At 59.7% G+C, this 121,896-nt stretch overlaps 3 protein-coding genes and 1 long non-coding RNA gene across 17 annotated transcripts in view; 2 read left to right on the top strand and 2 right to left on the bottom strand.

Moving 5' to 3' along the window:
- Positions 1 to 2,235: 2,235 nt before the first annotated feature.
- Positions 2,236 to 11,362, bottom strand: RHOG (ras homolog family member G). The gene is made up of 2 exons (XM_065063994.1): positions 11,225 to 11,362; positions 2,236 to 2,985 (listed from the first exon to the last, which is right to left on the bottom strand). The coding sequence occupies exon 2, from the start codon at positions 2,944 to 2,946 to the stop codon at positions 2,371 to 2,373; it is 576 nt and encodes a 191-aa protein (XP_064920066.1). The 5' UTR covers positions 2,947 to 2,985; positions 11,225 to 11,362; the 3' UTR covers positions 2,236 to 2,370.
- Positions 11,363 to 12,930: 1,568 nt separating this feature from the next.
- STIM1 (stromal interaction molecule 1) lies at positions 12,931 to 105,645 on the top strand. 14 transcript variants are annotated; one of them, XM_065062348.1, is made up of 15 exons: positions 13,502 to 13,705; positions 48,493 to 48,626; positions 58,261 to 58,375; positions 62,509 to 62,620; positions 63,969 to 64,084; positions 74,440 to 74,617; positions 81,961 to 82,138; positions 88,921 to 89,088; positions 90,040 to 90,140; positions 90,636 to 90,871; positions 93,479 to 93,559; positions 96,258 to 96,324; positions 96,572 to 96,642; positions 98,635 to 98,653; positions 104,742 to 105,645. In XM_065062348.1, the coding sequence occupies exons 1-15, from the start codon at positions 13,597 to 13,599 to the stop codon at positions 105,286 to 105,288; spliced, it is 2,232 nt and encodes a 743-aa protein (XP_064918420.1). In that variant the 5' UTR covers positions 13,502 to 13,596; the 3' UTR covers positions 105,289 to 105,645. The 14 variants fall into 14 exon arrangements, with proteins under 14 accessions (XP_064918694.1, XP_064918612.1, XP_064918770.1 ...); XM_065062622.1 differs by lacking the exon at positions 98,635 to 98,653 and adding an exon at positions 12,931 to 13,084 and having other exon boundaries at positions 96,258 to 96,642; XM_065062406.1 differs by lacking the exon at positions 93,479 to 93,559.
- LOC135579561 (uncharacterized) lies at positions 74,628 to 81,472 on the top strand. Its single transcript, XR_010472912.1, has 2 exons — positions 74,628 to 76,174; positions 76,333 to 81,472. It is a non-coding gene; the product is annotated as an uncharacterized LOC135579561 (long non-coding RNA).
- Positions 105,646 to 110,136: 4,491 nt separating the features above from the next.
- The window catches only part of LOC102092298 (sodium-dependent proline transporter-like), a 16,175-nt gene continuing 4,415 nt past the window's right edge, over positions 110,137 to 121,896 (bottom strand). The window contains 15 exon segments of the mRNA XM_065061911.1: positions 110,137 to 110,994; positions 111,804 to 111,977; positions 112,129 to 112,247; positions 113,672 to 113,771; positions 114,132 to 114,266; positions 114,608 to 114,720; positions 115,200 to 115,324; positions 115,483 to 115,586; positions 115,662 to 115,796; positions 115,921 to 116,059; positions 116,271 to 116,320; positions 116,471 to 116,619; positions 116,746 to 116,877; positions 121,774 to 121,803; positions 121,806 to 121,896. The exon segment at positions 121,806 to 121,896 is cut by the window's right edge and continues 84 nt beyond it. Coding sequence (XP_064917983.1) covers positions 110,848 to 110,994; positions 111,804 to 111,977; positions 112,129 to 112,247; positions 113,672 to 113,771; positions 114,132 to 114,266; positions 114,608 to 114,720; positions 115,200 to 115,324; positions 115,483 to 115,586; positions 115,662 to 115,796; positions 115,921 to 116,059; positions 116,271 to 116,320; positions 116,471 to 116,619; positions 116,746 to 116,877; positions 121,774 to 121,803; positions 121,806 to 121,896 — 1,743 coding nt within the window. The 3' untranslated portion in view covers positions 110,137 to 110,847.

Below are 121,896 nucleotides of genomic sequence, written 5' to 3'. Positions count from 1 at the left end.
GGGAATTGGGGATTGGACTGGATGATCTTCCGACATCCCTTCCAATCTCTGACATTCTGTGATTATGTATAGGGGGGGCCCAACGCTGCATTAGCCCCCCCAGTTCTGCAGCCCCACATTGTGACACCCATGGCTCTGCTGTCACCCTGCCCACGGGGGCTTGCGGGGCACAGCCCCTCGGGTGCTGGTGACCCCACCTGGCCCCAAAGTAGGGGCCCCCCAGCACAGCCCCCCCGGTGGTGGTGGGGATGAAGGTCAGACCCTGGCTCTGCCGCGGGAGCACGACGCGGAGGACACAGCCCGCAGGGACCGTGCTGGGGAGCAGGATGCGGCCATGGGGGTCCCCCGGTGGGAGTAGATTTGGTGCAGCCCCCAGGGCCAGGCTGGGCCGGGCTGAGCCTCTTGTGGGCTCCCAAACCGGGCTCTGGGGGCCACACTTTGCCCCATTCCCCGGGGGCTGCAGCGAGGCCCGGCTGAGGGAGGGGGCGGCGGTGGGACAGGCCAGAGCCACCCTGCCCGGTGGCACCGTCACCCCCGCCAGCCCCGGCTCTGGCCGGGAAGCGGCCGCGGGAACAAAGGCGGGTTGTGGCGGGCGCCAGCCCTCGGCCCTTCCGGCCCCGGCCACACAAGGGGCCCGTGTCCCCAGCAGCGGGGGCCCCACCAGCCCCCCCAGATCCGGCCGCTGGCCAGCACGTGCCGGCAGCCCGCGGGGGCGGCGAGCGCGGCCGAGCAGCGGGGCTGCGGCCAGTCCCTCGCTGCCACCGTCACCGGCCTCAGCCCTTGGCCGCGGGGTCCCCAGGACGTGCGAGCGCTGCAGCCCCCGGGTGTGGGGACACGGGGACATGGGGACACTGGGCCGTGGCCTCTGCCTGCAGCTCTGGGGTGGGGCAGGACAGGGCAGAGCCCGCGCTGGGGTGGCCGGGGGGCTCCCTGGGAGGGACGTCATTCCTGCGGCCCCTGTGCCCACCCCTGCAATGTCCCCATCCCCAATGTCCCCATGGCCACCCTGTGCCATGTCCCCATTCCTATCGCCTGCAGTGTCCCCATCTGCAATGTCCCCATGGCCACCCTGTGCAATGTCCCCATTCCTATCCCCTGCAATGTCCCCATCCCCGATGTCCCCATGGCCACCCTGTACAATGTCCCCATTCCTATCCCCTGCAATGTCCCCATCACCAACATCCCCATAGCCACCATGTGCAATGTCCCCATTCCTATCCCCTGCAATGCCCCATCCCAAAATATCCCCATTGCCACCCCCTGCAATGTCCCCATGGCTACCCCATGCAATGTCCCCATTCCTATTTCCTGCAATGTCAGCATCCCAAATGTCCTCATGGCCAACCTGTGCCATTGTCCCCTTCCCCAAGGTCCCTATGGCCACCCCATGCAATGTCCCCATTCCTATTCCCTGCAATGTCCGCATCCCCAATGTCCCCATCCCCAGTGTCCCTATGGCCACCCCATGCAACGTCCCCATGGTCACCCCGTGCCATGTCCCCAAGCCGGGGAGCTCAGCGCTGGCCCCGAGCAGACATGGGGTGGCCGGGGTCGTGCTGGCTGTGTCAGGGACACCCCGGTTAGACACCCCAGCAGCAGCGCTGCCACCAGCACCCTGTGCTCAGCCCTGGCAGGGCGAGGGGTCCCAGCCCAGCTCAGACAGGGCCACCCGTGTCCCCCAGGGTGGCTGCAGGGGTGTCCCCGCGCTGGGGATGGTGGGCGCGCACGGGAGAGCACAGGAGACGCGGGGCCTGGGCAGGTGTCTTTATTGGACAAGAAGCAAGATGGGGAGCGGCTGGTCACAGGCGAGTCCCGCTGCCCCCGCAGCCCCGCGCCGGCTCCTCGGCACAGCCCGGCTCCGCTCCGGCCAGGGCTGGACGTCCCGCCGCTGCCCCGGGGAACCGGCGATGCTGCGCTGGGCCGGGCTCCCCCAAACACCCCCCAGGAGACCCGGCGGCAGGACGGGACCGGCGCCGGGGCACTAGGGTGCTGGGGGGCGGCCGAGCGCTGGGGTTGGCACAGGGGGCTGAGAGCCCTTGTCCCCATGGGGTGCTGGGGGGGTGGCAAGTCCCCGTGGGGTGCTGGGGGCAGGAGGGGGTTCAGCCCCCCCGGTATCCCCTTCTCAGGATGCGTTGCTCTGTGCCAGGACCGCAGAGGCGTCACCTGAAAGCGAACGGGGCCGGGGGTCCCGCGGGAGCCCCCAGGGCAGACGCCCAGTTAGTGCAAACGAGGTCTGTATTATTAAAGCTGGCGGCTTCGGGCTGGCGGCCCCGGTGCCACCGTCCCCGGGGGGCAGCGAGGCGCAGGGGGCACCGGGGCGGGTGGGGGGCGAGGGGGCGGGGGCAGCATCGTCTCTGAGCGGCCGCCCCGTCACAAGAGGACGCAGGGCTTCTTGGGCTTGGCCGGGACGGGGTTGAGCACGGCCCGCACCGCCTCGGTGAACACATCCTTGATGCCCTCCTGGTTGAGCGCCGAGCACTCCAGGTACTTGACAGCGCGGATCTGCTTGGAGAGGCTGATCCCTTGCTGGGTGGTGATGGGCGCCTGGTTCTGCTCCTTGAGCCGCTTCATGGTCTCGGGGTTGTTTCTCAGATCCTTCTTGGTGCCGACGAGGAGGATGGGCACGCTGGGGCAGTGGTGGCACACCTCCGGGTACCACTTGTGCTTGACGTTCTCGTAGGAGGGCGGGCTGGCGATGGAGAAGCAGATGATGAAGACGTTGGTCTGGGGGTAGGAAAGCGTCCGCAGGCGGTCGTACTCCTCCTGGCCAGCCGTGTCCCACAGGTTTAAGTTAATAGTCCTGCCGTCCACCGTGTTCTGGGCGCTGTAGTTGTCGAAGACGGTGGGGATGTACTCCTTGGGGAAGGCGTTGGTGGTGTAGCAGATGAGCAGGCAGGTCTTCCCCACCGCCCCGTCGCCCACCACCACGCACTTGATGCTCTGCATCCCCGCGGCTCGGCGTCCCTCACGTCCTCTGTCAGCAGCCTGCGGGGAGGGGACAGCGTCAGGGAGGGGGACGCGCCAGGGCGGGGGTCACCGCGGTCCCCCTGCACGGGCAGCCCGAGGCAGGAGGGTGCAGAGGGGCAGGTCACACTCGGCTCCCCCATATCCCATAACCCAGGTGAGCCTCCCGGCCACTCATGTCCCCCCTGGCAGCCCCCACAGTGGGCAAAACCTGAGACCCCCCGAGCAGGAACGGCAGCCCCGACCCAGCACTGACACGCTGCCGCTGTGGCTGGTGTGATGGGACAAACCATAGAATCACGAGACGGTTTGGGTTGAGGGACCTTCCCAGCTCCCCAGTCCCCCCTGCCATGAGCAGGGACATCTTCACCAGCTCAGGGTGCTCAGAGCCCCGTCCAGCCTGGCCTGGGATGTCTCCAGGGATGGTTCATCCACCACCTCTCTGGGAACCTGGGCCAGGCTCTCACCACCCTCAGGGCAACAATTCCTTCCTCATGTCCGGCCTGAATCTCCCTCCTTTAGTTTAACCCATCACCCCTTGTCCTGTCACAACAGGCCCTGCTCAAAAGTCTGTCCCCATCTTTCTTATGGGCCCCTTTCCAGTTCAGAAAGGTGCACTAAGGTCTCCCCGGAGCTTCTCTTCTCCAGCTGAACACCCCAACTCTCAGCCTGTTCCCAGCAGAGCTGTTCCAGCCTCAGGTCATTCCTGGGGCTCCTCTGGCCCCTCTCCAGCAGCTCCACGTGTGTCCTGTGCTGAGCCCGGTGCTCCCCGCACACCCCGGCCCCTGCGGCACCGCAGGCCGAGCTGGCGCGGCCGTCGGGGCTGACGTCGGCTCCGGCAGCTGTTTGTCCCTGTTTGCCTTCCTCAGGTTCCCTCTGCAATTGCCATTAAGGGCCACATCCTGCTCCCTTCCTGCTGCAGCCTGGGGGAGCTGGGAGTGACCCCCCGGGGGGCCGGCGGCCCCTTCCCCGCCACTGCCCGCCCTGAAGGATTTGTCACCACAGCAGCGATACTGGCAGCGGCTCGTGTGCCGCAGGGCTGGCCAAGGGGTGGCGGGGGGGAAACAGGGGTGCTGCATCGGCCCACAGCCCCAGACCGGGGTAAAACCCCTCCCCAGAGCCCCAAAGTGGGGGAACACCCTCCCCAGAGCCCCAGGCTGGGGGTCCCCACGTCTGGGGATGCGGAAGGGGCCGTGTCCCCCCAGGAGCCCCCGGCGGGTCCCTGCCCCCTCGCATGGGGAAGTTGCTCTTCCTCTTCCCGCCCTGCCAGCGGCTTCCTGCCCGGGGGCCGCACCGTGCCCCCCGCCGCCTGGCGCCCGCCTGCCCGCTGCCCCCGGCGCTGCTGCAGCCGCCCCAGCACCGTGCCTCAGTGTCCCCGCTGCAGACCCGCGCCGGGGCAGGGGGTCTGTGGGTGCTGGCCGTGCGGGCGCAGCGGCGGGAGCAGCCCCGGCACGGGCAGCCCTGTCCGCGGCAGGAAGGCGATGGCGGCAGCGCCGGGGCCGCTCACACTGTGCGGGATGGCGGGAGGGTCACAAAGGAGCACGCGGCCTTCGGCCTCAGTTTGCTCCCCGCTTTGGTTGCAAACACGGCCCCCAGGGGTTCCCAGCACCCAGGCACAGCGCCCAGGGCTGGGGGATCGGTGGAGGTGCAGGAACCAGCAGTAGACAGGACACACAGCACGGACAGGACACACAGCACGGACAGGACACACAGCACGGGCAGGACACACAGTGTGGACAGGACACACAGCATGGACAGGACACACAGCATGGACAGGACACACAGCACGGACAGGACACACAGCACGGGCAGGACACACAGCATGGACAGGACACACAGCATGGATAGGACACACAGAATGGGCAGGACACACAGCACGGACAGGACACACAGCACGGACAGGACACACAGCACGGGCAGGACACACAGCACGGACAGGACACACAGCACGGACAGGACACACAGCATGGGCAGGACACACAGAATGGGCAGGACACACAGCACGGGCAGGACACACAGTATGGACAGGACACACAGCACGGGCAGGACACACAGCATGGACAGGACACACAGCACGGACAGGACACACAGCACGGGCAGGACACACAGCACGGGCAGGACACACAGCACGGACAGGACACACAGCACGGACAGGACACACAGCATGGACAGGACACACAGAATGGGCAGGACACACAGCACGGGCAGGACACACAGCATGGACAGGACACACAGCACGGGCAGGACACACAGCACGGACAGGACACACAGCATGGACAGGACACACAGAATGGGCAGGACACACAGCACGGGCAGGACACACAGTATGGACAGGACACACAGCACGGGCAGGACACACAGCACGGGCAGGACACACAGCATGGACAGGACACACAGCATGGACAGGACACACAGTATGGACAGGACACACAGCACGGGCAGGACACACAGCACGGACAGGACACACAGCACGGGCAGGACACACAGTATGGACAGGACACACAGAATGGGCAGGACACACAGTATGGGCAGGACACACAGCACGGACAGGACACACAGCATGGACAGGACACACAGCACGGGCAGGACACACAGTATGGACAGGACACACAGAATGGGCAGGACACACAGCACGGGCAGGACACACAGCACGGACAGGACACACAGCACGGGCAGAGGGACCCACGCTGGGGTCTGTGGGGCTCAGAGCAGCCATAGGAGTTCAGGGCAATGGGAGAAGGGGCAGGGGGTGTGAGCAGGATCAGGGCGATGTTCAGCTGGAGAAGAGAAGCTCTGGGGACAACTTAGTGCAGCCTTTCCGGACTGAAAAGGGGCCCATGAGAAAGATGGGGACAGACTTTTGAGCAGGGCCTGTTGTGATAGGACAAGGGGTGATGGGTTAAACTAAAGGAGGGAGATTCAGGCTGGACATGAGGAAGGAATTGTTGTCCCTGAGGGTGGTGAGAGCCTGGCCCAGGTTGGCCAGAGAGGTGGTGGATGAACCATCCCTGGAGACATCCCAGGCCAGGCTGGACGGGGCTCTGAGCACCCTGAGCTGGTGAGGATGTCCCTGTCATGGCAGGGGGACTGGGGAGCTGGGAAGGTCCGTCAACCATAACCGCCTGTGATGGTCACAGGGGGAGCAGGAACAGGATGAGGGAAGCATGAGCAGGGTGATGGGGACACGAGCAGGGTGATGGGGACAGAAGGAGGTGATGACCTGGCTGAGCTGTTGGGACCCGGTTGGGACCATCTGACCCAGTTCAGGCCAGTCTGACCCAGTCTGTGCTCGCTGACCTGGTTTCAGCATCTTTCCCCCCTCATTGCACACAGGGCTCGGGGGGCCACGGGCCCCGCTCTCCCTCGGCCCCCGGGTGGCTGGCAGCGCTGTGAGTTTCTTTCCCCCTTTTTTGATGAGACTGAGTAGAAGGAGGGATGGCAAAAATGAGACTTTTCCTGGAAAGCCATTTTGCTTGTTTGAGGTTCAATTCTCCGCTCGCCCGAGGCCGCAGGCGCTCGGTCACCAGAGCCACAACCGGCCCCTCCCCGGCCCAAACAACCCCCAGCTGGGCTTCGCTTTGGGAAAACGGGGGCGAGGGGCAGCACCCCAGAGCAGGAGCCACCGACGGTGCCCCACGAGTCCCCATCAGGCTCCTGCTGCCCCCATGGCCCACAGGCACCCCAGTGTCCCCGTGGGCACCCCAAGGTCCCTGTAGCTATTTGGGGCTGGGCTGTGGCACACGGGGGGGGGTCCCTGCTGCCCCCCAGGCTGGGGTCTCCCAGTTGCCCGGACCAGCTGATGCTGTGACATCGGGGATCCCCCCGCGCTGGTGCGGTGACACCAGGTGTCCCCCAGGTCCTGGGTGCCAGCCGGGGTCACCCAGCTGAGGTGGCAGCGAGAGGGGTCCCACAGCAGCCCCAGACCCCAGTTTGTTGCCCTGAGAGGGGCCACAGGGGTCCTGGGGACACGCCGTGGGCACAGCGGCCGGGGGGGACATGGCTGGAGCCCATCGCTGTCTATAAACACCGGGGGAGGGACGCGGGCGGGAAGAGCCACCAGAGCTGGGGACAATATTGGGGCAGGAGCCGCAGGGGACGCGGGGCAGCTGCTGCGGCCACAAGCGGGTGCGAGGGGCGGCTCTGCCAGGGGACAGGGACAAAGCGGTGTCCCCATCTGCAGCCCCCATCCCACGGGGAGCAGGGTGGTCCCCAAGCACCAGCCACGGCCCCGCCACAGTGGGACGCGGCACCGGTCACACCAAGCACAAACCCTGCACCCCCAAACCAGCCGTGGGGCCATGGGTGCCCAGTGACACTGTCCCCATGATGGGACGGGCCCGGCCGAGCCAGCGGCGCTGCCGGGGAGGCGACGGGGACGAGGGGACAAGCGTAAACGCTCGTGCCCCTGAGAGCATCATTGCCGCTATGGGGATGGAGGAAGAGCGGGCAGGGGACCGGGGACACTTCCCCGTGGCCCGGGGTGGCGTTGCCACCGGGCAGCAGCAGACGCGGGTGCTGGCACCGGAGTGGGGCTGCTCGCGCCATCGCCGGGACCGTGGAGTTGGGGGCACAGTGTCACAGCGAGGGGACCCCGGGCGTGGCCATGTCACCCGTGTGATCTGCTCGCCGAGGAGGGGGCTTGGCGCAGACCCAGCCCCGCAGCAGCCAGAGCCCGGGGCCCCGCTCGGTGCCAAGGGGCGGGACGTGGGCAGCACGGGGGCTTTGGCTTCGGACCCCTTGCAGCTGCCCCCCTGCCACACCGACGCTTCCAGCTGCAGCCCCCAGCCCCACGGGGCACCCATCCCCACAGCCCTGAGCTCCCTGCCAAGGTGGGGGGTGCCATGGGGGCTGCGGGTGCCATGGGGGCTGCGTGCACCCCCAACCTGCATCCATGTGGGGTCTGGCCCCCACCGCAAGACACTGGGGGGAGGTGGGAGCCCCCGCGCATTGGGGCCAGGACCCCCCGGGCAGGACAGGGCTGGGGTTGCAGGGGGACGGGGTGACATCCCTGCCCATCCTGCCTGCACAAGCCCGGCTCTGTTCTCCGGACGCCCATGGCCGGCAGCTCCGTTAACCCCTTCCAGCCCCCCCGAGACACCGGGGCGCGGGCGGCTGGTGGGGCCGGGGGGCACAGCCTGTGGGGGGCACCGGAGCCCCCAAGCTGCCCAGTCGCAGCCCCCAGGATTTGGGGCGCTGGGGAGGGGGCGCGGGTGGACAATGGGGCTGCGGGTGACGCGCCGTGACCTCCCCCCATCGCCCCCCCGGGACGGGAAAAGCGACTCACGTCCTGCGCGGCAGAAAGGGGAAGCAGAACCCGCTCCCCGCAGCCAGGGCAGCCCTGGGGGGTTTCCAACGGGGGCGCGGAGCGGCTGCCCCACGGGCTCCCACCCCACGGTGCCGAACCCCGACCAAAGCAAAGCTGGGCAGAGCTGTGCCGCGGGGCCTGCGCCCCACACTGCGCCCCACGCCGTGTGCTGGGAACCACAGGCAGCGCACCCTGTGCCCCACACCCTGCACCCCACATCCTGCACCACAAACCGTGCATTCCGTGCATTACAAACCGTGCATTACGAACCGTGCATTACGAACTGTGCATTATGAACTGTGCATTATGAACCGTGCATTACGAACTGTGCATTGTGAACCGTGCATTACGAACTGTGCATTATGAACTGTGCATTACGAACCGTGCGTTACGAACTGTGCGTTACGAACCGTGCATTATGAACCGTGCAACACAAACCACGCTGCACAAACTGTGCACCCCACTCCCCACATCATTGTGCGCCCCGCCATGTGCACCCTGCGCCGCACACCTTGCACCCCACACTGTACCCTGCACCCTGCACCCCACATCCTGCACCATGAACTGTGCAACACGAACCGTGCACCATGGACTGTGCACCCCACTCCCCACATCATCGTGCACCCCATCATGTGCACCCTGCGCCACGCATGTTACACCCCACATCCTGCACCAGGAACCGTGCACCCCCCTCCCCACATCACGTAACCCCATCCTGTGCATCCTGTGCCCCACACACTGCACCGCGGACCCTGCCCGGCGCTGTGCGGATCAGCCCCTGCACCCCACAGCCTGCACCCCACACCGCGGGCAGCAGGGCAGACGCCGTGTCCGGCCGCCTGGGGCTGCGGGGACAGCCGGGGTCCCTCCGGCTCTGCGGGGGGAGCAGCACACGCGGCCCCGGCGCTGCCGCCGCCCCAGCGGGCAGAGAGGAAACCAATGCAATCTGCAAGTACGGAGCAGGGACCCGCGGGGCTGAGCGGGCGGTTTGTGCCGCCGCGGGGATTCGGCGCTGGCACGGCCGGCACGGGCGCGCTGCCGCCGGTGACCCCGGCTCTGCCGTTGCGGCTGAAATAACCTCCACCTGGAATAACCTCACCGCTGAGTCGCAGGGTTTGATTTTCCTCATTTTCCAGCTGCAGGCTCGTCATGACTCATTTCCTCATTTTATTTCCCTCCTGGCCAGTGAGCTGAGGGACAGAGGGATGGACAGAGAGATGGACAGAGGGATGGACAGAGAGATGGACAGGGAGATGGACAGGGAGATGGACAGAGAGATGGACAGAGGGATGGACAGAGGGATGGGGGTGGATGGATGGTGGATGAGGGGATGGATGGTTGGGTAGATGGTTGGATGCAGGATGGATGGCTGGGCGGATGGATGGTTGGGTGGATAGAGGATGGAGGGATGATGAGGGGTGGATGGATGTTGGCTGAATGGGTGATGGATGATGGACAGACGAATGGATGATAGATGTTGGATGGATGGATGGTTGAGTGGATGGATGACTGACACACGAATGGGTGGCTGGATGGATGATGGACGGGTAATGGATGGTGAATGGATGGATGAATGGACGGATGAACGGATGATGGAAGTTGGATGGATGGTTGGGTGGACAGATGATGGGTGGATGGTTCGATGGGGGATGGATGGATGGGTGAATGGATGGATGATGGCTGGATGGTTCAATGGGGGATGGAGGGATGGGCAGATGGATGGATGATGGGTAGATGCTGGTTGGATGGATGGACGATGGACGGATGGGTGGTTGGATGGATGGATGATGGATGGGTGGGTGGGTGGATGATGGTTGGATGGTTGGATGGATGATGGGTGGATGGATGGTTGGATGGGTGGATGGATGATGGATGGGTGGGTGGCTCCCACCATGATGGGTGGATGGTTGGACAGGACCAGGCAGCCCAGGCCACACTCCATAGCCCCACGGTGACAGACCAGCCCAGCACCGCTCACAGCGCTGGCAGAGGCGCAGCCCAGCACCACGATGTGCACACCAGCACCGGCCAGTTTGGCACCTCTCACCGCCCCGGTCACACCAAAGCTCCAGGCGCGGGATGCCCGTCCATGCTCGCACACACCACCCCGTCCCCGCCGCCCGCACCGCGGCCCTGAGCCCTGAGCTGTGCCGGCCCGGCAGCTCCCGGCAGCGCCAGGAACAGCCCCGCACTCGCGGATGCTCCTGCTGCCTGCGCTCCCGTGCCAGCCTCACCAAAACACCCACCGCGGTGCAGCCCCGGCAGCAGGGACAGGTGACGTCCCCATGTGTCACCATCCACTCCACCAGCGGTGCTTTGGCAGCTGCTGCTTCCACCGAGATAAGAGGAGGGGACCCAGCACCTCTGGGTGCGGTGGGTGCAGCAGGTGGTGCGGTGCAGTGCAGTGCAGTGCAGTGCCGTGCAGTGCAGTGCACAGTGGGTACAGTGCCCGGTGGGGCGCCCCCTGGCGTGCAGCGCAGCCCGTGCAGCGCTGGGACACGGTGCAGCGCTCGGCGGGTCACGCAGTGAGCGGGGACGGCGGGGACGGCGGGGACAGCGGGGACAGCGGGGACGGCGGGGGACAGCGGGGACAGCGCCAGTGCAGTGACCCCGGGAAGGGGTCGGGGGTCCGGGCCGGTTCTGTCCCCGTTCTGTGCCGGTTCTGTCCTCGCTCCCCGGGCCCATGGGGCAGCGTCCTCGGTCCCCCCGAACCGCAGCGCCCTGGAGCTCCGGCAGCCCCGTCATCCCGGATCCCGTTAACCCCGTTATCCCGAGTCCTGTTAACGCCGTTATCCCGGGGTCCCGTTAGTCCCATTATCCCGGGGTCCCGTTAACCCCGTTATCCCGGGTCCCGACAGCCGCCGTCCCGCTCCGGGCGGGTCCCGCCGCTCCGGTCCCCGCTGCTCCCCCCGGCCCGGCCCCCCCAGCCCGTGCGGGTCCCCCGGCCCCACTCACCCCCGGGCATGGCGCGGCGGGGCCGGGCGGCAGCGGCGGGAGGAGGAGGAGGGAGGAGGAAGAAGAAGGAGGAAGGGGAGGAAGGGGAGGAAGTCAAGTCCGCAGCCGCCTCCTCCCGCCGCCCCGGGCGGTCCCGCGGAGAAACTTCCCCCGCCCCGCCCGGTCCCCGCCCGGTCCCCCGCCCGCCGCTTCCTCCCGGCCCGGGGTGGGGGGTCCCGGGGGTGCGGCCCCTGCGCCCCTCGGCATCGTCCCGCGCTCCGGCCCCGACCCCGACCCCTCGGCTCCCGGGGCGGGTCCGGCTGCACCCCCAGGGTGAGGGACACGGGGGTCCGGCCCCGGCCGGGGATGCAGGAGCCCGGGCTGGGGGTGCAGGACACGAGTGTTGGGGGGGGCACAGGAGCGCACCCCATCTCCAGCCGGGCTGCGGGGCCGGGGGGCTGCAGCAGGGTCAGGACGGGCCCCCCCTGTGTCCCGGAGCCCCACGGGGCCGGGTTGGCGAGAAGTGCTGGGGGGCCCTGGCTGGCGGGGACGGGGACAGTGGTGGGGACAGGGGCAGGCTGGGGGGGTGAGGAGGGAGGGAGCCCCCAAGGGGTCCCTGGGGTCGGGGGGGGGTGGCAGCCGCTCTCGGGGTCTGGGCGTGGAGAGGTGGGGACGGAGTGACAGGGGAGTTGGGAACCAAGCAGGACCCCCCAAGGAGCAGCAGCGGGGGCACAGAACCCCCCGAGCAGGGTCCCCGGTAACCCCCTCGAGCAGGGTCAGGGCCAGAGGACACCCCGGTGCCACAGGGAACCTCCCAAGGGCCAAGTCCCCCAAGCTGGGGGTCCCGCAAGGGCCAGGTCTCCCCAGCACCCCCGAGGGTCCCCGGTAACGCCAGGGCGGGGGGTCTCATGGGGGCCACCCGGCTGCGGGGGGGCAGTGGCAGGTGAGCTGTTCATGGGGGGGTGAGTGTGTCTGTCCCCGTCCCCGGTCTGTGCGTGTCACAGCCGCGGGGGCTCTGCAGTCACGTGACCCCCAGCCCGGGGCAGTGGGGCTGGGACCCCTGCGCTCCCCCGCCTGGAAACCAGCCCAGAGCTGCTGGGGGCTGGGGGGCCGGGGTCCCCAGCCCCACTCTCCACACTGGGTGGCCACGGGCCCTGGTGGCTCCGGTGGCTCCAATGTCACCGCTCGGCGCTGGTGAGCGGCGATGCCACCAGGAGCGCGTGGCCGCAGGGGGGTGTTGCACCCCTTGGGGGTGTCAGTGTGGAGCAGCCCGGGCCCCGCTGCGAGCGGCCGTGTGGCGCCGTCCTGACGAGTGGGGGCGCCCTAATGAGGCGGGGTGCTCCAAAAACCAGCGTGCTCTGACAAGCTGGGCTGCCCCGAAATCCTCAGCTGGGCGCTCCTGCTCCGGGGGGATTGCACTGGGTGAGCTTCCGAGGTGCCTCCAGCCCCTGACATCCTGGGATTCTGTGACAAGTCTTCCCCGGTGTCGCGGCCGGGCCGGGTGCCGGTGCCGGTTGTCGCGGCCGGGCCGGGTGCCGGTGGTGCCGGTGCCGGTGTCGCGGCCGGGCCGGGTGCCGGTGGTGCCGGTGCCGGTGTCGCGGCCGGGCGCGGTGCCGGTGTGTCCCGGTCTCCCATCCGGGCGCAGCCGCAGCCGCTCCTGCTGAGCTTCCGCACCGCGCCGGCGGCCCCGCGCGCGTCTCCCGTGCGGCCGCCAGAGGACGCTGCGGCCCAGCGGCGAGCGCGGGTTGAGGAGGCGGGGGGCGTGGCCAACTGCCCGCCGCTGATTGGCCGGATGGCGGCGCGGGGCGGTGCCCACTGGCGGAGGGCCCGGCGTGGCTCCGCCCCCTGTCAGCGAGCGCGCGGCGGCGGCGCCAAGACCCGGTGCGCAGCGGGGGGGGGGGGGGGGGGCTGGGCGAGACCACCGCGGCGGGGGGGAGCGGGGGTGTCCCGGGAGAGACCACTGGTGAGGAGGGTGGGGGGAAGGAGCGCAGCGAGGAGAGGTTATCGCGGGACGGGGGGGGCAGGGTTGTCCCGGTAGAGCCCACTGCTGAGGAGCACGGGGGGGAGCGGGGTTGTCCCGGTAGAGCCCACTGCCGAGGAGAACGGGGGGAGCAGGGCTCTCCCGGGAGAGACCACTGCGGCGCGGGGGGGGAGGCTCCCCGGGAGAGCTCACTGCGGGGGGCGGGGGGGCGGTGCGGGGCTGTTTCCGGGGCGGGCGGCGGCCGGAGCGGTTCCCGGGCCGGAGCGGTTCCCGGTTCCCGGGCGGGAGCAGCGCGGGCTGACGGGCGCTCCCTGCAGCTGCTGGCGGCCCCGGACGGCGGAGCCGAGCGCAGGCGAAGGGCCGGGCCCGGCGGCGTTGCCCATGCCGAGGAGGAGCTGACAGCGGCGGGGACATGGATCTGCGGGCGGGACTGGCGCTGTGGCTGCTCTGCGGGCTCCTGCTGCAGCCCGCCCGGGCCGAGCGGCCGCCCGGGCCCCACCTGGACGAGACCCCCATCGCAGGTGAGACCAGCGGGACCCCCCCGGCCCGCTTCCCGGGCCCGCAACCGCCGCTGCCCGGGGCCGCCCCGGGGGTGCCCGTGTGTCCGGTGTCCCCCGCGGGTCCTCAGCCCCGGTGGCTCCGGGCAGGTTCCCCCAGTCCCGCGAACCGGCCCCGGCTCCGTTTGAGGCGAGTTCTGTGGTTTTTGAGGCGGTTTCTGGTGGGTTTGGGTGCGCGTTGCCGTCCCGGCCGCGGTTCGGGCCCCGCGGCGCTCGGGCCAAGGGTCGCAGGACCAAAAATAATCCGTGTTTGTTTTCGCAATGGGCGCTGCGCGGGCGCGTGGATGTTGGCGCGGGTGTTCGGCCGCTTTGCACCCCGTCCTCGGTGTTTTAAGGACGTTCTCAGGTGGGCGAGGGCTCCCGCGGGCTGTGTGAGCCCGGCCTGGCCGAGCCCGGCCTGGCTGAGCTGCTCCCGCGCCTCAGCCCTGCGGGAAGAGGCAGCGAAGCCCGGACGCAGCTGCTCTGCCGTCCCGAGGTTCCCTCCCCGCTGCCCCAAAGCAGCAGAGCGGGCGGGAAGCCCCGGCTGCCCGGCACCCCGCGCTGCCCGCAGCCCCGCACACGGACCCGGAGCCGGGCAGCCGCCGTGGGCTCTGCTGTCTGCTGTGTCCTTGTCGCGGCCCCTGAGGTCAGAGCTGCTAAAACGCGAGGGACAGAAAGCCTGAGTGTTGCTCTGCTCTGAGGGTCCCACCGGCCACGGGACACGGAGGGTCATGGACATGAGGCAAAGGTTCTTCCCCAGAGGTGCTGGACACTGAACAGGCTCCCAGGGAGGTGTCACGGCCCAACCTGACAGTGTTCAACAAGAGACTGGACACCGTCCTCAGACACACGGGTGACCTGTGGGGTGTCCTGTGCAGGGACAGGAGCTGGACCCCGTGATCTGCGGGTCCGTCCAGCTCAGGACACTGTGGTTCGGTGGTTCGGGACGGTACAACACGGCGGTGAGCACCAGGCGCTCTGGTGCTCGGTGCCCCGAGCCGGGCGGGTTTTGGCTCCGGGATGGCGCAGGTGTGGGCGGCCGCGCTGGCACGGATCAGAGCGCCGTGACCGCGTTGCCAAGAGGAGATTTCGCCGTGTACGGAGCCGGTTGGTGAGAACAGGGCACGTCCCTGGAACCGCCGTATCGGGCGAGCGATCGGGAACTCGGCGTCTGGTTCCTGGGCAGGCAGATTGTTTCATCACGGCAACGTGGTGATTTATGTCACTGGTGTGACTCGCCTTTTTTTGTTGGTTTTACACTCAACGCTGACCTGCACGCGGGTGGTTCTGTGGGGAGCTGCTCTGTGTGCCCCCGTGCACAGTCCCGAGCCCTCCGGCCCGTCCTGCTCGCGGAGGAAACTGGATCTCCAGTGGAGCCGGGCTTGTGCCTCCCAGGAATTTCCAGAGCGGTTATTTTTGGAGGCCCCACAGGACCGGCCCTGGTGATTCAGCTGCTCACTTGCTCCTCTCCCAGCAGAGCAGAGACCTGGAATACTGAATAAAATCACTCCAGGTGGGGTTTTCCTGCACAACGGGGACTTTTTTCTCACAATGTGGGTTGCAAAACCCGCCGAGCAGCACGTGGGGCTGTGCCAGGGCTGGAGCCCACAGCGCGTGCTCCAGAAGGGATTTGTGCGCTCTGAGCGGCCCTGGCTGGGGAAGTTCGGCGCTCGCTGCTCTCTGCTAATGCAGCTTAATGTGTCCTCAGAGATCCCTGGGCCATTTGCTTTTCAGCTTTGGGAGCTGCTGCTGGCAGGTCGGTGGATATTGTGAGCACAGGATGGTATTCTGTACACACAATGAGGAGTATCCCCAGCACAGGACACTGTTCTGTACACACAATGAGGAGTATCCCCAGCACAGGACACTGTTCTGTACACACAATGAGGAGTATCCCCAGCACAGGACACTGTTCCACACACAATGAGGAGTATCCCCAGCACAGGACACTGTTCTGTACACACACAATGAGGAGTATCCCCAGCACAGGACACTGTTCCACACACAATGAGGAGTATCCCCAGCACAGGACACTGTTCCACACACAAAGTGTGGGTTGTGCTCTCCCCACAGTAGGTTTTTCTTCACTTCTGGGAAGCGAAAGGTTCTGCTTTTGGTGCGTTTTTCACAAGTGAAAGGGTTCCTGTTTCTTTGAGCATGATTTTAGCGGTAAAACGCGCAGCGTGGTGCCCTGTCCGGATGTGCCGGCGGCCCCCGGCAGCACCCGCTGTCATTGTTTGCACCCGCCGCCGGTTATTTTTAGCGGGGGTTGGTTATTTTTAGCGTGGATCGGCCGCAGCCCCGTGTCCCTTGCGTGCCCCTCGGAGGGGCAGGGGGGCTCCTCGCCGTCGTTACCAGTGTTCCCCCGGGTGATGGTTGTTTTCCCTCTCTCCGCTTGCCGCGGTGCCAGCTGTGCGAGCCCGGCTCCTTTAACACAGGTGTTGTTTGTGTTTCTCCTGGCAATCTCCACATGGGGTCATGGGGAGCGTTTGGCCAAAGGTTGACATGCGTCTTGGTTGAAGGTTTTGAGGTTGGTAGCCTGTTTTTCACCAAATGGTGTTAACCGGCACCGGCGTGGGTGCCGCTCTGCTCTTCTCGGCGCGTTGGACGGTGAAGTGTTGATGCTCTGGCGCCGGGGACGTGCAGAACACGGCTGGGCTCTGGGTGAGCGGGGTGAATTCCCGTTCCGTTCGCTGCGGTGAATTCCTGCTCCGGCTGCGCACAATGACGTGGAAACGGTGCAAATCCGCCTCCCCCTGAGCCTCGTTTAGTGTAATTTAATCTCGTGCTGTGGTGCAACCGCTGCTCCTTCCCATCCCGCCCTCGGTTCCTCGCTCACGATGTTCCTGGGGCGGTTTTGCTGCTGTTGGGGTTGTGTTTGGCAGGTGGGGGTGTTACCCAGCCCGGTTCCGGGTGTTACCAGGACGCAGGTCACAGGTCTCCTCATAAGACCTATGGGGAGAGGCTGAGGGAGCTGGGCTTGTTTAGTCTGGAGAAGAGGAGACTTAGAGCTGAGCTCAGCACTCTCTAGAACTACCTGAAGGGCAGTTCTAGCCAGGTGGGGATTGGGCTCTTCTCCCAGGCATCAGCAATAGGACAAGGGGCCATGGGCTTCAACTCTGCCAGGGGAAATTGAGGCTGGAGATGAGAAAGCAATTCTGTGCAGAGAGAGTGGTCAGGATTGGAATGGCTGCCCAGGGAGGTGCTGGACTCACCGGCCCTGGAGGTTTTTAAACTGAGATTGGACATGGCACTTAGTGCCATGATCTAGTCAATGGACTGGAGTTGGACCAAGGGTTGGACTGGATGATCTCTGAGGTCTTTTCCAACCCAGTCCATGCTGTGATTCTGTGTGAGGTGTTCAGGTGGTATCAAAGGATTACCCAACAGGGTCTGCTCACAGTTATCACCTTTGGACCTGAAAACAAGGGGTGTTGTTGTTTGAACGAATCGGGTGTGATGGGAGCTACAGCCACGGGTGTTTAACTGAAGATTAATGTGATGCGGGGGGAAACATTAATGTCTGGCGGAGGATGCTGTGTCCAAGCCCTCCTGTGCTTGTCGCCCTCAGACACGGGGTGTTATTGAGAATTGAGCTTTGCTACAGAATGTCTCGCTTGGAAAGCGCTTGTTTTGGGTTTGGAGATGACGGTGCCGTGTTTCGGCCCGTGGGGAGGACGGCACTCGGCAGTCGTGCGCGGTGGGGACAGACGCCTGGTGACTTCTTTACCCACCAATTCAAACAACGTCATCGCGGGTTCCTCGGGTGACTGAACACGTCGGCGCGTTGATTTGGTGCTGCTGGAGCCGGCGTCACCCGCCGCGCTGCCAAAATTCACCTTCAGCCTCTGTTCCTTTGCCAGAGCTCCAGTCCGGCCGCCGCAGCACTGAGGTGCTTGCAGGAGCCGCCCGGTTTGCAGGCGGGAGCTCGGCGTCACACCCGCGCTCTTGACTGGGGGTCTGTCCATGCGGCCGCTCTCTGCTGTTCCGTCCCCTCCGGTGCCGTGTGAACGACCACTGCAGCATTTAATCCTTTTCTGGGGCGTTGGGACCCCCCGAATCCTCCGCAGCGTTGGGCAGGAGCGCGACCGACAGCGGGTTGTCCGAACGCGCGGGCCGGAGCCGCGCAGACCTGCTGCGCTCTGCGCTGACAGCTGCCTCAGAGGGTTTGCTCTCCAGGACCGGTTCCCCTGAGCGGACGTCGCACGCGCGAGTAGCTTTGGGGAGGACAAATGGTTTTGGAGAATACGGAGAAAACTCTGCCAGGGCATAGCTGGTGTCCCTTTCCAGCCGGGCTGGAAGCCCTGGCGGGTTGCACAGCCTGTAGTTCATTTAGGAATGCGGCTCATCTCGAGGAATCGCTGTTCTGAGAGCTGGACGATTGTCTTTTGGCACCGTTGTGGCCTCGTGGAGCGGAGACGGGGCTGGACGGACCCGATGCGTTTGGCCTCCGGGTCTGTCCCTGCGCCGCCCGGGGCCCTGCGGCCGCGCTCAGCTGCACCGCAACGTGCTTTTATCATGTCTTAGCGATTTATTTCGATGAAAAGCCGCTTTCCTCGTGCCCCGTGCTCTGCCGAGCGGCGTTGGTGGCGGGGCGGCTGTGCTGGCGCTGAGCTCTTGGGGTTTGGGCAATCTTTAACATTTCACTTCAGAAAACATCTTATCTTCTAAACCCGGCTGCTATGGGTCGTCTATGTAAAGATTCATCCATGAGATCGGCTCATCACGCTGCAGTGTTAGGTTAGTAAAGCTCACCGTGAGAATGCAGCAGCACAGGGTATGAACACACTGCATTAAATTCTATAGTAAGTTCCCAGGAGCGTGCTCGTGGCCCATCCCGTTCAGCTGAGGCACTGCAGGCTTTGAATATTCGCTCGTCTTCTTGGCATACGTCATGTGTAAGAATAGTTTCTTATTTGCTTCCCCAAAATAAAGAGGAGCTTTCAGCCGGCAGCGTTCGCTCGGGGGTTGTGCCGGTGCAGACACACACAAGCAAAGCTCGTGTTTGGGTTTCCGGAGACGCTGTTTTTATCCCCCAATCCTGGTTTCTGCCCCACCTCTGTCCCCCCATTCTCCTGGAAAGGTTTCCAGCGGCCCTAGTGCAGCCGGGGTTCCCCGAGCCCCGATTCTGGGTCACCCTCAGCTGCTCCAGCGTAACCGGCACTTTGGTTTTGAAAGTCGGGGTTGCACAACCTATTAGCGTTGAAAGAACTGTTTACTTCGTTAATCAGCTTCGCTTGGAAAACAAAGCTGGAGTGGGGGCAATAAACCCGGCAGCGGGCGGAGCGAGCTGGGCGCCGTGCGCTGGGCCTTACCGGGATTCCCGCTGCTGGGATGTGCCGAGCCGCCCCTGTGCCCGCTGGTGCTGGACACGAGCCGGGACGTGGGTTTGGCCGCTGTCAGACACCGGAGCTGGCAGAGGGGACTTACTCGCCCTCGCTGCGTCACGGCCGGCGCTATTAATACCGGGATTTTGGCTGGTTTGTGCTCTTGTGTTGCAGGTGCAGCCTCGGACCCGCTGCCTCCCAGCACAGCACAGGGCTGCGGTTTGCTGCTGGGGCTGCAGATCACAGAGCCCCGGGATGTCAGGGGCTGAAGGGCCCTGGAAAGCTCATCCAGTGCAATCCCCCCATGGAGCAGGAACACCCAGATGAGGTTACACAGGAAGGTGTCCAGGCGGGTTGGAATGTCTGCACAGAAGGAGACTCCACAACCCCCTGGGCAGCCTGGGCCAGGCTCTGCCACCCTCACCCCAAACAAGTTGCTTCTCATATTTAAATGGAACCTCCTGTGTTCCAGTTTGCACCCATTGCCCCTTGTCCTGTCCCTGGTTGTCACCAGAAGAGCCTGGCTCCATCCTCCTGACAATCCCCTTTCCATATTGATCCACAGGAATGAGTCCCCCCTCAGTCTCCTCTTGTCCAGCTCCAGAGCCCCAGCTCCCTCAGCCTTTCCTCACACGGGAGATGCTCCACTCCCTCCAGCATCTTGGTGGCTGCGCTGGACTCTCTCCAGCAGTTCCCTGTCCTGCTGGAGCTGAGGGGCCACAGCTGGACACAATATTCCAGGTGTGGTCTCCCCAGGGCAGAGCAGAGGGGCAGCAGAACCTCTCTGACCTAAATGTGTGATGTGTGTGGGCAGTGTTCGTCCCATCTGCCTCTTGTCTCCCTGGCACGGGTCAGTTTCTCCTTCACCTTCATTTTAAGCAGCTGCTGCGTGGTTCCTTTTCTGGCACACAAAGCACAAGTCCAGGGGTTCCATCCCCGGTGTGATCCTCTTGCTCCCCGGGGCTGGCAGAGAGAAGGTTCTTCAGCGTGAAAAGCGAGTCTGTGCTGCTGCCGCCAAGCTTGTGTCTTGGTTTCACGGGGAGTGATTTGGGGTTGTGCTCTGTGCAGAACGACGTTGGGATTTCTGGAAGGGAAGCGCGACCGCAGAGTTGGGTGGCGGGTTCGCTCCGCTGTGTGCTGCGTGGGGAACGCGCCAGACCGAACGCTGGCACCTTCTGTCCGGGGGCTGGCGCCCGTCCGCCGAGCAGACCTGCAGGGTTCCTCCCTCCCCGGTAGCTGTCTGCTCTGGAGGCTGTTCTAGAGCTCCAGCAGCAAACCCGCGGGAGACAGACCTCTCGGAAACACGGCTGAGTGGCGTGCAATGGCGGGGGGCTGAGCGGGGTACCTGCGCCGAGCCTGGAGACCACAGGCCTTTGTGTCCGCACAGACCCGTCACACCGCGACTGGGTCCGGCAGCAGCGTTTCACTGCTCGATCTTCCCGCCGCTCGCTGGATCCTTTCCCTGATCCCACAGGCGCAGCTGTGCTGCTGGTCATGCTCCGTGGCCTCGCAGGCGCTGTCGTGGCTGGAGAAATCCTCGCTTCTCAGCACAATGGGAGATAAACCCGATCTTGCGAGTGTTCAGTGCACTTTGTAGCCGATTTTGGTAAATATGCGCAGAGCTTTACAGCTTCACATTTTAGCAAGTCCAGTTTACCAGGTAGCATGTAGCAAAGAGTGTGTTGAAAATCACACAACCGTACGTCTCTAAATGGTTCATTGTATTGAGTGTGCGTCTGCTGAAGCTGGATGATCAATATTGAACCTGAATTGGGCTCGTGCACTGACCTGTGAGCAGTAAAACCACGGCCACACAGCTCACTGAGTTAGCAGGGAGAGCATGCATCTATACTAAGAAATAATCGATGGAGTTAGTGATAATTGATTGGTTTCTTGCCTACAGTGCATCAATGAATTGATAAACCAAGCGCTCTGCTTCCAAAGTGTTATTGCTGAACCTCCTGTGTCCCTCTTGTCGCGCAGGAGGATCCAAAAAACACCCCCTGGTTCTGCAGGTGGTCAAGTGGTTAATGACGGGTGCGTCTTTTGTAACTTAATCAGAGTGTTCATTAATTGGGCAGCCAAGGAGCACGTCCCGGTGCTGAAGGGTCGGGTGCGGAACAGATTGGGACCCAGCAAAACGTATTTAGTAATACAAACGTCGGCTTTGATCAAAGAGACGACCGGAGTCCAATTCCTTCGTAAGGTCGCGGTGCAGAGCGGCAGCCGCGGTCCCATGGGCGCCGGTGACGTTTGTTAGCAAACAGCGCTCACGCTGCGTATTTTGCGAGAAAAGGCGCTATTTTCGGAGCCGAGTGGCTCTTACATCCCCGAAGGGCAGAGTTTTGAGGTCAGTTTAATTCATTCCTTCAGGGTTTGGTGCCTGAAATTCTGCGATTGTCAGAGGACAGAAACGTCGTCAACACAAGAACTTGAGGAATGTTGCGCGTCCGAGTCGCAGGCGAGCAGCTCTGCTTGAACAGCCGCTCCGCTTAAACCGGGCACTGCAGAAGGGAGGAATAATTCGGGATTAGAGCGTGTGTTAGGTTTGTGACAGCGCCAGTGCACAGTGAACGTCTGGGTAGCCTAAGAAAGCTGGTTTTCCCTTGGTGCAGACAGACGCAGGGTAAAACCTGTTCTTTTGAGGGGCAGAAGTAAGTTCTGAAAGGTTATTTCCCGAGTAGCTGCTGTTGTTAACGCCACCCGAGTGGCTTTGGTTCAGCTGCTTTGCAGTTTTAAGGCAACAATCAAAGCGTGTCACGTTGTGAGAAGCTGCGGGACTCGGGGCGCGGGAGGAGCCCCCGGAACAGTCGGCTGTTGGGCTGTTGTTGTTCTCGGTCCCGCGGGTGTTAGAGCTCGTCACTCAGGGATCAACCCAGGGTGTCCTCACGGGGACTTGGAGCTTCCAGCGGTTTCTGGTGTCCCTGCGGCTGGGCCGCGGTCTGGCCTGTCCTCTCTACAGTGGCGTCAGCTGCCTAGGGGGTAAAACAAACAGAAATCCCACAAACATCTGTGTGGAAATGGTTGATTCAAGATCATCTCCGAGCACTTTGGACAGGAGGTGGTGACTCAGTGTTTCTTGTTATCTCATGGTGTATCTGTTATTTAAACTCCAACATGATAAGTGGAAATAGTTTCTTTTTTTCCTTTATAAAAACTGAGGTGGGGATCAGGAAAGCAGGACGTGTCTGTGCCCCTGCTTTGTGAACCTCGTGCAGTGCGCAGTTCTACAGGGGGATCTGCCCGGCTGGATCGACGGGCTGAGGCCAATGGTCTGAGGGCAACAAGGCCGAGTGCCGGGTCCTGCGCTGGGGTCACACCAACCCCATGGACGCTGCAGCTGGGGAACAGCGGCTGGAAAAGGCCCTGGGGGTGTTGGTGGCAGCGGCTGAACATGAGCCAGCGTGTGCCCAGGTGGCCAAGAGGCCACAGGATCCTGGCTGGTACCAGCACTGGGGTGGCCAGCAGGCCCAGGGCAGTGACCGTCCCTGTGCTGGGACCTGGGGGGACAAACCGCCAATCCTGGGGCAGTTCTGGGCCCCTCAGCTCAGGGCTCAAAATGGTGGCACCATAATCCCCTCAGTGCACAAAATGGTGGCGCCAGTGGCACCAAAATCACCTCAGGGCTCAAGAAAGGCCTTGAGGTGCTGGAGCGAGTGGAGAGAAGGGAACGGAGCTGGTGAGGGGCTGGAGCACAAGTGTGATGGAGCGGCTGAGGGACCTGGGGGGTTCAGCTGGAGAACAGGAGCTGAGGGGAGACCTTCTGATCTCTGAACTGCCTGAAAGGAGCTTGGAGCCAGGGGGGTCGGGCTCTGCTCCCCAGGAACAAGCGCCAGGAGCAGAGGAAACGGCCTCAAGTTGCGCCAGGGGAGGTTGAGGTTGGATGTGGGAACAATTTCTTCCCCAAAGGGCTGTGGGGCATTGAACAGGCTGCCCAGGGCAGTGCTGGAGTCACCAGCCCTGGAGGGCTGGACAGACGGACAGGAGGTTCTCAGGACATGGGGCAGGGACAGGGTGGGGAACGGGTGGGCTCCATGATCTCAAGGGGCTTTTCCCACCAAAATGATCCTGTGTTTCTATGGCCATGATCTCTGGAATCCAGGGAAGTGCTTCCTATCCTGTGGAACATCGGGGTGTCTCAGGACTGGTCCTAAAGAACATCGGGGTGTCTCCGGACGGTCCTGTGTGTTATTGGGGTGTCTCTGGACCGCGGCAGCACCGCAGTGCCGAGCATCCGTCCCGCGGTGTTACACTGCGGGGATTGCTCTGCTCTCTCTGGTTTCTCCTGGGCCACGCCGTTTCCTGAAGATTTGTTCTCAGTGCTTTGCAGATAATCAGTTTTTCCTGTTTCTCATTTGTTTAGGTTGTTTTAGCATCGTTAAAGGGGTGGAAGGGGGCATTTGGGGGCACTGTCGCCCCCTCCCACGCTGCAGGCCGATGGGCTCTGCCGTTTGCTCACAGCTGCTGCGAGCAGTGGGAGGTGGCAGCTCTTGGCATTTTTTTCTCCCACCTCTTTTTCTTTTATATTTTTTTTTATCCTTCTTGATAAAGGAGAAGAAATGTTTCATGGCTGTGTGACTTGGTGAGGGTGAGGCTCACCCTTTGTAATGTAGAAGCTGTATCTCAATCTCAATGCCCGGTGTTCCTGCGCCATTCCTGCAGAGATCGGTATCTTCAGCCGGTCCTTTCATCTATTCACCCCTGTGAGATGGGGGAGCTGCTCTCTGCAGGTACCTGTTCCCTTCCGTGGGTTATCAGGGAGCTTTAATCAGCTGGGGATGGTCCCTTTGCAGTGACAAGTGCAGGGAGAGCTCAGGTCAGGCCACACTCGGTCCTCTCCTCCCGCTCACATTGCGGGTCGGACAACTTGTCCAACTGGTTTGTTTTTCATCTTGTAGCTATTTTCAGCCGCTCAGCCTAACAAGGTGAAATGTCTGGGATGCTTTTCTGTTCCCTGGGCCTGCTGTGAGGAGACAGGCGGCGTCCCCGCGGGCTCCCCGCCCCCTCCGCCTGTTTTCTGCTTGTGCTGGTGTGGTGTAGGAGCAATGGTCAGTCTCTGCACAGGTACCCTGAGCACAGGGAGCCACTAATCCCGGCGTTGCCATCGCCCTGTCCCCCCTCCTGAGCTGCTGAGGCCGGGAGGATCCAGCGCCTCGGCAGGAACCGATTTAACCAGGCTCTGTGTAGGGGGAGCAGCAGAACCAGCCGGGCTGTAACCGCGGGGACGTGGCTGCTCCGCTCGGTATGTGCTGAGAGCATCCGTACTGAAGTGGGGGTTGTCCGGGATGTGAGAGGAGTCACAGGGTCATTTCAGTTGGAAGAGACCCTGGAAATCACTGAGTCCAACCACAACCCAGCCCTGTCCCGGCCCCATGTCCTGAGAACCTCCTGTCCGTCTGTCCAGCCCTCCAGGGCTGGTGACTCCAGCACTGCCCTGGGCAGCCTGTTCCAATGCCCCACAGCCCTTTGGGGAAGAAATTGTTCCCAGATCCAACCTCAACCTCCCCTGGCGCAACTTGAGGCCGTTTCCTCTGCTCCTGGCGCTTGTTCCTGGGGAGCAGAGCCCGACCCCCCTGGCTCCAAGCTCCTTTCAGGCAGTTCAGAGATCAGAAGGTCTCCCCTCAGCTCCTGTTCTCCAGCTGAACCCCCCAGGTCCCTCAGCCGCTCCATCACACTTGTGCTCCAGCCCCTCACCAGCTCCGTTCCCTTCTCTCCACTCGCTCCAGCACCTCAAGGCCTTTCTTGAGCCCTGAGGTGATTTTGGTGCCACCAGCACTGCCATTTGGTGCACTGAGGTGATTTTGATGCCCCTGGTGCCGCCATTTTGTGCACTGAGGTGATTTTGATGCCCCCGGTGCCGCCATTTTGTGCACTGAGGTGATTTTGATGCCCCTGGTGCCGCCATTTTGTGCACTGAGGTGATTTTGATGCCCCTGGTGCCGCCATTTTGTGCACTGAGCTGAGGGGCCCAAAACCGCCCCCAAGATTTGAGTTTTGGCCTCATTTCACCCCACCTCTTCTTTCGCTCTTACGGTTGTACTTATGATTCCTTTGGGCTTGGGAGATTAATTTTTAATACAAACCCAACTCTTGCTCCATGTTTAGAGTCCAGAGGGGACCGGTGAGCAAAGGTGGTTTCTCTCCAGTGTCTGCTGGAACGTCACTGCAAACTTCTCAGCGTTCCTGGTGATCTCCAGTATGTTTAACCTCATCGTACTGTATAGGCTGTGGAAGCACTAGTCGTCCTGTTCCAAATGAAGGATTAAATTGCAGAGATATTGTCATGCAGGAAGTCATCTGGCAGAGCTGGGACTTGAACGCTCTCACACATGTGAGCTCGATGGGACATCCATCATCTCCGGGCACGGCGGAGGAGCCGTTCCTGCCGCGGGATTTGCTCGAGACTGGGTTGGCTTGGCGAGTACATTTAGCGCCTTGATGTGAATCTGTTTGTGTGCGGGTCAGCCGGCCCCACAGCACCGCTCCCGCACCTCCCGAAACGAGGCCCATGGAGGAGCAGCCGGGGTGGCGAATACACCGCTTCTCGCAGGCTGTGCTCATGGGGGAAGCCGCACAGTATCCACAGTCTAAAAAGGGTCTAAAGCTGCTGGAGAGGGTGCAGAGGCCATGGAGCTGGTGAAGGTTTGGAGTGAAGCCGTGTGAGCAGCGGCTGCAGTCCCTGGTTTGCTCAGCTGGAGCAGAGCAGACTGAGCGCAGAGCTCATGGGCTGCAGGTTCCTCAGCAGGAGCAGGAGGGGCAGGCTGAGCTCTGCTCGGTGACAGTGACAGACCCAGGGAACGGCAGGAGATGTGCCAGGGGGTCAGTGGGACATGAGGCAAAGGTTCTTCCCCAGAGGTGCTGGACACTGAACAGGCTCCCAGGGAGGTGTCACGGCCCAACCTGACAGTGTTCAACAAGAGACTGGACACCGTCCTCAGACACACGGGTGACCTGTGGGGTGTCCTGTGCAGGGACAGACGTTGGGCTCCATGATCTGTGGGTCCCTCCAGCTCAGGACACTGTGGTTCTGTGACACTTGAATCTCAAAGCCAGACATGGGCTTCTTGTCAAGCCAGTCCCTGGTGAAGGCAGATGAAAGGGTTGGGGTGGGGTGTGAAATATTCATGATCCAGCAAGGCCGGGGTTGCCCGAGGCCAGTTCTGGCTGAGCAGAGTCCCACTAGGATGTGGATTTCTGAGAGGAACATCTTTTTCCTGCGAGGAATGGTTTCCCTTTGCTTCCATAACTCTCCTACCCGTTTCCTGCCGCCTCTGCTTTGCTGTGGGGAGCAGCCTGTGCCGCCCTGGGCAGCCTTTCGAGGGGCTGCAGCTAATGCAGAGAGCGCTTTCTCTTCGGTCGTGGTATTCTCCCTGCAGCCTTCCTCCACCGCTCATCATGACTGATGCAAAGTGTAAGTGAACAACAGTTCTGCTGTTCTCAATGCGTTTTACACCCGCCCGTCTCCATGCGGTGTTTGCATGGGAGCCGTGTGGGGTTGGCACAGTGTCTCTGTCCTTTGATATTGGCCAAATTCTTTTGAAATTACGTTAATTAAGGTTTGCTTCGCTGTGGCAAACTTTATATATATGCTGCAAATGCAACTGTGTGGCTTCTTGGACGTCACATCAGAATACAACTGTCTTAATAAAAAAAAATGCCTCAGAGGGGAAGAAGAGAAAGGTCTTGTTGTTTAACAGAGTGTTCATGTCAGTGTTGTAGAAGTGCACGTGAATGGTTTGGTGCAGAACATGAGAACAGAGACATTTGGTGCAGGGAAGTCGCCCAGCGTGAAGCGGAGCAGAGAACTCATGGCACCTTCTCCCCTGGTGCCACCTGAAGGGGTAGAGCATCTCTTCCTGTTGGCTTGGAGCATCTCTTCCTGTTGGCTTGGAGCATCTCTTCCTGTTGGCTTGGAGCATCTCTTCCTGTTGGGTTGGAGCATCTCTTCCTGTTGGGTTGGAGCATCTCTTCCTGTTGGGTTGGAGCATCTATTCCTATTGGGTTGGAGCATCTCTCCTGTTGGGTTGGAGCATCTCTCCTGTTGGGTTGGAGCATCTCTCCTGTTGGGTTGGAGCATCTCTTCTGTTGGGTTGGAGCATCTCTTCTGTTGGGTTGGAGCATCTCTTCCTGTTGGGTTAGAGCATCTCTCCTGTTGGGTTAGAGCATCTCTTCTGTTGGGTTGGAGCATCTCTTCTGTTGGGTTGGAGCATCTCTTCCTATTGGGTTAGAGCATCTCTTCTGTTGGGTTGGAGCATCTCTTCCTGTTGGGTTGGAGCATCTCTTCCTATTGGGTTGGAGCATCTCTTCTGTTGGGTTGGAGCATCTCTTCCTATTGGGTTGGAGCATCTCTTCTGTTGGGTTGGAGCATCTCTTCTGTTGGGTTGGAGCATCTCTTCCTGTTGGGTTGGAGCATCTCTTCCTGTTGGGTTGGAGCATCTCTTCTGTTGGGTTGGAGCATCTCTTCTGTTGGGTTGGAGCATCTCTTCTGTTGGGTTGGAGCATCTCTTCCTGTTGGGTCGGAGCATCTCTTCTGTTGGGTCGGAGCATCTCTTCTGTTGGGTTGGAGCATCTCTTCTGTTGGGTTGGAGCATCTCTTCCTATTGGGTTGGAGCATCTCTTCCTATTTAATGTGGCACCACGAAAGATTCCGAGGTGTCAGTGCTTGTATTACCGATGTGCTTGTGCTGGGCTTTGGCAGAGGATTTTGCTGGTAGCTGAAGTGATGCCTTTAGTCAACACAATTTGACTTGAATGGAGCTGATGGTGAGTAACAAGCCACCGTGACCCCGAGCAGGATCTTCGGGGCTCCCGTCGTCAGATACAACCCCTTAATGGAAAAATAACTCTTGTTGTCATCAGAGAACCCCAGGGGGGAGGAGCAGCCTCGGCCTGCTGAGAATCACAGGATCCCGGGGGTGGGTTGAGGAGACCCTTCCAGCACATTCAGCCTTCTCCATCACCGTGTTTAACGAGGCAAACGAGCCGTGGTGCTGACGCTCTGGCCACAAACTCTCCCTCTTCTGCGGTGCCGTCGGAACTGCTGCAAACCAGGGGGTAAAAGCTGCCAAAAGTGCCGTCGTTTGGCTTCGCTGGCGCCTCCAGCGCCGCCGCTGAAGGTTCTGCCTTCGAGGTGCGGCCGCCGAAGGTGAAAGGGACTTAGGAGAGATTTATCAGCAGCCTAACGATTGCTAAACTTAGTCACTTGTTTCCTGGCTCGGGGTGTGCGGAAATGCTGCAGAGGTGATAGTTCTGCTCTTGGGAAATGAATATTACCAGCGCGGCCATTGGCAACGGGCCCGCGCGGGCCCCGCGGCTGTGGCGGGGCGAGATCGTGGGGAGAAACACAACGCTTCGTGTTTGGTTTGCTTATCAGCCGACGTAGCCTGAAGAAATAAACCCTTCCAGTTTGCGCAGAGGTTTTCAGAGCCGGGGCCCCGTGTTACCGGAGCCGAGGAACAGTTTATGCGTTCCTTCTGACGTGCTCCCGGGGCGCGGGGGGGCTGGGATGTTTGCTCAACAGGGCCACGACCTGGTTCTGCTGCAGCTCCGTGTAACGGTTCAACGGGCTGCCCCACGTTGTCCACCCCATGTCCCAAAACCGTCGTTCCCGGCCGAGGCGAGCGCGGCCCTGCCGTCATGACTGCCTTTGTGTCTCCCAAGGAGAGACCGGAGCCGTGTTTCTGTTGGGATTTAACTGATTTTAAGCCCTGTTCTTTTACTGTTCTTTTAGCGTCTTCATGCTTGTGCGCTAATTGCAATATTGTTATTTATAATCTGGATATTTAAAGCTATTGTCTTGCTCGAGTTGGGCGGTTTACATCATACAGAAAGCTATGGCGTGCCCATACATGTTTTGGAATAGTTTTTTAAATTAAGACAAGCCTTATTTTCTTATTTAGAAGTACATAGCTTAAGCAGGCTTTTCCATTGTTGCAAGCTGCAGCAGTCTGTAATTAAGTTAAACATAAATTAAGCGTTCTGTTTCTAAATGCAGCTAATGGACACTTGAGTTGATTACCCCCGTTGGTCACGAACCGTTGGAGGCCGCTGTTTAAATGGAGCTGAGATGTCTGTCCTGACGTCTGCCCGGTGCCGTGCTGTAGGTCCCGCGCCGCTCAGCGCGCTCGCTGGCGAGGAAGCCGCGCTGGGGACACGCCGAGTGACACCGACCTGCTCTCCGACAGGGTGACCCCTGGCGCTGAGGGGGGCGCTGCGGCTGTGGTGGATTTAGACTCCAGCAAAGCCTTTGGCACCGTGTCCCACAGCATCTCCCGGAGAAGCCGCAGCCCGGGGCCTGGATGGTGTGTCTGCGATGGGTAAAGAACCGGCTGGAGAGCCAGGACCAAGGAGTTGTGGTGATCGGAGCCAGATCGCGTTGGTGGCCGGTCAGGAGCGGCGACCCCAGGGCTCAGTACCGGGACCAGTTTAATCTCTTCATCCACAATCTGGATGAGGGGATCAAGTGCACCCTCAGTACTTTGCAGATGACACCGAGTTGGGTGGAGTGTTGATGTGCTGCAGGGCGGGCAGTTCTACAGGGGGATCTGCCCGGCTGGATCTTTGTGCTGAGGCCAATGGTCTGAGGGCAACAAGGCCAAGTGCTGGTCCTGCGCTGGGGTCACACCAACCCCATGGACGCTGCAGCTGGGGAGCAGCGGCTGGAAAAGGCCCTGGGGGTGTTGGTGGCAGCGGCTGAACATGAGCCAGCGTGTGCCCAGGTGGCCAAGAGGCCACAGGATCCTGGCTGGTACCAGCACTGGTGTGGCCAGCAGGCCCAGGGCAGTGACCGTCCCTGCGCTGGGACCTGGGGGGACAAACCGCCAATCCTGGGGCAGTTCTGGGCCCCTCAGCTCAGGGCTCAAAATGGCGGCACCATAATCCCCTCAGTGCACAAAATGGCGGCGCCAGTGGCACCAAAATCACCTCAGGGCTCGAGAAAGGCCTTGAGGTGCTGGAGCGAGTGGAGAGAAGGGAACGGAGCTGGTGAGGGGCTGGAGCACAATGTGATGGAGCGGCTGAGGGACCCGGGGCTCTTCAGGGACACGGGTTAGTGCCGGAGTTGTGTTACGGTTGGACTCGATGCTCCCAAGGGTCTCTTCCAGCCAAGCTGATTCTGTGATTCCGTGATTAACGTGTGTGCAGCCCCGGGGGACGCAGCGCACGGAGCATCTCGCCGCGGTGACACACGCGTCCCTTCCATTTGTGCTCCCTGACTCAGCCCCCGGGCTGCGCCGGCGCCCACACGGCCCGGGGGAGAACAAAATAGCTCCTGTAATCCTGCCCAAATATCAAGCTGTGCTGGGCAGCGCTCAGCCGTGCGTCTCGTGCCTCCCCACCTGGACTGAAACCCGGCCGGGGGATTTATGCAGTGCCGAAGAACAGGTCCGCTTAATATATGGTTTCGCGCTGCTCGCGCGCCCGCCGTGCCGTGAGCCGCGCGGGTGTTTCTGCCGTCAGCCGCTCCTGTTCCCTTCCCGAGCCACGCGTGATTCATCCTGCTCGTTCAAACTCTGTGGGGCGAGTTCCTTAACGAGTAGTCGTGGAAAACATCGTTTGTTCGGGTGAAATAATGACGAACGGAGTCGAGCTCAACCGCGCTCTGCTGGCCCCGGTGGCTTCCAGTGGCGCTTTCCATCGCGTACCAGAGAGACACAGATCACGTCCTTTCTGCTGGGGGCCGGTAATTAAATGAACCGCTGTGCGGGTTTAAACAGCACATTAACACGTACGTACGGCACGTAAATGGCGTGTTCACTCTGCCAGGGTGCAGCAGGATTTGTGCGTGTACACACCGCAAACACGGGGAGATGCGCCGGTGCTGCTCAGCCTCTCGGGAAGATGAAAAGAGGATTTATTGGCGACATAAGCATGGACTGTGCCGGTGTTACCGCTGGGACGTGTGGAGAGCACGGGGGTGAAGGTGACGGCGCTCGGATGGTCCGAGGTGGCTGGTGGGACGCTCTCCGTGCGGGGCATTCCTGGGTTCGTGTCTCCCCTCCCATCACCGCCAGCGCTCTCAGGTCTGTTTTCCCCGCTCAGCCGCGGCACTAGTGGCTTTGGGGCTGTGCTGCCGTGGGAGCCAAGCGGCCTCTGCTGTGGGTTAAACCCTGGGCGCAGCCTTAGCACACTGCCCTGCACGTTGGGCTGTCTCACCCCTCACCCCGCCTCCCCGGTGCTTAGAAAACTGCCTCTTTTCTGCTTGAATTTGCCTGAATTTGTTGTGAATGCGCAGCGCTGCCTCTCGGGTCTGCGCCCTGGGGAGCAGCAGCCAAAGCCCGGCTTAAAAATGGTGGTGAAGAGGCTGAGCTGGGGCGCTGGGGTGGACGCTCAGTCTGGTCAAACCCCTGAGGATGGGTTTGTGTTAAGCAGCTTCCAGGTTGGCTTTGGGTGCTCTGGGCGAGGATTAAACAACGGGGTTTAGCAGAGTCAGTGGAGCAACAGCTGCGATAGCAGTGCACCCGTGCTAAGGGAAAATCTGGCGTTTTGGGGTCTCTTCCTTGTGTTTTTGTTCAGGTGTGTTTTCCACCTGTGCAGCAGCGTTGCTCTGGAGTGCACCGCGCCCAAGCTCCCCGGCTGGAGAAGACGAGGCCGGTGGTGTCCCGTGAGTCACCGTCTCGCCTTTCGCAGCCGTTTTGTCACCGCAAGCAGCCCGGAAGGTGTTTGGAGGGCGGCGTTTGGGCAGGAGCAGAAGTGGTTTGCGCTGGCGGCTCAGACGGGCTCTGCTCGCGGCCCTGGGTGCTCCGGGCGGTTCGCGGAGCGTAGGACGAGGTTTAGAGCTGCCGGGCTGCTGCAGCGCAGCTCGGTGGGGCTGAGCTTCCCCCTGCTCGCTGGCTCGGGCAGGTCCGCGTCGCGCTGAGCTGGTGGCCGGTTAACGCCGGGGATCGCGCGGAATGGCCGAGGTCTGTGGGCGCGGGGCGCGGGACACACAGACGGACAGACAGATGGACAGACAGCCTGGCCGTCCTCTGGTTTGGTGACCTGGAGGCAGTGCAGGGATCCGGTGGGTTGCGTCGCCTTCCCCTGCCCGGCGCTGCTGGACCCGGTGAGGAGCTGCGGCCCCGGCTCCTGGTGTGTTTGGCCATCGTCCTGTTGGTGCAGCTCTGCTGGTGGCGCCTGCAGGACAACCCAGCCCGCGCTGCCGTGGGGTGCGTGGTTTGGGACGGTGCTTTGGGGCGAGGCTGCCGCTGTCCCGGGCAGCGCTGCCGGTTTCCAGCACCGCGTAGAGCACCCGATTCAGCCCCTGGCCCACAGGGCCCAGTTCAGCACTAGTAGGGTTGTTCGGTGTTGGCTTTTTTCCAGGCTTGCACTGGGATGGCCTTTTCCATTTTTCCTTTCTTCCTTTTTCCTTCCTTTTTCCTTCCTTTTTCCTTCCTTTTTCCTTCCTTTTTCCTTCCTTTTTCCTTCCTTTTTCCTTCCTTTTTCCTTCCTTTTTCCTTCCTTTTTCCTTCCTTTTTCCTTCCTTTTTCCTTCCTTTTTCCTTCCTTTTTCCTTCCTTTTTCCTTCCTTTTTCCTTTTCCTTCCTTTTTCCTTCCTTTTTCCTTCCTTTTTCCTTCCTTTTTCCTTCCTTTTTCCTTCCTTTTTCCTTCCTTTTTCCTTCCTTTTTCCTTCCTTTTTCCTTTTCCTTCCTTTTTCCTTCCTTTTTCCTTCCTCTCTGCCTCCCTTCTCTTTCCTTTTTTTCCTCTTTTTCATCTTTTTTCTCTCTTCCTCCCCCTCTCTTCCTCCCCCCCTCTTCCTCCCCCCCTCTTCCTCCCCCCCTCTTCCTCCCCCCCTCTTCCTCCCCCCCTTCCTCTTCCTCCCCCCCTTCCTCTTCCTCCCCCCCTTCCTCTTCCTCCCCCCCTTCCTCTTCCTCCCCCCCTTCCTCTTCCTCCCCCCCTTCCTCTTCCTCCCCCCCTTCCTCTTCCTCCCCCCCTTCCTCTTCCTCCCCCCCTTCCTCTTCCTCCCCCCCTTCCTCTTCCTCCCCCCCTTCCTCTTCCTCCCCCCCTTCCTCTTCCTCCCCCCCTTCCTCTTCCTCCCCCCCTTCCTCTTCCTCCCCCCCTTCCTCTTCCTCCCCCCCTTCCTCTTCCTCCCCCCCTTCCTCTTCCTCCCCCCCTTCCTCTTCCTCCCCCCCTTCCTCTTCCTCCCCCCCTTCCTCTTCCTCCCCCCCTTCCTCTTCCTCCCCCCCTTCCTCTTCCTCCCCCCCTTCCTCTTCCTCCCCCCCTTCCTCTTCCTCTTCCTCTTCCTCTTCCTCTTCCTCTTCCTCTCCCCAGCCCCCGTGTGCGTTACCCGCTGTCCCAGCCGCTCAGGCCACTCAGATCTGCATCCGACAGTGAATAGTTGTCACCTCTCAATAGAGATCTCCGTCCGTTTCTGCCCCTGCTGCTCCTCCCCATTGCCGCTTTGGGTGCTGTGCGGTGCGTACCGAGCCGTGTCCCCCGAATCGACCGGAGTCGCTGGGATCAGGTCCATCCGTTAGAGCTGTGCCTGGTGGAAAAGCCGCGCTGGGGGTTTGGCAAGAGCTGTGGGGATGGATGCTCCTGCGGCTTTGTGTGCCAGGTACTGTGTCCTTCCTTTACCTTTGTCCCCGCTCCTTTCTGTGCTGTTTAACGTCGGGTTGTTCTAGGGGCTGTCATTGCTAAGAAGGTGTCCTGGGTAGCGCCTGACCGGCCCGTCACCTGCCTGAGACCGAGCGGGGCTGCGAGCACCGCCACCAACACCGGGTTATTGTGCCGCGCGGTCCGTGCGTGGGCCACGCGCCGTGTCCCCGGTGGGCAGAGACACCGCGCTGCTCTGGGGAAAAAACTCTTACACGTGAGAAAACGTTGGAAACTGCAGGAGGATGGAGGCGGCACTGCGCCAGCGCTCCCGCCGCGGTCTGTCTGTCCGTCCCTCCGGCACAGGGCGCGGCGAGCAGGGGCTGGTGGCGCTCCAGAGCTGTGTGAAAATCTACATCGTCGGTTCTGGGTGAGACACGAGGGATAAATAAGGTGAAAATTGGGAGAAGCTCTCCTTGTATGGCAGCGTGGGGACGGTGCCGCTTCGCTCGACTTGACTGTGCAGGGACTATGGGGAGCCTTGGATTGCGGGAGGAGGAGGAGCAGGGCGCTGTGCGCGGGGGGTTCGCTGGTTCAGCCACACGTGGAGGTCCCGCTGGGTCATCGGCTTGTGAGGGTCACAGAATCGCAGTCATTTTAGTTGGAAAAGCCCCTCAAGATCATGGAGTCCAACCATAACCCACCCCGGCACTGCCCCGTGTCCTGAGAACCTCCTGTCCGTCTGTCCAGCCCTCCAGGGCTGGTGACTCCAGCACTGCCCTGGGCAGCCTGTTCCAATGCCCCACAGCCCTTTGGGGAAGAAATTGTTCCCACATCCAACCTCAACCTCCCCTGGCACAACTTGAGGCCGTTTCCCCTTGTCCACACATGGAGATCCCTCTGGTTCCCCAACTCGTGGAGATCCCTCTGGTTCGTCCCCTCGTGGATCTTTCCCCGTGGCACCGAGCTGCTCCAGCTCTCCTGCGAGTCCGTGAGGACGAGGGGGACAGAGGACAGGACACCCCGCAAACAGCGGTTCTGCAGACTTTGCCTTGCTCCGGGTGTCGCTGCGATGCAGCTGATGGAGACTCGGGTGATGTGAACCTTTCAGCTCGTAAATGTCTGAATCGAGAACCCTCCATCCCCACGGAAATACCTTTCCAATTCCTAAGGCAGCTCTCCAGATAAATGATGGATAATTCAATAAAACGTAATGGAACACATTAGCAGGACCCGTCTCTGGCCGGATGAGCTCGTGGGGGCTGAAGTGCTTTGCCATCCAGCTGTCAGATTTGGGTAGAAATGAAGCGTGCAAGGGAAGGTTGGCTGGAGCGTTAGAGCCTGGCCTAGCCAAGGGCAGCCTGAAGAAAGGGTTTAGTCCTCCAGTTATGAAAAGCAGGCTTAGCTTTTCCTCGCGTGCCCTCGTGCAGCGGGATGTGCGGTGTGTGCGGGGCTGGACCACCTGGGCTTAGTTCAGGTGAGACGTGTGTGGGGCAGAGATGGAGCTGCTTTCAGCCTCCCCTGTCGTGGCGCCCGCGTGGGCAGGAGGAGCGATCCGCGGGGATTTTCCTCGTCCTGAGATCATCTTCTATGGCTCGTGTGCGTCCGGCCGCGCAGGAAACGCCCCGGTTACCGGCCGGGGAAGACGGGTGCACGGACCCAGGTGCTGTTGTCTGTCTTTGCGTCCTGTGAACTACGCGGCAGGTAGAAGCAGAAGAGCAGACAGCTGGGAGCGGTGGGGCGGCTGATTGAAGCGCTTCCTTCCAGCATCGCGGACGTGACCTTTTACACCCTCGCCAAAGCGGGACCCGCCGGGTTCCGCCGGCTGAACCAAACACCCACGGGCGAGAAACCGGTTGAGCCTCGGGGTGCAACTCTTACAGAAAGCCTGTGTGATAACTGGTGATCTTCTTCCTGTCGGCAGAGATTTTAATTTTGACAAGGTGTAGTATTTTTAAGAGGTGTGGTCTGGACAATAGAGCAGTGAGGTGGGCTGCAAACTGGCTGAAGGGAAGAAGCCAGAGAGTCGTGGTCAATGGTGCGGAGTCCAGCTGGAGGCCAGTATCTAGTGCAGTGCCTCAGGGGGCAGCGCTGGGGCCAATGTTATTCAATATATTCATTAACGATTTGAACGAGGGAATAGAGTGACTGTCAGCAAGTTTGCTGGTGACACCAAGCTGGGAGGAGTGGTGACACTGGAAGCTGTGCTGCCATCAGAGACCTGGACAGGCTGGAGAGCTGGGCGGGGAAAATGTAATGAAATAGAACAAGGGCAAGTGTAGAGTCTTGAATCTGGGCAGGAACAACCCCAGGTTCCAGTGTAAGTTGGGGAATGAGCTGTTGGAGAGCAGTGTAGGGGAAAGGGACCTGGGGGTGCTGGGGACAGCAGGGTGACCATGAGCCAGCACTGGGCCCTTGTGGCCAGGAAGCCAATGGTACCTGGGGTGGGTTAGAAGGGGGTGGTCAGTAGGTCAGAGAGGTTCTCCTGCCCCTCTGCTCTGCCCTGGGGAGACCACACCTGGAATATTGTGTCCAGTTGTGGCCCCTCAGTTCCAGCAGGACAGGGAACTGCTGGAGAGAGTCCAGCGCAGCCACCAAGATGCTGGAGGGAGTGGAGCATCTCCCGTGTGAGGAAAGGCTGAGGGAGCTGGGGCTCTGGAGCTGGACAAGAGGACACTGAGGGGGGACTCATTCCTGGGGATCAATATGGAAAGGGGAGTGTCAGGAGGATGGAGCCAGGCTCTTCTGGTGACAACCAGGGACAGGACAAGGGGCAATGGGTGCAAACTGGAACACAGGAGGTTCCATTTAGATTTGAGAAGCAACTTGTTCCTGGTGAGGGTGGCAGAGCCTGGCCCAGGCTGCCCAGGGGGTTGTGGAGTCTCCTTCTGTGCAGACATTCCAACCCGCCTGGACACCTTCCTGTGTAACCTCATCTGGGTGTTCCTGCTCCATGGGGGGATTGCACTGGATGAGCTTTCCAGGGCCCTTCCAATCCCAAACATACTGTGACACTGTGATAAAAGCAGGTCCCTGATCTGTGCGGTGGGAGGACAGAGAAGATGCAGCGAGACTCTTGTCGGGTCTGTGAGGACAGGCTGAGCGGCAGCCAACACAAACGGCAGCGGGGAATTTCTGGTTACTGTGGATCTAGGGCTGGGTGTTCACACCGAGGGTCCTCGGCTGCTGGAACTGGGACTTGACTGGTGGAACCGGATGCTGAGCTCCGCTGGGCACGAGCCCCCCGGCCGGGGTTGGCAGCTCTCAGCTGTGCGTGAAGGAGCAGCGGGAGCTCTGTGCGTGGGTACAATGGACACATGGTAAAATGGCCCGAGTGTTTGGCACACAAGAGCTGCAGAGCACACGCTGCTCGCGGTGCCTGAGCCGGCTCTGGCCGTGCCTGCAGGGCAGGGCGTCCCGCACAGCTGGGTGCACACGCCGCTTCCCAGCGGCGCACGTAGCTTCTGGAGCAGCCTTAATATCAGGAACAAGGATCGCGTTAAAACCAAAGCAAAATGAAAAACCCAACCAAGCGAAAACGAACGGGAAAGCCAAACACTGCTATTCTAGCTAACGCCAAAAATCATGGAGTAACAGGCGTTTTCAGCCTGATTTACAGAAATGCGCAGTGGTGAACTTCAATCTGGTGGCGGCACCGTGCGGGTGACAGGATTCAGGAGATACCAGTGAACCCTGGGGTCGTCCCTTTGGAGGGGAGGCGAGCAGGGTGAGGGGTGGCGGGGATGGGGCGGTTGCTGCGGCAGCCGGGCTGTGGGTGCTGTTCACCCGGCGGCCCGCGGATCCCGAGCCTTTCCTTGGAGGGAAAAAGGCCGTGCGTGTTTTTCGGGTGGCGCACAGTGCGGGTGCGGTGGGGTCTGGGGAGCTGAGCCGGCTGTGACCCCTCGTGCTGCCCGAGCCTCTCTGGGGTGGTGGCACCAGGGGGACCTCTGTGGTCACTGTGGTTCTGCAAGTTGTGCTTCTCACAGAACTGCAGGGTGGTTTGGGTTGAAGGACCTTCAGAACCCCCCCAGTCCCCCTGCCATGAGCAGGGACATCGTCACCAGCTCAGGGTGCTCAGAGCCCCGTCCAGCCTGGCCTGGGATGTCTCAGGGATGGTTCATCTACCCCCTCTCTGGCCAACCTGGGCCAGGCTCTCACCACCCTCAGGGCAACAATTCCTTCCTCATGTCCAGCCTCAATCTCCCTCCTTTGGTTTAACCCATCACCCCTGTCCCGTTGCGGATCCTGGGGGCACAGCCTCGGTTGAGCAGGGTGAAGCTCGGGCCCAGCTCCACTTTGCCCCGGGCTGGCGCATCCTCTGCTCTTGGAGTCGACCAGTGCGTGCATGTTGGGTTTCTGCCCAGCCTGTACAATACCCGAGACTTAGCAAGCTCTGCTTAATTGGAAGTGCTGTATCTCCTTTGATGTTGGCGTTAGTCTCCAGAAGAGAGCTGCCTTGAGGGTGGATGGAGCCAGAGCCATTCTCAGCCTTGGTTCTGAGGCTCAGGGCTGTCCTGTGCTGTCCCCTTGTCCCCCTGTCCCCCCACGTGCCCTGGGAAATCGCTCTAGTGTGTGTGGGTCACGTTGAGTGCGTCACCTCTCAGCTTCTCTTCTCCAGCTCAGCAGCCCCAGCTCTCTCAGTGTCTCCTCACACAAAGATGCTCCAGACCCCTCAGCATCTTCGTGTCCCTCCCTGGACTCTCCAGTGACTCCTTGTCCTTACACTGGGAGCCCAGCACTGGAAAAGAAACGGCTGTAGGAGCGGTTGAGGGGTCTCTGGGGCAGGAGCTGGACCCGGGGCAGCTCCGGACGCCCCTCTGAGCCGTGCTGGTCCGGGTGCGGCTGGGATGCCGGCATTAGCGGTTTGAATTGGCGCCTGTGTTGTGCCTTGCTCTGGGGGTGACTTTGATCAACCGCGAGGTAAACGCTGTTCTGCTCTTCCCTGAATAATTTAATTGAAAATATGTTTGTATTAGGAGTTATGCATTTATTGATAGATACTTTCTGAGAGCAAGAGGGGGATAGGATACGTTTCTCTACCACCCTGTGAAAGCTACCAAAAATGTTGCTTCTGTTGGACATGAAGTCATGTATCTCGAGCTCCTGCTCGCAGTGTTTTTGGCCGGGAACAAAGCCCGCGCGGGGCTGGGGTCCCCGGCGCTGGGAGCCGCTGGACTGGCAGCTCGCACGGCGCGGGGACCGTGAGCTGAGCGGCACCCACGTCCTGCTTTCGCTTTGGTGGCTTCTGCGCTTGCATTAGCGTCTCGGAATTTTCAGGCGAGCGTGACTCACACATCCATTATGTGGTTTCCTGGCTTTTAGCAATTTCTCTTTCACTTCAAAACTAATAATTACGAGCTTTGCCTCGCGGTGCATGCAGCCAGCGCTCCAGGCCGTGCGCCGGGGCTGACTCATGTCTAACGGGTTTGCAGATCAATGCCAAATTCCTTCCCTCCGGTGCGAGGACCAGGGTCCTGCACGCCCCCAGTGCGCCCACCGCAGCGGGACGGCGGCTCTGCACCCCCGGGCACCCTGGGGACACCACCATGGGTGGAGTGTTGATGTGCTGCAGGGCGGGCAGTTCTACAGGGGGATCTGCCCGGCTGGATCGACGGGCTGAGGCCAATGGTCTGAGGGCAACAAGGCCGAGTGCCGGGTCCTGCGCTGGGGTCACACCAACCCCATGGACGCTGCAGCTGGGGAACAGCGGCTGGAAAAGGCCCTGGGGGTGTTGGTGGCAGCGGCTGAACATGAGCCAGCGTGTGCCCAGGTGGCCAAGAGGCCACAGGATCCTGGCTGGTACCAGCACTGGTGTGGCCAGCAGGACCAGCGCAGTGACCGTCCCTGTGCTGGGACCTGGGGGGACAAACCGCCAATCCTGGGGACAGTTCTGGGCCCCTCACGCCAAGAAAGAGCTTGAGGTGCTGGAGCGAGTGGAGAGAAGGGAACGGAGCTGGTGAGGGGCTGGAGCACAAGTGTGATGGAGCGGCTGAGGGACCTGGGGGGTTCAGCTGGAGAACAGGAGCTGAGGGGAGACCTTCTGATCTCTGAACTGCCTGAAAGGAGCTTGGAGCCAGGGGGGTCGGGCTCTGCTCCCCAGGAACAAGCGCCAGGAGCAGAGGAAACGGCCTCAAGTTGCGCCAGGGGAGGTTGAGGTTGGATGTGGGAACAATTTCTTCCCCAAAGGGCTGTGGGGCATTGGAACAGGCTGCCCAGGGCAGTGCTGGAGTCACCAGCCCTGGAGGGCTGGACAGACGGACAGGAGGTTCTCAGGACATGGGGCAGGGACAGGGCTGGGGAACGGTTGGACTCAATGAGCTTGAGGCTTTTCCAACCGAAATGACCCTGTGCTTCTGTATCTTTCCCAAACCCCCCGATGGGCGGCTCAGCCCCGGGTGTGTTGGTTCTGCAGCGGGTGTCCCAGCCCGGTCCCCGTGTCCCGGCAGGCCTGTTCCCGGTGCCGCACGGGGACGCCGCGGGGGTTGCTCTGTGTGGCCACACTGCGGTGTGGAAGGACCTCGGGGAAGCGCCGCTTTCCGAGCTCCAGTGGAGGATGAATTGCCGCTGAGAAACCCCAGGAAACTGGACAGTGTTTTTGTACTGAGAAATATTTACACCTCAACATCCGTTCTACCTAAAAATAAGTCACCCTGTGCCCAATTCAAAGCGCAGAAGGTCGCTGTTGCCTGAAAGCTCTGACTGCATTTCCTGGGTATGGCTGCCAGAAGTGGGGGGGCAGGGGGGGCCGTTCCCACTGCGCCTGCGTCACCTGAAAAAGTAACAGTTGTGCCATAAAGCATCAATATGGTGCTTCCCACCCCAAGGGGGAGCAAGGCTGTTCTGTTTGGGGGGGTCTTTTGGGGAGGGAGTGGGTGTTGCTTCTGATGGGCTGGTACAAAGCACCTGAGGAGGATGGGACGGGAGAGGCGGGGGCGAGGGGAAAGCGCTTCGGTTGCAGCGAGGGATGTGGGATTTGGGAAGAAATGAGGTGAAGCTTTGCTGATGTTAACTCAGTGAATCGCTGCACGGAGAAGATGAAGAGGGCTAATTGCAATCAGTGAGGAGGGAACTAATTGTAGTAAATAAACGCTGAGCTGAAGAGAGATGCCGGTGTGGAGGAAACGATCACCTGCCAACAGAACAGGCCCGGGCGGGTCTCCCAGCAGAGCGGGTGTTATCAGCCGTGCTGCCAGGCCCGGCATTGCACCTGAAGGCAGCACACGGAACAGGGCAAAACCTGCTCATATCCCCAGATCCAGCTGCACATTCCCTCCCCGGCTCCCCAGGGGCTGGTGCTGCAGGTCACACACCCGACCTGCCTCGGTTTACCTGGCCCCCGCAGTTCCAGCAGGACAGGGAACTGCTGCAGAGAGTCCAGCGCAGCCACCAAGATGCTGGAGGGAGTGGAGCATCTCCCGTGTGAGGAAAGGCTGAGGGAGCTGGGGCTCTGGAGCTGGACAAGAGGACACTGAGGGGGGACTCATTCCTGGGGATCAATATGGAAAGGGGGAGTGTCAGGAGGATGGAGCCAGGCTCTTCTGGTGACAACCAGTGACAGGACAAGGGGCAATGGGTGCAAACTGCAACACAGGAGGTTCCACTGAAAGAGGAGAAGAAACTTGTTGGGGGTGAGGGTGGCAGAGCCTGGCCCAGGCTGCCCAGGGGGTTGTGGAGTCTCCTTCTGTGCAGACATTCCAACCCGCCTGGACACCTTCCTGTGTAACCTCATCTGGGTGTTCCTGCTCCATGGGGGGATTGCACTGGATGAGCTTTCCAGGGCCCTTCAGCCCCTGACGCTCTGGGATTCTGTGATACCTGTTTCATTCTGCTCATTCCAACAGCCGGTTCCCCTTATTGGTTTATTGAAAATACAGGTTCCTGGCTCTTTGACTGATCTCTCCCCACGAACGTGTCACTTTGCTGTTGAATTCCACCTGGAGGGTGACACCCAGAGGTGTCCGGAGCCCCCGGGTCACTCCTCCTGCATCCCCGTGCAGCTCCATCACCTCCATCCCGGGACACCGGGGCTCCCTGCTGGCTTCATCTTTGCTCTTTTCCCTCACGGTCCGTTATTTGATGGGACAACCAAGTGCAGTGGTGGCGCTGTGGCCACACGCAGCTCCCACCGCCTCTAGTTCACTGAAAGCCTAATGCGCTTCATTGCGATTGAGAGCTGCTAACCCCCATCCTTTCTGTTTTCTCCCGGAAAGAAATGCCTTTGTGAAACACGGTTGCCTTAGATAATATGCACTAAAGTAGTTGGTTTTGCGTTAGTAGTTGGAAAAGTTGAATTACTTTATCACATGTGTAGCTTGTTTACGTCTTTTAACGAATATGGCCGGATCTCTCTGGATGTTCATGGCATTCCTGGTTGTTTCCCGGCTCCGCTCCCTTTGCAGCCTCAGCGTTCTCCACTCGTTCCAAGTCCAAACCCAGTCATTTTTCAAGGAGTAACGCGCACAAGGGCCCCCGAGAACTGCTGTGGTTACTCTCCTTAAAACTATAATCTCCGGCTTTATTTACATTTTTTCTAGACTGTTTAATTTGAGTTGGGAACAGGCTTTGGTTTGGTTCCTTTGTGCATCGTGCAGGCTGTTCCATTAAATGAAACGAGTCCCTGTTTGACCTGATACATATGGAACACCGCGGGTTTTCTGGTGACTCGGTGAGGAGCCGCGATCTGCGCGGCAAACGCGACCCGCAGGGAGGAGACGGGCTCGGCGGAATCCTGTGTGGTGCTCTGCCCCAGCGCCTGGGTTTCGGAGCCGGTGCTAATGAAACGCAGCAGCAGGCCGGGGGTAGCTGGGCTGGCTGGGTGGGTGCTGCGCCTGCCCCCGGGACCCTCGGTCAGCCGCCGGTTTACCCGCAGCCCCCCTGGAAACAGCGGGTCTGGAGCTGTGGGCGCTGGGGAGGGGGACAGGTCCCTGTTGGCGGTGTCACCGAGTCCTGGGTGACGAGAGCGGCACGTTTGCACCGTCGGAGTGTCCTGTCCCGCTCCTCCCGGGAAGGAACTGAGCTGGTCCGTGGGGCGGAATTACCAGAACAGGGGAGAATCCAAATCCTGATTGTTTGACAAATTCTCCTTAAAAAACCAAAAGATCTGTGTGTAAATATGGCCAAGCATTGTGTGCTGGACACGAGCGGCTGCCAGGCCGGCACGGTCAATATGGAGATAGAACAAGATGGATGGATGGTGCAGGGTGGTGGACATGATCTCCCTTGACTCGAGTGAGGCATTTGGCACCGTGTCCCACAGCATCCTCACACTGAACTGAGGGAGTGGGTCTGGATGAGCGGGTGGTGAGGTGACTGTGAACTGGCTGAAGGGAAGAAGCCAGAGAGTCGTGGTCAATGGGCAGAGTCCAGTTGAGGCCTGGATCTAGTGCAGTGCCTCAGGGGCAGTGCTGGGGCCGCTGTTATTCAATATATTCATCAATGGTTTGGATGAGGGAATAGAGTGACTGTCAGCAAGTTTGCTGGTGACACCAAGCTGGGAGCAGTGGTGACACTGGAAGCTGTGCTGCCATCAGAGACCTGGACAGGCTGGAGAGCTGGGCGGGGAAAATGTAATGAAATAGAACAAGGGCAAGTGTAGAGTCTTGAATGTGGGCAGGAACAGCCCCAGGTTCCAGTGTACGTTGGGGAATGAGCTGTTGGAGAGCAGTGTAGGGGAAAGGGACCTGGGGGTGCTGGGGACAGCAGGGTGACCATGAGCCAGCACTGGGCCCTTGTGGCCAGGAAGCCAATGGTACCTGGGGTGGGTTAGAAGGGGGTGGTCAGTAGGTCAGAGAGGTTCTCCTGCCCCTCTGCTCTGCCCTGGGGAGACCACACCTGGAATATTGTGTCCAGCTGTGGCCCCTCAGTTCCAGCAGGACAGGGAACTGCTGGAGAGAGTCCAGCGCAGCCACCAAGATGCTGAAGGGAGTGGAGCATCTCCCGTGTGAGGAAAGGCTGAGGGAGCTGGGGCTCTGGAGCTGGACAAGAGGAGACTGAGGGGGGACTCATTCATGGGGATCAAGATGGAAAGGGGGAGTGTCAGGAGGATGGAGCCAGGCTCTTCTGGTGACAACCAGGGACAGGACAAGGGGCAATGGGTGCAAACTGGAACACAGGAGGTTCCACTTCAATTTGAGAAGAAACTTGTTCCTGGTGAGGGTGGCAGAGCCTGGCCCAGGCTGCCCAGGGGGTTGTGGAGTCTCCTTCTGTGCAGACATTCCAACCCGCCTGGACACCTTCCTGTGTCACCTCATCTGGGTGTTCCTGCTCCATGGGGGATTGCACTGGATGAGCTTTCCAGGGCCCTTCCAATCCCTCACATTCTCAGATTCTATGATAACATCCAGCTGCACTCGTGTGAATGTCCACATGTGTGGACAAGCGTTGTGTGTTGGACACGAGTGGCTGCCGGGTCTGCACAGTCAATAACATCCAGCTGCACGGCGTCAACTCGGGGATAACAACACTCGCAGGGTTTCCGTGGCCGTGGTTGTGCAGACGCCATTGCTTGCTGGTGGGGGCCGAATCGCCCTTTTTTGTCCCTGTAAAACACCCCCTGCCCCTGTGCTGGGGACCCTGCTGTGTGTACATTCCTCACTCAACGGCTCAGTGCTGCTGTTGAGGTTGGGAACTCGTCCTTGGCATGTGTGTTATTGAAACGCAGGGTCTCAGAGGAGCCCTGAGCCAGGAGGCTCGGTCAGCCCTGTTTATATTAGTAAAACTATGCAAACAGTACTTTTCCCCCAAAGTAAGGCTTTTGCTTTTTGGCTGCCATTCTGGTGTTTATAAAGGCGAGTTGTGCAGATGACAATTCCCATAATTAAGCCGCTATCTAATCCTGGCCCGATGGCCGCTCGGCTGCCACGCCATTAATGCGGCTTTTTGGCGTTATTGAAGATAATGGGACCTCGGAGAAGGAAATGGAGAGAACCTGGAGTGAAACATGTTTAAAGAGAACTCTCAGCAGGGAGAATCTCCCAGGAGAGCCAAAGATCTGGAACGAAATAGGGTGATGTCAGGGTCAGTGGGGCTCTGCAGGCCCGCCTGTCCCCGAGCGCTTGTCCGGGGTGCTGGCACTCAGGGTCCCCATGGATGGAGGTCCCCACCCCCTGGGTGACCTGTGCCAGTGCTTTGGACCACCCTCAGATACATCAACAGCGGTACCAATGTCTTTTCTGATGGTAAAATGGGATGTCCCGTTGGTGCCGTTGGCTCTCGGCCTCTCAGAGCGCACTGGGCCTATGGGAAAAGGCTGGAAAACGGCGTTTCTCTGAGATATTGCGTGGGATGTGTCTCTGGAATCTGTTCGTGAAACTGGCCCAAACGCTTTTCCTGGTCCACGGGATGTGTCTTTGGAATCGCTTCATAAAACCAGCCCAAGTGCTTTTCATGGTCAGCCTGCTCCAGCCCGTGGGCCCTGGCGGCTGGTGGTGGTCCCTGGGTGGTGGCACCCGTGGGGACACACAACCCCTGCGTGGGGGTGAGCCCAGAACAGAGGTGGGAGGGCTGGTGTGGAGATGATGGGCTGAGAGCTCCTCCAGCCATCAGAGCTGCTGTGGAGATGATGGGCTGAGAGCTCCTCTGGCCATCAGAGCTGCTGTGGAGATGATGGGCTCAGAGCTCCTCCAGCCATCAGAGCTGGTGTGGAGATGATGGGCTCAGAGCTCCTCCAGCCATCAGAGCTGGTGTGGAGATGATGGGCTGAGAGCTCCTCCAGCCATCAGAGCTGGTGTGGAGATGATGGGCTCAGAGCTCCTCCAGCCATCAGAGCTGCTGTGGAGATGATGGGCTCAGAGCTCCTCCAGCCATCAGAGCTGCTGTGGAGATGATGGGCTCAGAGCTCCTCCAGCCATCAGAGCTGCTGTGGAGATGATGGGCTGAGAGCTCCTCCAGCCATCAGAGCTGCTGTGGAGATGATGGGCTCAGAGCTCCTCCAGCCATCAGAGCTGCTGTGGAGATGATGGGCTGAGAGCTCCTCCAGCCATCTCCAGTCTGCCGGGACACAATGGGGCAAAAAGGGACCTTTTCTTCTCAAAGGCCAAACCATCAAGAGCCAATAGTGGGGAGATTAGGGACAGGGAGGGAGGGACAAGGAGACAAAAGGCTCCTGGTGACTCAGGTGTGGGCTCCCCAGGGGTCCCAAACCCTAAATCCTGGTGGGATCTGCCACCTGAGGACGAGCTGGGACAAGTGATGGGGACCAGAGGGCAAATGTCTGTGTAGAGACTGCTGTAGCAAACAGCGGCGCTAGGCCTTCCGCAGTTATTTAAATGATATTTAAATAATATTTAAATTCTCACCTGGGCGTTCCTGCTCCAGCGGGGGATTGGACTGGATGATCTTTTGAGGTCCTTTCCAATCCCAAACATACTGTGATACTGTGATACCAGTGTTATGGTGTTTTCAAGGTTTTCGCTCATGTGTTTTGTGTCTCCTCTGCAGGGGAGGTTGAGGTTGGATGTGGGAACAATTTCTTCCCCAAAGGGCTGTGGGGCATTGAACAGGCTGCCCAGGGCAGTGCTGGAGTCACCAGCCCTGGAGGGCTGGACAGACGGACAGGAGGTTCTCAGGACATGGGGCAGGACAGGGCTGGGTTATGGTTGGGCTTGATCTTGAGGGGCTTTTCCACCCCAGATGGTTCCATGATTGTGTGTGACACAAGGGCAATGCCGCTGGCTCTGGAGCCCTTGTTCCATTATCAAGGGGCCAAGAGCCCCAGGGATGACCCGGCTTTTGGGTTGGTTTTTGTCTCCCATTAAGAGACAATGGGTCCCGTGGTGTGATCTTTTTGCGTAATCTTCCCTAAATCTCAGGGGCCCTGGGCGTTTCTTCCTTTGGGCTGTTTTTACAGCCTGTCTTCACTCCAGATAACAGGGAATGGCCCATTTGGTGGAACCTCCTGACCGGTCCCTTATCAGCGCAGGGTCTTCTGCTGATTAAATCACTTGTGCCCTTGTTGGGGCTCTTTCTGGCCAGGGTGCAAACACACATTCCTCCCTGTTTACTGGCCTGCTGGCTGTTGGTTGTGCTCAGGGCTTTCACCACCCCACTCTCCAGCCACTGCTGCTCCCAGCCCGGCTTCTTGTGTTACAAATACCCATAATCGCCCTTGTGGGGGCCAAAATCCAGGTGACATCCCTCCAAAACCCGTGTCCTGGACCCCTTTGGGGCTCCAGCGTTGTGTGGTTATGAGAGTGTTAACTATAAAACCGCTTTGTTTTATAATAACATGACCTTTGCTTCCTATAATTTGAACTCTGCCAGCGCGTCGCCGTTCGTTGCTGTAATAATAATAATAAGCACGGGCTCGGGACGGGGTGATCTCATAGCGTTTTGGGAGATGTCTCTTAGCCTGATTTCATTTGCCCTTCTGGAGCCGCGTCCTGGCCAGCGGGACAGGCTCTGCACACTAAGGAGTAATTGGCGATGTAGGAAACAACGCCTTTGCAAATACAATAGGCCCAGCAGCATTTTTAATAACGATTTTGCAAGGCTGGGTGTTCTGCATAAAGACAGGCACAGCTAATGGGGCAAAAAGCCCCTGCTCGTACCCCCCCCCAAAATCCCAGCCGCAGTTTCCCTCCCGTTCCCCGTTGGTTGGCACTGCAGGGGTTACAGACCATCCCCACGCACACAATACCCTTCCCCTTATCAGTCTGTTTAAGGTATGGATTCCTGGTGCTTTGGCTACACTTCCCCTAAGTTAACTTATCAAGACAGGTATTGGTATGTATATAGGTGTCAGTATCTATTCCTGGAAGAGACTGTGTATTACATTAAGAATTCATAGTCCGATGTCTCTCGGTCCTCCCACCTAAATTAGCTCGTAAATAGAGGCATTAGTATGTATACAGGTACAGGATATGTTCCGGGAAGAGGCTGTGTATTACATTATGGATTCCTGATCCGATGTTCCTTCCCCCTGCTGGGCTCAGGCGCCAGGTCCTCAGTTCTGTAAAAACAACAGTTCTGCCTCTAACGTTCCTTACAGATGATATAATTGTTTAGTTTCTCACTTACAATACATCTGTTAATTACCAGTTCCATATAACCTAAGCGCTCTGCTTCCCAGCAGTGCTATTGCTGAACCTCCCGTCTCCCCAGGAGGGTCTGAAAAACACCCCCCCCGGGTTCTGCAGGTGGTCAGAAGCATTGGCCACGTCAGTTGGTTAATGACGGGTGCCTTGTTTGTAACTTCATCAGAGTGTTCATTAATTTGGCAGAAAGAATTTGTCCGGAAAGGCCGCACTAAGGTTCTCTGAACCTTCAGTGCGAATGGGTAGCTCAGGAAACACGTTTAAACTGGTGAGGTGAGGGCGGCGGTGCAGCAGGAGGAAATGCAGCTACTTTTCCTATAAATGAACTTCTCCTGAGAGGACCAGGATAGAATTTGGGTTGAGCTCATGTGTAATTTTGGGTTCTGTGCCTAAATGCCCAGGAGTTGTGTCTGAACCCTCTTTGACTGCACATCACACCTTCCCAAGGGGCCCTGGGCCGTTGGGCTCATTGGGCTGGGTGCTCGGTGCTCTTGGAGCGTCACACCGGGGTAATTCCTGACCCCGACCTGCCTGCGGTGACTCTGCTGGGGCCCTGTGGGACAGAAGGGCTCGCTGGCCGAGCTCCCTTTGGGCTGTTTTGGGTGCCAGGGCTGTGTCGGGGCGGCAGCGCTGGGCTGTGGGCAGTGCCGTAGAAAGGACGGATCAACCGCGGCCGGTGGACTCGGGCGTACGGCAAAAACCCGTTTGGTAACCAGGAAGAAGGCTCGCTGGTTTTAATTGTCACGTTATATAAATGTACAACTCTCACCCTGCAAACGTCCTGGTGGGACGTGGCGCCGGTGTCGCCAGCGGGCGATGGAGCTGCAGGGACACGGGGGACACAGACAGCCCGGGTGGTGTGTGCGCCGCCGTGCTGCCCCTGACGTGCTGTTCTCTCCCAGCAGAGTTCTGCCGCATCGACAAGCCCCTGTGCCACGACGAGGACGAGCAGCTCAGCTTCGAGGCCGTCCGCAACATCCACAAGCAGATGGACGACGATGCCAACGGCAACGTGGACGTGGAGGAGAGCGACGAGGTGGGTGCCTGGAGTCGGGGTGCGGACCCTTAGGCTGCGGCTGCCTCCCTGCTGCTCTGGCAGAGCAGCGCGTGTGCTGTCACGAGCCAGTTTTCCAACCCAAACTGTGTGTTTCAGCGCTGTCTTTAGCACCCGTGGCTCTCCCTCTCTTCTGGGGGTTTCTAGCCACCCGGTGTTTATCTGCACACAAGGTACAATCGCTTTATTCCAACACGGAAGGACATGATTGTTATTACTTCATTCCTTTTTCTTGTGGGGTTGCAAACACCTCTCAATCCGGCCGGGCCTCCCTGTTGCTGCTGTGACACCAGCTGCTGTTTCCTTCACGTTCCTTCGCTGTCCCCCAGCCCGGCTGAACCGCTTACACACCCTGCGTGCGAGCTGCTGCAGAAAGGAACAGCTTTCCGTTGTCTTGGCCGTGGAGATTTTAGCCGATAATGTTATTGAATCGAAACAAAATGGTTGTTGTTGTCTTCCATGAGCACCCGGAGAAACAAGGGGCTAGAGAAGGGAGCGCTGTTAGGTTGTGGTGTGGCCTCGGTGGCGGCCTGTTCACAAGGCTGTTCCAGGTGAGCGATTCTGTCTCGCGAGGAGGAGTCGAAATAAAGTGTTGGAAGCTAAAGAGAGCAGACTGGGAATGGTGCTCTGTGAGATCCCCCGTGGTGCTGGTCCAGCTCTGGGTCCTCAGCACAGGACACACGTGGAGCTGCTGGAGAGGGGCCAGAGGAGCCCCAGGAATGACCCGAGGCTGGAACAGCTCTGCTGGGGACAGGTGGGAGAGTTGGGGTGTTCAGCTGGAGAACAGAAGCTCTGGGAGACCTTAGTGCAGCCTTTCCGAACTGAAAAGGGGCCCATAAGAAAGATGGGGACAGACTTTTGAGCAGGGCCTGTTGTGACAGGACAAGGGGTGATGGTTTAAACTAAAGGAGGGAGATTCAGGCTGGACATGAGGAAGAAATTGTTGGCCCTGAGGGTGGTGAGAGCCTGGCCCAGGTTGGCCAGAGAGGTGGTGGATGAACCATCCCTGGAGACATCCCAGGCCAGGCTGGACGGGGCTCTGAGCACCCTGAGCTGCTGAAGATGTCCCTGTCATGGCAGGGGGACTGGGGAGCTGGGAAGGTCCATCAACACAAACCAGCTGCGATTCGATGGCACCGTGCACAGCGCTGGCCTCCGAGCTGCACAACAACCCGCCCCCCGACCTTCCTCCTGGGTGCCTCGTTATTCCCAGTGCTCAGATTAAGAACCCACGGTGCAGGGAGGTTGAATCTCCCACCTAAACTAAGGCAGCATTGGGTTTATTGTGCGCATCCAGCCGTCTCACGGGCCGTCCCGTCTCCTGGAGGTGACAGTCTCTGGGGATGCGGCACAGCAGCCTGGTTCTGAGGAGCCAGCAGGGCTGGTCGGCTGTTCCCTCCGCCTAAATTCCACTTCACAGAGTAATTAAACCAAATTAAAAGCTTTCAATTGCATTTCCTATAATCTGATGTCTTCCCCGGGGGCAGCTCTGTGCTCAGCATCGCTTTGGAGCTGCGGCTCCGGCTCTGCCGCTCGCTCCCAGGGCAGCCCCGGGCACATTCGGCGCATCCTACCGCCTGTTATTAAACTGAGGATGAGCCTCGTGGTGCTGCGGTTGGGCACTAACCGGCACTTTGATGTCTGAGCCGCTCTCACGCTCCGTCTCGGTGGACTGGTTGAGAGCTTGTTGTCCCAGCACTAACAGCGCTACCTGTTCAGAGGTTTGTACCGTCCCTCTTTTCCAGCGTAGATATCGCCCTTCCAGGAGTCATACAACTTATTTCTCTCAAAGGCCTCCCAGTGGCTGCCTTGCTGCTGCTATGGGTCACTGCTCCAGCCCCACACGTCTTCAGCCCCATGGCGAGCCCCTCGCACCGCCGGCCTGGTCCCAGCAGCTCCTCTGGTCTCGGGTGTCATTGTCACCCCAGGAGCAGGGTCACCGAGGTGGGGTCAGCCCCTGCACGCCTGCGGGGACCCCTCCCAGTGCCCCCGCCCCGCGGCTCCCAGTGCTCCCCAGTTCACGTCCCCTGCCTGTTCCAGTTCCTGCCCGCAGTGGCCACCAGTGTCCTGGCTGGTACCAGCACTGGTGTGGCCAGCAGGACCAGTGACCGTCCCTGTGCTGGTCACAGTGAGGCCACACCACAAATCCTGGGGGTGGTTCTGGGCCCCTCACGCCAAGAAAGGCCTTGAGGTGCTGGAGCGAGTGGAGAGAAGGGAACGGAGCTGGTGAGGGGCTGGAGCACAAGTGTGATGGAGCGGCTGAGGGACCTGGGGGTTCAGCTGGAGAACAGGAGCTGAGGGGAGACCTTCTGATCTCTGAACTGCCTGAAAGGAGCTTGGAGCCAGGGGGGTCGGGCTCTGCTCCCCAGGAACAAGCGCCAGGAGCAGAGGAAACGGCCTCAAGTTGCGCCAGGGGAGGTTGAGGTTGGATGTGGGAACAATTTCTTCCCCAAAGGGCTGTGGGGCATTGGAACAGGCTGCCCAGGGCAGTGCTGGAGTCACCATCCCTGGAGGGCTGGACAGACGGACAGGAGGTTCTCAGGACATGGGGCAGGGACAGGGCTGGGTTGTGGTTGGACTCCATGATCCTGAGGGGCTTTTCCACCCCAAACGATTCTGACTCTGACAGGGCGGGCTGACTGACACCTTAGTGTCATTTCAGAACGGAACAGGTTGGTGAGTGCTCAGCCTGGCGCTGAGGTTGAGCTTGGTTGGATGAGTTGCCTGGAAAACCACAATTCTCTGCTGTTTGCCCTGCTGTTCATCTTATATTAATTCCTTTAATTAAAAAGAACCCCAAATCCCTCCTCTGGGGTGATTTAGAAGCTTGCATCTGACCAGCCGTACTCCAGAGCCTTTGGAGGCTGCGGCTCAGGGTGTCTGGGCTGGGGAAGCTCCTCCCGCCCAGCCCCGCATGTCCCACGTTGCTTCAGAAGTGTGTATTTGCTTTTCCTATTTCAGCCCCTCTCACTGGGGTAAGTTATAGTTACATTGTGCTTGGATTAAAAGACCTGACTGGGCAGAAAGGGAGAGACAGGTTTTAAGTGTTCTAATTATAGGTGGAGTTTTGCCCGACAACCTCGTGCTGTCCTTAAACCATCAGCGCATTCTTTCCTTCTGGAAATGAATGTTCAATGAAGTTTGGGATGGCACCAGTGACCTGGATTCAAAGGAAAGCGCTGTCCTCGTGGGGAAATCTCCTAATTAGTGTTCTATTTCTGCTCTCGGTGCTCAGGCCCCAGGCAGCTCCGGCTGTTCAGGGCGGCTCTGGGCAGGTTCACGCTGCCGCTCCCGGGGATGTGGTGCTGCTGGGCCAGCCCGCTCATCCCAGACCCGATCCTGCACCCTGGGGCAGCATGGTGGGAGGGAACTCGGGTGGAAAGTTTTCATAGAACTGGTTGGGTTGGAGAGACCTTCAGAACCCCCCTAGTGCCCCCCCTGCCGTGAGCAGGGACATCGTCACCAGCTCAGGGTGCTCAGAGCCCCGTCCAGCCTGGCCTGGGATGTCTCCAGGGATGGTTCATCCAACACCTCTCTGGCCAACCTGGGCCAGGCTCTCACCACCCTCAGGGCAACAATTCCTCATATCCAGCCTGAATCTCCCTCCCATAATATACTCCTGCAAAAGCTGGTAGCCCATGGCTTGGACAAGTGTACTCTACGCTGGGTTAAGAACTGGCTGGAGGGCCGGGCCCAGAGAGTGCTGGTGAATGGGGCTGCATCCAGCTGGCGGCCAGTCACTAGTGGTGTCCCCAGGGGTCAGTGTTGGGTCCAGTCCTGTTTAACATCTTTATTGACGATTTAGATGAGGGGATTGAGACCATCATCAGCAAATTTGCTGATGACACCAAGCTGGGAGGGAGTGTGGAGCTGCTGGAAGGCAGGAGGGCTCTGCAGAGGGATCTGGATAGACTGGAAAAATGGGCTGATTCCAATGGGATGAAGTTCAACAAGGCCAAGTGCCGGGTGCTGCACTTTGGTCACAACAACCCCCTGCAGCGCTCCAGGCTGGGCACAGAGTGGCTGGAGAGCAGTCAGGCAGAAAGGGACCTGGGGGACTAATGGACAGAAGCTCAACAAGAGCCAACAGTGTGCCCAGGTGGCCAAGAAGGCCAATGGTGTCCTGTCCTGTATCCAAACCAGCGTGGTCAGCAGGACAAGGGCAGTGATCCTTCCCCTGTGCTCTGCATTGGGGAGGCCACACCTGGAGTGTTGTGTTCAGTTCTGGGCCCCTCAGCTCAGGAAAGAGATTGAAGTGCTGGAGCGGGTGCAGAGAAGAGCAACACGACTGGGGAAGGGACTGGAACACAAGCCCTATGAGGAGAGGCTGAGGGAGCTGGGCTTGTTTAGTCTGGAGAAGAGGAGGCTTAGAGCTGAGCTCAGCACTCTCTAGAACTACCTGAAGGGCAGTTCTAGCCAGGTGGGGATTTGTCTCTTCTCCCAGGCATCAGCAATAGGACAAGGGGCCATGGGCTTAAACTCTGCCAGCGGAAATTGAGGCTGGAGATGAGAAAGCAATTCTCTGCAGAGAGAGTGATCAGGCATTGGAATGGCTGCCCAGGGAGGTGCTGGACTCACCGTCCCTAGAGGTTTTTAAACTGAGATTGGCCATGGCACTTAGTGCCATGATCTAGTAAACGGACTAGAGTTGGACCAAGGGTTGGACTCGATGGTCTCTGAGGTCTTTTCCAACCCAGTCCATTCTGTGATTCTGTGAAACCATCACCCCTTGTCCTGTCACAACAGGCCCTGCTAAAAAGTCTGTCCCCATCTTTCTCATGGGCCCCTTTGAAGTCCGGACAGGCCACACTAAGGTTTTCTGTGACTTAGAGCCAACAATCAGCTCAGGCGGGCTGTGCGGTTGGTGAGGTGATGCGGTGACGCCGTTGAGCTGTGCGGTGGGTCGGTGACTGTTGGTGCTCAGGAGGGGGATGAGCTGAGGTCCAGGGGTGCAGCAGGGATGGAAAGGTCCACAAATCGTGTGAGTAGTTGGGGTTTTTGCAGGTGAAAAAGCGCGAGGAAAAGAACCCCATGTGTTGCGGAACCGCTGGGCTCTGAGCGTGCTTCACCACTGGGGCACGTCTGTCGTAACCAAGGAGGCCGTTCAGCTCCCGCTCCCGACCCCGCGGGGCTGTTGCTCCCCAGGGTCCTGCAGCTGCAGGAACAGCCCCCGGCACCAGCGCAGGTTGGGGGACCTGCTGAAAGCAGCTCTGCAGAGACGGACCTGGGAGTTCTGGGGGACAACAGGGTGACCACGAGCCACCAATGTGTCCTGGTGGCCAAGAGGCCAATGGGACCTGGGGTGTGTGAGGAAGAGTGTGGGCAGCAGGTCAGGGAGGTTGTTCCTCCCCCTCTGCTCTGCCCTGTGAGGCCCCATCTGCAGAACTGGGGCCAGTGCTGGGCTCCCAGTGTAAGGACAAGGAGTCACTGGAGAGTCCAGGGAGGGACACGAAGATGCTGAGGGGTCTGGAGCATCTTTGTGTGAGGAGACACTGAGAGAGCTGGGGCTGCTGAGCTGGAGAAGAGAAGCTGAGAGGGATGTGATCAATGATCAATATGTCAGGGTGGTGTCAGGATGGACCAGACTCTGTTCAGTGGTGCCCAACGCCAGGGTGAGGGGCAACGGGCACAGACAAACACAGGAGGCTCCATGTGAACATGAGCAGAACCTTGTGTGCTGGGAGGTGCCAGAGCCTGGCCCAGGCTGCCCAGAGCGGGTGTGGAGTCTCCTGCTCTGAGACATTCAAACCCCCTGGGATCCTGTGTGATCTGCTCTGTGACCTGTGTGATCTGCTCTGTGACCCTGTGTGATCTGCTCTGTGACCTGTGTGATCTGCTCTGTGACCCTGTGTGATCTGCTCTGTGACCCTGTGTGATCTGCCCTGTGACCTGTGTGATCTGCTCTGTGACCCTGTGTGATCTGCTCTGTGACCCTGTGTGATCTGCTCTGTGACCTGTGTGATCTGCTCTGTGACCCTGTGTGATCTGCTCTGTGACCTGTGTGATCTGCTCTGTGACCTGTGTGATCTGCTCTGTGACCCTGTGTGATCTGCTCTGTGACCCTGTGTGATCTGCTCTGTGACCTCTGTGATCTGCTCTGTGACCTGTGTGATCTGCTCTGTGACCCTGTGTGATCTGCCCTGTGACCTGTGTGATCTGCCCTGTGACCTGTGTGATCTGCCCTGTGACCTGTGTGATCTGCTCTGTGACCCTGTGTGAGCAGGGGGGCTGGGGATCTACAGAGGGCACAACCAGCCCAGGATGCTGTGACTCGTCACCCCTCTTGCAGTGGAGCAAAGTGAACCAGTGCTGGCATTTGGCAGGTGGAGAGTTCACCGCAGGTCTGAGTGTTTGAGGAGGGTGAATCCCGACACGGGTCTGTGGGTGTTTGTTCTGGAGGGCGCATCCTCCTTTTGGAGCTTCCGGGTGAGACTCCTGGTTGACTATGTTTCCTTCTGTTCTTGTGGATTCACAACTGGCTGAGCTTGGAGATGGTCTGGGGTGGGACCCCTGGGGATGGTTTGGGATGGCACCTTTGGAGATGGTCTGGGATGGGACCTCTGGAGGTGGTTTGGGGTGACACCCCTGGACATGGTCTGGGGTAGGGGACACCCCTGGGGATGGTCTGGGGTGACACTCCTGGGGATGGTCTGGGGTGACACTCCTGGACATGGTCTGGTCTGGGACCTGTGGACATGGTCTGGGATGGGACCCCTGGGGATGGTCTGGGGTGACACTCCTGGACATGGTCTGGGGTGACACCTCTGGACATGGTCTGGGGTAGGGGACACCACTGGAGATGGTCTGGGATGGCACCCCTGGACATGGTCTGGTCCAACGCCTGCCCAGGCAGTACCACCCAGACCTGGCACCAGGGCTCTGAGTTTGAGGTATCTCCAGGGATGGGACCATCATGGTTTCACCACTTGGAAGTGCTGCTTTTCAATTCATGGTTGGCCGTTAGGTCAATATTTTTGAATAACGGTTCCTGTACGTGTTGTTCTGGACACCTGAGTGTCCTTATAGAACGTCCTGAGCTGGAGGGACCCACAGAACATGGGTTCCAACGTCTGTCCCTGCACAGGACACCCCACAGGTCACCCCGTGTGTCTGAGGACGGTGTCCAGTCTCTTGTTGAACACTGTCAGGTTGGGCCGTGACCCCTCCCTGGGAGCCTGTTCAGTGTCCAGCACCTCTGGGGAAGAACCTTTGCCTCATGTCCACTGACCCCCTGGCACATCTCCTGCCGTTCCCTGGGTCTGTCACTGTCACCGAGCAGAGCTCAGCCTGCCCCTCACAACCAGAACCACGTCATTATTTGTCCTGTAGCAGAGCGGCCCCGTCCCGGCCGAGCTGACAGGACATCGCTCCCCCCGCTCCCCCGCTAAACACGCAGAGCAGCTGGTGCCGGTGGGAGGCGCGGTGTTGCCGCCTTGGGTGACATTGTCGCGTCCCCTGGGTCCCAGCGCCGCCTGGGGCCTTGTCCTGCTGGCACTGCCCCGCTTCCCCCGTCCTCCTCGTGTTTCTGTGCGGTGGGAAGCGCAGCTGAGCTTTGTTAGGGCTTAGCAGCCCCGTTTGGGTTAAAGCTTCACTTTAAACCCGGGCAGCAGCCTCCGCAGTGTCCCCAGTGGGCTCGGGAGGAGCCCGGGAAGTGAAATACTTCTCATATTCACATTTTTGTGCCCTGTCTGGTGTTAAAACAGAGCTGATCTCATGTCAGTAGTTGTGCTGCACGCTCCAGGCCGGTGCTGGAGCTGTGTGCTGCGCACAGGCCCCCACACGTCAGCTCACCCCGGATTCTGTCGCTGATATAAAGTCGGTTCCTTGAGTAGAATTCTTGGTGATATTATAAATCCAAGCCTGGAATCCCAGAGGCCCGGGTGATAGTATCCTCTACCTGTATTAAAATCAATTTAACATCAATAAATAGTAATAATTCCTGGCTTGTCGTGCCGGGAGCGGAGCGCCGCTGTGCCGCATGATCCCGCTCGGTTTGATCTGCCGCTTCTGTGCAGCAACCGCAACTGCTGAGCTCATCGTTTTATTAGAGATATAGCCATTTATAGATATATTTATAAATAATTTTTATTATGCACGCTGTTTTTAATATATGTGTATTTATATTTTTAATGTAAGTGTATAGAAAATGAAAGCAGCTATATGTATCGGATTCTGCGACGCAGCCTTTCTGCCTCTGTTTGTTACACGTTGTGTTTGCTGTTCCGTCCCTGGGGAGCTCTGAGCATCTCGTGTTGCACAGGGTCATGGAATCCCGGTTGAAGGGACCCCAGGGATCAGCCGGTTCAGCCTTTCTTGGCAAAGCCCGGTCTAGCCAAGCTGGCTCCAGCTGAACCTTGAATCTGTCCAGTGTTGGAACCCCCCACTGCCCTGGGGAGAAAATTCCCATGGTTGATTGTCCCAAATGTGAACAATTTCCCTCATGTGTCCCATCGGAATCTCCCCAGGAGCAACTTGCACCCGTTGCCCCTCTGCTTTTCTTCCCAACAAGGAGTTTGTGGTCACAGGACGTGTCCCCTTGTTTCCAGGTGACAGCCTGTGCGATTCCGTGGCTGTCAGATGGTGTCAGGGGGGGTTCCTAGCAGTGCTCGCGTTTGGAAATGTTCCCTTGTTGCCTTGAAGACGCTCTGGGGTCTGTCCCGGGGCACAGGGGTTTGGGGGCTGTGCCGGGAGAGGAGCGGGAGCCGATGGGGTGGGGTGGGATGGGATGGGGTGGGATGGGATGGGGTGGGGTGGGATGGGATGTGTCAGCACATGGCAAGCGACCGGTGGGAAAGGACGGCACAAGGGTTGGAGTTCATGAAACTTGCTGTTCCTAACGAGGGTTTGGTTTAATGGAAGCTTGCTGTTCCTAACGAGGGTTTGGTTTAACGGAAGCTTGCTGTTCCTAACGAGGGTTTGGTTTAATGGAAGCTTGCTGTTCCTAACGAGGGTTTGGTTTAACGGAAGCTTGCTGTTCCTAACGAGGTTTGGTTTAGTGAAAGCTTGCTGTTCCTAACGAGGGTTTGGTTTAACGGAAGCTTGCTGTTCCTAACGAGGGTTTGGTTTAAGGGAAGCTTGCTGTTCCTAACGAGGGTTTGGTTTAAGGGAAGCTTGCTGTTCCTAACGAGGTTTGGTTTAACGGAAGCTTGCTGTTCCTAACCAGGGTTTGGTTTAAGGGAAGCTTGCTGTTCCTAACGAGGTTTGGTTTAATGGAAGCTTGCTGTTCCTAACGAGGTTTGGTTTAACGGAAGCTTGCTGTTCCTAACGAGGTTTGGTTTAACGGAAGCTTGCTGTTCCTAACGAGGTTTGGTTTAGTGAAAGCTTGCTGTGAAGATGTCCCTGCTCATGGCAGGGCTTGGAACCAGAGGATCTGTAAGGTCCCTTCCTACCCAAACCCTTCTGTGACTCTATGAACTAGGGAGACGATGTAGTTTTAATTACAGTGAATAAAGACCGGAGATGCTGCGTCTCAGACCTACTAGGGCTTTGCTGTAGAAACGATTATGTGACAACCTGGGGATGTCACAGTGAGAAAGACGGGTGGAAGATTTGATTTTTCTAATCTCATCCCTCTAAGAGATGAATCAAACACGAATCCCACTGTTCACTCTCCCAGTTCTTGAGGGAGGACCTGAATTACCACGACCCGACGGTGAAGCACAGCACCTTCCATGGCGAGGACAAGCTCATCAGCGTGGAGGATCTCTGGAAGGCCTGGAAGACATCGGAAGGTAAGGAAACACAAGCGGAAAGATGGTTAGTTCGAGATGTCCCTGCTTGACCAACCTCATTGACGTTTATGAGGACATAACAAGATGGATGGATGGTGCAGGGTGGTGGACGTGATCTCCCTTGACTCGAGTGAGGCATTTGACACCGTGTCCCACAGCATCCTCACACTGAACTGAGGGAGTGGGTCTGGATGAGCGGGTGGTGAGGTGACTGTGAACTGGCTGAAGGGAAGAAGCCAGAGAGTCGTGGTCAATGGGGCAGAGTCCAGTTGAGGCCTGGATCTAGTGCAGTGCCTCAGGGGCAGTGCTGGGGCCGCTGTTATTCAATATATTCATCAATGATTTGGATGGGGGAATAGAGTGACTGTCAGCAAGTTTGCTGGTGACACCAAGCTGGGAGCAGTGGTGACACTGGAAGCTGTGCTGCCATCAGAGACCTGGACAGGCTGGAGAGCTGGGCGGGGAAAATGTAATGAAATAGAACAAGGGAAGTGTAGAGTCTTGAATCTGGGCAGAACAACCCCAGGTTCCAGTGTAAGTTGGGGAAGGAGCTGTTGGAGAGCAGTGTAGGGGAAAGGGACCTGGGGGTCCTGGGGACAGCAGGGTGACCATGAGCCAGCACTGGGCCCTTGTGGCCAGGAAGCCAATGGTACCTGGGGTGGGTTAGAAGGGGGTGGTCAGTAGGTCAGAGAGGTTCTCCTGCCCCTCTGCTCTGCCCTGGGGAGACCACACCTGGAATATTGTGTCCAGTTGTGGCCCCTCAGTTCCAGCAGGACAGGGAACTGCTGGAGAGAGTCCAGCGCAGCCACCAAGATGCTGGAGGGAGTGGAGCATCTCCCGTGTGAGGAAAGGCTGAGGGAGCTGGGGCTCTGGAGCTGGACAAGAGGACACTGAGGGGGGACTCATTCCTGGGGATCAATATGGAAAGGGGGAGTGTCAGGAGGATGGAGCCAGGCTCTTCTGGTGACAACCAGTGACAGGACAAGGGGCAATGGGTGCAAACTGCAACACAGGAGGTTCCACTGAAAGATGAGAAGCAACTTGTTCCCGGTGAGGGTGGCAGAGCCTGGCCCAGGCTGCCCAGGGGGTTGTGGAGTCTCCTTCTGTGCAGACATTCCAACCCGCCTGGACACCTTCCTGTGTAACCTCATCTGGGTGTTCCTGCTCCATGGGGGGATTGCACTGGATGAGCTTCCCAGGGCCCTTCAACCCCTGACGCTCTGGGGTTCTGCTCCCTCAAACACCCCCTTTCAGATGGTATGTTTTTGGGGTAATAGCATCCCAAATACTCACTAGAGCCACCTGGGAGATTCCCTACAGGTCGTGTTTTCCTTAGAAGAACCTGAAAAGCTCCTTCATCTCCTGAGAGGAAGGTGGAACCTGAAGCTGGGCATATAGATAAATACATTAGATGTAGAAATAAACTGCGAGCTGGGATTGCAGCCGGTCAGCCCGGGAGGTGCTGGAGCTTCAGTCGCCACTGGGAAACTTGTGAAACCGCCTCAAACTGCCCCAAACCACCTCAAACTGCCCCAAACTGCCTGAAACTTTGGGCTGGTGGAAGAGGCTCTGATGCTCAGCGCTGCCCGTGGTGCCCGTGTCCGGCTCCCGCGGCGCTTTGGGAAAGGGCCGGTTTCACCGCTGCTTCTTTCCCAACCAGAACTTGGGAATTTATTTTATTTTATTTTATTTTAAATTTTCTGCCCTTGACCCCTGCTCTCTGCCCGCTGCTCGTCATGTTGCTCTCAAGACCTGGAACATCTTATTTTCTGGCACCTTTAGCTGCTGCTCCTCCCTTACACCCTCTCCCTTCCCTCTGAGATCAGATCAGCTCATCAGCCCCCAGCACTTGAAAACCTGCATTTTGCTCTTGTGATCCATTCATAAATGAGCAGGCTCCCCATTGCTGGGCCGTGCCCTGTTCCAGTTCTGTGTGGTGCTCCTGGCTCAGCCCGCTCCTCACCGTCCCAGCCGGGGCGGCGCTGGCGAGTCGCTGGCTCTTCTGCTCCAGAAACCCCATCCAGGCCACATTTATCCTGCTGGACAGCTGTTTGCAGGCGGCCTGGCCTGGAGAGTGTTTAATGTCGGCTGGGAAAGGGTAGAAATCGTTAAGGGACGGAGGGAAACGTCCCGTGACACTCGCCAGGTCCATTAATTACTGAGCTGCTTCTGCTCTGTCCCTGACACACACGGGACCTGTGCAGCGAGGGGCTCCTGGGAGCCTGAGCTTGGAAATGGTGGAGTCGCCATCCCTGGAGGGCTGGACAGACGGACACGAGGTTCTCAGGGACACGGGTGGGTGAACCCGCAGTCGCTGCTGTTCCTGCCATGCCTGCCCCTCGGCTCTCCCAGACTGGAGCAGCCGTGGTGCTCTGGGGCCGCGGAAGCCCTGGGAAGGGTGCTGCACCCGTTGGAAGCAGATCAGCCCGTGGCAGCAGGGACCCTTTCTCCATGGTTCCTCCCAGAATGAAGAGCTCTGCAAATGCAACGCCAAAAAGAGAGAGAGAAACCGGGGGCTTCAGGGCATCCCGGGGCCTGGAGGGGCAGCTGTTGGTGTGGGGGCTCCTGGGACAATCCCTCTGTGGCCAGTGGCGTTAACTGTGGGGAGTTGTCTCAACCAAGGGCGGGTTGTTGTGACAGGACAAGGGGTGATGGGTTAAACTAAAGGAGGGAGATTCAGGCTGGACATGAGGAAGGAATTGTTGCCCTGAGGGTGGTGAGAGCCTGGCCCAGGTTGCCCAGGTGGTGGATGAACCACCCCTGGAGACATCCCAGGCCAGGCTGGACGGGGCTCTGAGCAACCTGAGCTGGTGACGATGTCCCTGTCATGGCAGGGGGACTGGGGAGCTGGGAAGGTCCTTCAACCCAAACCATCCGTGATTCTGTGATTTGCTGGTTTCTTCGTTTGCCACCCTGCATGCGTGACTCACGGTGGGATGACACCATCTCCAGTCCCGCTCTCCTCCGCTCAGCTTGGCTCCCGTCCTGTCCGCTCCGTCATCCCCCCGGCGAAGGCGTTGAGCTCGCTGGGAGCTGTTTCTCGTGCTTGTGGGACAGCTCACCGTTGACATTTAAGGAGCCACCACGCAGCGCTGGGCTGGGCAGCGGCGCGGCCTCGGCTGCGCCTTTTCTGCCTTGGCTGTTGGAAAGGGACCGATGGATGTTCAGCCAGAAGCGTGAGGTGCTGAGCAGCGCAGGGCACGACTGGAGAGAATCATTTGGGTTGGAAAAGCCCCTCAAGATCACTGAGTCCAACCAAAACCCTGCCCCATGTCCTGAGAACCTCCTGTCCGTCTGTCCAGCCCTCCAGGGCTGGTGACTCCAGCACTGCCCTGGGCAGCCTGTTCCAATGCCCCACAGCCCTTTGGGGAAGAAACTGTTCCCCACGTCCGTCCAGTGCCAGCAGAGCTCAGCCAGCGCGGAGCAAGGCCAGAAGTTGATGAGTTAAAGCAGAGCAGCCCCCCTGTGCTATGAAAACAATCTCTTGCAGGATTTTCTTTGCCTTGGTACCACAAAACCGGGTGGCGGAGGCGGGAGCTTCGTTCCCAGGGGTTTCCCTCTCTGGGGCTTTGTGTCAGCGCCCAAAACGCTCCCCAGCCCCACAGCTGAGGTGGTGATGGAGAAACGTTCACCTGGTTCCCTGGGGCTGCTGCACCGCGGCTCCTCCTCCCGCACTTCACCTCCTCGCGCTGGTTACACCCAGTGCTTTTCTCTATTAGCACTGTTGTTTAGTTGATGTCTGGAGGAGGGGCTGGGGCATGCGGAGCGTGTTGCCAGATACATTCCCCAGACTCAGGATCTCAGGCTCTGGGTGGGTGCTGGGGATGAACGCTCTCTGTTGGGAGTTTGGAGACAGCAGCATCACTCCGATGGTACGAAATGAGGTGATTTCATGTGCTGCCAGCCCTCGGGTGTCCCCTCCCCACGGCTTCTGGTGACGTTGCCAAAGGTGCCAGTGAAGCGTCACCTCCAGCAGCACCATCCGAGGCTGCTCATCAATAGGAACGTGTTTAACTGCAGAGGTTTCCCTGTGCTGGAGGTGACGAGGCGTGTCTGAAGTTCTGCGGTTGTCACTGGCTTGATGATTTTGGTTGCTTCGCAAAGATATTAAGGTGCTGCTGGTTCTCCCGCAGTGTACAACTGGACGGTTGACGAGGTGGTGCAGTGGCTCATCACCTACGTGGAGCTGCCGCAGTACGAGGAGACGTTCAGGAAGCTGCAGCTGAGCGGCCACGCCATGCCCAGGTGGGTGTCACCACCCCCCATGCCCAGGTGGGTGTCACCGCCCCCCCATGCCCAGGTGGGTGTCACCGCCCCCCCATGCCCAGGTGGGTGTCACCACCCCCCATGCCCAGGTGGGTGTCACCGCCATGCCCAGGTGGGTGTCACCACCCCCCATGCCCAGGTGGGTGTCACCGCCATGCCCAGGTGGGTGTCACCGCCATGCCCGGGTGGGTGTCACCAGCCCCCATGCCCAGGTGGGTGTCACCTCCATGCCCAGGTGGGTGTCACCAGCCCCCATGCCCAGGTGGGTGTCACCAGCCCCCATGCCCAGGTGGGTGTCACCACCCCCCATGCCCAGGTGGGTGTCACCAGCCCCCATGCCCAGGTGGGTGTCACCAGCCCCCATGCCCAGGTGGGTGTCACCTGCCCCCATGCCCAGGTGGGTGTCACCGCCATGCCCAGGTGGGTGTCACCAGCCCCCATGCCCAGGTGGGTGTCATTGCCCCCCTATGCCCAGGTGGGTGTCACCACCCCCCATGCCCAGGTGGGTGTCACTTCCCCCCCATGCCCGGGTGGGTATCACCGCCATGCCCAGGTGGGTGTCACCACCCCCCATGCCCAGGTGGGTGTCACCGCCCTGTCCCCATCCCTCGGGCTCTGTCCCGACAGAAACGCAGCTCTGGGCAGCTCTCGGCACCACGTGCGGTTCCTGGGCAGCACTAAGCCAGGTCTAACCCATGTTTGGAGGCTTCACTTGGCCTTGGTCCCTGCAGGGAGGGATTAGCTGTGAGGGAGGGTGTATCTGCTGGGGCGAGATGGGGGGCTGCACCCCCAGGTTGTGTTGTCCTTGCTCGGTACACTCGACTTCGCCCGCCTTACAGGCAGCTCTGGCGCAGCGGGTGGTGCAGCAGCAGGAAGCGGAGAGCAGGAGGATTATCTCGCGTTGCCTTGGCGATACGGGATCTGTTTGAGCTTCTAATGCCCTAATTATTTAGATCCAGACAAACCGACTTGTGCTCTGTGAGCTGTTTGTGTAGGGCTTGAGTCGGTTTAAACTGGGTTTTATTTTAGCAAGGCCTGTATTTAGGGCTCGGACTCACTATTCAGATTTACTCCATTAGGTTGTTTTCAGGCAGGATTAATGAACAGGCCTGGCCTTGGATTTTCCGTCTCTCTCCAATAAAGCCAAAGGCGCCGCTGCTGAACTCCCGAGATGTCCTGTACCAGCCGTGACCTCCTTTGCCCTGGTAGCTCGAGCAGGCAGCGCTCCGGTCCCGCTCGTTGCGTTTCCCCTCCATGTTGGGTCAGTTATTAATCCACGTGGCTATGACCACAGCATTTTATTCAATGTACCGCTGTGCTTTTCCAGGCTGGCGGTGAACAACGCCACCATGATGGGCAGCGTTCTGAAGATGACGGACCGAAGCCACCGGCAGAAGCTGCAGCTGAAGGCTCTGGACACGGTGCTGTTCGGGCCTCCCCTCCGTAAGTGCCGACGTCTCGGGTCCTGCGGCTGTTCACCAGGAGCGTCCGTGTCCGAACGGGCCCTGGGGGAACCGGCGTCCCTGCGCAGCCGCTCCCGGCACAGTCGGCCCCGGGGTCGTTCCCCTGAGACCGGAGCTCATTGCCTTTGTGATTTATCCCCATGGGCATCACATTTCCATCTCTGGCTGTTCCTGGCAGGGCTGGGGAACCGCTGGGGTCTCAGTGTCCATAGGGTGACACCATCCGTCTGTCCTGCTGAGGTCTTGGTGTCCGTAGTGTGACACTGTCAGTCTGTCCTGCTGGGGTTTCAGTGTCCATAAGGTGACACCGTCCATCTGTCCTGCTGGGGTCTCAGAGTCCATAGGGTGACACCGTCCATCTGTCCTGCTGGGGTCTCAGTGTCCATAGGGTGACACCATCCGTCTGTCCTGCTGAGGTCTTGGTGTCCGTAGTGTGACACTGTCAGTCTGTCCTGCTGGGGTTTCAGTGTCCATAAGGTGACACCGTCCATCTGTCCTGCTGGGGTCTCAGAGTCCATAGGGTGACACCGTCCATCTGTCCTGCTGGGGTCTCAGTGTCCATAGGGTGACACCATCTGTCTGTCCTGCTGGGGTCTCAGTGTCCGTAGGGTGACACCTTCAGTCTGTCCTGCTGGGATCTCAGTGTCCGTAGGGTGACACCGTCCATCTCTCCTGCTGGGGTCTCAGTGTCCGTAGGGTGACACTGCCCGTCTGTCCTGCTGGGGTCTCAGTGTCCATAGGGTGACACCATCTGTCTGTCCTGCTGGGGTCTCAGTGTCCGTAGGGTGACACCTTCAGTCTGTCCTGCTGGGATCTCAGTGTCCGTAGGGTGACACTGCCCCTCTGTCCTGCTGGGGTCTCATTGTCCATAAGGTGACACTGTCCGTCTGTCCTGTTGGGATCTCAGTGTCCGTAGGGTGACACCTTCAGTCTGTCCTGTTGGGATCTCAGTGTCCGTAGGATGACACCTTCAGTCTGTCTTGCTGGGGTCTCAGTGTCCATAGGGTGACACCGTCCGTCTGTCCTGCTGGGGTCTCAGTATCCGTAGGGTGACACCTTCCATCTGTCTTGCTGGGGTCTCAGTGTGATAGGGTGACACCGTCCATCTGTCCTGCTGGGGTCTTGGTGTCCGTAGGGTGATACTGTCCGTCTGTTCTGCTGGGGTCTCAGTGTCCATAGGGTGACACCGTCCGTCTGTCCCGCTGGGGTCTCAGTGTGATAGGGTGACACTGCCCGTCTGTCCTGCTGAGGTCTTGGTGTCCGTAGGGTGACACTGTCTGTCTGTTCTGCTGGGGTCTCAGTGTCCATAGGGTGACACTGTCCGTCTGTCCTCCTGCCTGAGCACACAGTGGAGTCTGCAGCTGCTTCAGTGGCTTGGTTGGGGGACCTGGGGTTCCCGGGGGCCCTGCAGCTGTGTCAGTGGGGACCTGGGGCCGTGTCAGTGGGACCCTGGGGGTCCCTGTGGCCCTGGGGCTGTGTCAGGGACCTGAGGCTGTGTCAGTGGGGACCCGGGGCTGTGTCAGTGGGACCTGGGGGTCCCTGGGGACCCAGGGCTGTGTCAGTGGGACCTGGGGGTCCCTGGGGACCTGGGGCTGTGTCAGGGACCTGAGGCTGTGTCAGTGGGGACCTGGGGCTGTGTCAGTGGGACCTGGGGGTCCCTGGGGACCTGGGGCTGTGTCAGGGACCTGAGGCTGTGTCAGTGGGGACCCGGGGCTGTGTCAGTGGGACCTGGGAGTCCTTGGGGACCTGGGGCTGTGTCAGGGACCCGGGGCCATGTCAGGGTGACCTGGGGGGTCCCTGGGGCCCCGGGGTTGTGTGTGAGTCAGGCTGCAGCTCACCCGGCTCCAGCCAGGGAAGCACAACTCCGGCTTGCAGGCATTCGGGAGGATCCGGGTCCCTTTGATCACAGCGTCTGCGGGCGCCGTCTCAAAGCCCTGATGTTATCTTGGGCTGCTCGGGGTGCTCTTGTGCATTGGTTCCGCCTGGCTCCCGTCTGACGTCTCGTTACAGTTACTCGTGTCTCTCTTACTCACGTCTTTCTCACGGGCCGTGAACAGAACCCGCCCGATCAGGTCCCGTTCCTGCTCGGCGCCGCGCAGACGAGAGGGATTTTTCAGGCCAACTGCGTGGCCCGTACACGATTTGAGCCCTCGCCCCCTGCTCCTCTTTCCCTTTTACTTGCCTCCATCCCACCTTTGGGAGGTTTGCAATGAAGGTGTTTTGGTCGCAGGGTGCAGACGCGATAGTCAGGGTGCAGAGCGCGGCGCGGGGCCTCCCACGGCTTGGCTGCCGACAGTGGGGCTTCACGCCATCCACGATACCGCTGCCTCTGCTTTATGTGTGGTTTTAAGCACACACACGACACGGATCTAACGCAGAAATTCAGGTTTTGGGGCTTTCCCCTTCCCTGTCCGGCCACCCAGCGCTCGGCCAGCGGGAAGGCACTTCATTGCGAGTTCATTTCTGGGGGAGAAGTTACCCCACGTTTCCAGCCCCCTCCTCCCCGGTGGGAGCGGTGAACCTTCCAGCAGGCAGCGTTTGCTGTTCTGTGGTGAACCGAATGGGGTCGTCCCCACTCGCAGGGTGCCAAGTTGCTTATCTAAAGCTGTTTCCTTAAGGAACGGCCGGCGGAACGGCGGTTCCCAGCAGGCGGTGCCGGTGCCGGGAGCTGCTCGGCCGCCGGCCCAGCCGTGGATCAGCGGTGTCAGACCCGCTCTGGTTCCAGTGCTCAGCCGAGCTCCTGCCCTCGCCGTGCGCACAGCGGGTAACCCTTGTCTCTTAAGGGTTTTTCTTCTCTCTTGAAGCTGTTTCCTATTCACTACAGGTATAAAAGCGTTAAAATGGGAGGTTCATCCTCCCTGTCTGCCCTGTGAGGCCCCACATGCAGAACTGGGCCCAGTTCTGGGCTCCCCAGTTCAAGAAGGACAAGGAGTCACCCCCAGAGCAAGGCACAACACAGGCGCCAATTCAAACCGCTAATGCCGGCATCCCAGCCGCACCCGGACCAGCGCGGCTCGGAGGGGCGTCCGGAGCTGCCCCGGGTCCAGCTCCTGCCCCAGAGACCCCTCAACCGCTCCTACAGCCGTTTCTTTTCCAGTGCTGGGCTCCCAGTGTAAGGACAAGGAGTCACTGGAGAGTCCAGGGAGGGACACGAAGATGCTGAGGGGTCTGGAGCATCTTTGTGTGAGGAGACACTGAGAGAGCTGGGGCTGCTGAGCTGGAGAAGAGAAGCTGAGAGGGATGTGATCAATGATCAATATGTCAGGGTGGTGTCAGGATGGACCAGACTCTGTTCAGTGGTGCCCAACGCCAGGGTGAGGGGCAACGGGCACAGACAAACACAGGAGGCTCCATGTGAACATGAGCAGAACCTTGTGTGCTGGGAGGTGCCGGAGCCTGGCCCAGGCTGCCCAGAGCGGGTAAGCGGTGGTTTTGGTGAACAGGAGACTGAGCTGTGGTGTTTCCCGGGTCTGTGCGGCACAGACTCCGATGTGGCTCCAGAAACGCTCCCAAAACCCATCAGTTATTCGCTCCCTTGCTGCAGCTCCCGCTACAGCCGCCCTGTCTCCCTTCGGTACATCAGCAGCCTGTTTGACAAGTACTTTGAGGTCAGTTGAATCACTATTTGTTTAAAGCAATAGAATGTCTTAACCAAATACCAGATGAATTTATCGCTGCGAGGTTTACCATCCACTTTAAATATTTACAGCTAACTGGATGGTGTTTGGATTACAGAGGGAAAGGCAGCTCCATCCCGTTAATAGACTCTGTTAGCACTATCGGATCGTTAGCGTTTTCATATTGTTAGCACTATCGGATCGTTAGCGTTTTCATATTGTTAGCGTTATCGTATCATTAGCGTTTTCATATTGTTAGCGTTACTGTATCATTTTCATATCGTTAGCGTTACTGTATCATTTTCATATCGTTAGTGTTATCGTCTCATTCTCATGTTGTTTTCTTCAGCAGCACGTGGTCAATAAGCGGTAGGTTTGGTTTTCCTTGAGGAGCGATAGCTCTGAACCCGCCAGTGCAGGGAGGGGACAACAGGGGGACCCGACAGCTCTTGCGGGGTGAAATTCAGCACTTTATAGAATGGCTTTACGTGATTAGCTCGTGGCTCCGCTGGCAAAGCAAGAGAGCGTGAGGAAGCCAATGCAGATTGCAGCAGCGCCAGGGAGGTGTGCTGGCTCAGCTGCCTTGGGCTGCTTTAGGAATGGAGCATTTTGGTGTAACCCCACGTGTGTGGTTTCTGATGTCACAACGTGTGTGTAAAGAGCTGGTATAGAATCTACCGAGTATTTTATTTGAGCAATGCTGCTGTAAAACTGCTGGTTTTCTAGTCACAGAACCCCAGAGTGTCAGGGGTTGAAGGGCCCTGGAAAGCTCACCCAGTGCAATCCCCCATGGAGCAGGAACACCCAGATGAGGTGACACAGGAAGGTGTCCAGGTGGGTTGGAATGTCTGCACAGAAGGAGACTCCACAACCCCCTGGGCAGCCTGGGCCAGGCTCTGCCACCCTCACCGGGAACAAGTTTCTTCTCACATTTAAGTGGAACCTCCTGTGTTCCAGTTTGCACCCATTGCCCCTTGTCCTGTCACTGGTTGTCACCAGAAGAGCCTGGCTCCATCCTCCTGACACTCCCCCTTTCCATCTTGATCCCCAGGAATGAGTCCCCCCTCAGTGTCCTCTTGTCCAGCTCCAGAGCCCCAGCTCCCTCAGCCTTTCCTCACACGGGAGATGCTCCACTCCCTCCAGCATCTTAACCCATCCTGGTTCTGTTCCCCAAGTAGAACTTTGTGAAGCGTTTTAGGAACTGCGGCTTTGAATTCCTGTCTCTCGGTTGGACCATTTCGCTCACACCACCTGAGGCTGCTGTTGAGTTTTACTGTTCTACAGCTTTTTACCTTCTTTAAACAGCACACCGGCAGCGCTGCGGACCCCACGTGGCGTCAGTCCGTGTAACCACTGCTGGCCTGCCTAGAATCATATCACAGAGTCATAGAATCATTTTGGTTGGAGGGGCCTTCCCAGTGCCACCCCCGCTGTGAGCAGGGACATCTCACCCGCGTCAGGTCTGGATTATGTCCCTTCTTCCTTCTTTCCCCTAAAAATAGAAGGAAAATAGGTATAGAAATGGGTTTTCCTTGGTGTACGTTGCTTTTTCCCGCAGCTTTCCCAGTGTGAGGTGCCAAGGGGTGAGTTTTGCAGGTCGGGCTGGGCTGAGATGGACGGTGGGTTAAACAGCGCTAAACTGGGCAATAAACCCGAGCTGGGGCGTAAAACCTGCGCTCCGGAAAGCCTGAGCTTACAGGCAGCTCTGGCGCAGCGGGTGGTGCAGCAGCAGGGGACCGAGAGCAGGAGGATTATCTCGCGTTGCCTTGGCGATACGGGATCCGTTTGAACTCCTAATGCCCTAATCATTTAGATCCAGACAAGCCGACTTGTGCTCTGTGAGCTGCTCGTGTAGGGCCGGAGTCGGTTTAAACTGAGTTTTGTTTTAGCAGGGCCTGTGTTTAGGCCTCGGACTCACTATTCAGATTCAGGTTGTTTTCCCCCATGAAATAATGTAGCTTTTTTGACAACATCAGGAGGATCAGAGACACAGTTCTGCCCCAGAAGGGGGTTTTGTCCTGTCCCGAGGAGCAGCGTCTCCCAGCTCCGCGCCTCGGAAGCTGCTGGTGCCCGGCAGGGCGACTCGTCCTGCAGCGGCTGCTCCCGGCAGCTCTTGCACTCAGAGCAGCGCAGTCATGGAGCCGCTTCGGGTGGGCACGACCCTTCGGATCAAGTCCAGCCGTCACCTAAATCAAGCACTAACCCATGTCACTAAGAACTGCCCAGCCCTCCAGGGCTGGTGACTCCAGCACTGCCCTGGGCAGCCTGTTCCAATGCCCCACAGCCCTTTGGGGAAGAAATTGTTCCCACATCCAACCTCAACCTCCCCTGGCGCAACTTGAGGCCGTTTCCTCTGCTCCTGGCGCTTGTTCCTTGGTACTGCACAGGGCGTTGGGAGGAGAATTTGGGGTTGGCTGTGCCGGGCTGGGAGCGCGCGGCACACGGACCCGCGTCTCCCCGGCTGTGCGGCACACGCGGGAACCGGGCTCTGAGCACATTCTGCCGGGTGTGTTGGCTCTGGGAAGGAAATAAGAGGCGCTGATTGAGCCCGGGGGACGTGTCACATCCCGTGGTTGTGTCAGTGGTACCGTGGAGTGGCTGGGGCACTGATGATCCCTGCCCTTGCACGCCTGTCCTTGCACGCCTGTCCTTGCACGCCTGTCCTTGCACGCCTGTCCTTGCACACTCATCCTTGCACACTCATCCTTGCACGCTCGTCCTTGCACGTATGTCCTTGCACATATGTCCTTGCACTCTCATTCCTTGCACGCTCATCCTTGCACACTTGTCTTTGCACACTCGTCCTTGCACTCCTGTCCTTGCATGCTAATCCTTGCACACTCATCCTTGCACTCCTGTCCTTGCACGTTTGTCTTTGCACACTCATCCTTGCACTCCTGTCCTTGCACATTTGTCTTTGTGCACTCATCCTTGCACTCCTATCCTTGCACGCTCATCCTTGCACACTTGTCTTTGCGTGCTCGTCCTTGCATGCTAATCCTTGCACACTCATCCTTGCACACTTGTCTTTGCGCACTCGTCCTTGCATGCTAATCCTTGCACACTCATCCTTGCACACTCGTCCCGGCACACTTGTCCTTGCACGCTGTTCACACATGAGTGAACACCTCACCCTGCCCATCCCCTGCCTCTGACCCTCCAAGGTTTTCACAGAAGCACCATTTCAGCTGCTTTGAAAGCAGGATCGCTCGTTTGCCGCGCTGCGGGCGGCTCTGTGCGCAGTTTCGGCGCTCGGGGGGGTCGGTGGGGGGGTCGGCGTGCGGGGGTGGCAGCGTGTGCGCTGGAACACGCTGTGTGTGAAAGGGGCTTCGTGAAACACCACGTCCTGGGTAGCAACATGCTTCGTGCTGCTCGTTTTTGAGTAATCTAATAGCTATATTTGTGGAAAAATAATTGGTAGCTTGTGGCAAACACCAGATTTTTTTTTGGTGAAGTTTGGTACAAAATGTAAGAGCTGAATTTCTTCTCTTGTCCTTGTTCCCCTCCTATTCAGAATCATCCACCACCTCTCTGGCCAACCTGGGCCAGGCTCCCACCACCCCCGGGGAAACAGTTTCTCATGTCCGGCCTGAATCTCCCTCCTTTAGTTTAACCCACTGATGGACCTTCCCGGAGCGCAGAACACCGTGCTGTCCGCGCTGAAGGCGACACGCTCAGCACCGCGGGCTGAACCGCGATCGCCCCGCGCTCCCCAGCAGGGCAAGCTCGGGAACAGCCGGTGGAACAGTTCGCTTTCAGCTTAGCTGGGTTTTTGTTTACCGCTCTGAGCTATGCGGAGGCAGCGAACAGGGTGTTGCAGCTGGCGCTGGTGGTGGTTGGCGGGAGGATACACGGTGCTGCTCAAAGGCGCCGGATTCCTGCCATGGCCCGGGAGCCCACGGGTCCCCTTGGAGAGGAGCTGCAGGGAAAAGCCAGACGGGCTGGAGCTATGAAGAGCCACCAAGATGCTGGAGGGAGTGGAGCATCTCCCGTGTGAGGAAAGGCTGAGGGAGCTGGGGCTCTGGAGCTGGACAAGAGGACACTGAGGGGGGACTCATTCCTGGGGATCAAGATGGAAAGGGGGAGTGTCAGGAGGATGGAGCCAGGCTCTTCTGGTGACAACCAGTGACAGGACAAGGGGCAATGGGTGCAAACTGGAACACAGGAGGTTCCACTTAGATTTGAGAAGCAACTTGTTGGGGGTGAGGGTGGCAGAGCCTGGCCCAGGCTGCCCAGGGGGTTGTGGAGTCTCCTTCTGTGCAGACATTCCAACCCCCTGGACACCTTCCTGTGTAACCTCATCTGGGTGTTCCTGCTCCATGGGGGGGTTGCACTGGATGAGCTTTCCATGGCCCTTCCAACCCCTGACATGCTGGGATTCTCTGATGCTGTGATTCAGCCTTTGTTACGAGACATTTCTTCCCAGCAGTGAACGCTTGAATTCCTGTGCTCACCATTGCCATAGCGAAGGGCTCTGTGTGTTGGGGACACAGTGGGAGCAGCAGTCGTGACACAGAAAAGCTGAAAGAGCTGGGGGTGGGTGCAAAACAAACCATCTGAACAAGCCAGCCCAGCAGTCCCCTTAAAACACCAAATAAAGGGATTTGGAATCATGTCTGCAGCAACGGGCCAGGGTCTGCTTGCTAGGAAGAGGATGTTGTGATAATCCGCCCGGGATGGAAAGCGGGGCCCATATTAATCTTGTTTAGTTCTTTAGCGTTCACGAGTGAATGTTCTCCAAGAATGATGGAGCTATTCTGCGCTGCCTCAGGTGATGATCACACAGCGTGTTCGTGAGCATACGGGCAGATGGGCATCTGCTGCACCTTCAGAGAGAGGACTTGTCCCTCTGTCCCCGCAGGGGAGTCACAGAGTCGCAGGATGTCAGAGGTTGGAGGGCCCTGGAAAGCTCATCCAGTGCAATCCCCCATGGAGCAGGAACACCCAGATGAGGTTACACAGGAAGGTGTCCAGGCGGGTTGGAATGTCTGCACAGAAGGAGACTCCACAACCCCCTGGGCAGCCTGGGCCAGGCTCTGCCACCCTCACCAGGAAGAAGCTCCTTCTCATATCTAAGTGGAACCTCCTGTGTTCCAGTTTGCACCCATTGCCCCTTGTCCTGTCCCTGGTTGTCACCAGAAGAGCCTGGCTCCATCCTCCTGACACTCCCCCTTTCCATATTGATCCCCAGGAATGAGTCCCCCCTCAGTGTCCTCTTGTCCAGCTCCAGAGCCCCAGCTCCCTCAGCCTTTCCTCACACGGGAGATGCTCCACTCCCTTCAGCATCTTGGTGGCTGCGCTGGACTCTCTCCAGCAGTTCCCTGTCCTGCTGGAACTGAGGGGCCACAGCTGGACACAATATTCCAGGTGTGGTCTCCCCAGGGCAGAGCAGAGGGGCAGGAGAACCTCTCTGACCTACTGACCACCCCCTTCTAACCCACCCCAGGTACCATTGGCTTCCTGGCCACAAGGGCCCAGTGCTGGCTCATGGTCACCCTGCTGTCCCCAGGACCCCCAGGTCCCTTTCCCCTGCACTTGTGCCTGGGCAGTTTCACAGCAGAACCGTGCAGTGCTTCACCTGCCCGGTCCCTGGTCACCCTCGTGTTGGTGACGGTGTTTTCTTGGCTCCTACACCCGTGTGTCCTGTGTTACCGGCTCAGCAGCTCTGCCGGGCTCCGGGGGCTCCCGAGGCACGTGGTGCAGCCTGAGTGTGTCTGTTAGGATGTGGAATTTCGTTTACTTTTTAATTATTTATCTATAAGTTTATTTATTTGTTTTGGGTGGGTTTTCCTTTTTTTTTTCTTCCTTCTTCTTTCTTCTCCTTTCTCCTTTTTTCCTTTTTCTTTTTTTCCTTTTTCCTTTTTTCTTCATTCTTCTTCTTTCTCTTCTTTCCATTTTTCTTTTTTCCTCCTTTTTCCTTTCTTCCTCCTCCTCCTTGTTCGTGTTTTTCTTCCCCTTTCAAACTGGGTAAATATCATCAAGCCTCCTTTTTGTTTTTCCTCCCTTAACCATTGATGCAGCCCTTTGTGACCCCCAGGCCACCGTCCCCTCTGCCCCCAACGTCCCTTCCTGGCTTGGTCCCCATGTCCCCACTCAGCGGTGTCTCTGGTCCCCTCTGCCCCCCCATATTCATTCCTGGCCGGGACGCTGTGTCCCCGCTCAGCACTGTCTCTGGTCCCCTCTGCCCCCCCATATTCATTCCTGGCCGGGACGCTGTGTCCCCGCTCAGCGCTGTCTCTGGTCCCCTCTGCCCCCCACGTCCCTTCCTGGCATGGTCCCCATGTCCCCAGCTCAGCGGTGTCTCTGGTCCCCTCTGCCCCCCCGGTCGGGTCCCCGTGTCCCCGCTCAGCACTGTCTCTGGTCCCCTCTGCCCCCCCATATTCATTCCTGGCCTGGACCCCGTGTCCCCGCTCAGCGCTGTCTCTGGTCCCCTCTGCCCTCCATGTCCCTTCCTGGCGTGGTCCCCATGTCCCCAGCTCAGCGGTGTCTCTCGTCCCCTCTGCCCCCCGGGCCGGGTCCCCATGTCCCCGTTCAGCACTGTCTCTGGTCCCCTCTGCCCCCCTGGCCGGGTCCCCGTGTCCCCGTTCAGCACTGTCTCTGGTCCCCTCTGCCCCCCCTGGTCAGGTCCCCATGTCCCCGTTCAGCACTGTCTCTGGTCCCCTCTGCCCCCCTGGCCAGGTCCCCGTGTCCCCGCTCAGCGCCGTCTCCTCTCTTGCAGTGACGCGGCACAACCACCTGAAGGACTTCATGCTGGTGGTGTCCATCGTCATCGGCGTGGGCGGCTGCTGGTTCGCCTACATCCAGAACCGCTACTCCAAGGAGCACATGAAGAAGATGATGAAGGACCTGGAGGGGCTGCACCGCGCGGAGCAGTCGCTGCACGACCTTCAGGAGAGGTGCGTTCGCTTCCCGTCCAGCCTCGCTCGTTCCGCAACGTTCCCCTTCGTTTACCCTTCAGGGAAGAGTTTCCTTTTCCCAGTTCCGCTCTGGTTGTCGTTGCTGGCTCTAAAATAGAGTTTCTGAGTCCTGGGGAGGCCCTGGCTCTGTTCAGGAGCTGCTGTTGGCGTCAGAGCTCAGAGCTTCGCTGCCTCGAGCAGCAAAACATCCTGCTGAGCACAAGCGCTGGAATTGCTCCTTCTGCGCTCGCTCCTCCTTCCCAGTGCATTGGCTTGTTCCTATAGGTGCTTCCTATTGATTTACCACATGTACTTATATCGGAGCAGTGAGATGGACAGTGGTTTCTCACACTGAAAGTGTATTGGGATCCCGACCTCCCAAAGTGACAAAAATCTGGCGCCCCGAGGGGAAGAAGAGGCTCTGAAGGAATGAGGCGATCCAGCTCGCGCAGCGTTTGTCATCCAGGCTGATCAGGTCGTTTCCCTCTGGCTTTTGATGGGGAAAAAGCACGTTGAGACAGTGCAAACCACCAGAGGAATCGCAACCCGCTCGAGCTCCGAGCCACGTGTGACGGCCCGTGCTGCCCAGCCCGCACGGGGCCCCCGAAATCCTGGGAGGAACAAAAGCACTGGTGTAGGAGTCATTCCCTGTGAGTGGTTGAACTGGGGCAGAATCCTGCGGCTCGGGAACGCGACCTCTGCTCGCAGAACGGTTTGTGATGGTTCCAGTGCAACGAACGAGCCGCGCAAGAGTCACTGGGGAGAGCAAAGAGCGCTTGAGGCCGCTGGTCACAAACCCAGCGGGGTTTTTGGCTAGAAGAGTTTTTAAGGGGAGATCTAGCAAATAGAGCGTGGCAGTCTTGGACCGTGACTATTTTTCATCAGTTTTAAGCGCAATTTTAGGGGATAAACCTTAATTTTGCCGCATCCCCGCGGCTTTTCCGACAGCGAAGCCCAGGCCTGGGTACGGGTGTCACCGCTCTTGAGTGGCGACCGGCGACTTGTGCCAGCGCCGGCATCCCAAGGACGCTGATCTGCGCGGAGATTTGTGCCGTGGGGGTCACAGGACGTACCCGTGAGGCCGCGGCTGGTTTCCTGCCCTCGGGGACTCGAGTGTTGCTCGAAAGCCTCGCTCGGTGTCTGCGTGGAGGCCGAACGCTTGTGAGAGTCCCGGGACGATGGTGCCAAATGGGCGCGCGCCCTGGCAGCGGTGCGGGTATGTGACCTGCTTTCTTGTTGGCATAGAGATGGAGGTAGTCACGTTTCCCCTCTGGCCGGCTCCGGGCCACAGCTGCTTTCACAGAGCTTTGGGAAATTTCACGTTACAAGCTGGAAATACCCCAAAGAAAATGGTTGGGTTTTGTCCTACAGCCAGAAGGACACGGGGGTTCCTCTGCAGTGTCCGGGCCGGGAGCCTCTGCCGGTGTCACCGAGGAGCAGGTGACACCAGAGGTCCCGACGCCGGCTGGGAAAACGACCTTGGGCTGTGCCGCCGAGGGCAGAGCCACGTAAACAAGTGGATGTGTCTGTGACGTTCCACGAATGTTCCGAAGCCAGGTGGGGAGAAACACAAAACCCCGGGTACTAAGCTCTGGTCTTAACCCGGAGCAGCGTGTCCTCTGCAGAGGACGCTGAGCTGCAGCTCGGGGACCAGGAGGTGAATTCCTGGCACTCGTGGGGCCTCTTGGCTGAGGTTTGATCTCATTCTCCTCCAGAGGAGTGAATGCGCCCTCGCTGCTGCATCCCCGCGCCCCAGCAAGGCCCAGCCCTGGTCCTCGGCCACCGGAGACATGGCCAGAGCTCCCAACAGCCCTTCCCATGGACTCGTTCTGCTGGAGCCCAGGGAGCGGCAGGAGATGTGCCAGGGGGTCAGTGGACATGAGGCAAAGGTTCTTCCCCAGAGGTGCTGGACACTGAACAGGCTCCCAGGGAGGTGTCACGGCCCAACCTGACAGTGTTCAACAAGAGACTGGACACCGTCCTCAGACACACGGGTGACCTGTGGGGTGTCCTGTGCAGGGACAGACGTTGGACTCCATGATCTGTGGGTCCCTCCAGCTCAGGACACTCTGTGGTTCTGTGACTTCTCTGGGCTGGCAGTGACCTCCGGGCCTGGCCCGTCGAGGCCAGCGCTGAGCAGCCCTTGGGAAGGAGCGTGGTGCCCTTCCCGTTGCCTCCCGGCTGCCGTTTGGTGAACAGCTGATACGCTCTTGAGGAGCAGAGAAGGGAAGATCAACACGAAAAGCCATTTTTGTTCATCTTCAGAACACCTTTTGAGAACGTCCTCCAACAGTGACCCTTTCCAGTCCATTAAATGACCCATCGAGAGGAAAAAGTTCATGTCTTGATACAGCCTGCTGATGACTGAAGATTGATGATCTACTGGTTGTATGGAAGATCTGCTGGTTGTATGGAAGATCTACTGGTTGTATGGACAATCTGCAGGTTGTGTGGGTGATCTGCAGGTTGTATTGAAGATCTACTGGTTATATTGATGATCAGCAGGTTGTATTGATGATCTGCAGGTTGTATTGATGATCTGCAGGTTGTATTGATGATCTGCAGGTTGTATGGGTGATCTGCTGGTTGTATTGAAGATCTACTGGTTATATTGATGATCTGCAGGTGGTACTGAAGATCTGCTGGTTGTATTGAAGATCTGCTGGTTGTATTGAAGATCTGCTGGTTGTATTGAGGATCTGCTGGTTGTATTGAAGATCTGGTTGTATTGAGGATCTGCTAGTTGTATTGATGAACTGCAGGTTGTATTGGTGATCTGCAGGTTCTATTGAGGAACTGCTGGCTGTATTGATGATCTGCAGGTTGTATTGAAGATCTGCTGGCTGTATTGGCGATCTGCAGGTTGTATTGAAGATCTGCAGGTTGTATTGATGATCTGCAGGTTGTATTGATGATCTGCAGGTTGTATTGATGATCTGCTGGCTGTATTGATGATCTGCAGGTTGTATTGAAGATCTGCTGGCTGTATTGATGATCTGCAGGTTGTATTGAAGATCTGTTGGCTGTATTGATGATCTGCAGGTTGTATTGAAGATCTGTTGGCTGTATTGATGATCTGCAGGTTGTATTGAAGATCTGCTCCTGACCCGTGAAGCTCCCAGATGGGTCTGGGTTTCTTGCCCTGTCACAAGCGCAGCTCTAAGGGACTTGGTTGCCTCGTGGAGCTCAGTGGATGTGGAACCAGAGTGGCCGAGTCACCGAGGTGTGAACAGGAACGCGCAGGCAAAGCGGGGCTTCATCCGTAACCAACGTCAGCAAATACGGGCTCTGCTGTCGGGAGAAAACTGATAACACAATATGAACGAGCCCTTCAGAATTATCTTCAGGATCAATTCCTTCCCGCTCTGCGGCTCAGTGGAGGGAAAATTCTCCTTTAAACAGAGATATTTGGCAGTTTGGGGTTCGTCAGGCCTAGTATGGAATGATACGCAGGGCAGGGAGTGTGGGTTTATCCCACCACTTGGAATGTCCTGGCAAGAGCCTCTGGAAACTGGGAAATAAAGAGCGGGAGTTTCTCCAGAGAGCTGTAAACACCGACCTAAAAACCATGTGGGTGAGTGTGAGACAAGGGGAGTGAACACCTGGGGGTCTAAGTGCTAAACACAAACCAGTAACATGATTCAAGCAGAGTTTTTTTACTGTTTCCTAACTAGCAAATCCTCAAGTGTGTACCGAGAGGCTGAAAATGAGAAAGAGCAGTCAGACAGAAAGGGACCTGGGGGACTAATGGACAGGAAGCTCAACATGAGCCAACAGTGTGCCCAGGTGGCCAAGAAGGCCAGTGGTGTCCTGTCCTGTATCCAAACCAGCGTGGTCAGCAGGACAAGGGCAGTGATCCTTCCCCTGTGCTCTGCATTGGGGAGGCCACACCTGGAGTATTGTGTTCAGTTCTGGGCCCCTCAGCTCAGGAAAGAGATTGAAGTGCTGGAGCGGGTCCAGAGAAGAGCAACAAGACTGGGGAAGGGACTTGAACACAAGACCCATGGGGAGAGGCTGAGGGAGCTGGGCTTTTTTAGTCTGGAGAAGAGGAGGCTTAGAGCTGAGCTCAGCACTCTCTAGAACTACCTGAAGGGCAGTTCTAGCCAGGTGGGGATTGGGCTCTTCTCCCAGGCATCAGCAATAGGACAAGGGGGCATGGGCTTCAACTCTACCAGGGGAAATTTAGGCTGGAGATGAGAAAGCAATTCTTTGCAGAGAGAGTGGTCAGGCATTGGAATGGCTGCCCAGGGAGGTGCTGGACTCACTGTCTTGGAGGGTTTTAAACTGAGATTGGACATGGCACTTAGTGCCGTGATCTAGTCAATGGACTGGAGTTGGACCAAGGCTTGGACTGGATGATCTCTGAGGGCTTTTCCAACCCAGTCCATGCTGTGATTCGATTCTGTGATGGCAAGCGAGCCTTTGCCAAGGAGCGAGCCGGCGTGCGGCCAGCGCGGCCCGGTTGGTGGCGGCCAGAACGGAGCGTTTGGAAGAGAAGCTCGTGTTGCCAAGGCAGGACGGTTGGATAGAAGCACCTGGTTCCCAACAGCCGCGACACTTTGTCGTGTTCAGTCCAGGCGTGGAAACCAGTCCGTGTCCTGGAAACCCAGCACATCTGGACTTGAAGCTGTGCAGAGACGGATGTACCGCGTTCCTCAGAAGTTGGGTCCAGGCTTTGATCGTTGCCATCGTTTAAAAGAAAATGCCCAGTTTTTCATGTGAACCTGTTTAATTGTTATTGCCAGATGGAATTCCCAACAATTTCATCCTGAAGTGAGGAAATGTTATCCCTTCCCGGCAAGGATAAGCCTGTTTGAACACTTTTGGAGCGGAACAGGGAGACGTCGTGTTGGGGTGTTCGTACCTGCTGGGGCACATCTTACCCTTCATTCGTTAAAGGCAAAGGTCTTGATTTTTGTAGAAACACTGAAAATTCCAATTAATTTGGGGCTTACTAAAGGCAATCCTGGTGTGCTTCGGCAAACAAAGAAAACAAGTACTGAGTATTTAATAAATGAAATAAAGGGGGCAGATCTTGCCCCCCTCTTTTGGGGCTTCTTCAGGCCTCGTATGGAAGAGCTCAAGTCTTGATGCACAGGGCAAAGGTCTTAATTGTTGTGGAAACACTGAAAATTCTGATTAATTTGGGGCTTACTTTAGGCCACCAAGATTTCCTTTAGGAAATCGTCGCTCATGACACCCCAGAGTGCTCCTGTAAAGAGGTTTTAGACCCGTGCAGCATTGTCACGAGCCGTATGTCGACCTAAAGAAAAGGGGGAGAGCAACAGTGACTCCAGAGTGCCAGGAAAGATTTAACAGCCAGACTTGTGCTCACAGAGCCCGAAAACTGTGCTGGATCCGGATAGAAAGCCTCTTGTCCTCAACAACTGTGAGCACTTCAGGATGAACCTGTTCCTTGTGTGCTGAAGCAACATTGTTGGCCAAGAAACCAGTTCCTGGCACAGCACTGTTTGAGTTATTTTTGCTGTCTCTGAGACTGCAAATAATGAGATGTAGACACCGAGACCTTGTGAGTGCATTTAATTTTCCGTTTAGCTGTAGCTTTATTCAGCACGGCTGTAGATAAGGGTGGCAGCAAACCATCATTGGAGCTTAAAGAACATCTTTAAAATAAGTACCAGAATCCCAGGATGTCAGGGGTTGAAGGGCCCTGGAAAGCTCATCCAGTGCAATCCCCCATGGAGCAGGAACACCCAGATGAGGTTACACAGGAAGGTGTCCAGGCGGGTTGGAATGTCTGCACAGAAGGAGACTCCACAACCCCCCTGGGCAGCCTGGGCCAGGCTCTGCCACCCTCACCCCAACAAGTTGCTTCTCATATTTGAGTGGAACCTCCTGTGTTCCAGTTTGCACCCATTGCCCCTTGTCCTGTCACTGGTTGTCACCAGAAGAGCCTGGCTCCATCCTCCTGACACTGCCCCTTTCCATATTGATCCCCAGGAATGAGTCCCCCCTCAGTCTCCTCTTGTCCAGCTCCAGAGCCCCAGCTCCCTCAGCCTTTCCTCACACGGGAGATGCTCCACTCCCTTCAGCATCTTGGTGGCTGCGCTGGACTCTCTCCAGCAGTTCCCTGTCCTGCTGGAACTGAGGGGCCACAACTGGACACAAGATTCCAGGTGTGGTCTCCCCAGGGCAGAGCAGAGGGGCAGGAGAACCTCTCTGACCTACTGACCACCCCCTTCTAACCCACCCCAGGTACCATTGGCTTCCTGGCCACAAGGGCCCAGTGCTGGCTCATGGTCACCCTGCTGTCCCCAGGACCCCCAGGTCCCTTTCCCCTACACTGCTCTCCAACAGCTCATTCCCCAACTTATACTGGAACCTGGGGTTGTTCCTGCCCAGATACAAGACTCTACACTTCCCTTGTTCTATTTCATTACATTTTTCCCGCCCAGCTCTCCAGCCTGTCCAGGTCTCTGATGGCAGCACAGCTTCCAGTGTCACCACTCCTCCCAGCTTGGTGTCACCAGCAAACTTGCTGACAGTCACTCTATTCCCTCGTCCAAATCATTGATGAATATATTGAATAACAGCGGCCCCAGCACTGCCCCTGAGGCACTGCACTAGATCCAGGCCTCAACTGGACTCTGCCCATTGACCACGACTCTCTGGCTTCTTCCCTTCAGCCAGTTCACAGTCACCTCACCACCCGCTCATCCAGACCCACTCCCTCAGTTCAGTGTGAGGATGCTGTGGGACACGGTGTCAAATGCCTCACTCGAGTCAAGGGAGATCACGTCCACCAAGGCCTCCTATTTCCTTTAGGAAATCTTGGTGTGTTTTGGCAAACTAAAAAAACAATTACTAAGTATTTAATAAATGAAATAAAGTTGAGACTCTGGAGTTGAGAATTCAGTTTGTTGGTGAACTCTCTCCCTGGCTGTGCAAACGCGGATCCCTGGCATTGACGGGGATTAATGGGGAGCTCCAGTTGTGTGTTGCAGGATCCATAACGCAGGTCCCTGACATCAAAAGGGATTAAACGCGGCTACGGTTGTGTGTTGCAGGATCCGTAACGCGGGTCACTGACATCCAAAGGGATTAAACGCGGCTCCAGTTGTGTGTTGCAGGATCCGTAACGCGGGTCACTGACATCCAAAGGGATTAAACGCGGCTCCGGTTGTGTGTTGCAGGATCCGTAACGCGGGTCACTGACATCCAAAGGGATTAAACGCGGCTCCGGTTGTGTGTTGCAGGATCCGTAACGCAGGTCACTGACATCCAAAGGGATTAAACGCGGCTCCGGTTGTGTGTTGCAGGATCCGTAACGCGGGTCACTGACATCCAAAGGGATTAAACGCGGCTCCGGTTGTGTGTTGCAGGCTGCAGAAGGCGCAGGAGGAGCATCGCTCGGTGGAGGTGGAGAAGGTGCACCTGGAGAAGAAGCTGCAGGACGAGATCAGCATGGCCAAGCAGGAGGCGCACCGGCTGCGGGAGCTGCGCGAGGGCACCGAGAACGAGCTGAGCCGCCAGAAATACGCCGAGCAGGAGCTGGAGCAGGTGAGGACGCGCCGGCACGCGGAGCCGGAGCCGCTTCCTCGCTCGGCTTCGTCCACCCAGCGATGTTCTGCCCACCACGCTGCTTGGTGGAGGAAAAGACCCCCAAGTGTTACCCACATTTTGCATCCCCAGTACACAGGAGAGCAGCGACCGCACATTGTCCCAGCCTGAACTTCGCCTCTGATCCCCTCAACCTCCCACCCCAAATCATAAGCCCCTGCTCCTCACACTCATCCACAAACACATCATTGCTGTGAATGTTCTGAGCGCTGCTCTGCCCCGAACACCCACCGGCAGATTTCCTGCCCGCTTGTCCCCCATTCCTGAATCCCAGACACCCGTGGATGAGGGTCAGAGCTCTGCATGTGGGGTGGGGGGACAACCAGACCTTCCTGGGGCCGCTCGTCAGAATTGGTGACTTTTTTCCATTTCAATCTATTAATGGTTTTAGGAGAGATTTACAGTGGGTCCGATTGCACTTGCCACGTAGTCTTGCAAATCAGAGACGTGCACAAAGGTCATTTCTTTCCAAGGAAGGTTAGCACTAGATTAGCATCTCTGCAGCAAAGTTAGAGTTCATATATGCAGCTCTCAAAAAGATTAGTTTTAAATTAGCAAGAGAACTTGTCCCCAAGTTGCATCTTGCAATATAAACCTAGACGGAGTATTGTCTATAAAGCTGCTGCTGGCTGAAAAGAAACACGTTTGGTAGATATCGGTTTAAGCTGAGACTGCGTGAGCCAGACTTGCGAGAGCCGAGCGAGCGCCAGGATATTCTGAGGCCACCAGCGTGTCCTCCCGGCCCGACTGTGCCCAGGCTGCGGTGCCACCGTGGAGGATGGGACAGAGTGGGACAAGGGGATGGGGAAAAATGGGACAAGAGCCCGGGGTCTGCACTGACCGGGACAAACAAGCGTCCTGGGCCAGCAGGTGAGCCGGGAGCGCGGGGCAGCGTGGTCTGGGTGTGCAAGCAGCGCAACGGTCCGGTTGTGCAAGCAGCGCAACGGTCTGGGTGTGCAAACAGCACAACAGTCCGGGTGTGCAAACAGCACAACGGTCTGGGTGTGCAAACAGCGCAACAGTCTGGGTGTGCAAACAGCACAACAGCCTGGGTGTGCAAACAGCACAACGGTCCGGGTGTGCAAACAGCACAACGGTCTGGGTGTGCAAACAGCACAACAGTCTGGGTGTGCAAACAGCGCAACAGTCTGGGTGTGCAAACAGCGCAACAGTCCGGGTGGGCAAACAGCGCAACAATGTGGGTGTGCAAACAGCGCAACAGTCCGGGTGTGCAAACAGCGCAACAGTCCGGGTGTGCAAACAGCACAACAGTCCGGGTGTGCAAACAGCGCAACGGTCTGGGTGTGCAAACAGCGCAACAGTCTGGGTGTGCAAACAGCACAATGGTCCGGGTGTGCAAACAGCACAACAGTCCGGGTGTGCAAACAGCGCAACAGTCTGGATGTGCAAACAGCGCAACAGTCCGGGTGTGCAAACAGCACAACAGTCCGGGTGTGCAAACAGCGCAACGGTCTGGGTGTGCAAACAGCGCAACGGTCTGGGTGTGCAAACAGCGCAACAGTCTGGGTGTGCAAACAGCGCAACAGTCCAGGCATGCAAACAGCACAACGGTCTGGGTGTGCAAACAGCGCAACAGTCTGGGTGTGCAAACAGCACAATGGTCCGGGTGTGCAAACAGCACAACAGTCCGGGTGTGCAAACAGCGCAACAGTCTGGATGTGCAAACAGCGCAACAGTCCGGGTGTGCAAACAGCACAACAGTCCGGGTGTGCAAACAGCGCAACGGTCTGGGTGTGCAAACAGCGCAACGGTCTGGGTGTGCAAACAGCGCAACAGTCCAGGCATGCAAACAGCACAACAGTCTGGGTGTGCAAACAGCACAACGGTCTGGGTGTGCAAACAGCGCAACAGTCTGGGTGTGCAAACAGCACAAAGGTCCGGGTGTGCAAACAGCACAACAGTCCAGGTGTACACACAGCGCAACAGTCTGGATGTGCAAACAGCGCAACAGTCCGGGTGTGCAAACAGCACAACGGTCCGGGTGTGCAAACAGCGCAACGGTCTGGGTGTGCAAACAGCGCAACAGTCTGGGTGTGCAAACAGCACAATGGTCCAGGTGTACACACAGCGCAACAGTCCGGATGTGCAAACAGCGCAACAATCCTGGTGTGCAAACAGTGCAACGGTCTGGGTGTGCAAACAGCACAATGGTCTGGGTGTGCAAACAGCACAATGGTCCGGGTGTGCAAACAGCGCAACAGTCTGGGTGTGCAAACAGCGAATTTCGCACCCCCGCCAGCCCGACCTGCGCAGGTCCCGGCTTTGCTCCCGCGATCGACATCGTTCCCCCCAACCGCCCATCCGCAAAGTCCCCGAGCTCGTCCGCGTTCACACACACAAAGTTGGGTCGGTGTGTGTTGTGGGCTGTTCAATAAGGCGGATTTTGTAACCCGAGCCCCGGTACCCGACCCGCTCGCGGTGTTGGAGCCGTTGGGCCTCACCCCTTCCCCTCCGCTGCGCGTTTGGTAAGAAACCCGAAAGCCAGAGGTGACTTGACCGCTCTGTTGTTTCCCAGAGGCCTTCGGGAGGGATGCGCTGATGGGGTGAGTACTGGTGTTACCCCGCTGGTTGTACCCCCTGACCCCCACTGTGTGACAATAACACAATCACCATCCCAGCGAGCCACAGATCACCAATGACATTAACTCGTCACTCCCACTGACCCCAAAACTCATCCAATGAGATATTCTTGGGTCCCGGGGGATATTCGAACAGACCCTTTGCACATTTTCCCGCTGACAGCGGCGGGCTCGGCCGCTCCCGCTGCAGTCGGGTGCGTGAGATGCAGACGCAGCGTGGTCCCTGGTGTTCACACCACCTTTTTTCCTCACTAGGTTGTCCTAGGCGCTGCAGACCCCATGGCCATTTCTGCTTTCAATTCGTTGCTCTTAGCGATGAAAACAGGATCTCAGAAATCTTCCTGGGGGTGCAGACACAGTGACCCCGTTGGGGAGGGATCCCCACAGAACACGGCTTGGTGTTGGGACGCGGTTGTGTGGCGCCTCCTCCCAGCCCTCGGCTGTTCCTCACGCTCATCCGCAAACACATCATTGCTGAGAATGTTCTGAGTGCTCCTCTACCCCAAACACCCACCGGCAGGTTTCCTGCCCACTTATCCCCCTGTTCCTGAATCCCAGGTGCCCATGGATCAGGGTCAGAGCTCTGCATGAGGTGTTGGGGGGACAACCAGACCTTCCCGGGGCTGTGGGTCCGAATCAGTGACTTTTTGAGTGATTTAGGCAATGTTGCGCTCGACAGGACTAAATCACAAATGACATGAGGGGTTGACCTCCCCTCCCGGCTGCTTCTGCAAATGTCCTTGGGGACACAATTGCAAATATCTGTGTGCAACCCAGTGCTTTTGGCTGGAAATTCTGCCCCTGCCAGACGTGGTGAGACGTGACTGAGCTAAATAACGCGTGGAGGGAAAGAGCCGAGGCTGAGCAGTCTTTGTAGACAAATGCTTCTCTTCAGCGGGCTGGTGCTGTGCTGTGGGGAGCGAGGAGGCTGCGGGGTGCGAACGTGGGGCAGGGTCTGGAGCAGAACCTGAGCAGCCCCTTGCAGAGAAAAGTCCCATCAGAGTTCCAGACCCGAGCGGACGGAGGAAGAAATGCGGCCGACCCAATATGAGTGATAAAGCATACTTCAACTTTATTGCCCGAGATAGCGTGCATTTATACTAAATACCATAATTATGCATACTTGTCTCTATCTAATAGGCTAAGCACATTTACTTACTCCACCTACTTGGGTTTAGCTAGCTATGCGCATCCCACATTCTTCTGACTCTTATCTCTTCAAGGATATCCTGACCCTGCCTTAGTTAGTACTTTTCCGTTCCCCCCTTTCCCACGGCCTAATAGACAAGCTAACTAAGGCCTACTTATGTCAACTAAAATGGGCTCTGCTCGTACAGTTGCTTGGTGGACTCATGTCCGTGCTCCTTGAGCCAATCCCCGACAGCCCCTGGTCCTGCAGACCAGACAGAGCAGATGGGACAGACATGTCCAGGTGATGACCCCAAACTGAGGAAGGGCTGACACACCGGGCTGTGCTGCCGTCCAGAGAGCTGGACGGGGCAGAGAAGAACCTGGTGAGGTTCAGCTCCCGCTCCCGACCCCGCGGGGCTGTTGCTCCCCAGGGTCCTGCAGCTGCAGGAACAGCCCCCGGCACCAGCGCAGGTTGGGGGACCTGCTGAAAGCAGCTCTGCAGAGACGGACCTGGGAGTTCTGGGGGACAACAGGGTGACCACGAGCCACCAATGTGACCTTGTGGCTGAGAGGCCAATGGGACCTGGGGTGTGTGAGGAAGAGTGTGGGCAGCAGGTCAGGGAGGTTGTTCCTCCCCCTCTGCTCTGCCCCGTGAGGCCCCATCTGCAGAACTGGGGCCAGTGCTGGGCTCCCAGTGTAAGGACAAGGAGTCACTGGAGAGTCCAGGGAGGGACACGAAGATGCTGAGGGGTCTGGAGCATCTTTGTGTGAGGAGACACTGAGAGAGCTGGGGCTGCTGAGCTGGAGAAGAGAAGCTGAGAGGGATGTGATCAATGATCAATATGTCAGGGTGGTGTCAGATGGACCAGACTCTGTTCAGTGGTGCCCAACGCCAGGGTGAGGGGCAACGGGCACAGACAAACACAGGAGGCTCCATCTGAACATGAGCAGAACCTTGTGTGCTGGGAGGTGCCAGAGCCTGGCCCAGGCTGCCCAGAGCGGGTGTGGAGTCTCCTGCTCTGAGACATTCAGACCCCCTGGGATCCTGTGTGATCTGCTCTGTGACCCTGTGTGATCTGCTCTGTGACCTGTGTGATCTGCCCTGTGACCGTGTGTGAGCAGGTGGGACTGGGGATGTACAGAGAGCACAACCAGCCCGGGATGCTGTGGTTCTGTGATCCAGGGGATGTCCTGGACCTCTCCTCCAGCTCCCCCGTGCCTAGAGAAGGTCTGTGCTGGTGGGACAGGGCCTGCTGGGCAGGGAAGGCTCAGAGGTGCTCAGGATCAGCTTCTATTCTAACAGCAGGGAGGTGTGTTAGGGTGTATAACCATGGACACCCTCCTGAGCTTTGGGGGTGGTGGGTGAGGAGCAGCCCTGTCCCCACGCTGTGCGGGCAGCTCCGAGCTGCTGCCGCCGTCCCTTGGTCTGTCTAGCGTGGAACGTGTTAAACTCTTGCAGGGCTTGTGTTGGGCTTCAGGTTTATTAAAGTCTCACATCATGTGTCATGGAAGAGAATCATGGAATGGTTTGGGTTGATGGGACCTTCAGAACCCATCCAGTCCCCCTGCCATGAGCAGGGACATCCTCACCAGCTCAGGGTGCTCAGAGCCCGTCCAGCCTGGCCTGGGATGTCTCAGGGATGGTTCATCCACCACCTCTCTGCCCATCCTGGAGTTGCCTGAAGTGTTAATTCCTTATGGTCTCCAGCACCACACACTATTACGTAAGGTTTTGGTTTCTTCTACTTACTCATCACCCACTTTCTTCTAATTTAGTCCTGTCTCCCATCCCCACTGAGATCAGTGAGCGTGTGGAGGAGCCTGAGCCGGGATGGCAGGAGAGTCCCCAGAAAGCTGCCGAAACTGCTCGTTCCAGACGTGTTGTTCCTTTTCCTGACCGAGCAGCACATGTTTTGTGTCTAAATATTTTTGCCATCTTGCTCCGGTGTGAAAGTTGTCTCTTGACAAGCTCCCTCTGTTTGGCTCCGTCGCCGCACAGCAAACAGGCGACGGCGCAGCCTCGCCGGCGATTCCGCGGGAGGATCCGGGGCCTGTGCGGAGCGGCAGGCAGCAAACCCGGAGAGGCTTCTGGAGCCTCAGATGGGCACCCGGGCACGCTTACCTGAAGGCTCAGTCTTTTTAAGTACCTTGTGCATGGTGCTGTCAGCTCTGGGGGGTTCCAGCTGTGAGCTGAGGAGCTGGAATGAAAACTGAGTTCTGTGGAGTCTTTTTTTCTATTTCCCAGTGCTCTAAAAGCACCAGAAAATGTGCTGGAAAGTGCCCGGTGGAAAAGGCCCTGGGGGTGTTGGCTGAACACGAGCCAGCGTGTGCCCAGGTGGCCAAGAGGCCACCAGCATCCTGGCTGGGACCAGCACTGGTGTGGCCAGCAGGCCCAGGGCAGTGACCGTCCCTGTGCTGGGACCTGGGGGGACAAACCGCCAATCCTGGGGCAGTTCTGGGCCCCTCACACCAATAAAACCCTTGAGGTGCTGGAGCGAGTGGAGAGAAGGGAACGGAGCTGGTGAGGGGCTGGAGCACAAGTGTGATGGAGCGGCTGAGGGACCTGGGGGGTTCAGCTGGAGAACAGGAGCTGAAGGGAGACCTTCTGATCTCTGAACTGCCTGAAAGGAGCTTGGAGCCAGGGGGGTCGGGCTCTGCTCCCCAGGAACAAGCGCCAGGAGCAGAGGAAACGGCCTCAAGTTGCGCCAGGGGAGGTTGAGGTTGGATGTGGGAACAATTTCTTCCCCAAAGGGCTGTGGGGCATTGGAACAGGCTGCCCAGGGCAGTGCTGGAGTCACCAGCCCTGGAGGGCTGGACAGACGGACAGGAGGTTCTCAGGACATGGGGCAGTGCTGGGGGTGGGTTATGGGTGGAGTTGATCATCTTCAAGGTCTCTTCCACCCCAAACACCTCTGTGCCGTACAGCAGGGCTGGCAGCCCGCGCTCGGGCGCCCTCGCTGTCCCCGCACTGACCCGGCCGGTTGTCCCCAGGTGCGGATGGCGCTGAAGAACGCGGAGAAGGAGCTGGAGTCCCACTGCAGCTGGGCTGCGCCCGAGGCCCTGCAGAAGTGGCTGCAGCTGACGCACGAGGTGGAGGTCCAGTACTACAACATCAAGAAGCAGAACGCGGAGAAGCAGCTGCTGGTGGCCAAGGAAGGGGTGAGAACTTCAGCGTCTTCTCCAGATCTTCCCCTTGCAGACGCTGGGAAAGGGTTGGGGAGTAAAAGCCTGCACTTGGTTGCTCTGCATCTTATTTCCCTTTTAATGCCTTAAATTTGCCTTTTTTAAACAAAAGTGCAGAACACACTTTCCCAGCGGTGTAAGTAGGGGCTGAAAATGATGGCGAGCGTGGCTGTGCCCGCCGGTGAGCAGGTTTGGCACCGATTAAGCGTGATCCCGGCTCTGGGGTGGTTTCCATGCACAGGCAGCACCGTTTCTGCCATGTGCTTGCGATCCGCAGCGATGAATCATTTCTGTGCGCTGAACATTGGCGGTGCCAGCCGGGCCGCGGAGAGCCGCGGGGAAGCTGTTGGGACACGTGTTTGGGGACACACGCACCACGGAGGAAGATCTGTCCGCCTTCATGTGTTTTTATAGCGGACGTTTTGACATTCCGGTGGTTTTCCTTTTGCTGTGTCAGTCCTCGTGGCCACGTCTTGTAAGTCACTGGGGCTGCGTAGAGACTCTAATTGTGAATATACACCATGCCAAAAAGGGGGGGCAAAAAAACAACCCCCAAACATAAAATGTCCCCAAACCGCCGCCCCGGGGCATTAACAGTGTTCCTCGTGGAAAAGGCAGAATTAGGCTTTAGGAGCGATCCATTCATGCACAATGCAGCTGGTTCGGTTCCTTCTGACTCTTGGGAAATGAGGAGGAGCACGAAGCCCTCGACCTGCTGGAATTCCTCACCTCCGCGTCAGCCGGGGAGCGTCCTCCAGCGCACCGCCGGTGGCACCATGTGCGTGGTGGCACCATGTGCGTGGTGGCACCATGTGCGTGCGTGCGAGCAGCTGCAGGGCCTGTTTCTGTCCCCGCAGGATGATCCTGCGCTGGAGGAAGCGCCAGGTCCTCTCCCTCCCCTGACCCCTCTTTCTGTTGCCGTTCCAGGCTGAGAAAATCAAGAAGAAGCGAAACACCCTGTTTGGGACGTTTCACGTTGCGCACAGCTCCTCTCTAGATGACGTTGACCATAAAATCTTAACTGCCAAGTGAGTGTCTGTTTAATATGTTCCCTTATTTCTGTCCCTGTCACACGAGTGACCCTCAGCCTGTCCGGCGGCGCTCGGCCTCATTTTGCTGAGCGTAATTCTGCTTAGTTAGCTGGGATCGGACCTGCCCCTTTCAGTCAATAACCTTCTGATTTCACTTGTGTGAAGCAAGAAACAGTGGTTGTGCGGAGCAACTCGAGTCCCGTCAAAACGAGGGTTTAGAAGGCTGCAGTATTAAGTGATTATCCCTGGATATCCCCGTGGTTGGTGGGTTTATTCTAATTCCTGCATTCCTGAAGACGGAATGAAGGGTGTCTCAGGTATTAGGACACAAAGCTGAGCCATTAGACTCCCGGTTTCAGACGTTTTCTTCGTTCTTTCTCATCATTTTCACTGTTTGTCCCCATACCCAGGCAGGCGCTGAGCGAGGTGACACCAGCGCTGTGGTTTCTCCTCCTTTCTCACCATTTTTCCCTATTTGCCCCCCATATCCAGGCAGGCGCTGAGCGAGGTGACGGCGGCGCTGCGGGAGCGCCTGCACCGCTGGCAGCAGATCGAGCTGCTCTGCGGCTTCCAGATCGTCAACAACCCCGGGATCCACAGCCTGGCCTCGGCGCTCAACATCGACCCCGGCTGGATGGGCACCCCGCGCCCCAACCCCTCGCACTTCATCATGACCGACGACGTGGACGACCTGGACGAGGAGATCGTGTCCCCCATGTCCATGCAATGTAGGTGGCCATCCCCGCCTTGGGGTGCCTTAAGTTGGTTTGTAAGTGACCGGAGACAAATGGTTACGGTGTTAATGGGCAGGAGGGTGTCTGAGTGCAGAGCACATTGATTGGAGCCTCTTAGTTCCAGTGGAAATAGGAATTGGAGATGTTGTCAGTCATTTAATCCTACATACGCTGTTCTGTTCGACTCATGCAATTGAGGCATTTACAGAAACAAACAAACACCACAAAATGAACCAAAAAGGCATGGGCTACACTAAGGAAAGTGAGGAGGGTCCAGCTGGAGAACAGGAGCTGAGGGGAGACCTTCTGATCTCTGAACTGCCTGAAAGGAGCTTGGAGCCAGGGGGGTCGGGCTCTGCTCCCCAGGAACAAGCGCCAGGAGCAGAGGAAACGGCCTCGAGTCGCGCCAGGGGAGGTTGAGGTTGGATGTGGGAACAATTTCTTCCCCAAAGGGCTGTGGGGCATTGGAACAGGCTGCCCAGGGCAGTGCTGGAGTCACCAGCCCTGGAGGGCTGGACAGACGGACAGGAGGTTCTCAGGACATGGGGCAGGGACAGGGCTGGGTTGTGGTTGGAATCCATCTGGATGGTCTTTTCCAACCAAAATGATTCTGAGATTCTATGAAAATGGAGTTTGTGGTCCCCTGAGCGCTTGTTAGGGCCATCACAGGGTTTGAGGACACCAGGTTTCCTGGAGCAGAGGATGAACCCCGACGCCCATCGCCTGTGCGGGGGCTGCAGTCACCAGGGCGGGAGTTTTGTCCCCATCAGTGACTGCTCTGTACAAAGTGCATCCGCTCCCCTAGGGAGGGACAGGGGTGGTGATCCTGCTCCCGTGAGCCCAGACAGCTCAGAGGAAGGGACTGAACTGATGGAAGTTGATGGAGCTGCTGGAGAGGGGCCAGAGGAGCCCCAGGAGTGACCTGAGGCTGGAACAGCTCTGCTGGGGACAGGTGAGAGAGTTGGGGTGTTCAGCTGGAGAAGAGAAGCTCTGGGAGACCTTAGTGTGGCCTTTCAGTGCTTAAAAGGAGCTGATGAGAAAGATGGGGACAGACTTTTGAGCAGGGCCTGATGTGACAGGACAAGGGGTGATGGGTTAAACTAAAGGAGGGAGATTCAGGATGGACATGAGGAAGAAATTGTTGCCCTGAGGGTGGTGAGAGCCTGGCCCAGGTTGGCCAGAGAGGTGGTGGCTGAACCATCCCTGGAGACATCCCAGGCCAGGCTGGACGGGGCTCTGAGCACCCTGAGCTGGTGAGGATGTCCCTGCTCATGGCAGGGGGACTGGGAAGGTCCCTCCAACACAAACCAGCTGTGATTCGATGAACTGGGGTCACCCTGTGCCTGTTGCTCTCTCGATCACTGAGCTCTCAATTAAGCACAGGCTGCGTCCTGCTCCGCGAATGCTTTGTGAATCAGCCCTGATTACCATTCCCACGTCACACTGACCCAGATTGGGCCTCGTTTCTCTCAAAAGAGCATTTTCCAAATACGCTTTTCCATCCCTGGCCATCGCACAGGAGAACAGGAGCCGAGGAGCCGCTCTGGCCAGCGGTTGGGTGGCACCGGGAGCAGCTCGCGGCTCCAGCGGGGATCGGAGCCGGTACTGTCAGCACTGGCTGCTCAGATCTCCTTGGCTGTGTCACATCTGGGTCCCTTCCCAGCGGGGACCTCAGCCCAAGCCTTTTTATCTGAGGAGGAGCGGGAGCAGGGGAGCCATAGGCTGGCAGCGTGTGCCACGGGAGATGCCCCGGGAGCCATCACCGTTTCTCCCTCGGCTTTTCGGGCTGTGGGGAGGTGCTGTGAGGGCCTGGAGGAGAGTCAGGACATGGGGCAGAGCACCAGGGTTGGGGAGCCCCTGATGTGTTAAGCAGGGCGAACGGGGGGATCTGCACGTCCCCAGCAAACGAGGGGGTTGGAGTGGGGGTTGAGGGTTTGGGTGAGCGCAGGGAGAGCTCAAAGCACCAGACATGATGGTGTCCTGGTTACTCTGTGACCATCGGTTACCCTTAGAAACCAAGCCAGGCACATCTAGTAAAACCATGCGAAGGGGGTTGGAGCCAGGGGGGTCGGGCTCTGCTCCCCAGGAACAAGCGCCAGGAGCAGAGGAAACGGCCTCAAGTTGCACCAGGGGAGGTTGAGGTTGGATGTGGGAACAATTTCTTCCCCAAAGGGCTGTGGGGCATTGGAACAGGCTGCCCAGGGCAGTGCTGGAGTCACCAGCCCTGGAGGGCTGGGCAGACGGACAGGAGGTTCTCAGGACGTGGGGCCGGGACAGGGCTGGGGAACGGGTGGATTTGATGATCTTGAGGGTCTGTCCCAACCAAAACGATTCTCTGATTCTTTGTGCCCTGCTTGGCACACCTGCAGTGACATTTTTGCACCTGGAGTTCCATCAGCCCGGTGATGGGTGACAGTCCTGTCCCCTCCCATCCCCGCGCTGTCCCTGTGGGTGACAGCCGTGTCACAGCACCCAGGCCCCCCAGGCACGGGCCGTTTCCCTTTCCCGAGGGGTTTCCTTTCTCCGTGGGCCAAACCCGCCCGTGCCGACGCTCCCAGTAAACCTCACTGTTCTCTCTCCCGTCCGTCCCGTCCGTCCCAGACGCCGCCTGGCTTTTCGGGCGCAGGTTCAGTGACCGCTCGTCCCTGTCCTCGGAGGACCAGTCCCTCTGGAAATACCCCGGTTTGCTTCTCTTCAACTATATATATTTTTTGTTCTACCCTCTGCCCTTTTTTTTCTGGACTAAAAAAATACATCCACATATTTTCCGACTTTCTGGCACGGAGAACTAATGAACGTGCGTCTCTTCACTGAGCCATCGGCATCTTTACTAACCCCGGGAAGATCTGGCGGGATGAAGAATCGCAGCTCGCTGTAGCTCTCACGTACTCTGGGGTTCTACTTTTCCAGAGAAGCCCCAGTTATGAAGCCTGGAGGGTCATTTTTACCCCTCAGGTGGAGATTTAAGGGCTCGGGCCCGGCCGGGAGGCAGTGACAATGTTCCCTCGCCCATCCCGCCTCTGCAGGCTTTGCTGAGCCCGACCCCGTCCGTCCCGCGGTGGCTGCTGCCCCGGCCGTGCCTGTTGTCCCTCAGCGTCCCTAAATAAATCCACATAAAGTCGCCTGTTGCCACTCTGTGCCCCGGGGCTGTGGGGACGCACCCCAGGCTCCCGTTTTTGGCTGGAACCCGTCCCTCGGTGCAGTGTCCCGGGACGCGGGAACGAGCCCGTGCGAGCTGGCGAGGGCTGGTCCTGCTCCAGGTGACATCGGTGCCACCGCGGCGTGTCCGGAGCTGCGCCGGGGCTGTGCAAGGCGAGATCTGGGACCTTAGTCCTGGCTTAGCACGGGCTAAGCTGTGCAGGAGAGCACAAAGCGGTCATGTTGGGGAAGGAGGAAAAACAAAATCAATCCCTTAGGGGTGAAAAGCAAGAGGAGGAGAAACCTGCGGCAGAATCCGTAAGCCCCAGTTGTTATAGTGCGGAGCTGGGGTCCCCGTGAGCCCCCCCGGCTCACACCAGCAGGGCTGGACCAGCCCCAGCTCTGCCCGGGGACACTCGCCCCCTTGCCCTGGGTCCGTTCCAGCTCAGGACACCCCCGGTTCTGCTCCCGCGGCGCCCGAGCCGTCGCGGTTGGATGCCCAGCACATCTGTGGTTCCCAGCCGCAGGGTTTTGTAGCAGCGACCCGCTGGTTCTTCCATTCCCGAAGGAGCTCTCCTCCACTCCATCTCCGCTTTCCTGCCTGTTCACCCTTTTAACCCGGTTCACATCTCTTTCTTACGCAAAATCCTGAAGGATCCTGAACACCTTATCTCCTGCAAACGGAGGAACACCTTGGGTGGCAGTTTGGGGGTTCAGCACAGCCCGCCTGGCGGCTGCAGGGGACCACGCACATCCTGCGTTGTCCTTTGTGTTCCCCTTCCTCCGCCCCATGGACGGGACATGCAGGGTGCCTGTGGGGTGCAGGAGCCTCTGTGGGTGAGCCCCGGCTCGCTCGCTGTGCGCAGGGGGTCGTGGGCTCGGTGCCTCTTACCTGCGGGTGAGACTCGTTGGCCGGCAAAGATCATTATGATCTTTACAAGCTGTTAATTAGCCAGTGACAGTGCATTCAGGGAGGCAGCCCAGTTTGTTTCTCCGAACCCAGATGAATTAGCAATTAGAGAAAAATACTCTTCCCAGTTGAGCGTCTCTTTGATGGGGAAGCAGGCTGGGGACAGGTGGCACCATGTGGGGACAGGTGGCACCGTTTGGGGCCAGAGCTGCGACTCCAGGCGTGGATTGATGAGGAGAACCTTTGCCAGCCCAGCCCGTGTCGCAGTCACCGCACACCCTGCCCCGCAGGCGAGGCCGGGAGCTTTCTGCACCTTTCCAGAAGCTTTCGGGTGCCTGGCCACAGCGTGCAGCTCTTGTTCAGCTCTGCTGCCCGTCCTGTGCCCGCTCGGGAGCCGCACGGGGCGGCACCGGGTGCCGGAGCAGAGCCGAGCGCTGGGATGGAGCTCACCACGCCTGAACCCACCGCCCAGGCTCCTTCTGCAGGCCGTGTGCCGGGGCGCAAAGTGGGGGTGTCCTGTGCAGGGACAGCAGCTGGACTCGGTGATCCCTGTGGGTCCCTTCCAGCTCAGGACGTTCCATGATTTGGGTGTCTGCGTTGGGATGAAGTGAATCATGCCCCGAAAGCACCGGCGCCCTCCCGGTCGCTGCCAAGGAGCCCGGGTGGCTGCGGCGTCACCGGGTGAATCACGCAGCCGGTTTCCACTCCGAGCAAGATGCTCAGATAAGGTGTTCAGGGAGCAGCTCCGTCAGCAACGTCACAACCATTTTCCACGGGCTGGGCTTTAATCAAGCATGTTAAGCCGCAGCACCAGCTTAACGCTTCTTCTGCATTAAACCAGCGTAACTTTGAGCGCACGTTGGGGTGGCTGCAGCAGCCTGGGGACAGCAGGCGCGGTGCCGCGGTGCCTGGTGCTGGTGGGGTGGCAGCTTCACCGTGGTGCCTGGCACTGGGGGTGGCAGCTTCACCGTGGTGCCTGGCACTGGGGGGTGACAGTTTCACCACAGTGCCCGGTGCTGGGGGTGGCAGCTTCACCACAGTGCCCGGTGCCGGGGGTGGCAGCTTCACCACAGTGCCCGGTGCTGGGGGTGGCAGCTTCACCACAGTGCCCGGTGCTGGGGGGTGGCAGCTTCACCACAGTGCCCGGTGCTGGGGGGTGGCAGCTTCACCACAGTGCCCGGTGCTGGGGGTGACAGCTTCACCACAGTGCCCGGTGCTGGGGGGTGGCAGCTTCACCGCGGTGCCCGGTGCTGGGGGTGGCAGCTTCACCGCGGTGCCTCGACATGCAGCCCCTTCCAGCCACCTCAGCACGTCCCCTCTCTCTCGTTGCAGCTCCCGCCTTGCCCAGCAGCGTTCGCCAGCGCCTGGTGGACCCGCAGCACGGCCACGGATCGCAGAGGTTGGTAGAGAGTTACGTGCAAGGCCAGAATGAGTCGGGCCAGGCCGCCCAGCACCGGGCGGGCAGAGTCTCCCTGCGGCGGATGCACAGCCTCTCCGGACAGTCGTTCAGTTCCGAGCTGCCCGGCGCCAGCCCGTCATCCACCGCCGCCTCCTCCACCTCTTGCTCCTCATCCACCGCGTCTGCTCCTGCTTGCCATGTCCACCCTGTCTATTACCATCACACCACCTCCTCTTATCTCCTCCAGACGGACTCCGTCCCCGACCTGCCCCCTCCTGATGTCACCTCTGGAGTTCGCTGTCGCACTGAGAGCTCGGGGTATTTCGCTCTTTCTTTTCTAGCTGCCTCCGGCGTGCTGGGGCTCAGGGCTGCTGCTTGCTCGGCTGCGCTTTCCCCTCCTACATTCCTCGTGCCCTTTTGTTCCTTTTGGGCATTTCGTTTCATTAGTTATCCACACATTTGTTTCTTCAGCCGCTCTCCCCTGCCGGTGGCCCCTCTCAACCACCCATTCCTGTATTTGCCGACTCAGTGGGGGCATAAACCGAGGAGGTGCCGGTTGTCTCACGGTAGCCAAGCACCGGATCCTCGGCACTCGGTTGTCACTAAATTAGTCTTTGCTCGGGTGGTGCACCCATAAGAACAAAGTTAACACAGCGAATCAAGGCAGCACTGACCTTGTTTGAAGCCTCGACTGATTTGGTGTCTCCCCAGCGACCCGAGGGGCAGATTCTGTGCGATGGTGTCAGCGCTGCTGCAGGGCCTGAGGTTTGTGCTGCTTTTAAGAGGTGGCAAAGAGCCGCATTCAGGGATTGGGTGTCAGGGGGACTCTCTGCCCCGTTCTGGCCGGGGCTGAGGTCTGGTTGTGTTTTGGCTGAGGAACATCTGAGTAATGAGCGGAGGAGGGAGCTGGAGCTTCTCATTGCAGGTCACTGGTTGGACAGACGGACAGGAGGTTCTCAGGCCATGCGCAGTGCCAGGGTTGGGAAACAGTTGGACTTGATGATCTCGAGGAGCTTTTCCAACCAAAATGACTGTGATTCTGTGTTCCTCAGGAGCTTTATCCCGAACGAGTCCTCGGGGCTCCTCTGTGGATGTGCCCAGCCCCAGGCCGTTGTTTGAGCTTGTGTCCGTCCCCACGGTTGGTTTAAACCCGGTCTAAGGGGCGTGTGGTCTCCTGTTCAGGGAGCCGCCTGTGCTGGGGCCGAGCCGTGGCATCTCCCTTGGGAAAGTTCAAAACAGTCTCCTCGTCCTCGGCGCTGGGGACCAGACCGAAGGGCCGTAATCGTGCCGGTGAGCCCCGAGCAGCCCCAGGCAGGCTCTGCAGCGCGGCCGTGGGGAGATCACCGCACCTGCTCTACAACGGGCAATTAAAGAGCAACAGCATGCTTCATTTAGTAATGTTTGCTTTGGGATGGTGAGAAGTGGCATAATTAAAATGTAGACTAATTAGTGCCGATTGCGGTTTGGCTGCAGCTGTCCCGCTCTGGCCGGTACCGGCCGGGGATGCTTCAGCATGGCACAGTCCCCGTTTTCCTGCGGGCTGATGCACCGTTCAAAACCAGCCGTAGAAACATGGGGTTTTTCCAGCCGAGGCCCGTGGGACGCCGAATTGCTGCCCCGGTCCTGCAGAGTCCTGCAGAGGGAAAGGTGGGATCCCAGTTAGAACAGGCAACGGCGCTGGGAGCTCATTAGCGAGAATAACGAGGTTAATCCACCCCAGCAGGTGCCAGAACCCAATGGTCGCCCTTCACCCCTTCCCGTAGCAAAGAGCGTCTGTGGGTGCAGGACAGTCCATGGAGGTTTTGCACCCGAGGTTTGCTTCAGCCACGCGCCAGCGGGCGGCTCCGAAATCCATCTCCATCCATCCCCCCCTTCGTTTCAGAAAGCGGAAAGGAAGAACCGGGCACCCAAATCTGTTCTTACGTTGTTGCTTTTAATTCTTTAGCCAAGCGCATCATTAGCAGAGCCTGCTTAGATGCATCGCCGAGGCACCGATGCATTATCGCTCCTTCTCTCCCACACAACCAGCTCAGAAGGGCTTTCCAGGGAGTCAATGCCGAGGACACAAACGGAACCCCCCAAAATTCCTGCCTCCTGCCCCCGCCAAGTGTTGCCTTGAGTGTTTTGGGCTCTGGGTGGCTTTGGCCTTTGTGTCCAGCTGATGCTGGCAAGACCTCCCGCAAAACTTCATCTCAAGCGGCCGTTCCCCCGGGAAGGGCTCGGGGTGACCCCGTCGGGAGCTGCTCTGGGGCCGGGGGCTCGTCCTCGTCACCTCCTCACTCTCTGCTTCTCTTTTGCAATCGGCTTCAGAGGATGCGGTGCAGATCAGGTCAGAGCCGCTGCGGTTTGGAGGGCTGACGTGTGGGTTTTAACGCTAACGGAGGGGTCGGGGCAGCCCGGGGGCGGCGGGTGCTGCTGCACAGGGGTTCGTGCTGCCCGTGCCGGTGCCGAGCACAGACCCGCGGACACGGGAGGTGACGGGCACAGCGGCGGGAGGCACGGGGGGGATTCACCGCTCCGGGCAGGCGGAGGGAGAAACTCCTGCGGGGTTTGGGTCACAGAGGCCGAGCACAGCAGAGTAATATACAGGGGATTTGGTTGTGCTGCCGTGGTGCCACGTGCTGAATGGGTATATAATGTATAGCCCTGCAGCTCTGGGAGTGTAACAACCAGCCCTGCAGCTCTGGGTGTGTAACGTATATTCCTGCAGCTCTGGGTATATAACATGTAGCCCGGCAGCTTTGGGTGTGTAACATATAGCCCTGCAGCTGTGGGTGTGTAACGTATAGTCCTGCAGCTCTGGGTATAGAACATATAGCCCTGCAGCTGTGGGTGTGTAACGTATAGTCCTGCAGCTGTGGGTGTGTAACATATAGCCCTGCAGCTCAGGGTATAGAACATATAGCCCTGCAGCTGTGGGTGTGTAACGTATAGCCCTGCAGCTGTGGGTGTGTAACATATAGCCCTGCAGCTCAGGGTATAGAACATATAGCCCTGCAGCCGTGGGTGTGTAACATATAGCCCTGCAGCTCAGGGTATAGAATGTATAGCCCTCTGGCTCTGGGTGTGTAACATATAGCCCTGCAGCCGTGGGTGTGTAACGTATAGCCTTGCAGCTGTGGGTGTAGAACATATAGTCCTGCAGCTTTGGGTGTGTAACATATAGCCTTGCAGCTCAGGGTATAGAACATATAGCCCTGCGGCTCTGGGTGTGTAACGTATAGCCCTGCAGGGAGTGGTGGAGGCAGCAGGGCCTGGGTGAGGCTGGCAGACCCAGCTTTAGTGTCAGATGCCCTTAAGCCACTCCTAAGTGTCCCCAGAGCCCGCGTGCAGACAGCAGGCGCCCCAGCGCAGGTCACTCACTGGGCTGCAGAGCTGAGCAGAAATGAGCCTTTGTTCTCTCTCGTCCTCCCACATCTCCCCGTTCCCCACCCTCTTTCTTCACTCCACGCTTCGCTCTCCGCCGCTTTTATTCACCGAGTCCATCCCCATTTTCTCGCCCCTCACCGCGGCGTTGGGTTCGGGTTCCCGGGGCGGCACCGCGGGTGAGAGCCGGCGAATCGGCGGCGGCGCTCGCGTGCCGCGGGTCGGCCTGCGGACAGTGTGAGTGCCGGAGTGTGCCAGCAAGGAAGCGGCGAGCACTGCGGCAGCGCCAGGGCTGGGGAGCAGCCCGTGGGAATGGGGCTCCCGGTGTTTCCACGCTCAGCCGCTGCGCTGAGTTGCGGGAGGGATGGGCGTTCGGAGCTCTGGCTGCACCGCGGCAGCATTTCCCAGTACCGTGGGGCGGCTGGAAAACGTGCCGTCCCCTCGTGTGAGCCGGGGGTGTCCTGTGCGGGGACTCAATGGTCCTGTGGGTCCCTTCCTTCTGTGGTTCAGGAGCAGAAGCCTCACGAACATCAGGGACATGGACTGGCCCGTTCGGGCTGCGCCTCGCCGAGGGGACCGCGCTGTCCTGGCCACGTCCCTGCCCTCTTGTCCCAGCCCTGGGCTTGAGTGTCCCCTCCGCTGTCCCCTCCTCCTTGCTCCATCCGGCACAACCAGCGTGCGCCAAGGGGGTCGTGTCCCCAGGGTCACCCCTGCTGGGTGACCAGAAAGGCTCGTTTTGGGCTGGAGACGGTCCCAGCGACACGTTCCAGCTGCTGCTGTTCCGTTCTGGAAATCGGCCCCCGTCCTTGGGGCCCTCTCGGCGTGGCCCCAAATGTCCTGCTCCGTCGTCTGGTGGGGGGCCCGTGGCCCAGTGGCCCCCGGGTTGTCCCCGGCATGGCCAGTGCTGCCGTGTGGGGTTTCCCCGCCCGCCGCTGCCGTGCCAAGGATGCCGGCATCACCGTGTCCTGTCCCCACCCTGCGGGAACGTCTTCCTGAGTTGCAGCTGGATGGATTCTGAGTAACACGGGTTTGCACAGCGCCCTGGGACATCTGAAAGGTGTGTGTGCTCATGGGCTGGATCAGCGCCCTCAGAGCCCTCTGGACAGCAGGGCAGGGGGAAGAAATTGTCCAACATTTGCAGCACGGAGCGGTCGGGCTCTGCTCCCCAGGAACAAGCGCCAGGAGCAGAGGAAACGGCCTCAAGTTGCGCCAGGGGAGGTTGAGGTTGGATGTGGGAACAATTTCTTCCCCAAAGGGCTGTGGGGCATTGAACAGGCTGCCCAGGGCAGTGCTGGAGTCACCAGCCCTGGAGGGCTGGACAGACGGACAGGAGGTTCTCAGGACATGGGGCAGGGACAGGGCTGGGTTATGGTTGGACTCAATGATCTTGAGGGACTTTTCCAACCAAAATGATTGTGCGATGAGCAACGTTGGACCCAACACAGCGACAGTCACCTGCCCCGGGACATGGTGACAGCCACACCTGCAGTGGGAGGTGGTGACCGCACACACCGACCCCCGATGCCCAGGGGGACCCTCCGTGGGGTGACAGGTCAGTAGGAGACGCGGTGCCCGTGGTGAGCGCCGAGGAGCCGCCATCGCCCGTCCCCGCGTTCTGCCTCCAGCTGTCCCAGGATCAGGTTCCCGGGGAGGAGAATCCTCCCGACCAGAGGACGTTTCTCCATCTGCTGGCGTCATTTTCTCCACGAGCGGCCGCGTTGCTTTTGTCTCCTGCATCTGAAACTGCAGGACCCTGAAGCACAGGAAGGCTCAGCGACCGGTCCCCGAGCCAACGGGCGTTTCAGATCCCAGCAGCGGGAAACTCACCTTCGCAAACAGGGCGGTTTTACGTTACCTTGGCTGATGTTTCTTCCTGTATTTGCTATTATATCAGGGTTCTTTAAACAGGTTTTTTTCACTGACCCCACTCGGATACCTTTGTCATTACAGCAGCCAGGAGAGAGGTTGGGTTGATTTTTACCGGAAAAGAACATTAATCGGTGGAGTTTTAACGCTGAGGTTCCAGCGAACAGGTGTCGTGGTGCACAGCGTCCACACAGCGCTCAGCCCCTTCGCCGGGGGAACGGCCCCACGGGTGCTCTGCTCTTACAGCCCTATGGGTGCTCTGCTCTTATAGCCCTATGGGTGCTCTGCTCTTACAGCCCCACGGGTGCTCTGCTCTTACAGCCCCACGGGTGCTCTGCTCTTACAGCCCTATGGGTGCTCTGCTCCTAACGGCCCCACGGGTGCTCTGCTCTTACAGCCCCACGGGTGCTCTGCTCTTACAGCCCTATGGGTGCTCTGCTCTTACAGCCCTATGGGTGCTCTGCTCCTCAGCACCGTCCTGCCCAAGAATCAGAGACACAGCTGGTGTGGGTGGAATGGACCTTCAGAACCCCCCAGTGCCCCCCTGCCATGAGCAGGGACATCTTCAGCAGCTCAGGTTGCTCAGAGCCCCGTCCAGCCTGGCCTGGGATGTCTCCAGGGATGGTTCATCCACCACCTCTCTGGCCAACCTGGGCCAGGCTCTCACCACCCTCAGGGCAACAATTCCTTCCTCATGTCCAGCCTGAATCTCCCTCCTTTAGTTTAAACCCATCACCCCTTGTCCTATCACAACAGGCCCTGCTCAAAAGTCTGTCCCCATCTTTCTCATGGGCCCCTTTTCCGTCCGGAAAGGCCACACTAAGGTCTCCCTGGAGCTTCTGTTCTCCAGCTGAACACCCCAACTCTCTCACCTGTCCCCAGCAGAGCTGTTCCAGCCTCGGATTGTCTCGGTGGCTCCTCTGGTCCCTGCAGGGCTGGTGCCACGTGGCCAAAATCTGCTTTGTTTCTGTGGAAAGGGAGCACGTTGCAGGTACCCGTGGAGGAACCAAGCCCTGAGAGCTCATGTCCAGCCCGGCCCGGCCTCGCAGCGTCTCTCTCAACAGCAGATCCATGGCTGTGCCACCTTCTCTCGGCAGAGGTGACACGGTGACCGTCCTGGCAGAAGCTCCCGCTTTGCAGGGGTGGGAAGCACCAACACGGACCAGAAACGCCGTGGAAGAGCCGGAGAGTCCTGTAGAAGAGTCGGGTTGTCAGGATTGCCGTCACACCTTCTGCGTTCACCGCGGCAGCCTGAGGTCCAAGCGCCCGCGCTGCGGCGGTGCCATCGGTGTCACCTTTCGGGAGGTGCCTCCAAAACGCTCCCTCAGCATCCATGAGGATTTTAATGCCGCTTTCCCCCATATGGAGCTGTTAAGCGAGGGCTCAGGTTTATTCAGTGGGCTTTATTAGAAAATACCCTCGTTACCGTTGTGGAGGGTGATGATCTGAGCATCTGTCCTGCCTTTTGCAAGCACCCTGTGCCGGTCCAGCGGTACTGGGTGGCGCTGTTTGTTGCTGCCATCACTTTTCCTGAGCATCTGCCCAATTTGGACATCTCCTTACGGATCAGCTCCACGGGGAGCGTCTCCAAACCGCGCTCTTATTGCTGCCGGTATGGTACGAGGCCCCGGGGGCTCCTGGTGGGCTGTGCGGTGGGTTTGGTGCTGAGCGGGCACAGGGGCCCAGGGCCGGGGAACCGGTGAGCACCTCCTGCCTCTCAGCCCTTTCACTCCTCCTCCTTCATTTCTGTCCATCTGCCTCTCCCATTCTGCATTTCTCGCCTGCAGCCGGTGCAGACCCTGGGGTAGGGGCAGGGCCGGGTCCCCTCGCAGTCCCCGACCCCCGATGCTGGGGTGTCCCAGGCAGGGTGACAGCGGGTGACAGCGCGGCGGCACGGCTGTGGCTTTCGGCAGGGGACAAGCTGTGACCTCCCACTTCTCCCTCCCTCCTAACCCCATTTCCCGCTCCTGAAAAGATCCAGGGGCTCCCCGGGCGGGCGGTGACAATGACACCATTACAGGGCACGTGGGGCTGGCAGCACAAACCGCTGTGCGGCACAAACCGCGGGCAGCACCGGCGCTCGGCTCCGGGACAGCCCGAGCGCCGGTTCCTCCCTCGGGATTCGGGGTTTGCACCAGCCCCTCTGGGAAAACGGGGAGATGGTGGTTTTGGTGCCTCCTGTGTGCGCACGCGGGTCTGGCCGGGGAGCGCGGAGCCCGTGCTGGAGCCGCCCCCGTCCTCGGCCCTCTGAGTCTGCCCCCGTGGCCACTGCTTGCTCACCATGGCCAGTGCCTGCCCCCATGGCCAGTGCTTCCCCCTGCCATGGCCAGTGCTTCCCCCTTCATGGCCAGTGCTTTCCCCCCATGGCCAGTGCTTCCCTCCATGTGGCCATTGCTTCCCCCAGCATGGCCAGTGCTTGCCTGCCATGGCCACTGCTTCCCCCATGGCCAGTGCTTCCCCCCCATGGCCAGTGCTTCCCCCCCATGGCCAGTGCTTCCTCACCATGGCCACTGCTTCCCCCATGGCCAGTGCTTCCCCACCATGGCCAGTGCTTCCTCTCCATGGCCACTGCTTCCCCCCCCATGGCCAGTGCTTCCCCCCATGTGGCCAGTGCCCCCCCCCCCATGGCCAGTGCTTCCTCTCCATGGCCACTGCTTCCCCCTCCGTGGCCAGTGCTTCCCCTCATGTGGCCAGTGCCCTCCCCCATGGCCAGTGCTTCCCCCTACATGGCCAGTGCTTCCCCCCATGTGGCCAGTGCTCCCCCCATGGCCAGTGCGTCCCCCCCATGGCCAGTGCTTCCTCCATGGTCATTGCTTCCCCCCATGGCCACTGCTTGCCCCGGGCCCATAGCCGCCGCAGCCTGCGCTGGCCGAGGGGCTGCGCTTGCAGGGGAGGCAGCGAGGGGGTCGCTTTGCCCCCCGAGCTGGGTTGTTGGCACTGGGGATGATCCCCCCGTCCCCAGGGGTGCCCATGTCCCTGTCCCAGGGTCCCCGTTGCTCTGGTGTGGGGAGCAGAGCCGGTGGGTGATGGGGCAGCGGGACGCGCGTCCACCCCTCTGCTGCTCCCCAGCGCAGACCGGGGCTGCCCGGGGGGTCCCCGCCCGTCCTGTCCCCTTGTCCCCCCTCAGCTGCTGCGTCCCCATCCCCACTAACGAACCCTCTCTCCCCTCCGCCCTCTCACCGCAGAGACTTAACGCGCTGCGACTCCGACTCGTCCATCCCGCCCCCGAGCGAGCACCAGCGTGTCCCCAGCTCTGCGCCCAAGCTGCTGGCGGCCCGGCCCACGCTGCTGACCCGCTCCATGGAGGAGGCTGCCCCCGGCCACCCGGCCAGCGCGCCCACCCCCAATGGCGCCAGCCGCCCGGGGGACCCCCCCGCGCCGGGGGCTTTGCCGGAGCGGCCGCCCGAGAGCCCCATGGTGATGAAGAAGATGATGATGGTGAACCACGGCATGGAGAAGTCCTCCAGCCTGGGGGAGATCAGCCACCCGGCGGGCGGCAAGCACAGCCACTCGGATTCGTCCCGCTCGCACAGCCCCAGCTCCACCGACCCCGACACCCCCTCCCCGATCTCTGACGGCCGGCCCGGCGGCGCCAAGAGCACCCGCATCCCGCAGCTGGCGGCCAAGAAGAGCCCGGGGGACGAGGACAGCAGCCTGACGGGCGACGAGGTCGACCTCGGCCAGAGCAAGAAAAAGTTCCCCCTAAAGATCTTCAAGAAGCCCAAGAAGTAGCGAGAGGAGTGGGGAGAGGAGAACCCGCCGGAGCGCGGCCGGCAGGGGGGACCCCGCGCGGACCCCGCGGCGCTGCCGGCGCCCCCGCGCCCCGAGCCGCCTCACCCACCGCCGGCAGCGGGAGCAGCTATTTAAACTTATTTATTTCCTGATTTCTGAGAAACAAAATAAAGAAGACGAGCGCTCCCCCCGAGGCCGGCCCTTCCTCCCGCCCGCCGCCGCGGCCCCGGCTTCGCTGCGCATGGCTTCAGTTACTCCTGCCTCCGCTCGGCCTCACCGCATCTGGGTTTGGTTTCAACGTGGTTTTATTTTCTTATTTTATTTTTTATTATTTTTATTATATTTTCTTCTTCCTTCCCGGTTCTCCTGGCTCTTCCAACTCGTGCGCAGGCCGGCTGGAAGGTCGGGGGGCAGCAGCGCGCTGCCCGTTCGCCCCTCGGGGTGACGCTGGTGCCGGCGTTGGGGCGCACGGTTCTCAAGTCACTTTTCTCCCCCCGGCCCCATCGCTGTGGCGGTTCAGGAGGGTCCCTGGTTGCACACTCTTGCTGACAAGAGCAGGTGAACGCCCTGGGGGTCCTGCCCTCGCCGGTACTCGCGCGTCCCGGAGCTCTGCCCGCAGCCCCACTGCTGCGCGGGGGGACGGGGCTGCCCCTCATCTGCCCCCCATGCTGTGCCAGGGGCTGCTGGAGCAGCACCGGTGCCTCGGGGGGTTGTGGGGCCCGCGGGGCTGGGGCTGCTCCCCCAAACCCAGGGGGCTCAGAGCGGGGACGCGGGTGATGGGGGACACGGGGCGCTGGGGCCTGACCCATGTGCCTGTGGGGTGGGCTGGGACGGGGCGTTTGGGCACCCGGGGACGGGCTGAAAACATCCATCCCCCGAATCCGGGGGTGTCAGGCTGGGGGCTCTGTGCCCTCCCCAAGGACCAGGGGGATGCGGGGGGACGGAGGGGGTCCTGCTCAGGGCCCTTGTCACCATGTGCTGCTCCCAGGGCAGTGGGACAACCCCTGCTCCACGGGGTGACCTGTCCCCCGTGACAACCCCTGCCCCCCCACAGCCCTGCAGCCCCCAGCACCAGGGCCGGCAGAGGAGCCCCCCACCCCCCCAAACCCACTGTCCGGCACATCAGGACCCCCAGAGCTGTCCCCAAGCTCAGGGTCCCTGTCCCGCCGCCCTCTCCATCCCAAGCCCCCGGGAGCTGCCCCGAGGGGACGCACAGGGAGGGAGAGGAGGCCGAGGGACGCACACGTGGACGTGGACGCACAGGAGGGGCCAGGACGGTGGGTTCCGTTCTGTTGTGTTCCTAGGTGGTAGTTTGACAATTGCACTCTTGCTTTAGATAAGTGAACGGTTCTCTCCATGACTAAGTGCCTGCGTTTCCCCGGGCGGGGAGGGGACACGGACACCCCAGCACTGCGGGCAGGGGACATGGACACCCTGTCACCATGGGCAGGGGACACGGACACCCCAGCACTGTGGGCAGGGGACATGGACACCCTGTCACCATGGGCAGGGGACACGGACACCCCAGCACTGTGGGCAGGGGACATGGACACCCTGTCACCATGGGCAGGGGACACGGACACCCCAGCACTGTGGGCAGGGGACATGGACACCCTGTCACCCCAGACAGGGGACATGGACACCCTGCCACTGCGGGCAGGGGACACGGACACCCCGGGCAGGGGACACAGGCACGCTGTCACTGTGGGCAGGGGACACAGACACCCCTGGCAGGGGACACGGACACCCCAGCACTGCATGCAGGGGACATGGACACCCCAGCACTGCGGGCAGGGGACACGGACACCCCAGCACCGCAGGGAGGGGACACGGACCCTGTCACCGCGGGCAGGGGACACAGGGGCTGCTGGCGCGGGGGTCCGGGGGGAGCCGGGCGCTGCTTGTGGTGCAGGGACGTGTGGATGCTGCAGGAGACGGGGCTGGGGATCCACCGACCGGTGACGCATCTGCCAACTCTGGAGGGTTTTTTTGGGGGGTGGGGGTCATTTCATAAATCTTTTCAATCCAATAAAGCATGTAGTCTATTTTACGAGCCGGCGGCTGCTGCTCAATCCTTCCAGCCCTTCCCGGGCTGCAGCGGGGGGGTCTCTCTGGGGACCGTCCCCCAGCCTGGCCGGTGACAGCGGGGACAGACGGACACAGCAGAGCCCTGTCCTGCAGGGTCTGGGGCTTACACTGGTGATCACGTTGGCCAAGCGGGGGCAATGACCTGCAGCAGCTCTGGGGCAGGACAAAGCGCAGGCGGCTCTGCACGTCCTGGTATCAACACCCCAGGGTGCAGCGCGTGTCCTGGGGCTGCGGGACGGGAAAATCCCCCCAAGAGCCGTTCCTGAGCCCCTCTCTGCTCCTGCTGCCCCGATGGTGTCTCCTCTTGCACCAGCTGGAGGGACCACCTGGAATCACAGAGGTTTGGGTTGAGGGACCTTCCCAGCTCCCCAGTCCCCTGCCATGAGCAGGGACATCTTCAGCAGCTCAGGGTGCTCAGAGCCCCGTCCAGCCTGGCCTGGGATGTCTCCAGGGATGGTTCATCCACCACCTCTCTGGCCAACCTGGGCCAGGCTCTCACCACCCTCAGGGCAACAATTTCTTCCTCATGTCCAGCCTGAATCTCCCTCCTTTAGTTTAACCCATCACCCCTTGTCCTGTCACAACAGGCCCTACTCAAAAGTCTGTCCCCATCTGTCTTATGGGCCCCTTTTCAGTCCGGAAAGGTGCACTAAGGTCTCCCAGAGCTTCTCTTCTCCAGCTGAACACCCCAACTCTCTCACCTGTCCCCAGCAGAGCTGTTCCAGCCTCGGGTCATTCCTGGGGCTCCTCTGGCCCCTCTCCAGCAGCTCCATCAGTTCCCATCAGTTCAGTCCCTTCCTCTGAGGTGTCTGGAACACAGGTTCACGGGGCTCCAGGTGTCAGTGGGGCCATTGGTGCAGCCCCAGCGACACCCCCATGCCCATCCAGCACCACCGGGATGGTGGCACCGATGTGTCCCTGCATGTGCTGCACCCCACAGCGCGGGCACACGCAGCCCTGGCACACATGGGCACGGCCCGGCCGCACAGCGACATCGCTGCAAGTGGAGCTTTATTGCACCCGCAGCCGCTCGGGGCTGCAAACCCGGCCTGGAGAAGCAAACCCGGCCTGGAGCCGCAAACCCGGCCTGGAGCTGTAAACCAGACTGGGGCCACAAACCTGGCCTGGAGCCGCAAACCCGGCCTGGAGCTGTAAACCCGACTGGGGCTGCAAACCCGACCTGGGGCTGCAAACCCGACCTGGAGCTGCAAACCTGACCCGGGGCTGCAAACCGGCCTGGGGCTGCCAACCCAGCCCAGGGCTGCAAACCCGGCCCAGGGCTGCAGACCCAACCTGGGGCTGCCAACCCAGCCTGGGGCTGCAAACCCGGCCCAGGGCTGCAAACCCAACCTGGGGCTGCAAACCCGGCCCAGGGCTGCAAACCCGACCTGGGGCTGCAAACCCGGCCTGGAGCTGCAAACCCGGCCTGGAGCTGCAAACCTGACCTGGGGCTGCAAACCCGGCCTGGGACTGCAAACCGGCCTGGGGCTGCAAACCCGGCCCAGGGCTGCAAACCCAGCCTGCAGCTGCAAACCCGGCCTGGGGCTGCAAACCCGACCCAGGGCTGCAAACCCAGCCCGGGGCTGCAAACCCGACCCAGGGCTGCAAACCCAACCTGGGGCTGCAATCCCGGCCTGGAGCTGCAAACCTGGCCTGGAGCTGCAAACCCGGCCTGGAGCTGCAAACCCGACCCAGGGCTGCAAACCCAACCTGGGGCTGCAAACCCGACCTGGGACTGCAAACCCGACCTGGGGCTGCAAACCCGACCTGGGACTGCAAACCCGACCTGGGACTGCAAACCCAACCTGGGGCTGCAAACCCGACCTGGGACTGCAAACCCGACCTGGGGCTGCAAACCCGACCTGGGACTGCAAACCCAACCTGGGGCTGCAAACCCGACCTGGGACTGCAAACCCGGCCTGGGGCTGCAAACCCGACCTGGGACTGCAAACCCGACCTGGGGCTGCAAACCCGGCCTGGAGCTGCAAACCCGGCCTGGAGCTGCAAACCCGACCTAGGGCTGCCAACCCAGCCTGGGGCTGCAAACCCAGCCCGGGGCTGCAAACCCGACCCGGGGCTGCAAACCCGACCCGAGGCTGCAAACCCGACCCGGGGCTGCAAACCCGGCCTGGGGCTGCAAACCCGGCCTGGGGCTGCAAACCCGACCCGGGGCTGCAAACCCGGCCTGGAGCTGCAAACCCGGCCCGGGGCTGCCAGCCCAGCCCGGGGCTGCAAACCCGGCCCGGGGCTGCAAACCCGACCTGGGGCTGCAAACCCGACCTGGGGCTGCAAACCTGACCCGGGGCTGCAAACCCGGCCTGGGGCTGCAAACCCGACCTAAGGCTGCAAACCCGACCTAGGGCTGCAAACCTGACCCTGGGCTGCAAACCCGGCCTGGGGCTACAAACCCGACCCAGGGCTGCAAGCCCGGCCTGGAGCTGCAAACCCGGCCTGGGGCTGCAAACCCGACCTGGGGCTGCAAACCCGGCCTGGGGCTGCAAACCCGACCTAGGGCTGCAAACCCGGCCTGGGGCTGCAAACCCGGCCTGGGGCTGCTCTGGCCCCAACTGCCCACACCGAACTGCTCCCCGTGGCGGGACGGGCGAGGGGACGCTGCCCGGGGCCGGGGTTTGAACTGGGCACACCAGCGGGGCCCCAGCCCGGCCCAGGGCCAGCGTGCGGTTCCCGTGGCCACGGTGGTGCCGACATCCCAAACTTTGTACATGGTTGTGACTCTAAAATCCTCAGTCGAATTCAATCTACATTTAAAGTTTTTAATTACCGACGAGACCTCAGTTTCAACAACCTGTCACGGCAAGACTTGCAGATACGTCTGCTTAGGTTTAGTGTGATGGCCTGGGCTTTTGTTTCTTTTTGTTTGTTTAAGAACGAAATCATTTATGGAGTGGTCGTGTCATCTTCACCAGGTAAGTGTTTTTGGTAACTGGCAATGTCCTTCATGGTTTTGCTTCTGGAAGGTGTTTTGGGCCACCTTCCTGTCGCTCTGGTTGTTGGGTTGCAGCTGGAGCTGATAACTGCACAGCCCAGCACCTGGATTTCCAACCAGGAGTTACCTGTGAGCAGCGGCCCCGTGAACCCCACGTGCAAGCCCAGGGCGAGTCCGCAGCGTTCAGACCGGGATGAGCCCTGGAAGCAGCAGAATGAACTCCAGCCCTGCCCGCGGCGCTGGGTCGGGGACAGGGACACGCGTGGCCGTCCCCAGACGGCTCCAACGGGACGTGACAGCTGCCCAGGCAGCGGGTCCTGCTCAGAGCCCCCCCGGGAGAGGGCACAGCGGCTCCAGGAAAAGGAACTAGAACACACACTGGTATCAGTGGTTGCCATCGCTGGGATGGGTGATGGTGACAGTGACAGCGCCGCCGGCAGCCCTGGGGTGGGTGTCCCCATCGCCAGCCAGTCCTGTTTTCCGGGGGGCTCTGGACAAGGCCATGGGGCGATGCCGGGCTGGCATCAGGCCTCGGTGCCGCCGGGGGGCGGCGCGGTGAAGTCGCTGCTGGTCAGGGTGATGGTGAACGGCACGTCGATGACGTCCCCGGCCACGTCCCGCGCGGTGGCCGTTCTCCAGGAGTGCAGGGGCTGGGTGGCTTTCTGGAAGCGCTGGGGGTGGGCGAGGGTGAGCAGGGGCTGCCCCGAGTCCCCCAGCATCACCCTTGGAGGTGGCAGCAGGGACGGGGATGCCGGGGGCTCAGACCCCACCACACCCGGCCCTTTGGCTCTCCTGGGAAGGGTCAGTGTCACCCCCACTCTGTCACTGCTCCCTCCTGCCCCGGCCCCAGCACTGGGGCAGCCCCTGCTCTGCCCCCTCCCCATCACTGTCCCATCCCTGTCCCCATCCCCATCCCCATCCCCATCCCCATCCCTATCCCCATCCCCATCCCATCCCTGTCCCAATCCTGTCCTCATCCCTGTCCCCATGCCTGTCCCTGTCCCATCCCTGTCCCTGTCCCCATCCCCATCCCATCCCTGTACCCATCCATGTCCCCATCCCTGTACCATCCCTGTCCCATCTTCGACACCATCCCCATGCCATCCCTGTCCCATCCCTGTCCTCAACCCCATCCCTGTCCCCATCCCCATCCCCATCCCATCCCTGTCCATCCCTGTCCCCGTCCTCATCCCCATCCCCATGCTCATCCCATCCCTGTCCCCATCCCATCCCTGTCCCATCCCTGTCCCATCCCTGTCCCCATCCCCATCCCCATCCCATCCCTGTCCCCATCGCCATCCCCATCCCTGTCCCCATCCCCATCCCCATCCCTGACACCATCCCAATCCCATCCCTGTCCCATCCCCAACACCATCCCCATCCCTGTCTCATCCCTGTCCCATCCCCATCACTGTCCCACCCCCATCCCCATCCCATCCCCTCCCATCCCTGTCCTGTCCCCGTCCCCTGGCACACTCACGTCACTCAGCGTCCCCGACTCGCGGCCCAGGGCCAGCGCGGCGCCGAGCGGGATCTGCAGGCAGGTGAGGACGCCCATGCAGACGCCCAGGCTGGTGCCCCAGGCGGGGAACTTGTAGGAGCCGTAGCGCAGGGGTTTGCTGTACATGTCCAGGAAGGTGTAGATGAGCGTGAACTGCCGGGCAGAGCGCGTGGGAGCCATGTGATGCTGCGGCACCGCCTGGCCCCGGGGATTTGGCCAGGACAGGCGACGTGGGGACCCCCAGGGGCACCCCGCACTCCCCAGCCCATCCCCCCCCGCCAGCCCCACGGTGCCCGGTGCTCACCAGCAGCAGACACGGCGTGAAGAAGATCCAGCACAGCTTGAAGTAGCCCAGCAAGCGGCTGCACCAGGGTGGGCACCGGCAGATCATGTCCACAATGTCCTGGCAGAATTGGTCCACACCTGTGGGAGCCGGGGAACGGTCACGGCACCCGGGACACCCCGTGTGGGGCTGAGCTGGGCCAGTAATAGAGATCACAGAATCCCAGAGTGTCAGGGGTTGAAGGGCCCTGGAAAGCTCATGCAGTGCAATCCCCCATGGAGCAGGAACACCCAGATGAGGTTACACAGGAAGGTGTCCAGGCGGGTTGGAATGTCTGCAGAGAAGGAGACTCCACAACCCCCTGGGCAGCCTGGGCCAGGCTCTGCCACCCTCACCCCAACAAGTTTCTTCTCCTCTTTCAGTGGAACCTCCTGTGTTCCAGTTTTCACCCATTGCCCCTTGTCCTGTCACTGATTGTCACCAGAAGAGCCTGGCTCCATCCTCCTGACACTGCCCCTTTCCATATTGATCCCCAGGAATGAGTCCCCCCTCAGTGTCCTCTTGTCCAGCTCCAGAGCCCCAGCTCCCTCAGCAGTGCTGGGTGCTGAACATCATCCACAGAATCCCAGCATCTCGGGCTGGTTGTGCCCTCTGTACATCCCCAGTCCAACCCGCTAACACAGGGTCACAGGGCAGATCACACAGGTCACAGAGCAGATCACACAGGTCACAGAGCAGATCACACAGGGGCACAGGGCAGATCACACAGGTCACAGAGCAGATCACACAGGGTCACACAGCAGATCACACAGGATCCCAGGGGGTCTGAATGTCTCAGAGCAGGAGACTCCACACCCGCTCTGGGCAGCCTGGGCCAGGCTCTGGCACCTCCCAGCACACAAGGTTCTGCTCATGTTCACATGGAGCCTCCTGTGTTTGTCTGTGCCCGTTGCCCCTCACCCTGGCGTTGGGCACCACTGAACAGAGTCTGGTCCATCCTGACACCACCCTGACATATTGATCATTGATCACATCCCTCTCAGCTTCTCTTCTCCAGCTCAGCAGCCCCAGCTCTCTCAGCCTTTCCTCACACAAAGATGCTCCAGCGGGTGGAACCACATCCCTCCAGCACGGGTTAAACTGCACCCACATCGCAGCATCTCCCCACGGGACTGAGCTGCGTGGGGCAGCAGGACGGGGGTAACATCCTGCCCACCCTGGCTCCAGGCTGCCCACAGCTGCCCGTGTACCCCACAGATCCACCGTTTGCCGTGAGCCCCAGGATGCTGAGTCCTGGGAGCCCCGGGATGCTGAGCGCTGGGAAACCCAGGATGCTGAGTCCTGGGAGCCCCAGGATGCTGAGCCCTGGGAAACCCGGGATGCTGAGCCCTGGGAGCCCCAGGATGCTGAGTCCTGGGAGCCCCGGGATGCTGAGCCCTGGGAAAACCGGGATGCTGAGCCCTGGGAAAACCGGGATGCTGAGCCCTGGGAAAACCGGGATGCTGAGCCCTGGCGGTGCAGCAGGAACCCGTGTCCCGCGTCCCCTGGCCGCCCGCCCGCTCACCGTAGCAGAAGGCGATGCCCAGGCACATGAAGAGGGCGACCACGATCAGCCCGAAGCCCGTGCTGTAGGTGTCGATGAGGGTGAACCAGAAGATGCCGCCCTGCGAGGTGGGGAGGGACGGGGTGAGTGCGGCGGGGGCTGCAGGACACCCTGCACCATGGACGGCAGTGACACCGGGGCTGGGAACAGCCCCCCCGTCCTCCCAGCTGAAGGATCATAGAATCATTGTGGTTGGAAAAGCCCCTTGAGCTCATTGAGTCCAACCATAACCCACCCCCGGCACTGCCCATGTCCTGAGAGCCTCCTGTCCGTCTGCCCAGCCCTCCAGGGATGGTGACTCCAGCACTGCCCTGGGCAGCCTGTTCTGGACTGGAGGGCAGTGGGGGCCGGTCCTGGTCCCCATCCTCCCCCGTCACCTCCCCGAGTGTGCCGGGTGCTGCTGGGCGCAGGGACCCCGTACCTGGGTGACCAGCAGGAGCCCCAGCAGGAAGAAGGAGATGCAGAGGACACCCAGCAGCGCCGTCTTCCTCCTCCAGCTGCGCAGGGCGGGGAACTCGTCCAGGACGGCCGTGGTGATGCCCTCGATGTTCCCAAACTGCGGGACGGGGACATCAGTGGGGGGTGTCCCAGTCCCGCAGCCCTCTGGATGGTGCCACAGAGGGGACTTTGCAGGACACTGTGCCCACGGGCATCCCCATCCCTGGGATGCCTGGGCAAACCCAAACCAGTGCCACTGGGATGTGGCTGCATCCCAGCCCCATGTCCTCGGGTGCACCCCACACGCGCGGGGCTGTGCAGCCCCCACCCCAGCACCATCCTCATCCTCCCGGCCCAAGCACGCTGTGCCAGCTGCACGCCCAAGACGGGGGTACCTGGCACCCTAAGGCACCCTTAAGGCACAGGGCAGGACATGGGGCTGCCCAAGGTGACAATCACCAAAGTGTCCACTCCGAGGGTGATCAGCATCAGAAAGAAGAGGATGGACCAGAATGGGGAGCCAGGCAGCAGGGACAGGGCTTCAGGGTACGCCACAAATGCCAGCCCGGGGCCTGCAGGAGATGGAGGGAACCACCAAATCACAGGATCATTTGGGTTGGAAAAGCCCCTCAAGATCATGGAGTTCAGCCATAACCCACCCTGTCCCTGCCCCATGTCCTGAGAACCTCATGTCCGTCTGTCCAGCCCTCCAGGGCTGGTGACTCCAGCACTGCCCTGGGCAGCCTGTTCCAATGCCCCACAGCCCTTTGGGGAAGAAATTGTTCCCACATCCAACCTCAACCTCCCCTGGCGCAACTTGAGGCCGTTTCCTCTGCTCCTGGCGCTTGTTCCTGGGGAGCAGAGCCCGACCCCCCTGGCTCCAAGCTCCTTTCAGGCAGTTGCAGGAAGTGTGAAAGGACACGTCATGGTGAGATGGGCCAAGCGCAGCTGGATGTGAGCTCAACTGCAGCCCCGTGTCCCTGTCCCAGCACAGGGCACCGAGATGTCCCCAGGCACAGCCCAGCACGGGTCCCCATCCCCGAGCCCTCACCTGAGTCCACAACGCTGCCCACGGGGACCTGTCTCTTCCAGGCCATGTGCCCCAGCACCGAGAAGATGGCGAAGCCGGCGAAGAAGCTGGTACAGCAGTTCCCGATGGTGATGACCAAGGTGTCCCTGCCGGGAGGGGGTCCCAGCCCCACGCTCATGACGTGAGGATGGAGATAGGGGTGTCCCCATCGGCCGTGGGGCTCAGCCCTCCCCATGTGTGCCCAACAGCCCAAGTCCCCTATGCCCCCCAAGTCCCCTATGTCCCCCACGTCCCCCATGCTCACCGGATGACGTTGTTGTCAAACCTGTTGTAGGAGGCCATGGAGAGCAGCCCCCCGAAGCCGATGCCCAGGGAGTAGAAGATCTGCGAGGCCGCATCGCTCCACACCTGGGAGAGGACGGACCGGGGGCTGCAGGATGCTGGGCTGGGGGTGTCGCTGCCCCGGGGGACCCCCCAGGTTACCTGTGCGCTCTGCAGCCGGCTCCAGTCCGAGGACAGGTAGAAGCGCACGCCGTCGAGGGAGCCGTCCAGCGTGGCCCCCCGGACGATGAGGATGAGGATGACGAGGTAGGGGAAGGTGGCAGTGAAGTAAACGACCTGCGCAGGGCATGGCTGGTTGGGCCCCACTCCACCAGCACCGCCACCCCCGTGCCCCCACACCCCGCATACCCCCCGCACCCTGCGTACTCCCCGCACCCTGTGTACCCCCCGCACCCCGCACCTTGCCCGAGCTGCGGATGCCCTTCAGCAGGCAGAGGAAGAGGAGGGTCCAGGCCGCCAGCAGGCACAGGGCGAGGGGCCAGCGCACGGGGCCAGGGTCCCCCAGGCCGGAGCTGTGTGTCACTCCCAGCACCCGATCCCTGTGGGGACACGGGGCGGTGGGATGGGGACACAAGGTGCCCTTGTCACCTCCGCGGTGTCCTCAGCCATCCCTCCGCTCTTCACAAAGCCCCCGGTGTCACCGAGCGCTGCCTAGGGGGCCAGCCCTGGGGACCTGGGGAGGTGACCCCCAGACTCAGGCAGGGGACACGGGTTGGGGACACACGTCGATGCCACCACACAGGGACTCACTTCCAGAAAAGCTCGCTGGCGCTGACCCAGCTGGCGCTCGCCGACGCGTTCTGCAACACACGGTCCCAGCGGGTCACTGTCACCGCCACCGTCCCCAGTGTCCCCCCAGCCCTCCTGCTGCAGCTCCCAGCAGAAACCACCCCACGGCCCAGCCCCACATCGACACAGACCCCACGGTGCCACCACCCCAGGACACCGACCTGGCAGTGGTCCCTGTTGTTGGGGGCGTCACAGGACCAGGGCAGGGGGCTCCGGAAGGAGGAGCCCAGGTAGTAGAAAGCCCAAGCGATGATGACGTTGTAGTAGAGGGACACCAGGGAGGACACGATCAGCATGGCGACGCCAACACCTGCACCGGGAAAGGGGTGACACCCCGCGGACCCCCAGCACTGGTCCAGGGGGTGGTGGGGACCTGCCCAGGAACTCAGGGTCCTGTCAGATGTGGGGTGGGAAGGAGAGGAGCCCCCGGTCCCACCTCTCAGGAGCGGGCAGCACTTCCAGACGGTGATGGGCCCCGCAGCCCCGTACTGGCCCAGGCTCAGCTCCATCAGGAAGAGCGGCAGCCCCGTCACCAGCAGCATGATGAAGTAGGGGATGAGGAACACACCTGGGAGAAGGAGAGGGGCAGCAGGTCGGGGGGACGGATGGCACCATGGACAGACATGTGGTTTGGCCTTGCGGTGGGGGCACGTGTCTGGGTGGGACATGGCAGGGCAAGGTCTCCATCCCAGAGGCATCCCCAGCAGAGAAGTCAATTAGTGAAATGTTTCAATTCGAAAAGACCTTTGCGGTCATCTAATCCAACCATTAACCCAGCACTGCCAAGTCCACCACTGCCCCATGTCCTGAGAACCTCCTGTCCGTCTGTCCAGCCCTCCAGGGCTGGTGACTCCAGCACTGCCCTGGGCAGCCTGTTCCAATGCCCCACAGCCCTTTGGGGAAGAAATTGTTCCCACATCCAACCTCAACCTCCCCTGGCGCAACTTGAGGCCGTTTCCTCTGGTCCTCATGAGTTCCTCAGGAGACCCACAATGGGGCCTGAGCTGGGAGTCGCGGGGAACCCACTGGGCCTGGTTAGGGTGGGTGGTGGGTGGCGGGAGCAGCACTGGGGTGCATCCATGGGTGCTGCAGCGATGTTGAGGAATGAGGGATGCTGAGGGGTGAAGGATGCTGGGGGATGCTGAGGGATGAAGGATGCTGAAGGATGCTGAAGGATGCTGAGGGATGAAGGATGCTGAGGGATGCTGAGGGATGAGGGATGAGGGATGCTGAGGGATGAAGGATGCTGGGGGGTACTGAGGGATGAGGGATGCTGAAGGATGCTGAGGGATGAAGGATGCTGAAGGATGCTGACGAATGAAGGATGCTGAGGAATGCTGAGGGATGAGGGATGCTGAGGGATGCTGAGGGATCAGGGATGCTGAGGGATGAAGGATGCTAAGGGATGCTGAGGAATGCTGAGGGGTGAGAGATGCTGAGGGATGAAGGATGCTGGGGGGTACTGAGGGATGAGGGATGCTGAAGGATGCTGAGGGATGAAGGATGCTGAAGGATGCTGACGGATGAAGGATGCTGAGGAATGCTGAGGGATGAGGGATGCTGAGGGATGCTGAGGGATGCTGAGGGATCAGGGATGCTGAGGGATGAAGGATGCTGAGGGATGCTGAGGAATGCTGAGGGGTGAGAGATGCTGAGGGATGAAGGATGCTGGGGGATGCTGAGGGATGAGGGATGCTGAGGGATGAAGGATGCTTGGGGATGCTGAGGGATGAGGGATGCTGAAGGATGCTGAGGGATGAAGGATGGTGAGGGATGCAGAATGCTGAGGGATGAAGGATGCTGAGGGATGAGGGATGCTGAGGGATGAAGGATGCTGAAGGATGCTTTGGGATGAGGGATTCTCAGTGCTGCCAGATGCTCAGAGCCTTGGGATGCTCAGAGCCCGGGCCGTGCCCGCAGCAGATCCTAGTGTTTTGTTGGTCGATACACTCTCTTCCACCTTCAGCAACAGCCTTCTCTGCAGAGGAAATCCTGCTCCTCGCAGCCTCAGCCAGGCAAAATCTGTGCTGGAAAAGGACATTTTCCAGGGAAGAAAACGGCATTTCCCAGCTGGCAGCAGCTGCAGCCCAAGCCCATTATCTCCAGTCACCGTTCCCCGCAGCAGAGCAGCTCCCAGCCGCGATGCCGGATCCAGACCCGCAGCCTGGCCAGCAGACCAGACATGGGGCCGGCTGCTCGTTAGCTGGGCGCTCATTAGCGCAGCGCTGAGGGAATGATGCCTCCACATCTGTGCACGCTGCGGGGGAGCAGCAGCTCCAGCAGAGGCTCCACAGGGCTCAGCCTGGGGACGAGGGGACCACGGTGGGGACATGGGGGACCATGGTGGGGACATCATCGGGGACTCCTGCTCTGCTGCTGGGGGAGGCTGAGTGAGGGGGGACAATGTTTGGGGGGCCAGGGGACCGAGGTGGGGCAGCGTGTTGCTGCTCTGCCTGTGACACTGGGACACGATGGCTCAGGCTGCTTTGCTGCGGGGACAACATGTCCCCTGGCGCTGGTACTGCAGGGGTGTTCTGAGCACAACCCTCCAAACCGCCCCAGCTCCACGGCTTTGGGATAAAGCCCCCCCACACCGCCATTCCCCCACCACCCCTTTGGATGGGGGTCAGGGGCAGCAGCTCCCCCTGAACCCCTATTTCTCTTGCTGGCCCAAAGTCCCTTTGGCTGACACTGCCAGAGGGTGGCAGGGATCGTGTCCCTGTCCCCATGGGTGCCCAGGAGTGACCACGGGCAGCAGTTGACATCCAGTGGCGAGCACGCCGGTCACTGCAGGGTGACGCACCCGCCAGGCTCCCGCACCACAGCCCCGTGTCTCCAGGGCACCTGGTGGCGGCTGCTCCAGCTCCCACTGAGCAGCGCGCCTCCGTCCCCTTTGTCCCCATCCCGAGCTTTGGTGCTGCCACCAGCTCTGGCTCTGCAACCTGTGGGATGGAGGAGGACGCTTCCCTGGTGGATCCGCGGCCACCCCAGCCCCCAGTGCAGGCTCAGCCACCCCAGCCCGGGCTCAGCCACCCCATTGCAACCGCAGCGAACCCTGTCCCGAGGGCCAAATTCCCTGCGGTGAGGCCGGGGTGCAAAGCTCAGCATAGCCCAGCCCCGGCTCATCGCTGGGACAACCGAAAGGAGCTTGGAGCCGGGTGGGGTCGGGCTCTTGCTCCCCCAGGAACAAGCGCCAGGAGCAGAGGAGAAACAGCCTCAAGTTGCGCAAGGGGAGGTTGAGGTTGGATGTGGGAACAATTTCTTCCCCAAAGGGCTGTGGGGCATTGGAACAGGCTGCCCAGGGCAGTGCTGGAGTCACAGCCCTGGAGGGGTTGGACAGACGGACAGGAGGTTCTCAGGACATGGGGCAGTGCCAGGCTGGGTTATGGTTGGATTCGAATGGTCTTGAGGGGCTTTTCCATCACCGAAATGACCCTGTGACTCTAAGACACCTCTGCTGGCACCAGCTCAGCAGGACACCGTGGCGCTGGGGACAGCCTGGTGCGTGGCACAGTTTTTGGGGGACTGTGGAGCACTGGTTGGGGTCCCACAGTCCTGGGTCCCATGCTCGGGTGCTGCTGCCACCAGACGAGCACACACCAGACATGTGGCGCAGCCCATCAGCAAATGAGTTCAGTTAGAGGGATTTAAGGAGCAGCCATGGGGCAAAGGAGAGGTCACCAGTTTAACTGGGTGGACTGGAAGGATTGTAGAGAAACCAGCGCAATAAAACCCTGCGAGACAGCTGCAGGGAAGGCAGGTTGGGGGTCTGGGGTCCCTGCAGCCCATGGAGCACCAGGGAGCCAGAGGCAGCAGCCGGGGCAGGTGGAGGTGATTTCTGGTGAGGAGAAATGGGGGGTCAGGGCACAGCACAGCTGGCAGGGTCCGTGTCAGGAGGGGGGAGGCCCAGACATGAGGGAGAATATTGTTGCCCTGAGGGTGGTGAGAGCCTGGCCCAGGTTGGCCCGAGAGGTGGTGGATGAACCATCCCTGGAGACATCCCAGCCAGGCTGGACGGGGCTCTGAGCACCCTGAGCTGCTGAAGATGTCCCTGCTCATGGCAGGGGGACTGGGGAGCTGGGAAGGTCCCTCAACCCAAAACCTCTGTGATTCCAGGTGGTCCCTCCAGCTGGTGCAAGAGGAGACATCATCGGGGCAGCAGGAGCAGAGAGGGGCTCAGGAACGGCTCTTGGGGGATTTTCCCGTCCCGCAGCCCCAGGACACGCGCTGCCACCCTGGGGTGTTGCCACCCAGGACGTGCAGAGCCGCCTGCGCTTTGTCCTGCCCCAGAGCTGCCGCAGGTCATTCTGCCCCGCTTTGGCCGACATCCCGGCCGCTCCTGCCCGCCTGAATTGGGTTTTCATGGACGGCACCTCTGTGCGTGATGCACAAAGCTCACGGCGAGCACAGCACCCAGTGGTCCCAGCTGCTTGGGGGTCACCGCGTTTCTGGCCCAAGCCCTTCTTCTCGGGGGGGGCAGGGATGCTGTGCAGGGGGCTCTGCATGGCAGCAGCTCCTCTTCACCCCAAACCGGGCAGGACGGTGCCCAGGCTCACTCCGGAGCTGCTGCATCACTGGGGAACACAGGGCGGCCCCAGCAGGAGCAGAACTTCCCCGGCACAGACACAGGGAGATGCTGTGAACTCCTAAAGTGTCCTCACAGCAGATTCAAATGCTGGTGTCCATAGAACCATTTTGGTTGGAAAAGCCCCTCAAGATCATTGAGTCCAACTGTTCTCTCATCCCTGTCCCTGCCCCATGTCCTGAGAACCTCCTGTCCGTCTGTCCAGCCCTCCAGGGCTGGTGACTCCAGCACTGCCCTGGGCAGCCTGTTTCCAATGCCCCACAGCCCTTTGGGGAAGAAATTGTTCCCACATCCAACCTCAACCTCCCCTGGCGCAACTTGAGGCCCGTTTCCTCTGCTCCTGGCGCTTTGTTCCTGGGGAGCAGAGCCGACCCCCCTGGCTCCAAGCTCCTTTCAGGCAGTTCAGAGATCAGAAGGTCTCCCCTCAGCTCCTGTTCTCCAGCTGAACCCCCCAGGTCCTCTCAGCCGCTCCATCACACTTGTGCTCCAGCCCTCACCAGCTCCGTTCCCTTCTCTCCACTCGCTCCAGCACCTCAAGGCCTTTCTTGGCGTGAGGGGCCCAGAACTGACCCAGGATTCACGGTGCAACACGAGACCCAGGTGAACCAACACAGAGTCCCCAAAACCCTGAAATGCCCATGTTTTCTGTCCCCTGCACTGTCCTGCTGTCCCTCCCCATCCTCCTGCTCTCCATCCAGGAGAAGGAGGGGAAGGGGAAGGGGATAGGAGGAAGGGGAAGAGGGAAGGGAAGGGAAAGGGAAAGGGAAGGGAAAAGGAAAGGGAAAGGAAAGGAAGGGAAAGGGAAAAGGGAAAGGGAAAGGGAAAGGGAAAGGGAAAGAGGAAAGGGAAAAGCTGCGTGTGCTCCCGTTGTGGCCCCACCTCCTCCGTTGCGGTAGCACAGGTAGGGAAGCGCCAGACGTTGCCCAGCCCCACGCAGTAGCCCAGGCAGGACAGCAGGAAGTCGTATTTGCCAGCCCAGGTCTCCCGGGGTGGGCTGGGGGC

The sequence above is a fragment of the Columba livia genome, chromosome 1 (genome assembly GCF_036013475.1).
Source record: "Columba livia isolate bColLiv1 breed racing homer chromosome 1, bColLiv1.pat.W.v2, whole genome shotgun sequence".
Lineage (NCBI taxonomy): Eukaryota > Metazoa > Chordata > Aves > Columbiformes > Columbidae > Columba > Columba livia.
The sequence above is the reverse complement of the archived record's forward strand: the minus strand, read 5'-3'. Positions and strand labels throughout refer to the sequence as shown.

Excerpts from the sequence above, each read along its gene's own strand:
- RHOG (XM_065063994.1), bottom strand. The coding sequence starts at position 2,946 with ATGCAGAGCATCAAGTGCGTGGTGGTGGGCGACGGGGCGGTGGGGAAG.
- STIM1 (XM_065062622.1), top strand. The coding sequence starts at position 13,597 with ATGGATCTGCGGGCGGGACTGGCGCTGTGGCTGCTCTGCGGGCTCCTG. Across the intron at positions 48,627-58,260 it reads ACGTGGAGGAGAGCGACGAG|TTCTTGAGGGAGGACCTGAA; the intron begins GTGGGTGCCTGG and ends TCACTCTCCCAG. Across the intron at positions 74,618-81,960 it reads CTGCACGACCTTCAGGAGAG|GCTGCAGAAGGCGCAGGAGG; the intron begins GTGCGTTCGCTT and ends TGTGTGTTGCAG.